At 34.8% G+C, this 144,179-nt stretch overlaps 5 protein-coding genes, 1 long non-coding RNA gene and 1 pseudogene across 15 annotated transcripts; 3 read left to right on the top strand and 4 right to left on the bottom strand.

The window, feature by feature from the left end:
* Window positions 1-14,218: 14,218 nt before the first annotated feature.
* LOC110681595 lies at window positions 14,219-18,177 on the top strand (annotated as a pseudogene).
* Window positions 18,178-24,669: 6,492 nt separating this feature from the next.
* Window positions 24,670-29,471, bottom strand: LOC110740272. Its single transcript, XM_021920753.1, has 3 exons — window positions 29,325-29,471; window positions 26,572-26,760; window positions 24,670-24,977 (listed from the first exon to the last, which is right to left on the bottom strand). The coding sequence occupies exons 1-3, from the start codon at window positions 29,469-29,471 to the stop codon at window positions 24,819-24,821; spliced, it is 495 nt and encodes a 164-aa protein (XP_021776445.1). The 3' UTR covers window positions 24,670-24,818.
* A 46,295-nt stretch (window positions 29,472-75,766) lies between these two features.
* On the bottom strand, window positions 75,767-84,207 carry LOC110681594 (farnesol kinase, chloroplastic-like). Its single transcript, XM_021857749.1, has 6 exons — window positions 83,676-84,207; window positions 79,718-79,785; window positions 79,509-79,640; window positions 78,948-79,063; window positions 76,319-76,433; window positions 75,767-76,248 (listed from the first exon to the last, which is right to left on the bottom strand). Exons 1-6 carry the CDS (start codon window positions 83,991-83,993, stop codon window positions 76,071-76,073), a joined length of 927 nt encoding a protein of 308 aa, XP_021713441.1. The 5' UTR covers window positions 83,994-84,207; the 3' UTR covers window positions 75,767-76,070.
* Window positions 84,208-86,305: 2,098 nt separating this feature from the next.
* On the top strand, window positions 86,306-89,907 carry LOC110681593 (xylulose kinase-like). Of its 10 annotated transcripts, none has more exons than XR_002503291.1 (4): window positions 86,311-86,475; window positions 87,089-88,667; window positions 88,949-89,046; window positions 89,659-89,907. XR_002503291.1 is itself a non-coding variant. In XM_021857748.1 (4 exons), exons 2-4 carry the CDS (start codon window positions 88,555-88,557, stop codon window positions 89,759-89,761), a joined length of 309 nt encoding a protein of 102 aa, XP_021713440.1. In that variant the 5' UTR covers window positions 86,333-86,475; window positions 88,538-88,554; the 3' UTR covers window positions 89,762-89,907. The 10 variants fall into 10 exon arrangements, 4 of the variants coding, with proteins under 4 accessions (XP_021713440.1, XP_021713438.1, XP_021713439.1 ...); XR_002503294.1 differs by having other exon boundaries at window positions 86,312-86,475; window positions 87,179-88,667; XR_002503293.1 differs by having other exon boundaries at window positions 86,312-87,323; window positions 87,498-88,667.
* A 19,423-nt stretch (window positions 89,908-109,330) lies between these two features.
* Window positions 109,331-110,023, top strand: LOC110740271. Its single transcript, XM_021920752.1, has one exon. The coding sequence runs from the start codon at window positions 109,331-109,333 to the stop codon at window positions 110,021-110,023; it is 693 nt and encodes a 230-aa protein (XP_021776444.1).
* Window positions 110,024-121,739: 11,716 nt separating this feature from the next.
* On the bottom strand, window positions 121,740-133,450 carry LOC110681591. Its single transcript, XM_021857744.1, has 6 exons — window positions 133,043-133,450; window positions 130,980-132,201; window positions 129,790-129,864; window positions 125,586-125,800; window positions 123,893-124,116; window positions 121,740-122,916 (listed from the first exon to the last, which is right to left on the bottom strand). Exons 2-6 carry the CDS (start codon window positions 132,094-132,096, stop codon window positions 122,259-122,261), a joined length of 2,289 nt encoding a protein of 762 aa, XP_021713436.1. The 5' UTR covers window positions 132,097-132,201; window positions 133,043-133,450; the 3' UTR covers window positions 121,740-122,258.
* Window positions 133,451-139,799: 6,349 nt separating this feature from the next.
* Window positions 139,800-141,588, bottom strand: LOC110681590. The gene is made up of 3 exons (XR_002503289.1): window positions 141,148-141,588; window positions 140,486-140,831; window positions 139,800-140,153 (listed from the first exon to the last, which is right to left on the bottom strand). It is a non-coding gene; the product is annotated as an uncharacterized LOC110681590 (long non-coding RNA).
* Window positions 141,589-144,179: the final 2,591 nt, after the last annotated feature.

The following is a 144,179-nucleotide window of genomic DNA, read 5'->3' as shown; positions in this document are numbered from 1 at the left end:
GCTTGATCACCCTTTGCTTCACGGTTAGGCTAAGCACCAATTTCCAAATTCCTCCACACCCTTACCCCCTAGCCATCGTTATAACCCTTTCAATGCCCTGTTGAGCTAGGTTGGTTGAGTCACTAATCGGTGGAGGGAGCTGGAACTCAAGCATATGGAGAAGGCATGACTTGGTGAGATGTCGGGTTCCCCTATTTTGCAGTGTTTTATCTTTGTTCCGGCTCCTTCGAGGAGTCACTTGATGCTATCTCCAAGGGCGGATTTGAATCTAGATGAGGGAACGCGGTAAGATTGTATGGAATGCGGGGGGAGTGGTGCATGTTTGAGTTCTCTATGCTTAGCATAACTTATCCTTCAATCAACTTTCGGCATCCCCTTGCATGCTCACTTCTACTACTCAGAAAGTTTGACACTCATTCATGTTTGTTATCTCCAAAAGCTCGATTTGGCTATGATTTGTGTTGGATTTGTTGTTTCTCTTTCCCTTGTTTTTGGTTTGTCTTGAACGCAATTTTGTAAGAGTTGTGGGGTATGCTCTCTGGAAACCCTCACGAGATCACAACTCGTCCTCATCGGCGACCTTGGGGTTTAAATGGCTTGTTGCTTTTGCTAAAAGCAATTTCGGTTTTTCTTTTGTTCCTTGCATGTTTGAATAACTAATTCTTTCTCCCTTGTTCTTTTTCCTTTGCTTTGCTCGAGGGCGAGCAAAGGCTTAGCGTGGGGAGTTTGATGAGTGACATTTATGTCACTCTTAGGGGTAGTATTTAGGTCTTTTTCCTCTTATTTTTCTTAGGTTTTTCCACCTCATTATCCTCTTATGGCTTCTTTTTGTGTTGATGAAAAGTAATGCTTATTATGATAATATTTATGCATTATTTTATCATCCCCATGCTCTCATGAACTTTGGTATCTTCTGCAGGTTCCGTGACGGTCCTATGCACGGTGGGAGGCCCCTTGGCCAAGTATGGAAGCCATGGACAAAGGCAAGAGGAGCAAAAGGGAAGGAGAGGAAGCAAGAAAAGGAAGTGCAAGAGGAGGTGTGGCCGAACCTCTGAAAGGTCCGGTCGAACCTTGGTGTGGTCAAACTTTTGAAAAGTTTGACCGAACCTCCAGGGTGCAGTGAAGGCAGTGTCAAACCAGTTTTCAGCAATTTTGCAGGAGAGGTCGAACCTCAAAAGTTCGACCAAACAAGGATCAGGGAGGTTCGACCGAACCTACACAGGGTTCGACCGAACCTACCCTAAGTCCGACCGAACCTACCCAGAGTTCGGTCGGACCTTTTCCCGATCTCAGCCAATTTTGTACGGACTATTTAAGGTCCTTTTGAGATCGTTTAAAAAAGGGGGAGAAGGAGGACAGTAGCCTAGTTTTTAGAAACCTCTCTTAGTTTGAAACACTCCTTAGGATTAATTTAGCTTAGTTTTCATCAAATCAAATCAAATCATTGTATTAGTGAAATTCAAGAATTATTCTCAAAGTTTGGCAATTTGTATTCAACATTTGAAGCTTCAATTAGTAATTTCTCCAACCTTCTTCCTTTTAATTTCAGATTTTATTTGGTATTTGCATGTTATTTAAATCTTCTTAGTTCTTGGTAATTTGTTATTGGATGATAGTTATTTCAATTGTTAACCACTTTTCCCCAATTATTAAAGTATTTAGAACCCTAATTCTTGATTGCATGTTGATAAACATGAGTTGTGAGTAGTTTTTCTTGCTAGGGGTTGGGTGAAGCTCGACCTTTTGGGTTAACTATGCAAATGTGGGAGAAGCATTGATGTTTGTATTGCAATTAAATTGATTATATGAGATTGCTTGTTATTTCCTCATGATAGGTTTAGCTACCCTTGACTAAGGAGCTTGATAGTATGATATGCCTAATTTGACATGGAAGTGTAAATTGAGTACGTCATTACTTATTGTAATTTGATTATGTATCATCTATTGCTAAACTAATGAGGAATCTAAGTTTAGTAGTGTGAGTTGTTTTCTAATTGCATGAGGTTGATTTTACATATAGTCCTTGCTATATCTTGTCTATTTTACTCCCCGTTTGCCTATTTGCCTTGGTTGAGTGGATCTCACTCCCTAGTATCTTTAATTCATTGATTTAGAACCATAGTTTGTTTGTCTTCTTGACGAACCCCAATTCACCAATTGACTTCGAGTTAGCTTAAGTGTAAAGATCTTTGGCAATCATATCCTGTTCCTTGTGGACCGAACTCTTACTTGTCATTATGCTTGGTTTGTAAGGTGTTTGTTAATAAATGTGTTTGATTGAGTGTGGAATGTACGACCGTTCTAACGCCCATCAATAAGATCGTTTAAAAAGTATTTTAAACAAAAATATATGTTTTGAATAAAATCTTATTTTATGCTAAGTTTATCTTATTATTATTGACAGTTTTTAGTCTAAACAAAAAGATATATTTTCGGAAAACTGATTTTTAGAAAATATCTTTTAAACTTATCTTTACAGAAAATCTATCTTTTTCAAGATGAAATGAATAATTCGAGTGTACTATAAATATGCTCATATCCATTCATTCAAAGTTGAGGCTGACGAAGTGTAGTGGTCGTGCTTAATGGTTTTATCCTTCACCACGAAGCTAAGTCAGCCCTCCTGGTCAAAGTTCCTATAAGGTTTTTGGTTACAGTACGTCTAGTGAGTTCCAGACAGATCTTGAGCGTTCAACATATTATTTTTATCTCTTTATTCATAGATATGTATTTAGGGATATTCGATGAGATCTTGTAATGGGAAAAAGGGTTTTGAGTGTTTTGTATTTTGGGGTGAGATTGTGAATTCTCTTAAATTCACGCTTGTGTATGAGTTTGAAATCTCATAAAATTCGAGTGGTAGTTAGTCACCCTGAGTGTGTCTTGGGTTGCACAGTCAGTGAAAGGAACCTGAGAGGTGTCTTGGGTCACCTAGGAAGTGTCCTGGGTAAAGGGAGAAAAAGGGTCCTGAGAGGTGTCTTAGGTCTGGTATGAGGTGTCCTATCATATAGTCAAGTGTCCGTGGTGGAACTTGCAAAGCAAAGGTCTGTGTAATAGGTTGTACTAGGAGAGTTTCCTATTATAGTGGAATTTGTTTATAAGTCCCAATAGGGCCGAGGTTTTACTTCCAGTTAGGCATTGGATGGTTTCCTCGTAAAACTTGTTGTGTGCTTTAAGTTCCTTTACGTTTTATTTTTAATTTCCGCATAAGTTCCGCGATTGGAACCTACTACCATTCACCCCCCCTCTTGTAGTAGTTTATCTAAAATAACAGTTGGTATCAGAGAAGGTGTTCTTGATAAACCGGGCAACCCCGAGGAGCAAGTTCTAGGCTTGGATGGATATCTACAAGGAATGCATCGAATGGAACTCAACCCTAGAACGTTCCCAATACCACGTGAAGACCAAAGTCTGCTTGTGAAGCAGATGTGATTCAAAGATGAACATCTTTGAGGTAAGTGTCTCGTCTTTGAAGTCTTGATTATATGCATGACATTATGTGTACAAGTTCCTTATAGTATTTCTAGTTAAATTTTGGATTTTCTTTTGAAAGTTTGCAAATCAATTTTGTGTAACCTCAAATCTGATTTATAGAGTGAAAAGTATTTATCAGATTTACAAATTGATTTATTTTTAAAGAATCGGTTTACTGGAAATAGTTCAAGGAACGTATTATGTAGAATTATGCATATTTGGTCTCTTGGAACCTGGATTACCCCTGTATGGAAACTTAATTCTTTGGTCAAGGTAATGAACGTATATTTTGAATATTTGCCAAATAATGACCTTATCATGTGTATGTGTTTTTCTGAATATTTGTTATGTAGACACATGATGTTTATTGTTAGTAAAGATAGTTGGTTTAACCGTAGTTATTTTAATTATGTATTATTGATGTCTATTACTAACATGAAGGTACCCAATATAAATTGGGTAACTAAAGCCAAAAGATGACTGATTTTGCAGGCTAAGTGAGTGGAGACAACTTATTAATAATGATGATCTTTGGTTGTTTGCATATAAGCAATTATGTGCAAATTCCTCTCACTAGAAAGCCTTTATAAGAGGTTTGTAGTAGGTGAAGCGACAACATGGATAAGTGTGTAAGTCGCCTATACATCTCTCTGTAAATATTGGTCATGTACTTTTGGTATGTATTAATCCTTCACAAATTCCTATTGAAATTCAATTCCCTATTCTTATGAAGGTTATTTGTGAATGGATGAAAAGAGAAGTTGTTTGGATGTTTATAATGTATATCATGACTAACTAACTTCTCTTCTAGCTTTGTGCAAGTTATTAATGATTGTTTTGTAGGTTTGTCCATTGAGACAAATTGGTGCGTAAAAGTTTGTTCCATTAGGAGCTCAGTGCTTAAATTGGTTAGAACTTGGTGAACTTGGAATGATAAAACGAATTAGGGATACAAGAATAACAAAGCTTCTATATCAAGGTGCTATAGGAGTTAGCGTACACGTTCCTGTAAAGAATCTTGTTCAAGTTCCAGTTAAGTTCTTATTATTCAAAGTTCCTTGGAACAAAGCATTAATTCCTGTAGTAAACTCTTATGAAGGATGATGAGTTAAGATGATTATCTTTGACTGCGTGTTGGAGATTCATCATTTCGTTGATGGAACGACATCTAAAAGGGAGTATTCTTACAGGAACTTTATGTTTTAACACTTTTATGCTTTAGGTTTTATCTACCTCTTTTGACTAACCTACTGACATTTTAAAGGCATAAAGGAATCTCTTGGGTTGTGAACTTTCAGGTTATATCTTTTGAATGATAATATGAGGGACTTTGACAAGGTGTTTAAGAATTTGAGATTAAATCAACATGTTCCCTACCCAAGATACAATGGTCTAAAGGACCAGAAGGACATGTTCCAACTTTATGTCAAAAGGAACATGGAAGAGTTGAAGGTTTATAATAGGAGGGAACTCGCATCATCTCGACAGCGAGGTTCCAAAAGATATGATGATAGCCAAATCGAGGTATCTCTTGCTATAAACCTACAATGGAAGAACTTTGACTTATAATACTAACACGAAAGGTAAAATTTCTACATAACAGGAAGTTAGTAAGTCAAGTTCCTATCCCATTGTGAATATTTTTCTTGTCGAGTTTTTAATGCACATTCTGGTTTTCAATTGCTTGTAACTCTAGTTGTTTCATGGCTTCAAGATGACATCATCAATAAAGAGTGGATCACATATGAAGGGAATCAAAAAGGAACACATCATTTGTGGATCTCAAGGTGATTCCTAACAACAACCTGACATTTCTAGGTTTTATTGAAGATGAGATACTTCTATGCTTCAAACTGTGAACATGTAAATCTTTTCATGCTTGATAAACCTAGTAGGAACTCGATAATAGGTATATGTATATGTAAGTTCCAACAGGTTAAGATCGAGAAGCATGAGAATCAAACACATGTTACATTCTTTTTCAACTTCAGGTAGATGGTAAGCAACACTAATCCTTGGATCTTAGTGATATGGATATGTTTGCCATGTGATATGTAGAGACTAATTGAAAGAGATGTCTTGTTTATAAGTAATGAAAGCAAATGAATACTTGGTTACTTTTCTTAATAGAAGAGATGATGAACTGTTTGTTGAAAGTCTTTTCTATCACAGGGTATGTGGCTGAGTGTTCATCATTTATGAAGGTATATATCTAATAATGGAACCTAGTTCCAGTAATGGTTGATGTTTGTTGCAGGAACACAGGATTGATAACAAGTTTCCAACTTTGAATCATGAAAGACACGAAGAAAACAAAGTTATATGCTAATGGTCTTTGCAGGTTCTTTGGAATAGTTTTCAATGTCTCTTGCTACATCATCAACACTGAAGCAATAGATATTTGATGAAGAAGACACCCTATGTTCCACTTAGGGATGTTTGATGATAGAAGTTCCAAGGCGATTTATCCATAAACGCCTAGACTAGTAAAACATAAAGAGTCTACACTATCATGTTAATGTGCAATAAGTGAACATATTTTGAGACTGACTGGTTTGTTCCCATCAAACAGGTTATAAAAGATGAACTCATGTGTTCTTGAAGAACTAACGGAGTTCCTATTAAAGACATATGTCACTAAGGATAACAACAAGGGCTAGCTACATATGTTGAGGAACTTTGAGATGTTAAGTTCAAACTCATGCAGCAAAGGTCAATGAACTCAATACAAGAAAGCAAGTTCCAACAAAGTTCCAGAGCTGAGATAATATTTGTTCCGACCAGCAATATCTCAACAAACTATGGAACTAAAGTGTCTTTCATGCATATATATAACCAAAGGGAAAACCTCAACAACCAAGGATCAGAGAAGAGCCTGAGATATCAACCGAAAATGATGGACTTCATAACTCATAGTTGTATAAAAGATAAGTTTGTTTTTAAGGTTGATGTAAACATGTAATTGGTTGTTATCAGGTTAGATGTGCAACAGGAACTCAATAAGCTTAAAAGGAAGAAGATGCATGTCACATCCTGAACCTATTCTAGAACACCTAAAAAGGGTCGTAGATTAAAAAAAGGTGTTCTGGAAAAAGCTTGTTGAGTAAGGCACGTGAATGGAACAAGGCCAGGTTGGTTCTTAAAAGAAACAACCAATACAAAGGTATGTATTGTTGTTAAGGAACTTATTGCTCGTGTAGCTAGACTTGAAGGTAATTGAACATTATTTTATCTTGCTATTTATATGGGATTAGAGTTGTACCACATGGATGTCTTGGATGTCTTTTGTATAACATTTTGTTATAGATGTCTATGTGGAACATACTCTAGGATAGATTGCTATCCAAGTTCCTTCTTGAAAATTGAGCTTTAAAATTATCAATTTTTGTTTTCAAGATGGATTGAGTTATTAGTTGTACTTATTTACATTGATTATATTTTTGGTACAACTAACGAGCCATTGTGCATTGGTTTTTGCTAATCTATGATAAGAAAATATATTTGTAAGCATTAAACACTGACAATGGAACTTGAGTTAGAAGTGGAAGTTCATATTAGATTTGAAATCATCAAGGAACAGAACAACCACTTCAAAAACTCCAAGGTAAGCCATCATATCAACCTATGTATTAATAGTTACATCTTTATTGATATGAGACTACATAAGATATAAGTTCCTTTCACATGTCGGCATTAGATGAATTGGATTGATATATCTTTGGTATGGATGCAATATGTGAATTTGTGAATTGATTCTCTTATGGTTGTGTCTTGACTTATCATATTCTTGTTTATTGTTTAATGGAACAAGACTCGATGAAACATAACATGAGTATAAAGTATTTTTCCCTTAATTTATGTCAAGTTGGGGTTCCTATGCATGTTAAACTTAAAGTAAAGAATGTGCGCTTATTGTTAATGTGTCACACTTAATTCTTGTGTTGTAAAAGACACACTCACTTGCCTAAGAGTATTAGAGGTCTCATAATAGAACTATGGGTGCTGTTAAACACGAAGTTCCTAAGTTTCCAAAGGAACAATGGAAGAAACTTTGGTGGAACAAGACAGGTAAGTTCCCAGACCGTTTGTAACTCACTTGTTTAAATTTCAGAGGGAACTAACCTATCTTTTAGTCAGCTTTCAAGCATCCACACCATATATCTTCGATCGCAACATTATTCTACAACTCTAAGTTGTGTGTCTGTGTTGCATATACTCTAATTGTCTCATATTTAGAAAATCGAAGATTCTTATTCACCCAATTCAATTTCCTATTTCCGTTTACACACTTTTACTTCTTATTCTTAATTCCCATGTGCTCTAAGTTTGTTGATCATCTTTTTATGATTTGATGAAACATGAAAAATGGTGATTATATGTTGAGGGGTAAGTTGAAGAAAAGAAAGAAGTAAGTACTTGAAAAGGAAGAAGAATGGTAAGGGACTCAGGGGGAATAAGGTAGGAACCAAGAAATCAAAATGGTTCATGTCTGGTTGTGGAAATCAAGTGTATGATTACGTAATATCTTCATTGATTTAAAATGTGTTATTCCAGGAAAGCATGCAAAATTTGTATAATGAAACCCCTTGAAAAAAAAAGAGAGAAAGAAAAGGAAAAGGGTGATCAAATATTTAATTTCCTGGATATCTATATATGAAGAATGTTGACTATGTTGATGTCGTGTACTCGTATACTTGGTGAGCTAGTGAAGAAACAATAATAAACGATGAAGGAACTTGATTATGATGAAACTGAAATCTATTTAAGTTCCAGCATGGAGAATGTTCCTCAAAGAAGTTGGTGGTTAAGGTAAGGGAACTTGGTTATCAATTGGCAAGATGAATATGTGTTGTGTTCAATAGGAGATTCAAGAGTTTGAGATGAAGTACAATAAGGCGGTTCTCATCTCAAAAGGTCTAAACGAAGAGCACAAATTCCACTTCACGTTCCCTCTACTTATTTTGTTCCATATGCTTCTTTATATATCCTTTAAGCTTGCGCTTTCATTTGTCTATTCATGCAATCCATTTCTAACTTTTTAGCTCTGATCTTTACTTGAATTTTAACTTCTTATTTGTCAAGTTCAATTAAGGGTTTTGAAGTTGGGCCTTTGGATTGTGAGTTGGAAATTAGTGTGGAAATGGTATCCGTGTTTGAAAAGTGAGTACCTTGAGGCTTTTAGGAACAACAAGTGTTTAACCAGTATATACTTACTTATTATATGGTGGTAGGTGTGACATATGACTTTAAGTGCGTATAATTTACGAAAAACAAACGTGTGGAATAATACCCTTTTTGATAATGACAAAAGGGGGAAGAATATGTATGATGCTTATGGTATGCAGTAATTAATTCTAAAGTTATTACATCATGATTGTTGAAAGTATTTATATATTGATAAATGATGTGTATTAATAAGTTCCTAACTATTAAGTTCTTGTGTATGTTCTTAACTTGTTTAAATGTTATTTCCTTGAAAAACTAAGGGGGAATAAATGTACAACGATTATCCTTTAATATGTGATGAGCATCATTAGTTTGTCATCATCAAAAAGGGGGAAATTGTTGAGCAATTAGGTTTTGATGATTATAAACTAATGATAATTTTCTATCTAACGTGTATGTTAAGTTGTGCATAGAAAGAGCAAGTTATGCTTGGAATAGAATACAAGGAACCTGAGTAATGACAGGTATATATGTAAGGAACTTGAGCAATATAGGATAAGCAATAGAGGAACAAGAACAACGATAAGTGTTATGGTTGATAAGCATGATGATGGCTAAGGAACCATGAAGGTAACTATGTAAACATGTGTTTACATATGTTAGCTTCATAAGGTAAGTATCCTATACATATATAGGTTATGTATGTGTAGAAGTCTTTTAATTTAGTTTAGTTTTCTTTATTTTTTTTATAAATGAAAAAAAACTAACCTTCTGTTTTACTTTGTTATCCTCAGACGTTTGCTCAGTTTGTCATCATTAAAAAGGGGCAACTTGTTGACCCTTATGAGGTTTTGATGATGATAGTTATGATTGAGAAAACTTCCATTTAATAAGGATTTTCTAGTGTTGTGATGTTTGCAGGTTCAGTAAGCGTTGAGGGCTGAAGTAGGAACTGAAACAGAGGAACTTTAGAGGATCCATGAGGATACAAGTAAAGTTAGAAGAAGAGTTCCAGAAATGGAACTTCCAGAAGTTTCTTAACAGGAACTTCGAAACGGGTTGTAACGACCTGGTTCCGGTGTACTGCTGGGGCAAACCCTAAGATCCAAAATATATCAAGACTACAAGATTCCAGAACAAGAGTTTCAGAGAAGCAACATGAAGACATAAAAATAGAAGTATATTGCTCTAGGATTCATGTAAGTATGTTGGACATAAAATTCGGTCTGAAACAAGTCTATATAAAACCAAGGTGAACTCCAAACAGTCAATGAAATTAGAGTAACTGACTTGTCAGGAACTCAGAGACTGTCAGAGTTCAGGAACCTAATAGGAACTTAAGTATGCACGTCGTTGAAAGTCGGTTTTAATGATATATATATTTACCGTATACGTGCATATCTTTTAGGGATTAGGTTTTACTAAATAAAGATATTTATCTTCTAATAAATCTCTTTTAGAAAAAGATAAGATTGTTTAAAAAGTATTTTAAACAAAAAGATAAGTTTTGAATAAAACCTGATTTTATGCTAAGTTTATCTTATTATTATTGACAGTTTTTATTCTTAACAATTATATTTTTGGAAAACTGATTTTTAGAAAATATCTTTTAAACTTATCTTTTCAGAAAATCTATCTCTTACAAGATGAAATGAATAATTCGAGTGTACTATAAATATGCTCATATGCATTCATTCAAAGTTGAGGCTGACGAAGTGTAGTGGTCGTTCTTAATGGTTTTATCCTTCACCACGAAGCTAAGTCAGTCCTCCTGGTCAAAGTTCCTATCAGGTTTTTGGTTACAGTACGTCTAGTGAGTTCCAGACAGATCTTGAGTGTTCAACATATTATTTTTATCTCTTTATTCATAGATATGTATTTAGGGATATTCGATGAGATCTTGTAATGGGAAAAAGGGTTTTGAGTGTTTTGTATTTTGGGGTGAGATTGTGAATTCTCTTAAATTCACGCTTGTGTATGAGTTTGAAATCTCATAAAATTCGAGTGGTAGTTAGTCACCCTGAGTGTGTCTTGGGTTGCACAGTCAGTGAAAGGAACCTGAGAGGTGTCTTGGGTCACCTAGGAAGTGTCCTGGGTAAAGGGAGAAAAAGGGTCCTGAGAGGTGTCTTAGGTCTGGTATGAGGTGTCCTATCATATAGTCAAGTGTCCGTGGTGGAACTTGCAAAGCAAAGGTCTGTGTAATAGGTTGTACTAGGAGAGTTTCCTATTATAGTGGAATTTGTTTATAAGTCCCAATAGGGCCGAGGTTTTACTTCCAGTTAGGCACTGGATGGTTTCCTCGTAAAATTTGTTGTGTGCTTTAAGTTCCTTTACGTTTTGTTTTTAATTTCCGCATAAGTTCCGCAATTGGAACCTACTACCATTCACCCCCCCTCTTGTAGTAGTTCATCTAAAATAACATACTCCCTCTACTATTATGAGTATTTATTCTAGAGCTTTCAAAATATTTACATAATGGAAGATTCGTTCTCATCTTGATTCTTTTAATGCCATTGCTCCCAAGACCCATTCTCCTCTTTACCATAAAACCATCCAAGTAGCTTGGTCCTCTCCTGCCCCTAGTGTTTTCAAAATTAATTTTGATGGTTCTGTTCGTAATAACTTTGGGTCAGCCGGAGTTGTTATTAAAGATTATACAGGAAATAATGTAGTTAGTCGTGCTTATAATCTTGGTACCTCGACTCCTATTATTGCAGAAGCTACAACTCTCCGCAACAGTCTTCTCTTAGCTGTTGAACATAATATACGACAACTTTTTACTGAAGGTGATAACTTTTTAATTATAAATATTTTGCAGGATAAAGCATGTTGTCCTTGGAAAATTCAATTGCTAATGAATGACATCAAGAAGTTGTTGGCTCACTTTGAGGTTATTTCTTCTTGCCACGTGTATCGAGAACCTAATGGTGCAACAGATTATGTTGCAGCTATAGACCATCAAATTACAGGCTATGTAAACATTGACCCTAATGTAGATGCTAAGTTTTCTTATTTTATTTCTTTAGATAAGTTAGGGTACAGTCTTGAGAGAAGACTTACCTAACTTTTGTATTTTTCTTATTCAAAAAAAAAAAAGGATTTACACAATTGTAATCGTCTAATTGGACCAATTGGTAAATAAAACTTAAGAGGACGAAAGTGATAGAGTATAAAACATATTCCTGAGCCTCAAAAACTTAAACTTATAGTTGAGTAGTTGAGGCCCAGGAATATATTTTATACTCTATCAGAAAGTGATACAGAGTACAAAACAATGATTATCAATTAACCACGATATCAAATTTTCAATACTCTCACATATGAATTGAGGTAGGATAGACAATTAAAATTTAATTAAGTCAATGTTTTAAATAGGTTTTATTTAAGAGAGAGAGAAGGTTGCAATAAAGTCGGTTATATAGGGTAGTAATGTCCAATTTCTTTCTAACCAAATTAGACGAAAGGTTGTGGATAAAAGATGTTCCACCTATATGATAAGTCTACATAACATTTAGTGGATGAATGATACTTATGCCGTTGTGCCAACTATCCTTAATTTTCATGAAAGGGACTAGTTAATCAATAAGGGAGGAGGACTGGCCAATTTTTTTTTAAAAAAAAAAAATCAATAATGACAATTTGGACATCCATTACAACAAATGCATCCAATTTAATCAATAAGAGAGGGTAGCCGAGTATATATGGGGGAATTTCGGAGGGAAAATGGGTATAATTAGGAAAAAAAGAAGCCATGCGCCTAGCATGAGTCAGTCAACGTCGAAAAATAGAGGGTTAATGTCGTAAATTTAATATTTTTAAACAAGTTCCTTTTAAGTTTTAAGGTTTGAAGTTGCCAAAAGAAATTTTAAAAATTGTATTTGACAAAAGTGACCTTTGACAAATTTTATACAGTATGTTTCAATAACCATAATTATAAGCATTTCCTTACCCATTTCATGTAGCCCTTACTTGGATGGACTAATCTAATATATATAAATAAAGTAGGCATTTTTTGGGAGCATTTGACGCGCCACATAAGAAAAGGTATTATTTTGTCCAATAAAAAATTAGATTAATAATTTATTTTAGAATTAAAAAATTTACTCGCCACCTAAGAAAAAGTGACGAATAAGATTTAAGAATTTTGACACATAGGTAAAAACAACGAATAGTGAATAATTAAAATTTAAATTACTTTTAAAAACTAATAGTTATCTTCTCTAAAAAAACAATAAAAAAAATAAGTAATAATTATCTTTTTTACATATATGGATGCAAATTTTTAATCTCAAATATCTTTAATCTCTCCCTAGACAATGTTGTAAAAGTCTGATTTTAATAATGTACTCATCGAGACGAATAAAACTAAATCTCATATGACTAATTTCCCATAATATTTTATAGTTAAACGATTATAAATGAGACTAACATTTTAAACAAAACGAGTATATTAAATAAACGCATAGGCAAAAGACTTATTTTGATCAATTAAAAAACGAGATTTGTCATTTCTTTTTTGAATTAAAAATTTAAATTTTCACATAAGCAAAATTAGTGAATAAGGTTTGGGATTTTAAATTCAAGCGTCAGTGCGTCACATAAAATAAATAAAACAACAAAAGATAACTTTAGTGTTAAAATTAAAAAAGTATCTTATGATATTAGGAATTTTATCCATATAATTAATGAATGATCTTCATAAATATACACAATTTTAAATTAAATAAAATAATTACTAGAATCGTGCAATGCACGGACTTACATCTAGTCTAGTACATAACGGGCCAAAATAGTGAATATATGGCCCTTTTCAGACCTACAACTTTCAAAAAAACTGTGCTCAAAGACATTCATACATGCTTCCATTTCTTCCACTTCATTTCTCCTACATCCTGTCATAGCAGTAAAACGGTAAAAACTTCAAACTTTAATGCTTTTTGATATGAGCATACATATTTTTCTTTCTTTATAAGTGTATATAACCACTAGATCACTAATAACTTTTTCGCCAAGTGGTAATGAATTAATTAGTTTCTAAAAATATGGTGAAAATCTAATGTTATTATCCATAGAAAAGTTAGACAACCCATTGCTACTGCATGCGTCATTTTTCTAAAGATATAACAAACCATTATAATGGTACCCTTTTAATAAGTGGTATTGAGTGGCAAACTGTCAATAATTTTTTTTTTTGAAGAGGTCCTTTGTGGATGGAGTTCCATTATCACAAATCATGGAGTTTCCCTACAATCTTATACAATTTCACACATATTTGTAATCATTCTTGTGATTTATTACCATTTATCAATGGTCCTAAATGCAGTGTAATAGCATGATTTCTTAAAAATTATAAAAGTGATACAGATAAAAAGAAAATCAAAAGATATATTAGGGTAGGGGTGAACTTAACCATTCCCGAAATCTAAAAATACCATTCATTTTGCTGTTATTACAATAAGTATAATTGAAATATTTGTATCCAAATCACACCTTATACACTGTACTACACATCTCTCATCAATGTTCAGCTCTTGACATATAGTGTCTACATGAATCTTTTGCCGCTCTCTATTTCACAATAAAAGTCATCTTACATCACAAAATTTTCTTAAATCCCTTTTAACACCCACTTTAGGCGTCATTTATAACCGTTTACCAAATACAAAATGAGTTTTTTAATTGGATATGAGCAACTTTTTTTCCATTGTTTACTAGCCCACAAATATATGGACTAGCCACACAATTGAGTAAATGGACCCTTCCTAAACTCAAATTTCCCCCAAAATCCTAACATCAATGCATCTTCTTCTTCTTCCCGTTCATATCTTCTTCATGCTCTGTTACTCACTCTAGTAACCTCCTTCAAGCTTCAATGCTCTTAGCATTAACCAGAAGATTAAGAACAATAAACCCATCAATCAAAACACCCACTTTTACTTTCTCCCTCCTCCATTCAACCCTCTCTCATTCTCTCTCATTTGACCTTGACCCTCCCCTTAAACCTCTCACTAAACCCCAACTCAAAACCCTACTCTTCTCTCACTACAACAATGGCAAATTCTCCAATCTCCTCCAAAACGTCGTCGCTTTACCCTCTGTCCTCTTCACAGCTTCCCATAATCTCACTCACCCAACTCGCTCCTCTCAACTCACTCTTGACTCGGTTTCGACTCGATTCGACCTCAATCAACTCGCTCAGGAACTTTCTAGCAATGAATTTGATGTGGGATCTTGCTGCGTCAAATTGGGTTCTTCTCAAAATAAAGGTAAATCTCTTGTTTTGCCCAATTTAAAGCTTAAAGTTGTGATTGAAGCTTTGAGAATGGTGCTTGATTTAATCTATGATGGTGGGTTTCCCACCTTTGTTTATGGGGGTAGAGAGGGTTTAGGCCGGCATACCGCAATTCGATACATGAAAAACTCTGTTGAAAACCCTAATTGGTGGTTTACTGTTGCATTTGATAGAGTTGTTTTTTATTCTAGGCATGTTGGTAGGCTGTGTTCTGTGTTAGGAGATAGAATTGATGATGTGAGATTGATTGGATTGATTGAAAACTTGTTTGAGACCGAGGCAGCAAGGATTGAATAGGGTGGGTTTAAATTAGGGAAAGGATTGCCTCAAGAATGTGGGTTGTGTGGTGTTTTGATTAATGTTTACTTGAATGGTTTTGATAAGGAGATTCAGAGGATTCGGCTTCGAATGAATGAGCAAAATCCTAAGTTTGATGATGATAGTGTGAATGATGGTGTTGTGTATAAGCCTTTGAAGGTGTATGCTGTTAGGTATTTGGATGAGGTGTTGTTGATCACTTCCGGGTCGAAGGTGGTGGCTATGGATTTGTTGAATTGGGTTGTTAAGCATTTGGAAGGGGAGTTGGAGTTGAAGGTGGATAGATTGAGGACTGTTATCCATACTGCAGTTTCGGAGAAGATTGATTTTTTGGGGATGGAGTTTCGAGCTGTTACACCTTCTATCCTGCGGCCTCCTCTCTCTGAGAAGGCCAAGAGGGCACGGTTGAAGTTTCGTAGGCAGAAGGAAGCTAGGTTGATGGAGATGAAAAATGCAAGGGAAAGGAATAGGAAGATGTTGGGGATGAAGATATTTAGCCATGTATTTAATAAGTTGAATAAGAGTAACAATAGGTTTAAGTTTGATTACCAGATTGAAAATGAAGTAAGAGAAATTTTTAGCTCTTGGGCGGATGAAGTAGTGCAGGAATTCTTGGAGTCAGTGGAAGAGAGATGGAGTTGGCATCGAGAGCTTACTGCTGGTGATTTTCTTTCGTTGAAAAGAATAGGGATCAGCTACCACAAGAGCTCGTTGATGCCTATGATAAGTTTCAAGAGGAAGTTGACAAGCATTTGAATCCTGTGAAGGCTAGGAAGGCATTAGAGGAAGAAAAAAGGAAGGAGGAAGAGGAAGAGGAGAGGAAATACAGTGAGAGGACAGTCGAGGATTTGACAAAACTCTGCATGAAAGTCACGGCACCCATTGAGCTGGTTAGAAAGGCAGTCAGGCTTGCAGGATTTACCAATGAAATGGGTCGACCTAGGCCAATTAGCTTGCTGGCTGCCCTTGAAGACTCTGATATCATAAAGTGGTATGCCGGGGTAGGAAGAAGATGGCTCGAGTACTTCTGCTGCTGTCGTAACTTTGAAATGGTGAAAACAGTTGTATCCTATCATTTGAGATTCTCCTGTCTCTTGACACTAGCAGAAAAGCACGATGCCACAAAAGCTGAAACTATTAGGCATTTTTCGAAGGATTTGAAAGTTTTTCATTTGGATGGAAATGAGGAAGTGTACTTTCCCTCTGAAAGGGAGGTAAAAAGAACGGGAGACGGACATCTTTCAGATCCGAAACCTGTTGATAGTGCTCTAACCTTGAATCTAATCAGATTAGCGTATGATGTGCCATCTAGTACATGTGCTGCTCATTTTTGTGATTCTAATGATACAATTTCTTATCAAGTTTCGCTACTGCAAAATTGCTCAAACATTAATCCCGCAGATCAAAAGAAGTGGGTTCCAGAAATGGCTGCTATCCATGATAGTTTGGACAGAAGGTGTTTTGCTCTGTGTGCTGACCATATTAGTGATCTATACTTGGGTAAAATAACTCTACAAGATATTGACTGCACTTCTTTTGTAGAAGTTGATTAACTAATCAATCTGGTTTGGCTTCTCTCCTCTCGATCTCTTACTGTTGTTATACATATCATATAAATTCACATTAGTAGTTTAGTACGAATAGTGATTTGTACATCAATTTCATTGAGTGAATATACGAGCATAATTTCCAGATAATTTCCTTGTTTGCTTTTAGAGTTTTAGCAATTGATCAAGACTGCCAAAAAATTTAGCATTAAACAGCTATATCTTAGACATCAATTATCTGAATAATGGTTTGTTATTGTTCTTGACTTCTTTGTAAAAGCCAATTTAGCAAAAAGACTACATTCTGCTGAATCTTATGATTTTATTATTAATGTTGATATTTTACACTAAACATTACCACTTAACATCTCTCAGCATAAAATGATACTAAAACATCAGTTATCTTACAGGCTAACACAAGCCATCAGTTTGTAAAACATGTTACTGATAATCACCGGCTAGAGAAATGAAACCTGATAATTGCAATGACAATCTCAATGATAAGCTCAGTATGTCCCTCGCGAAGGATTTTAAGCAGCTTAAGAAAAGAGTTGTAGTAATTTTCACAATCGATTCCAACTAAAGTCAGAACCTTGCATACAGATTTCATCAGCAGTTTGATTAAAAGCAGGCGGTAGTCATATTCACCCTCATACAGCTTGTAACGGTTTCTGGTCTTTTCTGAAGCTTCTTTTGCGAAAGAGGAGAAGGTTTTCACATATTTGAAAAACTTATCAAAGTAGGAAAACAACTTCCCCGCTGCTGCTGTTGCTCTACTAGAATTCTTCCCACTTAACATTTTGCTGATTGAGCCCCATATCTCATCTATCTTTATCTTGGCTCGAGTCATAGAAATCCTTCAAGCTTTCTGCCAAGTTATCATAGAACGGCTTTACACGGCAAAAGGCTTCAGAAACTACGCTGTGTAAAGCTTTGACACAAGGATGCACAAAACCTTGGATTAGCTCCCCTGTTTTCTGGCTTAATGCTCCTAAACCCTCAATACTGTCTTTTGCACACTTACAGACGATCTCGCATAGCTTCTAAGAACAATTGCAGATCATCTCAAACAGCTTCTGTGCACCTGCGCATCCAGCTTGAACACTGTATTGTACACACTTGCAGATCATCTCCCACAGTTTTTTTGCACGTTCACGTACGCTTTCCATCGGGAGGTTTCAAAGCTAGTAAATCAGATTTTTGTAGAGATGATAGTAAGAGATGAGAATTCTTGTAGTACTATTTAAAGCTGAAAATGTTGGGAATTTTTAGGGAGTGATTTCATGTTAAGTGTACCATATTAAGTGTATTTTCTGTGGGAAGTGAAAGAATAGACCTTAAAAAGCAATAATGGGGCTAATGTATATCCTCTCTTATGAACTCTAATACTCTAGAATCTAGATATGCAACAAGTTCTAAGGATTCTGGAACATCATTTGGATATTATCGATTAATGTGTGAAAATGAATTTGCCTAGTGGATTGTCAACTTCCAACCGATTATAATTGAAAATAGAACAGATAAAATTAAATTAAATTAAAGTTGTTATAAAATTAAAGAGAAAGAGGAGAAATTAGGGAGAGAATAGGTCAGTCTATTTTATTCCATAGAGTGGGGATATATATATACATACAATATAACTAGGATTTGCTTAGATAATAATAAACCTTAGTGCTAGAATATTCCGAAATGATAAAGGAGGATAATGGATATCTATACAATATTTCATAACACTCCCCCTTGGATGTCCATTGTCGAAGAGTGTGCCTCGTTAAAACCTTATTAGGAAAAACCCTATGGATAAAAACCTAATGAAGGAAAAAGAGTACAACATTCTTCGTAATACGCTGAAGATGCTGCCTCGTTAAAAAACTTACCAGGAAAACCCAATGTGGGACAAAACCATGTTCAAGGGAAAAAGAGTGCAACGCGTATTTTCTCCCCCTGATGAATACATAGCTCGAGATCTTCTAGTGTCGCAGCAATGAATCCAATATGTTAGATATCTTCTCATATGTAGTATAATATCACTCGTTGATCTTCGATACTCCTAAACTGAAATTGCATCTTCAAGTTTTCACATAAACATGTGAAGTGTCTTCATTTCACCATACATGTGTTTATCTCTAATATCATTATTTCAAATATCTGTTTAATAAATGATTCAAAGGATAAACTTATACGGTTATGACTTCTTCTGGAAGTCGTTGATAATAAATATTGATGATCATTATTTGATCAAACATTCATTAATACGAGTAATAATTTGATGACAAAACTTTTTATTATTATATCATTCTTCTCATATAAATTATAATATAACACACGTAATTATATACGCTAATCATGGTTCTTCTGGACCATAAGAAAACATTGTCACGCATAAGTGATCCATTGATATTCTTTAGACGTTTCATAATTGACACGATAGCTCTCTTGCAAATACAAATAGTAAATCTCATTAACTCTCATATGCTCAAACTTCAGGTTGAGATGTTAATAATGTTGTCACGTACATAGATTTTCAAGAGTTTGATAATAATTGCACATTCAAGATATAAACTTTGTAGGGCTGGATGTTACAATAGGTTGTATATAAGTTCTTCAGGAACTCTTCTTAATTCATAATGTGCAATTAAATCGGTGTCATCAATAATTTCATCACAATTATAAGCCCATTGGAATATTAATCTCTTTTTAATTTTTCATCAAAGTTGTAAACATATCTTACTATACTTTGAATGAACATTTACATACACCACAATTATTGTAAGAAATTAATGCATGCAATATGAGATATAGAAAATATGATAACATATTAACAAATATACAATGAGTAATGCATCTAACAACTTCCTATATATGCAATAAATATCGATTAACTTATGACTCACACATGCACATGAAGATAAGACTCAAAATGATGCAAGACACTGTACAGTGTGGATTTAAAAATCCATATTTCATTGGACTTCTGGTCCATAATAAATTTTTGATCATTATGTCGACAATAAAATGGACATATATTTCAGATCCCTTTTCACTCGTCCATTCTATCATGCATATGCATATTATTCATCGGTTCCATTGTGTACCGGTATCATAAAATTCCTATAACGTATATTTCGCATGCTATTTTACTATGATATCTGAATGCATTTCTCATTGGTACCATCATAACTTTTCTTACATAATAGGCCATCTTTTATAATAATTTAGATATCTATACCACATATTAAGGGTATTTCTCACATTATGGTATTAATATACTATTATTATACTTTAAAATATCAACTGCACTATCTTGCCGTGTATCGCATATTTATATTGTTGGAACCGATCATACAAACTACACTTCAGGTGCAGTGATTTAAAGTAAATAGGCAAGATCTATCTTAATGTATGCACACAATATCATTATCACCATAATCAAAATATATCTCACTATTCCTTTAGATGGGTCATAATGGTATACAAATCAAATCATAGATGTGCAACATATGTTGATACAAAAGTTGGCATGTAACTTTACAAAGTATCATTAGAGGGATCAACTATTTATAGTATTATAATTTTGCCAACTTACTTCAATTCTTCCCCCTAAGTTGGTAAAATATCTCAAATGTTGGGGCAATTCTTCACCAATTTTAGAATATAATTTCATGTGCATCAAATTTTATCTCGTAGGATAATCATATATATTCAACAAACAAAGTTCTATCTCTTTTGTAGAATAATGGAATTTTGTTCTTTTCTAGAGATCAATATTAATAGGGTAACAAATTGTGCAGTTGTTAATTTCTTATTCTATTCCTTATGTGCTGACATACAATAGACCCAATCAAGGGAATTGTTATACAAATATAAACTTTCTTGTAATTTCACTAGGTGATGATCTTCGGAATCACTAGAAACATTGATAGTAATACTAGTTACTTAAAATTTTCACATATAACTTGTACGTGGTGAGCTTTTAGTCACTTAATATTTGTCAACATAAAAATTATTCTAGTGAACTTCTGGTCACCAATTATTCAGAAAAACCAATATATTATCTCTTGAACTTTTCTTTTTACACAAACTATTAAAAATCACAATCTAAATATAGCTCAATCTCAATGTTATGTCTCGCCATTCAATTTATTTCATATATTTAACATGAGAGAGCGTCAACACATTATTTCTTTCATATCAAATGAAACTTCAGGTTTTCATAACGGGAATTTATTAAACCCCGGATGACCTAATTTTTAATTATCACATCCAATAATCACTTTTCCTTTAGTAAGTATTTAAATTATGGTCAGTTTTATAATACTGGTGATCACCTTATTAAAGATACTTTATGCATGGTCGTGATATAAATACACCAATGTGTTTCTTTCTACAACTGACAAGACAACTAACTAATACTCATACTCCGCTAGAGCATTGATTGTAATCTTGATACATGCTAATTTTTGTTGGACAACATTTTATACTCTTCTAGAGTACTTTATATAATCATAACCCTCTTTAATGTAATAGAAATGATATCTTTAGGAAATGTGTCACTTACTCATATTTGTCATTGTCAATTATTGCTCATTTTCTCTTCCAAGGATTCTTATCGTTGTAACCCTTTGGATTACCACACTTTAGATGTTCTAGTTTCAATAGCAACTGATCTTGTCCTTCTAGGACATCAGTTTATATATACATTTATAGCTAGTATATAGGTAATGACATTTATTCATATCCATCTTCAGATGGTATCATTCTAAATATTTGATTATCATGTGGCCACCTCTATTAAGAAATAAATCATAGATATTTAGGCTAGTGTATGTACCAAACTAACATCAACATATTTAATTATTCATGTGCAAGGATTACATAAAAGCAATGGAATAAACACTGTCTTCCCCTAATCCTTGCATATGGGGTATACAAATAGTCCAACAATCTTTATATCTCTTGGTCTTTTTAAGCCATAAATTCTTTAGCAATACAAGTATCAAACAAAACAAAATTATTCTTTTCCTCTTGCCCAATTATATGAATCTTTATATTAAAAATTCTCAAAATTAAAGTATGGGCATAATGAATACATTTTTTTTTCAACTACGAAACTCATAATGTCATGCTAAATTTCTTTAACTTAATCACTATTTCTTGTTCAAATAGTTATTTTTCATATATAATCAAGAAACTATAATGCAAACATACTTGTTATCCTATTAATTCCATAAATTACTATTCACTTTTGGGAGTGAGTTAATCAAGTAATATATGAATCATCAATTCTCACCTTGAGTTTGGTTTTCATATAGAATATTACACAAAATCTTTTGTATATTATCTTATGAAATTGTGCTTATAAAACCACATTAGTATTGGGAATGGTAGATAATTTAAGCAACATACTTTACAAACTAATAGTAATTTAAAGGCATATACGTATCTTCATGTTATTTTGGAGAGTTTTTGACCCTTCATAATTAAAGAGATTCAGAACCATATAAAGAAACTTCCTAATTATGACTCTTTATTTTATTTTAATAAATTGTACTATTTGATACTTTGCTACACAACTTGACTGGTTCACTATATTCTACCAAAGACAGTATTAACATGATACAATAATCACTTGATTCAATCAAGATAGTTTAGACTCGTAAAGTTAAATATGTAACACAATTAATATCCACATTTACGTACTCCACGACTAATACAAGTTTATTTCTATTGTACTAGAAAACTAGCATATATGCTTTAAATAAGGAGGAAGTTTTTAAGATAATTATTGAACCTATAAAAGAGAATAATAATGGATACTCTGTTAGGCTGTTAACATTTTGCAACCTCTTCGGCGCATGCAAGGTACCAAATTGTGTTCTTCATGCATATAATTAAGAAGTTTAGACAAACTATTTAATCATTTGTTTTGATAAAAGCAAGAATCAGTAACACTATATACCACAACCTCAACAAGTGGTGCATATCATATTATCATATATACTTTGCATCATGGAAAACATGTACATGTATAATAAATCATGATATAGTTCAATCTTAACATAAAAGGTGATGATTTCATGATAAATTTCATGCTAATTATTTCAGTAAATACAAAATATTTAACTTGATGATGATAGGTTTTCCTTATCTCTTAATCGGATAGGATTGATTTCCATATTGTTAAAAATTATCGTATCATAGCCAATAAAGAAAATAATAATAAATTATTATTTAATCACAATATAATTAGGTAGTATCATAAACAATAACACTGAACATAAAGATTAGCATAGATAGTTAATTTAATCCTATTATTTATTAACAAAACGATAAAATAATGTAACCGATTTGCCGACTTGATTAGCCGGTAGGATTTTGATAAATAAGTTCAACTGATGATCAACAAATATTTCAAGAACTTTAATGGAATTTGCCGATCATGCTATAAAATTCTATACTAATTCAAAGTCACAGTAACAAAAAAAAAAAGGAATATTGACCAATACGATACAATGCAATACAATTATACAAATAAAAAAAATTGTGCACATGTGAATAGGATAATCACAAATTCATTATGAAATTGCTCTAATAATCATTCTTAAACAAAATAAAGCGAAAAAAGAATAAATTGCAATAGAAGTTGTATACGTTAATTTAAGTGATATTATCAAATCGATGGAAATAAAATCGAAATTATTCATATTCGCTTGTACATAGAATTATTTACATAAAGCAGTCTGAAGTATATACGTACCTTTGATTGAGATCTAAATTAAACGAGTAGTCGCCTTATCGGCCAAGGTTAATGCTTAATCGACTAAGATTAGTTTCCTGGTTATTAGAGTAGATTAACCTAATTCAATCGGGGCTTTGGTGCTGATAACGTGTTATAAAATCAAAGAGAAAGAGAAGAAATTAGGGAGAGAATAGATCAGTCTATTTTATTCCATAGAGTGGGGATATATATATACATACAATATAACTAGGGTTTGCTTAGATAACAATAAATCCTAATTCTAAAACATTCCGAAATAATAAAGGAGGATAATAGATATCCATACAATATTTCATAAAAGTTATATTAAAAAAGGTAACCAATGGTGATTTTTTTTTGAAAATATTGTTTTAATTCTTCTATAGTAAATCACCAAATACATCGAAGATTTCATTGATTACACAATAGCAAACCTGACAACATTAAAAAAATAATAAAAAAAAAAAAAAAAAAAAAAAAAAAAAGCTAGGCTTTGGAGATTGAAATTTTTGGGTGAAAGACTGAAAGTAGAGTCAGGTGATCAACAATCCGGCAGAAATATACATGGCTTTGGGCAGATATTTTGGGCCATGGGGCCAAGTTTCAGGCTCGGGCCAGCCTACTCAATTAATTTTTTACAGTAATTTTTTATAAGATTTGGACATCCTAAAATGTCAAGTTAATTTTTAACTCAACTCAAAAATGACTCGAAAAACTTGCTATGTTTGGTCTAAGCTTGCGAGTTTGGGCACAAAGACTTGTCTGCTCTCTCAAGGGAGCTGGGTTTATACGAGTAGCTTAGCTTAGTTTAATCTTCCACCTTTTTAGCTAGCTGTTTTAATTTAGTTTGTGTAAATGCTTGTTTGTATTGCAATAGTGTGAATGAATTGATGTACTCCGTAGTACAAGTAGTATTTTTGATAAGAGAGTGCTAGTGGATTTTGGAATGACATAAGCTTCCATATAATTGAAGATTATTGTCTGCTGGCTGAGTGGCGAAGCATCATTATTATTTGTTACACAAAAATACTACCTCCGATTCATATTATTTGTAACGATTTGACATAAAGTAGAGAGGAAAAATGTCTAATTGTTGCAATAATATAAAACGGAGGTAGTAGTTGGTATAAAAAAGGAAATTAAGTAATTGCGAATATAGCTCTTGATTGACAGCTAAAGCAATGTAGTAAACTCGTAGTGCAACACATAAAAGTCATAAACCATATAGTAACGTTGCTTTCAGCGGCTCGGCAAGCTCTATCGTTTAGCGGAATTCTGCATATGCCTTGAAACCATCGATCGCAGCCAGTACATTGCCTCCAAGAATGGGATAAGTGTGCTTTGATATGCATCTGGACATAATCAGTTTCACTTCAACTACATTCCAATCAACCGGACCCATTGGTCCTGCTTCAATGTAAGCCTATGAAAATGTTTGCAAAGAAGAATGATTTTCAAAATTAAAAAATGAATTTTAATTAGGAAAAATTATCAGAAACTACCTTACACCTAAAACCGTTTTTTTTTTTTTTTTTTTTGCAAGGTAATGCTTAAGGCCGGTGTCAAGGCATTGACTCTCACGTGAGGGTCACGTGCTAAACCCCTCCTTCCACAAACCACCAAAATCATAGCCTAGCAAACCCTAGCCACCGACACCACTACCTAATCACCAATAGACCCACCTCTCAGTCGTTGGCACCACCCCTCATCAACCTAGTCGCCATCACGGCACACCCATATAACTTTAAACCCGCCCGCAAAAATCCACACCCGCCTCCAAGACCACCAGAAAAAAGCAACCATCCCCCATAAACCAATAAAGAGGAGAGAAGTGGGTAGGTAGTAGTTTTTTCCCCTTTTTTTCCCCAGTTAAAAACTCTAGATCTAAGGTAAATAAAAAAATCCAACAAAATTAACAACAACGAATCAATTTCATTAACTTTAACAATTTTTTTTTTCCTAAAATTAGATTAATCGAGGTTGTTCTTTGCCGCGCAATGCGAGAAAAACAATGGAGTTTTCCATTTAATTTACAAAATTCAAGGTTTTCTAAGAAGAATAGAGGAATGAGAAAGTGTAATTAGAGGGGAAATAGGGGAAAAAGAAAGAAAAGAGATTATTTCGGGTGGGTTAGAGTGATTTGGGTAGGCGGCTATGGTGTCAGCGTTAGAGGTTGCGAGGTGGTTCCAGTGGTGGCTAGGTAGCAATGTCGGCAGCTGGGGTTGGCCAGGCGGCAATGGTTTTGGTGGTTTTGAGGAAGGAAGGGTTGAGCACGTGACCCTCACATAAGTGTCAATGTCGGAATACAGGGTCAATCCTTAAACCCGAGTTAAAGTGTTACTTCAAAAAAAAATGTGAGGGTCATTTTAGCCCTAATGGGTCCAATTGAGCTTGGATTTTGCAAAAAAAAAAAAATAATGTAAAAGCTCGTTATGTGAATTTGAATTCTCACAGTTAAATTTAGAATTCATAAAATGAGGCTTTTACGTTACTTTTTTGCAAAATCCGAGCTCAATTTGGTCCCTCTAGATCTAAAATGACCCCTAAAACCTTTAATGAGACTTTTTTTAGCACGAAAATCGAGAAAAAATTAAATAGGTGTAAAATGGACCCCCACTAACGGCAACATGTAATGGAAGGATAACGGCAGGGGTACAGCTTAATCACTTTTGGAACCTTGAGGTTACAGCGTGGAACTTTTCAAAGGGAGGGGCGCAACGTGGAATAGTCAATACCGCAGGGGTATTATGTAGAATTTCCCAAAAAAAAAACTGATGTTAGATGTGCTTTCACAAAAGAATTTTTATAAGGTGTTTTTCAAAAAAAAAAAAAGTGTTTTAAAAGGTGGGTTGTGACAATTTTTTTGTTTTAATTAACATTGACTTAATAATAAATCTTAAATAATGTTTACATTTTTCTTTTAAAAAAACTGTTTATATAATTGAAACTTTACAGTAGTCATTCGAAAAATAACAATCACTTAAATAAATTATCTTTGAGATAAGGAATAATTTTACCTTTCCGGCAGTAGTATCAAATGCGACAACCCACTTACGAGCAGTGGTATCATCAGCGGCACCATTAGCCCAATATTCTCCCCATTTGACGCCTTCAGGCTCGGTTCCTTTATGGTTAAGAATGGTGTGAGAGCCGCTACTTAGGGGGTGTTTGGTAAATGAGAATTGAGGGTGGGAATGGGAATTTCTCTATCTTGTTCCCGGGTATTGCGGAGTACAAGGGATTTTAGTGAGCAAAATCAATAAGATAAAATGAAAAAAAACACACACACACACACAAAATATATACTCCGTCCATCCCTCAATACAAAACCTCTTTCTACCATTTATTGCTCACATGATAAAAAGAAATAGGGTTTTAATTTAAGGACGGAGGGAGTATTACATTGTTCTCCGTTTTATTTAGGAAAATCTGAAAAATACCATTATGTATAATAGTCAATTTTTACATTTCCACCTCAAGTTTTTTTTTTTTTTTTTTCATACCATCTAGTTTTGTTCAAAACACTAAAAAGTATCACCACTTTCTACATGACGTCATGTTGGGTCCCACTAACGACCTCCTTTTCATTTTCCCTCATTTTCGCTCTGTCTTCTCTCGATTTCCCATGTTCTTCCCTCTTTCTATATCTTCTTCTTGCAAATTTGAATTTATTTATCGCATTTTTGCAATTTAGGGTATTAAATTATGCAATTACAAATTCAACCAATTGACAATTCAGAATTGAGAGGAAAATCATGTGTAATTAGGGTTAGTGAAATCAAATTGTGGTTTTTCTCAATTCAAATTAGGTTATTTATTTATTTTTTATCTTATTTGCCAATTATTCCTCCAATTAATTAATTCGTAAAATCCAACTAATTGTGATTAATAGTTGAGATTGCCGAAACTGCTAATTTGAGAAATGTATTTACCAAAACGGCTAATTATAAAATTTAACTCCCAAACTAGCTAATTTATTAACTTGGAGGGAATTTATCTATTTCTTAATTTTCTTTGAACCGGTTTGGTTCACTTTATTGATTTTTTTTTGTTTGTTTTAGAGAGCCACAAGAACGGGGATGAGAATCGATTATTAGATCAGACTTAAGCTCTGACCACTTGAGCTATCCCTCACACTCCTTTGATTTTTTTTATTTTAAATTTTGCTTTTTTTGGTTTTATATTAAGTTTCTTAAAGATTTTATTTAAATAAAACCAAAAAATAAATAAAAAATTTATTAGCTATATATTTAGCTTATTATTACGTATTTTAGAGGTAATACGTATAATTATTAATACACTATTAGCTTGTATTTGTAGCTCAATTGGATGTCTTATCCTCGATCTCTTATAAGAAGCTTTGATGATCACTATTTCCGGAGCAAATAAATTGATTCTATGCTCAATAGTTGTATAACATTACTTTTTTTTTATTTATAATCAAGATTTGATTGTGTTCCTACTTGCTTTCTAACTTTTAGGATTTCATATCTTACTCTAAAACACCTTTTTTTTTTTTTGTTGATTGGAAGTTTGGATTAATTTTTTGAGTGATTGTTTATTTTGTATAAATTTTTTAAAAATTGAGAATTGTTGTAAATATATTATGTTGAATGTTATTGTTCAAATTAATGGAATATTGTAAATTATGGCATTGGAATTTCCCAAAGAAAAAAAAAACCAAAATTTAAAATAAAAAAAAAAAACCATTTGAAAAAAAAAACCATAAAGTGAACCAAAAAGGTTCAAAGGAATATATAAGAAATAGATAAATTCCTTTAAAGTTAATAAATTTCATGAAATGCCACTGAGAACTTTAAAAATTCACCAAATGTCATCCAACTTTTCAGAATTCACCAAATGTCATTGACAAACAGTATAATGTCACGTCGTGCCATTAATGAGGCCTGAACGTTAATCCTCCGTTAATGGGATTCTTAATTCACCAAATTCCACTAACTAATTTCTATTTTCACCAAATGCCATTACTTAATTAAGTTATTACACAGTATACCTCTAAAGTAACAACTAGTTTTTTTAAACAATTTTGAATTATTGTTGGGGCAAAGTAGCGTTGCACACCCTTTCTTGTATAAATGTAAGACTCAGAACACATATTTCAACCCTCTTACTTACATAATCATGAGTTTGATATCAAACACATCTTCCTCAACACACGAGTGTGCATATGTGCACGTTCCAAACAAATTTTGCGGTTGTGGCAGAAAATACGTGATTAGAAGTCCGGAGTCAACGTCAAATCCACAAAGGCTTTATTACAAGTGTGACTCATGTAATAGCTTCAAATGGTGCAAAGTTTTGAATCGGAAAGAAGGTCAAAGTATGGGAAGCTACTATGATAGGGATGGACCGGGAAATAGCAATTTGCATGATGAATTGAAGCAATTGAAGAAGAAAGTGAAACAGCAGCAAAAACTTCTCAATTCTGTTTTGAAATTTGGTGTATTGATGTGTGTAATATTTGTGGTTGTAATGATGAAGTGAACAAAATGTATTTGCAATTGAAATTGAATAAAGTGTTACTTTGAACATGTTTTTTTTTGTATAATTCTTCCTGTTTCAGTCATGTTCATCCAAAAATTAAGGCCACTGTTCACCCAAAAATTAAGGCCACTGTTTTCAAGTTTACACAGAATATTTCCCAAAAAATACTAACACAACACAGAACAGAATATTTCAAAAACTAGAATCCATCAACAAGTATGTTGTGCATTCAAAAGAGAAGGGTTTTGGAGTTCAATTTCATTGCTCTCTTCTTGGGCTTAGAAGTGCTTGCTTCAGCTTCTGCATTGCTGTTGTTAGCTGCACTAGTTGCTTCAGCTTCTAAATTGTTGTTGTTTGTTGCACTTGTTGCTTCAGCTGCTGCAACCTTTTTCTTTGTTGCACATGTCAACATGTTGTGGCCCAACCCATTGCATAGGCTTCACTTAACTGTGCTATGCCTCTTCCCTTTTCTTGCTTCATTTGCCCATCTTCTTCTCCGCTTCTTAAGTCTGCCTGCAGATCTTTTCACTGGGGGTGGTAGTATGTCAGGGAGGTTGAATGAAGGCCACTGAGTTTGGTCAGGCATTGGGTGCATATGCTCTGCGTAAGTGCTTTTGTATGCCCTCCCTTTGAAATAAGGTGACACAAAATTAACAAGTTGTAGCCTTTGGTGGTAAATCACCCTAAGAACATGCTTGCATGGGATCCCTGAATGCTGCCACTTCCCACATCCACATGTTGCAGCCCCTAGCTTGATAGGGAAGTAGACATGCTGATCCCTCACCTCAAACTCATCACCACCACATGGTGTTGCATAGCAGAAACTGGACTCATCAGATCTTGTTTGCAGGATCTTGTTGCATAGTCAGTGAGGTCTCCATCTCCCATGGTTGTTGCTTTATCAAACCTTGGAGCCATCCTCTTCATACACCATTGCCTTATAGCTGCAAAATGGAAACCATTTAACTGAATTAACAGAGAAAACAGAGTGTTGTGTCAAAGTGATTCAACAATACAGACAAAGCATTCCATTACCTTCAAGAAGCTTTAAAACTGGTAGATCTCTGTATGGTTGGGTGCATGAGTTGAAGGATTCAACAAAATTTGTTGTTATGATCACAACAAAGAGCTGTGTCAAACTGATGCCTTGACCATACCTCAATTGTACTGTTCAAGTACTCAACAACATTTGGATTGTAGGCATGAATATTGGTCATAGCTTTGTTGAACACATATGTTGTAAGCATCAGCAGCAATCCAGAATAGCTTGTGAAAAGTTGTTCCACTGAATCCTTTTGTTTTGCAGTTGCTGTACAAGTGCTGACTAAAGGAATATGGAGTTTAAAGAAACTTCCAGAAGGAAAGAAAGCACTTGGTAGTAATTGGATGTATACCGAGAAGAGAGATGAGAAAGGCAAGTTACTCAGATTAAAAGCAAGACTTGTGGTTATTAGTAATCATCAAGAAGAAGGGATTGATTACAATGAAACATTTTCTCCAGTGGAAAAAAATGTTTATGGTATGTACTTTCTTAGCAGTTACAGCTATTAAAAATTGGGATGTACATCAAATGGATGTACATAATGCATTCTTGCATGACGATTTAGAGGAGGATCGAAGATCTATATAATAGTACCACCGGGATTTCAAAAAGGCAATTCAGATAAAGTCTGCAAGATGAATAAGTCCTTATAGGGATTGAAGCAAGTTCCTAGATGTTGGTTTGAAAAATAATCCACAAATTTGAAGAAACATGTATGGATTTTAACAGTCATACTCTTGCTATTCTTTATTCACTCTTTCAAAGGGTAGAATGCAATTGAGTGTCTTGATATATGTGGATGATATGATAATTGCAGGAAATAACACGTTTTCATTAGAGAGTTTTAAAACATACTTGAGTGAATGTTTTAAATTGAAAGATTTGGGAGGCTTAAAATATTTTTTGGGGTTAGAAGTGGCACGTAGTGAATTAAACATGGTTTCTATGTGTGTCAAAGTACGTATGCTTTGGATATTATTTATGAGACAAGGTTACTAGGAGCAAAGCTGCAGACTTTCTGATGGAGAAAAATCATAAACTTGCTTTCGCAGAGGGGAAGGAGTTCGCAGAAGATATGGGAATAAACGTGTCATTAATTGTCTATCCCTAGATCAAACACAATTTATAACAACCTAGACAAACCTAATACGAGTATCAGGCAAGTATAGGGTCGAACCCAAAGGAGTGAGTCGGTATTAACTTTAGCCTAAATCAAGCTACTTCGAAGATTGTAGTGAGAAAACAAAGCTAGATCGATCAAGTAATTCAAGAAACTAAACACTAGGGATGTAGGTTCCACATTCAAGTTAAATAATCATGCTAATTGATGATTAATTCAATTGATTCAAGCATTACAAAGGACAAACAATAGTAGCAATCAAAAGAATTCAAGAGCTATCTCCTAGAGGCCAAGCTAGGGGTCACTATGAATGACAAATTATAAACTAAGAGAATTACAATCAAACTCCATCAATTAAAACAATTCTCAAATTGATGGTTCATGTCATTAAGAATTGCAATGCGATCTAGATTAATCTTACAGGTTGATCACTCCTAATCTAATTAATTACATGCAAAACTATGTCAACCAATTTAATTTCAACAATTAATCAATCAATTATCATCAACTAGCACAAATTATCAATCAAGCATGCTTTCCCTTCTCTTTAGCAACTAATCTACTCACTAATCATGGTGTAACTCAAGAACAAATCACTGGAAATTGCATTGATCATCATTCTAAATCAAAATCAAGAGAAAACAATATCAACTACAATATCAAATTCAAATCCAAGGAAATCAAACAATCAAACATGAATCCAAGACAAACAAGTAAAGAGATGAGCTAAAAGAAGAAATTCTTACTAATATTATTGAAGATGAAGAAATCCAAGCGCAATTGAACCAATGTTGAAATATAAATCCAAATCCAAGAACTTCTCTCTAACTTCTCTCTCTAAAACTAAGCTAATGAAAATTATCTAAAAGTTAGTTTTCAAAAAGGAATTACAAGTGTATTTATAGGCAAAGAAGGAAAACAGGTTCCCCGCGCCCTCTCTAAGGAATCCCGCGCCCGCGGGGAAATGGGTACGAAACCCATAACAAACTCCGCAGGCTGTCTGGGCAGCACCCGCGCCCGCAGGTCTTCTAGCCCGCGCTCGCGGCAAGGGCGCGGCAAATCCCCTGCTCTCAAAGAGTAATCAGAGGCCCGCAGTCTCTCTAATCTGGAGCGCTCTCTCTAGTCTACCCGCGCCCGCGAGGAGCCCGCGGCCAGACTGCGAAGAGTTCCTGGTCGATTTTGGCTAATTTGGTGCAACACATACATCCCGCGCCCGCGACAACCTGGAAAAGGCTTATGCCCTCTCTAAGGCCTCTCCAAGCCCTCTCTGAGCCCTCTCCAAGCCCTCTCCAAGCCCTCTCCAAGCAGATTGCTTCCTCCTTGATTACTCAATATAGCTCATCTTGATCCCTTTGCAAAGACAAATCCTAGGTACCTACAAGAGAAAACAAAGGAAAGGAATAAAAGGGAAAAAGGGCCAAATAAAGGGAAAAACACGAAGAAAACACGAAAAACTCAAAGAAAGAAGGAAAGAGAGGAACTGAAGGAAAAAGGACCAAAAATAAGATAAGAAAGCATGAAAAAGGGATGAAATCAGCCTAAAAGACTACCCTATGAGTGCCATAAATGACACTCTTAAAATTCCCCCAAGCTAGACTTTTGCTCGTCCCGAGAAAAACAAAGGCTAAAAAGGAAAAATAAGGGCTTATTCAAATAAAAAGAAAAAGAAGGAGGTGAGAATATACACTAACTCACTTTCGTAGGAATCACGGTCAATTTTAGCAACAAAAGACAAGCCATTTAAACCCCTAGATCGCCCTAGAGGACGAGTGATGCTCTCGTATTGGTTTCCTAGAGATAACCTATAACTCTTATTAAGAAAAACAAATGAAGCAAAAATGAGGGAAAATACAAGAATAAAGAGCAAAGTTTGAAAAACAGTTAATAATAATAAAAAAAATCTTTGTGAAATGGACTACAAAGTGACTATAATTCAAATGAATAACAACCTTTCTAAAGTTAATCATGGTATGCATGTTATAAGATACCTAAGGTTGATTGAAGGGAAATTCTCAACGGTACTCATCAGTTTTATTTTTTTCTCAATGGTAAACACTGAAATATTAAATTATCTATGGTAATCTATAATTTATAAACTAATACAATGGTAACATTATTTAAGCATTTTAAACAAATATTAACCATGGTTAATGTTTTAGAAGGGAGGGAAAAGAGAATGTCTAAAATACCCTTATGTTTTTTTTAAAAAAACCCACTCACTTCTTCTCCTCCCCCAACCCAGCCAGCCCCTGCTACCCACGATCCCGGCGCCGGCGCCGACTCCAACAACCATTTCCTTTCTTTTTTTTCACGGTGCCCACCATAATCATCATCATCACATCATCATCATTTCACCATTAACAGCACAACCACCATCACTCATCATTTTCACTATTTATAGCAGCTTCAGGTTTCGATGAAGATCTAATCGGGCTAGCGGATTTGGGTTCAACGAATCGTTTCAACAACTGTGACGGCCAGAAATGGGTAACATGAATCTAATGCTAACTTCACGAACCCTAGGTCCAGATCGACGTGGTTGTTGGGGATTTGCGGCATTGGAATTGAAATTTCAAATGATATTTGCGGTTTAAGGTTTTCCGACGCCATTGTTGCCTTGTTGATTGGGGTTTTTCGAGGGTTGGGGTTGCTCCTTAAGGGTTTAGAGTTTCGTGGGGTAGGGATGGGGGCTGGTGGCTCGTGCGGCGTCGGCGCCGGAGGGTCTGAGGGAAGGGGGATTGAGGCTAGCCGTGGGTGGTAGCTGGCGGTTAGCTGGTTGTGGTGGTTGGGGGAAATTGTGTTTGGTGTTTTTTTGAAATAATTTAATTGTTAAAAAAATATTAGAAAATCTTATTTTTCAAGGATATATTAGTCATTTCGCCTTTAGTTTGCTATGGTTAGCCTTATAATTGTAGATTAATCTCATTAATGTCACCACTATATTTATAACATAAATAGCTGATTACCAAAGATAATTTGATTTTTTGATGTTTACCATTGAGAAAAATAAAAAGCTCAAGAGTACCATTGAGAATTTCCCCCATAAATATGCTAAGCATAGGAACTAGTTGTCACATCCACTTTCATCCCAAACGATCTTACCGCGTTCCCCCTACGAATCTCATATCTCCCCTTAGTGAGCATCTCATGGGTTCCGCAAAGGAACCGAAAAAAGATCAAATTTTGGGCTACTCGACATCTTGACCACGCATCCCCTTTCCTTAGGCTATAACCCATGATTCCCTCCACCGATAAATGAATCAACCCCTAGGTCAATAGGTCTTTCCAAAGGTTGTAATGTAAGGCAAAAAGGGGTAAGGTAGGTTAAATTTAAAATTTGGTGGTTAACCTAAATTGTGAAGCAAAGATTGCGCATTTTTTACACCATAGCTGTAGACACCCATTTGTGTCTCCCTAAAACCAAACCCGGTGATGAGTACTTTTCACGTCGAATCATAATCGAATGAAACGAAAGTGTGGAAAGGTCTGGTGTTGCGGAAAGTTTAAATTCTTTTCTCTTCTCTCTGTTTTTGAAAACTTTATTTTAAGAAAACAGTCAATCCAGTTTGGTTGGTCCATGATATGGGTCCAATAGTGGTGTAGTTGGATGGGGCTTGCAAAGACCTTTCCAACGATATATTATAAGCCCAATTCCGATGAATATTGAGGAATTTATGGCCAATTGACTAAACTGGGCCCTGTTTGAGCTTTAAGTACGGCCCAATGATCTAGGGGAGGGCCTAATATGATTTATCATTCCTAATGTAATTAGGAATGGTTTTAGTCTTCTAGAACATTCTAAAAGGTTTTTATCATTCTTAATTCAATTAGGATTCTTCAGAGTTTTAATTAGATCAAATAGCATTTTCGATTGAAATTATATTATTTTATCTTCCAGTACGGGAAATTTATCAGATTTTTGAAAACGCGTTGAAATCCAATTTGGTGTCCAACCCCAGGCCTTGGCGCCTGGAACCAGGATTGGCGCCAGACGCCAGCCATTGGCGCCTGGCGCTAGCCACTGGTCCTGGCGCCAATGAGCCAGGGCTGGCGCTAAGGTTGTTTTTACGATCTTCAGGCTCTGTTTTAATAAATTATCTTTTTTGGCTGATTTTCTCTATAAATATCGTATCAAATACTCCGTTTTCATCATCAATGACCAATAACCAACTCTCATCAAAGATTTTCTTGATTATTCTCTCTCTCTCTTTTCTAAACTAGCCTTTTCTCAAATAAATAATTTCGCATTTACAAGATCTAGAAACACTTAGCCATATTCGAAGTTGCCTTCGCCCTAGACGTGAAAGGTTTTAATTTCTGAGGGTTTGGTCCCAAATCTCTCTTTCAATTATTTTATTTAATTGTTTTGATTATTATTTTTCTTGAAGTTACTAACGTGTGTATTTTGTTATTAGAAAGAGGTACGAGGCATCCAAGTAAGTACTTTAATGGTTTAGTTGATATTATGATGTAGAAATCATGCTTAGATTGTTATTTTGATTCCTAGTATAATGTTAGGATGTTTTCCTTAATTTGATGTTTAGGGTGACAACAATAAATTCCTAGTATCATGTCTAGGGTTTTAATATCAAGTATGATTAAAAGTACGATGCTTCCTATATTCTTCCTAATATTTATGATTGTTAGTATCATGTCAGGATTAAAGATTTGATTTTTATTGCTTAGTGACATGCTAGGGTTTGTTGTTAATCTTGTTAGTATCATGCCTAGGATCTTGCTATGCTTTAACATGATTATGATGATTATGATTATGATTGATATTATTATTATTAATGATGTTGATTATTTATTATGTTGCTTGATATTATTTAATATTGTTATTGCTTGATCACCTTTTATTGCATGCTTAAAGGGAATTTGTACTTGTAATCACGCTTAATAAGATAATTAATAATCTTGTTAGGGTTAATATGATTATAAATTCAAGTGATCGCCAATAATAGATTTATTTGTGCATTAATATTCAACCAACATAGATTAAACAGGTTTAGGGTTAACCTATTGATTGCATGTTAGTCAGAAAGCGCACATGAATACGAGCAGAATAAAGTAGAGGTCTATTATTAGAGCAGGTTCAATCTCTTTTAGGTTGGATTTGTACCATCATCCCCGAACCCTATTTTGGTTCATGACCTTATGGAGTTGACGATCTCTTGGATCGTTAAGGGGTGTAACCTTCACCTCGTGAACGGTTTACAAGTTCCTTAAAAACTTGTTGGCGACTCTTTTGCTCTATCTTCTTCCCTTTTGGACGCCACCGTACTTTAGTGTATGATCACAGTGGGGTTCAAGCTAGTGGGATTTAAAGGCTTGAAATTATTCCCTACAGTTTTTGGCGACTCCACTGGGGTGGATTTTTATTTTAATTCCTGAATTTGTTTCGGCAATGATTTAGAATGATTGGATGAGACTCGAAAAGTTCTAAGTATTTCATGTGCATAATTTTGATTAACATTGTGTCATATGCATAAAAAGGTTCTCATTGGAAAGACCATCCGTAATGAGTCAAAAACATAAGGATTTTACACGTAGGAAATTTGAGAAATGTCTTTCACAACTAGGACTGAAACAACACCGCGCGAACTGGATGATTTTATCGAGCACAGAAAGCTGCTGAGGCGTGTGGGAAGTAGCGTCAGGGGCCAGAGCTTGGCGCCACACATTTTGCCGTAGCGCCAGACGCTAGTATTGGCGCCAGGCGCTACAGTTAAAAGTTGGCGCCAGTCTCTGTTTACTGGCGCCAATTTCCCCCAATACCGAGCCAGAAATATGCGTTCTAATTTCGACCGGTTTTTCGTATTGTTTGCTCGATCCTACTTCCTGATTGAATTTTTTCTCACTTTTCTGAAACCCATATGTGTTCTACATATGGACATAACCCTCTGGGAATTCATGCTCTATCTACCCGATTGAACGCTCCTGGCAACAAAGGGTACATCTGAGATGTTGAATTCACCAAACCATGGAAGTGAGTTTTTTCCTAAAAACTCGCGGTGTCCCATCCACACGCGTTAACCCTTCATTGTTAGGCTTCTACGCGGTGCATCCGGACAATTAACCATGGACCCTATTGACTAAACCATATCCCGAACTTTAAAGAACTAGAGCCATGGTTAGGTTGCGAACTCATTGCATCATATTGTGCCTACTTGACTAATTGTACATTATTTGTTGTGCATATATATTCTATGTTCCTCTTAACCGTTTGTTGCTTTGTGTTGAGACCAAAATTAATGACTTAAAGAACTTTGCCTAATTAATTAATTAATTAATTAATTAATTTGAGTCAATAAAGTTTTTTTTTAATCGGAATCGACCTAGTACGACTTTAGGCATACCCCTGTTGACTAATAATACCGAAAACAGTCCCAGACCAAAGCTCCAATGTTGGTGCCAAAGTCTGAGCTGTAGCGCCACTGTATGGTGTGTAGCGCCAGACATTAACTAAATTGTTTGGCGCCAACCACCATAGTGTGACGCCAGTCCTGTCGCTTGGCCGACAGTGCGGATTATTTGCCGAGTCATCACCTAGGGTCTAATTAACCAGTTTGCTAATTAATTCGGTTAATTTTTTTGCTGTCAATAACACCTTGTCGAGTCATTAATCGAGTCTTGGTCACATAGTCTAGACACATGGTCATGACACGAGTCTTAACATGTCACCTATACTCACTAATCTTAGCACACACTTTGAGTATACATCACCATGACCATGTCTTAGGTTCATGCCTGAGTCGGTCTTTTCCGTCATTTGAGTTGGGGGGTACATTCTATTCCTAATTCTTCATATCCCTCCATCTAAATCTTCTTTCACATTCTATTCCCATCTTTCTTCACTGCCTCCATCCATTGCATGTTGAATAAAGTTTTAGTCAAATAATTAACAATAAGTATCCCCAAATTCCTTTCCCACAGTACTTGGTCAAGGAGGGAAGGGCGATTAATCAAGGACAACCGCTTTATTCAAGTCTCGCTTTTTGATAAACCGATTCGTCAAAAGAGGAAGGCTAAAAAGATAATGGCAACTCAAGAAGAAGTCAATGAGCTTAGGAACCAATTGGTTACCATGACTGAAACACTGAAGCTCCTCACACTTAAGGTTAATGATCCCATGAAGCAACAACAGATGGACCTCATGCAAGAGAGTCTGAGCAAGTTATCTAGTGACCATAAATTTCAGGGCATGAGCTCGCAAGGGGTCTCGCTGGGTAAAGAACTTCTTCCGCATAAGTTCAACGCCACTGACATCCCTAAATTCAAGGCAACAGATAACCCTTACTTCCATCTAAGAGCTTTTGAAACTATAATGACCATTAAGGGTATTGATAAGAAGGTTTTCCCCTCTCTGTTCCCACTATCTCTTGAAACCGTTTGCCAACAATGGTTCTTCTCCCTTGACAAGGAGAAAACCTCTACCTGGGAATCGATAGTAAACGCTTTCGTTGATAAGTACAAGTGCAATATCCAAGTTGAAACCGATCATAGACAACTTGAGATGCTAAGACAAAAAGAACATGAAGGCTTTACTTCTTTCTTTAATAAGTGGAGGGAAACTTCCGCTAAGATGATTGAAGTCCCCACCGAAAAGGAATCTGTGAGGATGTTTATCAAGAATCTCCAAGAAAAGTATTCGAAGCACCTAAAATATCAACACAATTTGAATACTTTCAAGGTCGTTTATGACATCGGAATTGAAATCGAAGATGACCTCGCAAAGCAAAAAGCTACTAACAATAGTAACCACGGTGGCTGGAAAGGAAAGAAGAACGAAAATCCTTCTTCTTCCGAAAACGCCCACTCTAGTAACAATGTTAGTACCTTTGATCTCAGTGAAGTTTTAGCCATAGATAACCAAGGATCTAAGAAGCAACTAAGGAAAGACTTCACCCCCATTGGGATGAGCTACGATACTGCCTTCGATCGACTCCATGCCAAAGGACTCATTACTCCCATTGGACCTATTCAAGATCCCGCACCTGAAAAAAGATTGCCTAGTTGGAATCTAGACGAACACTGCAAGTATCATCAAGGTAGGGGTCATATTACTGAGAGCTGTTGGAAGCTAAAGGAGGCTATCCAACATTTGATTGATAATAACAAGCTTCCCATGCCTCCAGTTAACAAGAAGAGCGAGTGATGATAAAGGAAACAACACAAGACAAGAGGCGAGCTGCAACGACAAGATTTCATGGCCTCTTTTTCTATTTCTTTTTCATCTTTTCTTTCCCCAATAACTCTAGCATAGGCACCTTTTCCTTTCCTTAGATTAATTTTGTAGATTATTTTTTTTTTCTTTTAAAAAATGAGCATTTATTTTCTTGCATATGATCATTGCATTAATATTTCATTTCAAAAAAAAAAGAAAAAAAAGAAAAAAAAAATCCATGTCGAATTAAGCACAAGGTATACTAATGATTTAAGGCACCCCTTGTAGCCACATCATATCTCATTTCACCCTTCAATTATACAATCCTTTCTTCATAAAACCACTTTGAACCTCGTCTAACGATAGACCCTTCTTTTTTTCAACCTACATCTACCTAACCTTGGGATGGGATGGCGTGCAACTTATGCAATTCTAAAGAAAGCCTGAGAAAATTCAAAAGATAGCAAAAGCAAAAAATAAATAAATAAAAGTGTACAAAAGGGAAAGTGTTCCAATGTCTTTGATATGAAAATATCTTTGATAAGAACACGTCTCAGATTGCGTCTCTTATCGAGTGCTCGGTACCGTGCCTGAGAAACATGAATGCCAAGTGAGTGATAGACCGCATGATCGGGATTTCCCACACTTATTAAAATAAAATAAATTCTAAAGCAAAAAGAGAGCTAAAAAAAGAGTAGAAAACCTCAAGCATAAAAATACAAATATTCAAAAGCAAGGTTGCACACCTTGGGGGCTTATCTAGGGTCTTGAGCCTTTATCCCCTTCTTCTTCAAACCTTTAGCCTAACCACGTTACAACCCTTGAAAAGACCTTTTTGAGGTATACACACTTGTGCGAGGTTTGGCTAGAGCTACGTTCGGCCTGATTCCTAACGGATACGTAGGCAACCTCCCATCGAGGTGCGGCCGTAATAAACATGCACTCATATTCACATTCACACACTTCCACCATGATCATATCAAGGGATTTACTATGCTCATCCCTTTTCATTTAGAGCTAGACTTGGGGGCTTGATCCCTATATTATTAGCTTACCTAGCCTAAGAGTCACCACCATTTGACTCTTTTCAATATATTTTTCTACACACTTAGCTCTTGCGGCCTAGCTTTAGTGTCACTTTCACACACTGCACAGATACATGACCAAATATACTTCCCTTAGGAACCCTTTGTCATGAAATCATAATGTTGAAGCATGCCTTGTCGTATCAAAATCGCTCATCACTCATAATCATCATTGCATCACGAAGTATATGAAGTGCTTAGCCTCCGTGCCTAAGTCACCCAAATACTTTCATCATGAAGTCAACCATTGAGATAGCCTAGGATGGATTAATCCTTGAACCTTGAGAGATAGTATCGAACAACATTTGACTAAGCTCATTCAACATGCATCTTCAAACTTTCGATTCTTTTTCGCGTCTTTCTTTTTCGGCAGAAAGTCGGTACCCTCCACAAAAATGACGGAAATTTTTTTGATTTTTTGTTTTTTTTTTGCATTTTTCGAGTCGCACGATCACATTACAATGCACACACGAGTCATGAGTCACACGTGTCATGTCACTTCTAGTCGAGTCAACCTCGAGTCAGTCAAACATATCGAGTCAAGTTTATACCTTGAGTCGTGTCTAGTCAATGAGTCAAGCAATGCTAAACCTTAGGTCAACCCTAAGTTTATTAAAGAGATTGGCAAAGTTCTATAGTCAAAATAAATACAGGTGCAGCAGAACAGGGAAGACCCTATCACAGCGTTCGGCGACAGAGTCAATTCTTGGCGCCAGAGATATTTCAGCAGCGACGGAGTTCGAAGCCTCTCCAAAAGTAAATAAGTGATCGACCTGATGAAAGATCGTCTCACTTAGCTTAAAGCGCCTAGGTATTGGCTCAAAAGCAGAAAAGGCACCGACGTATAGGTTTAAAGCAACGAGAGCACCGACGTACAGGCATAGCGGAAGCAAAGTTCGAGCGAGCTTTAAAGATCGACAAGTTTTGGTCTTCGGCAATTCTCTTTGGAATATTATCGCAACAACTGAGGATGACTTCAAGTAAAGTTATTTTCGACAGCGTTCGCTAAGATTGTGGAGGTTGTCACCAAAGATTTGAGAAGATAGCACGAGATGGGCGGTCTTCGACGGCATTCGCTAAGATTGTGGAGGTTGTCACCAAAGATTTGAGAAGATAGCACGAGATGGGCGGTCTTCGACGGCATTCGCTAAGATTGTGGAGGTTGTCACCCAAGATTTAAGAAGATAGCACGAGATGGGCGGTCTTCGACGGCATTCGCTAAGATTGTGGAGGTTGTCACCCGAGATTTGAGAAGATAGCACGAGATGGGCAGTCTTCGACGACTTTTGCTATGATTGGAAAGGTTGTCACTATGATTCAAGAAAAGGCTCAAGATGTAGCAACATTGATCGACGACGTTCCCTAGATTGCGGAAGATCGTCAAAACAAACAGCAAGATGGAATTACCTAGATTGTGGAGGGTTGTCACAAAAAAAAAAAAAAACTAAGGATTGTTTCAAGGGAAGCAATTTTCGATGGTATTCCCTTGGATGTGGAATATTATCATTGCGGAGGAGGATAGTTTCAGGCAAAGCAATCTTCTAATTTGGAAGCAGTTACGAGGCGTAGCGGTTTTCAAGCGGGATGACATTCTCTAGCTTGCAGGAGGTCATCAAAACAATCGGTTACTTTTAGAGACGTGTGCTCGACAGTGCAAGATACGTGTTTCTTAACTCTTTTATCTGTTTAGCTAACATTGTTTTGCAGGTATCGGCGTTATAAGATTGATTTAGGATCGCAGAACGTTCGGAATCATTCTCCGTCTCTATCGCTACTTTGACTTTCGTTTTCGAAACTTGCGCTTCTCCAAACTCAGTCAAAGTGGGGGCTTCTGTAGACACCCATTTGTGTCTCCCCAAAACCAAACCCAGTGATGAGTACCTTTTACGTCGAATCATAATCGAATGAAACGAAAGTGTGGAAAGGTCTGGTGTTGCGGAAAGTTTAAATTCTTTTCTCTTCTCTCTGTTTTTGAAAACTTTATTTTAAGAAAACAGCCAATCCAGTTTGGTTGGTCCATGATATGGGTCCAATAGTTGTGTATTTGGATAGGGCTTGCAAAGACCTTTCCAACGATATATTATAAGCCCAATTCCGATGAATATTGAGGAATTTATGGCCAATTTACTAAACTGGGCCCTGTTTGAGCTTTAAGTACGGCCCAATGATCTAGGGGAGGGCCTAATATGATTTATCATTCGTAATGTAATTAGGAATGGTTTTAGTCTTCTAGAACATTTTAGAAGGTTCTTATCATTCTTCATTCAATTAGGATTCTTCAGAGTTTTAAGTAGATCAAATAGCATTTTCGATTGAAATTATATTATTTTATCTTCCATTACGGGAAATTTATCGGATTTTCAAAAACGTGTTGAAATCCAATTTGGCGTCCAACCCCAGGCCTTGGCGCCTGGAACCAGGATTGGCGCCAGACGCCAGCCATTGGCGCCTGGCGCCAATGAGCCAGGGCTGGCGCTAAGGTTGTTTTTACGATCTTCAGGCTCTGTTTTAATAAATTATCTTTTTTGGCTGATTTTCTCTATAAATATCGTATCAAATACTCCGTTTTCATCATCAATGACCAATAACCAACTCTCATCAAAGATTTTCTTGATTATTCTCTCTCTCTCTTTTCTAAACTAGCCTTTTCTCAAATAAATAATTTCGCATTTACAAGATCTAGAAACACTTAGCCATATTCGAAGTTGCCTTCGCCCTAGACGTGAAAGGTTTTAATTTCTGAGGGTTTGGTCCCAAATCTCTCTTTCAATTATTTTATTTAATTGTTTTGATTATTATTTTTCTTGAAGTTACTAACGTGTGTATTTTGTTATTAGAAAGAGGTACGAGGCATCCAAGTAAGTACTTTAATGGTTTAGTTGATATTATGATGTAGAAATCATGCTTAGATTGTTATTTTGATTCCTAGTATAATGTTAGGATGTTTTCCTTAATTTGATGTTTAGGGTGACAACAATAAATTCCTAGTATCATGTCTAGGGTTTTAATATCAAGTATGATTAAAAGTACGATGCTTCCTATATTCTTCCTAATATTTATGATTGTTAGTATCATGTCAGGGTTAAAGATTTGATTTTTATTGCTTAGTGACATGCTAGGGTTTGTTGTTAATCTTGTTAGTATCATGCCTAGGATCTTGCTATGCTTTAACATGATTATGATGATTATGATTATGATTGATATTATTATTATTAATGATGTTGATTATTTATTATGTTGCTTGATATTATTTAATATTGTTATTGCTTGATCACCTTTTATTGCATGCTTAAAGGGAATTTGTACTTGTAATCACGCTTAATAAGATAATTAATAATCTTGTTAGGGTTAATATGATTATAAATTCAAGTGATCGCCAATAATAGATTTATTTGTGCATTAATATTCAACCAACATAGATTAAACAGGTTTAGGGTTAACCTATTGATTGCATGTTAGTCAGAAAGCGCACATGAATACGAGCAGAATAAAGTAGAGGTCTATTATTAGGGCAGGTTCAATCTCTTTTAGGTTGGATTTGTACCATCATCCCCGAACCCTATTTTGGTTCATGACCTTATGGAGTTGACGATCTCTTGGATCGTTAAGGGGTGTAACCTTCACCTCGTGAACGGTTTACAAGTTCCTTAAAAACTTGTTGGCGACTCTTTTGCTCTATCTTCTTCCCTTTTGGACGCCACCGTACTTTAGTGTATGATCACAGTGGGGTTCAAGCTAGTGGGATTTAAAGGCTTGAAATTATTCCCTACAATAACCAAGCAATCACCAAACAAAAATACCAACACCCCCAAGCTTATTCAAAGCTAAGATCACAAACATATACACAAAAAGCGTGAGAACGCTTCCCCCCCAAGCTTTAATGGAGCATTGTCCTCAATGCTCAAAAAGGAAGAGCACTCACAAAAAAATATTTTTGCATTTTTCACTTATTTATTTTTTATTTTTTTTTGTTTTCTCTTTTGTTTTCTTTCTTTAGTAGTGCTTGTCCTCGCCTCTTTTAACTTTGGACGACTTTTATTTTCAAACTTGCATTTATTTTGTCCTTGCCTTTTTGAATTAGGACGGCTTTTTACTAGACATTTGCAATTATTCACAATGTATATAAAACACAAACTTGAACCAAGTTCCAAATTTATAGACCACAATCTCCAACAACAATGACCATTGCTTCAGAAAAACCAAAAAAAAATGAAAATGAAAATGAAACAAAAGGCTCAAGAACTAAAGATGTGGCTTGAAAAGAAGGGGAAAAGGCTCAAAGGGCTAGCAAGTAGGCAAATTTATCCCAAAAACCAAAAGTAAAAAGAAGGATACTATCCTAGTAAAAGAAAAAATACCTCCCCGAAAAGATGCCTTTGTCCTCCCTAGGTGGTTCGGTCTCGGTCTTAGGAATCATACGTTAAGATTCTAGATTAGGTTTGCGAAAGTCAAGGATCCACGCCGCTCATGCAAGAATATGTTGAAAGCTTGAAAAAGTATGAATCTCACATGGTTGTAGCAAAAACTCACTAAGGTTATCAAATCGAAGATAGGGAGCAACTACCAAACAAGCCACAAACAAGTAGAATCCGGCTTCATGATCCCCCTAGTTCTAGACAACTACCTTAGCATGCTTTATCCTAGAATCAACCAAACGTATTCTCAAACCGTGCATACCATGACCACCTAGTAAGATTATTATTCAAAAGCAAGAGTTCATTGTTTACAAGTCCAAGTCAAAATAGAAAGAGTGAAAAATAAAGCCTCAAAAAGCTATGTACAAAACCAAGAACAAAGAGAAAAGAAAAGAAAAGAGAATAAAAGATGGAAAGCAAAGATAAAGGAAAATTAAGGGAACAAAGAAAAGGACAAAGATACAATCATAACAAGTATTTCCCAATCGACATACAAGCGGTCAAATAGCCACATCGCTAAAGACCCCAAACACACTAGGTGTTATAATCATACATCCTCGAACCGTTCAACTCCTCTAAAATTAATCCTAAACTAAGCAACTAATAAAAGTAAAGGAATAAAAGTAAAGAGATAAAACAAGAAAGGTCTCACCAAGCGTCCAAGCTATGCTACAATAACCAAGGGGCAAGAATGACCTCCTTTAAGAAGCTTCGAAGAACAAAGCATAAGCTACGAGCAAGGTGAGAAAAAGAAAAGGTTTATATACAAAATGAAATTGTTAGTAACTTCCAAACAAAAGCAAACAAAAGAAAACTTACTTGAAAACTATGTACAAAAAAACCAAAGAAACCATCATCATCATTGAAAGAAACCTCAAAATATCATCATCAAAACCAAGACAAACATCATACCAACTAGACTACCAAGAGAGAAGCAATAAAAATCCACCAAAGCCTTTTCAAACACATCCCCATGAGTCCAAGGTGCCTCCCCCAAAAGCTACCCTAAAACATCCTTTTTGATTCCCCCCTCACAAAATAAGGGCATCGACCGCGATGCTTAAAAACATGCAAAGCTAAAAGGGAGGAAACAAAAAGGGAATAAAACAACCAAGGGGGAAACTATTGGCCACTAGGGCCGACACCACCATCACCCACATCCCAACCTCCGGTAAAACCGGGAGGGAACCCATAACGACCCTTGAAAAGGTCAAGTTGGGAAATAGACAATTGGTCAAATGGATCGAGCTGCATACAGAGCTCGGGGTGAGTGGGGTGAACATAGTAGTAGTCGGGGTCACCCCGATAATGACTCCCCCTCCCGAAACCCGGTAGTCATAATGACCAGACTCATCTGGGAAGTCACGCCTTGGCTCATCGGGGTGTGTAACCCTGGGCCAATAGGGGTACGTGGGGAGGTTGTCACCACCCCCAAGATGGCACAATCCCTTGTTGGGGCGGCACATATGGGTAGTTCATCGGAGGAGTGACCTCCCCCCTACGCACACTAGCGTCATATAGGGAGCTAGTTTGAAAAGACAAGGTTTTATGGTTGGAATACATATCTTGCATGCTCAATTGCATGCACTCCATATGCTCGTGCATAGCCTCCATCTCACGGAGATAGGCATCTCCTTGGCAGTCATGTTGTTGTTGTTGTTGTCTTCTTCTTCTTCTTCTTCTTCTTCTTCTTCTTCTTTGCTGCGGTTGTTGTTGTTGTTCATGTTGAAATTGTTGTTATTGTTGTTGTTGTTGTTGTAGTTCATCTTCTTCTTCTTCTCCTCCTTCTCCTTCTCCTTCTCCACCTTCTCCTTCATCATCATCACTGTCACCATCATTCACATCATCATAATCCTCCTCCATATCATCCTCAACTCTCCCATTGTCCATAGGAATCCTCCAAACAATCCTAGCATCTCGAGTAATTGAGGTGCCGGCCGGGTTTGGGAGTAAAAAATAGTGCACATTAGCACTAGCCAAGAATAAACACCGTCTCTCTTAGTTCTAGTAATGAAGCACAAAGTGTTAAGTTGCTTCAAATCTAGATACATGTCTTCACTCCCTCCAACCGGAGTGCAAGACTTCAAGAAACGTTCTTGCTTGAAATAATACACCAATCTAGTAACCATACCTCCACAATTTTGATAAAGGAATAAACGTGTCGTTAATTGTCTATCCCTAGAACAAACACGATTTATAACAACTTAGACAAACCTAATACGAGTATAAGGCAAGTATAGGGTCGAACCCAAAGGAGTGAGTCGGTATTAACTTTAGCCTAAATCAAGCTAATTCGAAGATTGTAGTGAGAAAATGGTTGGTTCTATGGTAAAAAATCTAGATTGATCAAGTAATTCAAGAAACTAAACACTAGGATGTAGGTTCCACATTCAAGTTCAATTATCATGCTAATTGATGGTTCATTCAATTGATTCAAGCATTGCAAAGGACAAACAATAGTAGCAATCAAAAGAATTCAAGAGTTATCTCCTAGAGGCCAAGCTAGGGGTCACTATGAATGACAAACTAAGAGAATCACAATCAAACTCAATCAATTAAAACAATTCTCAAATTGATGGTTCATGTCATTAAGAATTGCAATGCGATCTAGATTAATCTTATAGGTTGATCACTCCTAACCTAATTAATCACATGTAAAACTATGTCAACCAATTTAATTTCAACAATTCAATCAATCAATTATCATCAACTAGCACAAATCATCAATCAAGCATGCTTTCCCTTCTCCTTAGAAACTAATCTACTCACTAATCATGGTGTAACTTAAGAACAAATCACTGGAAATTGCATTGATCATCATTCTAAATCAAAATCAAGAGAAAACAATATCAACTACAATATCAAATTCAAATCCAAGGAAATCAAACAATCAAACATGAATCCAAGACAAACAAGTAAAGAGATGAGTTAAAAGAAGAAATTCTTACTAATATTATTGAAGATGAAGAAATCCAAGCACAATTGAACCAATGTTGAAATATAAATCCAAATCCAAGAACTTCTCTCTAACTTCTCTCTCTAAAACTAAGCTAATGAAAATTATCTAAAAGTTAGTTTTCAAAAAGGAATTACAAGTGTATTTATTGGCAAAAAAGGAAAACAGGTTCCCCGCGCCCTCTCTAAAGAATCCCGCGCCCGCGGGGAAATGGGTACGGAACCCATAACAAACTTTGCGTGTTGTCTGGGCAGCACCTGCGCCCGCAGGTCTTCTAGCCCGCGCCCGTGGCAAGGGCGCGGAAAATCTCCTGCTCCCAAAGAGAAATCAGAGGCCCGTGGTCTCTCTAATCTGGAGCGCTCTCTCTAGTCTACCTGCGCCCGTGGGGAGCCCGCGGCCAGACTGCGGAGAGTTCCTGGTCGATTTTGGCTAATTTGGTGCAACATATCTCGCGCCCGCGGCCTTCAGGACCCGCGCCCGCGGCAACCTGGCAAAGGCTGATGCCCTCTCCAAGGCCTCTCCATGTCCTCTCTGAGCCCTCTCCAAGCAGATTGCTTCCTCCTTGCTTAGTCAATATAACTCATCTTGATCCCTTTGCAAAGACAAATCCTAGGTACCTACAAGAGCAAACAAAGGAAAAGAATAAAAGGGGAAAAGGGCCAAATAAAAGGAAAACACGAAGAAAACATGAAAAACACAAAGAAAGAAGGAAAGAGAGGAACTAAAGGAAAAAAGACCAAAAATAAGATAAAAAAGCATGAAAAAGGGATGAAATCATCCTAAAAGCCTACCCTATAAGTGCCATAAATGACACTGATCAGCAGATGGTGAATAGCATAGTGATAGGCCGTCGTCGATCCTACCAAAGATAAAAACCTAACTTGGTCTCTCTAATGGGTAGAAGAGCAAGTAAGGGTCGATCCCACAAGGACTAAGGGGAGCACTAACAAATATCGATTTTTGATAAGCTAAGTGAAGTCTTTTTGGGTTTTGAGTTATAAATAAAAAACTACAAACAAATAAAAAAAAGGATCTTGGGAAGGTAATCACTAATTAAGTCATTCACAAACTACAATTTAACATAGAAAACATAGCAATTTGGGGATAAATTAGGGGAAGTCATCTAAGGCACCCAACTATCTACTCTCTCAAGCTAGAGGGATTACTTGAGTCATGAATACAACCTACTCTCGTGGTTACAAAGCATAAAACAAGTGTTAAAAGCATAACCACAATGACATAAACATTCCATTGACTGGAAATTCCTATTCTCATGGCATTTTAATTCAATTAAGCATAAGGGAGCTAACTCAAGTTCATCTCTCGATCCTTCATTGATAAAGCTTAGATAAATAGTTCTAGCAATGGCCACCTACAAGAACTACACAATGAAACCAATTAAGCTCAACTAATTAACATCCCACATTAGCTAAATCAACACATGCAAACAAGTATTTGTAAATTCATCAATGGTTTCAACCATCCCAAGTAAAAGAACTACTCACAAATCATTATAATTAAATTGCAAAACTAAAGGAGTTAACAGCTAAAAACATGAAATCAAACACTAATTTAACATAAAAAAAAAGTAATAAAACTAGAAAAGATACAAAAATAAGCAATTAAAGCGATAAAATAAGAGAGAGAGTAAGAAATTCTCATTGATATTGCAAGAAATAATCAAATCTTCAAGTCTCCTTCCTTCAATTCTTCATATTCCAAGCTTTCAACAAGTTTTTCTCACTTTCTCTCTCTAGAAAATGAGAGTTTCTCTCTTTAAAAACCCTAACCTAACCTAAAACTACACTAAGAAGATCCCCCCTCTACAAATGAAGCCAAAAGGGTATTATATAACCCCCAAGTAAAAGGACGGAGAACACGAGGAAACGACCCATCTACAGACCGGAACAGACGTGCCAAAGGTTGCACGGACGTGCAGACCTGTTAAAATACGAGTAGTGGCTAGTGCCTGACCTTGCATGAACGTGCTTCATTTTGCACGGATGTATAGGACCTGAACGGACGTGCAACCCTTTTCTAGCGAAATAGCTTATTTTTGGAAGGTTGTAACTTCTTCATTACTCATCGAAATAAGACATGTGACCAGTCGTTGGAAATATCTTGAGATGAAATTTAATCTCCAATTTGAATCACTTCAAAATGTTGAGTGGAACAAAAGTTATGGTCATTTTAAGTTGACCTTAGTGCAAAAATCCTTCAAAAACCCTTCCAAATACTCTTAGGTTGTGTTTGGAAACATGATATTCATTTCAAATGTTGGAATTGAATTTTATAAATTGAATTCTTGATATTCAATTCTATTGTTGGGTGTTTTGGAAACATTAGAATTTCAATTCCAGAATTTCAAATTTTAATTTATGTTTGGAGATTAGTGAAATTTTGAATGAATCGAGTCAAATAAGATTTTCATTAAGAAAAAAAAAATTACATCTACTTAATCAATACTCATGAGTCATGATAGAAATTTAATTAAATAAAACAAAAAAAAATGAAAATAAATTAGCTAATCAAGTAATTGGAGGAAATTATAATCAGTAATTAAAAATTTAATTGAAAAACCTGAAAATTTATTAGTGGAAAATCAACGTATACAATAATTTCGGCCAAAAAACTGTCAAATTAATCAATATCATTAGCAAATTAAAGCTTGATTCAATGGAGGCCAAGAGAAAGCTCAAAAGCTTCTTCAATGGAGGAGTGATAGTTGGTTAGGAGAGAGCAAGTTCACACGCTGTTTCAATGGAGGAGAGAGAGCTTACGCTTCGTTTCAATGGAGGAGAGAGAAAGCTCATTTGCCGCTTCAATGGAGGAGAGAGAAAAACGCAGATGTTGCCATTGAGAGTTCACTTTCATGAAGAAGACAAATTAAATCTCACTAGTTGCTTTAATGGAGAATTTGAGTACGAAAAACCACATCAATATTTGATGGAGTAGAGAGCTCACAAAATGCTTCAATGGAGGAGAGAGAAACCAAGTTGAGGAGAGAGAAAATCAGAAATGGGGAAATTTGGTCTAACCCTAGGAAAGAGAAAGTCATTTTTTGTAAGAAAGTAAGAATTTGAAATGATAGGCTTTGGGATGGAATTTGAAATTTTGATAAAATGGGTAAAATTCTTTAAGGGCTGGATTTCAACCAAATACAAATCCAAATCTTAATATTACCCAAACTTGTTATTTGGCCCAAATCCAGCATTTCAAATGAAATTCCTAAAACCAAACAGGCCATTATTTCACTCTTGGACTCTTTTCCTTGTTTATTTCATTCTTCCATAGCTTCCTTATTTCTTCCTCTTTCCTCCAACTTCTTTTCTTATTTGTCCAAAAGCTTCAAAGTGCCTTCTTTATACCTAAATATGCACCAAAACACTAGCAACACCGTGAAGAATAGGATACACCAAAAATGCATAAAAATAGAGTAATTAGTGAAGTAAGGCATTGATTTCTTACAATTCTAAGGCTCAAAATCACTTTAAATTAATAGAAAATTGTAAGCTATCACATAGGTGGTTGATTAGCCGTTTGATTTACTTAGAAGTTACAACGTCGAATTTGGCCTATTCAGTGCATATTTTGTAAGAATTTATGCAATGTCCAAAAGAGGAACATTGGGAGGCAACAATGAGAGTAGTAAGATATTTGAAGAAATGTCCGGGTCAAGGCATCCTACTAAGGTCTGATGGTAATCTCTAGTTGGAAGGATGGTGTGACTCGAATTGGGCAAGTTGTCCCTTGACTCGTAGATCGTTGGCTGGTTGGTTCGTATTACTTGGTGTCTCTTATGTCCTAGAAGACTAAAAAGCAACACATAGTTTCTAAAAGCTCCATAGAGGCAGAGTATAGGTCAAAGGTAGGGTTGACATGTGAGTTAAAATGGTTGAAACAATTACTTCGAGCTTTGGGTGTGGAACATAAGCAAGGTATGAACATATATTGTGATAGTCAATCAACATTCCATATTGCTAAAAATCCGGTGTTCCATGAGAGGACACAACATATTGATAATCATGTTGGAATGGGGGTCGTGGCAAAGAGATGTCCTTTCATCCTCTTGGATTAAGGAGACTTCTTCGTTAAAGCCCCATAGGTCTTCATCATCTTCGTCATGCTCTACGATGATGATTGGATTTTCTATTGATTTGATCCTCATTGGCAAAGCGTCAATAGTGATTGGGATTCCTCCAACTATGGCTTTCACTTGTTGGTGGAGATATGAAGGGACGGCCTTTAGATCATGGAGCCAAGGGCGTCCTAACAACAGATTGAACGAGGCTTTGATGTCTACCACTTGAAAAGTAGTAGCATGTTCTATTGCTCCTGCCGTCACATTTGGGGTTATTTTGCCAAGAGCTTGACGACGAGTATTATCGTAAGATCTTATTCCTTGTGTGGACGGAGTTAAATCCTCATCCTTTATGCCGAGCATCCTCGCGGTCCTAAGTGGACAGACATTAATAGCCGATCCATTGTCTACAAGAGTTATGGGAACATCCATCCTTTTGCAGACTACCGTGAGGTTTAACGCCTTGTAGTGTTTGTCACCTTCTGGGGGTAAATCTTTGTCAGAGAAGGTGATTAGATTAATTGGACTAGGGAGGTCACTCGTGAGGAAGTTAGCTAGTCCCTCAGGAGTGGTGTCAGAATCTATCCTGATTTTATCCAAGGCATTCATCACAGCCAACCTATGTTCTCGAGATGTTGCCAGAAGCTTCCATACATTCATTTCAACTTTTGTCTTCTTGAATTGTTTAACGATGCCATTGTCTTTGATGATAGGTATGGGAGCTTGTTGTACAGTAGGCATAGGTTGTGTTGAAACGGGAGGTTGCATTCTCCCGGATCTTGTGAGGACGTCTATTGATGAATCTTCTTCAGCCCAAATGTCGTCTGTGGTGTAAGATACGGAAGTTGAAGGTCCTACTATGTCTTTTAGGTAGACATCTTCTTCATCACTGTCCCATACTCCATTAACAGTTATGTCCTCTTCTTGTTGAACTTGGATTAACTCCTTTTTATCAATCATTTTCTGCACCAAATCCTTGAATTTGAAGCAGTTTTCTAGGGTGTGCCCTCCTGACTGATGGTACTGACAGTAATATCTATCTGTCCTTTTTAATGATTCAAATGGTCTCGGTTCGAGAGGTTTGACCTTGCCACTCTCGGAGAGCATTTCGAACAATTGTGCATACGGGATCCCAATTGGAGTATAAAATTTATTGCTCTTCTTGGGTCTTTCGGTGACTTGTAAGGGAAAATACTTTTCCTCATAAGTCGTTTTCACTAGTGTGGACTCTTTTTTAGGAAGTTCATCATATTTCTTGTGAAGTTCGTTCATAATTTTGAGAGTTTCACGTAACAGTTGCGATGTCTCCCTCATAAACAGCGTGAGCACTCGTATGTCTTTCTCGTTTGCTGCTTCTGGAAGGTTATCTTCGACATCGAAAAAGATCTCTTCTTCTCCTTCTTCAACAGTGGCTGCTTTAACAGGCTTAATGAGAGATGAGAGGTCAACTTCGCTTTCTTCATCGGAGACAGCCAAAGTATGAGCTAGAGGTGCATTGTCAATGCTTGGCTTTTTACTGGCAGGGGGCAACGGCAGCTTGTTATTGTCAATCAGATCTTGGATAGTTTCCTTAAGCTTCCAACAGTTTTCAGTAGAATGGCCCCTACCTTGGTGATATTTGCAATGTGCGTTGGGATTCCAGTTAGGCGACCTCTTCTCAACTGGTGGATCTCCAAATGGTCCGATGGGAGTTATAAGACCTTTCGCACTTAATCGATCAAATGCGGTGTCATAACTCATGCGAATAGGAGTGAAGTTTCTCCTAAATGGTTTCTTTTGTCCTTGGTTGTTCATGGCGAGGACTTCTCCTAGATTAAAGGTGCTAACATTATTTGAGTGGGCGGTTTTGGAAGAAGAAGGATCGTCGTTCTTCTTTCCTTTCCAGCCACTGTTGGAGTTATTGTTGGCAGCTTTAGATTTAGCCAAGTCATCTTTAATATTAATCCCAATATCATAAACAGCCTTAAAGGTATGAAGGTTATTTTGATATTTAAGATGTTTTGAATATTTTTCTTGGAGGTTTTTAATGAACAGTCTCACAGACTCTTTTTCACTTGGTACCTCGATCATTTTAGCTGAGGTTTCTCTCCATGTGTTAAAGAAAGCAGTGAAGCCCTCATTCTCCTTCTGTTTGAGGATTTCAAGTTCTCTATGGTCAGTTTCGACTTGAATGTTGCACTTGTACCTATCAACGAAAGCGTTTTCTATGGATTCCCAGGTAGAGGTCTTTTCTTTTTCAAGAGAAAAGAACCATTGTTGGCAAACGGTCTCGAGAGATAGTGAAAACAGGGAAGGGAAGACTTTCTTATCGATACCCTTGATACTCATTATTGTTTTAAATGCTCTTAAATGAAAGTAAGGGTTGTCAATTGCCCAAAATTTTGGGATGTCGTTGGCACTGAACTTCTGCGGAAGAAGATCTTTACCCACCGAGACCCCTTGGGATGTGAGTTCTTGAAACTTGTAGTCGCTGGACAACTTGCTTAGGCTCTCTTGCATGAGGTCCATTTGTTGTTGCTTCACGGGATCCTCGATCTTAAGTGCGAGAAGCTTCAGTGTCTCAATTACAGTAGCCAGTTGGTTCTTGAGATCATTGACTTCTTCTTGAGTTGCCATTATAACTCTTGCTTTCCTCTTGCGGGCTATAGGTTTGTCGAAAATTTGGACTTGTACGAAGAGGTTATCTTTGATTAATTTTCCTTCCTTTCTTGACCACGCGCTGTAAACTAAGCCAATTTGCGTTTTAATTACTTGACTCGAATCAATTTGACTTTATGGTTTTTATTTTTTAGAAAAAGTATGCATATTTTTGGGGAGCAATAATGTACATGTGTTTGAGGAACTAAGTATTATTATTTATTGGAGGATTAATATCCGACTTACCCCCCTAAAAAAATGACGAAAAAACGCGCGCACAAAAGAGTCTCTTTATCATGGTCAAGACATGTGCATTGGTGTGTGTTATTGAGTGTAAGTGACATGTTTGGACTCTTGTGTAAGACCATGGGACTTAGTTCCTAGACTCGAACATTAATTTAATTAAGCATCATAGTCAGCAAAATTAACCGAATTGAACAGAAAACTGATTAATTAGACATTAAGTGATGACTTGACAAATAATCCGAACTGTCGGCCAAACGACAGTACTGGCGTCACAACATAGTGATTGGCGCCAGACTTTTTAGTAAATGTCTGGCGCTGCACACCATACAGTGGTGCTACAGCTCAGACTTTGGCACCAACATTGGAGCTTTGGTATGGGACTGTTTTCGGTATTATTAGTCAACTAGGGTATGCCTAAAGTCGTACTAGGTCCATTCCGATTAAAAAGAAACTTTATTGACTCAAATTAATTAATTAATTAATTAATTAGGCAAAGTTCTTTAAGTCATTAATTGTAATCTCAACACAAATCAACAAACGGTTAAGAGGATCATAGAATATATATGCACAACAAATAATGCACAATTAGTCAAGTAGGCACAATATGATGCAATGAGTTCGCAACCTAACCATGGCTCTAGTTCTCTAAAGTTCGGGATATGGTTTAGTCAAATAGGGTCCATGGTTAATTGTCCAGATGCACCGCGTAGAAGCCTAACCATGAAGGGTTAACGCGTGTGGATAGGACATCGCGAGGTTTTAGAAAAAACTCACTTCCATGGTTTGGTGAATTCAACCTCTCAGATGTACCCTTTATTTCCAGGAGCGTTCAATCGGGTAGATAGAGCATGAATTCCCAGAGGGTTATGTCCATATGTAGAACACATATGGGTTTCAGAAAAGTGAGAAAAAATACAATCAGGAAGCAGGATCGAGCAAACAATACGAAAAACCGATCGAAATTAGAACGCATATTTCTGGCTCGGTATTGGGGGAAATTGGCGCCAGCAAACAGAGACTGGCGCCAACTTTTAACTGTAGCCTGGCGCCAATACTGGCGTCTGGCGCTACGGCTAAAAGTTTGGCGCCAAGCTCTGGCCCCTGACGTTACTTCCCACATGCCTCGGCAGCTTTCTGTGCTCAATAAAATCATCCAGTTTCGCGCGGTGTTATTTCAGTCCTAGTTGTGAAAGACATTTCTCAAATTTCCTACGTGTAAAATTCTATGTTTTTGACTCATTACGGATGGTCTTTCCAATGAGAACCTTTTTATGCATATGACAATAATGTTAATCAAAATTACGCACATGAAATACTTATAACTTTTCGAGTCTCATTTACTCATTCTAAATCATTGCCGAAACAAATTCAGGAATTAAAATAGAAATCCTCCCCAGCGGAGTCGCCAAAAACTGTAGGGAATAATTTCAAGCCTTTAAAATCCCACTAACTTGAACCCCACTGTGATCATACACTAAAGTACGGTGGCGTCTAAAAGGGAAGAAGATAGAGCAAAAGAGTCGCCAACAAGTTTTTAAGGAACTTGTAAACCGTTCACGAGGTGAAGGTTACACCCCTTAACGATCCAAGAGATCGTCAACTCCATAAAGTCATGCACCAAATAAGGGTCCGGGGATGAAGGTACAAATCCAACCTAAAAGAGATTGAACCTGCCCTAATAATAAGCCTCTACTTTATTCTGATCGTATTCATGTGCGCTTTCTGATTAACATGCAATCAATAGGATTAACCCTAAACCTGTTTAATCTATGTTGGTTGAATATTAATGCACAAATAAATCTATTATTGGCGATCACTTGAATTATAATCACAATTAACCCTAACAAAATTATTAATTAGCTTATTAAGCGTGATTGCAAATACAAATTCCCTTTAAAAATGTAATAAAAGGTGATCAAGCAATAACAAATAAAATAATGTATCAAGCAACATAATAAATAATAATCATGAATAATAACGAATATCATAATCATAGCAATCATAATTAAAACAATATTCATGTTAAAGCATAATAAAAATAAGATCCTAGGCATGATACTAACAAGATTAATAACAAACCCTAGCATGTCACTAAGCAATAAAAATCAAATCTTTAACCCTAACTTGATACCAACATGAATTAATATTAGGAAGAATATAGGAAGCATCGTACTTTTAATCATACTTAATATTAGAGTTACCCTAGACATGATATTAGGAATCAAAATAACAATCTAAGCATGATTTCTACATCATAATATCAATAAATCAATTAAAGTACTTACTTGGATGCCTCGTATCTCTTTCTAATAACAAAATACACACGTTAGTAACTTCAAGGAAAAATACTAATCAAAGCAATTAAATTAAATAATTGAAAGAGAGATTTGAGACCAAACCCTCAGAAATTAAACCTTTCATGTCTAGGGCGAAGGCAACTTCGAATATGGCTAGGTGTATCAAGATCTTGTGAATACGGAATTTTGTATGAAAAAGTAAAAGTTTAGAAAAGAAAAGAAAGCTAATTAAAACTAATTGTTGATGAGAATTCGTGAATGAAAACGGAGTTTTTGATACGATATTTATAGAGAAAATCATCCAAAAAAGATAATTTAACAAAACAGAGTCTGAAGATCGAAAAAACAACCTTGGCGCCAACCCTGGCTAGTTGGCGCCAGCACCAGTGGCTAGCGCCTGGCGCCAATCCTGGTTCCAGGCGCCAAGGCCTGGGGTTGGATGCCAAACTGATTTTTAACGCGTTTTCGAAAATCCGATAAATTTCCCGTACTGGAAGATAAAATAATATAATTTCAGTCGAAAATGCTATTTGATCTTGATTAAAATTCTGAAGAGTCCTAATTGAATTAAGAATGAAAAGAACCTTCTAGAATGTTCTAGAAGACTAAAACCATTCCTAATTTCATTAGGAATGATAAATTATATTAGGCCCTCCCCTAGATCATTAGGCCGTACTTAAAACTCAAACCGGGCCCAGTTTAGTAAATTGGCCATAACTTCCTCAATATTCATCGGTATTGGGCTTATAATATATCGTTGGAAAGGTCTTTTCAAGCCCCATCCAACTACACCACTATTGGACTCATATCATGGACCAACCAAACAGGATTGGCTATTTTCTTAAAATAAAGTTTTCAAAATCAGGGAGAAGAGAAAAGAAATAAAACTTTCCGCAACGCTAGACCTTTCCACACTTTCGTTTCATTCGATTATGATTCAACGTGAAAGGCACTCAACACCGGGTTTGGTTTTGGAGAGACACAAATGGGTGTCTACAGTAACATCTTAGACTATCCTAGTTGACTCGATAATAAAAGTATTTAGGTAGCTTAGGCACGGAGGCTAAGCACTTCATACTTCATGATGCAATGACAATTATGATTGATGAGTAATGTTGATATGACAAGGCATGCTTCAACGGTGTGTTATGATTCCATGACAAAGGGTTCCTAAAGGAAAGTATATTTGGTCATGTATCTGTGCGGTGTGTGAAAGTGACACTAAAGTTAGGCCGCAAAGGCTAAGTGTGTGGAAATATATTGAAAAGAGTCAAATAGTGGTGACTAGGGGTGAACATGGTCTGGTTTAGTGCGGTTTGAGTATAAACCAAACCAAAACGCAAAATACGGTTTGGTCAATTTTTTAAACCAAACCAAACCATATTAATATTGAAACCAAACCAAACCAAACCATAATAATGTGGTCTGGTGCAGTTTGGTTTGCAGTTTATGATGAGACGACATTTTTTCCTAAAAATTGTCAAATATTAATAAATTTATAATAAAGTTCAAATAATTAGCCCAAACGGATTAAATTATACTACAAAGTTTTAATAAAAATAATAACCAACTAATCAAGTGCTAACACAATAACACATAATAAAAATAATACATAACAAATTAACAGTGGAAAAAAACATAATACATTTGTCCAAAAAAAAAAAAATCATACTACATTATAGTTTTTAATAATTGGCAGCAACTTGACAACATCAGGGACTACATTATGCGATATCAATGATTGTCGGAGCTAAACTGATCTTGGAGTATAGTAGTATACAGAATTACTGACCGTCTTCTAATGATTTTTCATGTTTTTTATTATTTTTTTTCTTTTTTAAAATATATAATAACTATTTTAATTTTTATAAATATTATATAAATATTAAAATGCGGTTTACTGGTTTACGGTTTGGTTTGGTTTATAATTTTTGAAAAACCAAACCAAACCGCAAACCGTATTTCCCAAAAAATCGAAACCAAACCGTATTTTTCCAAACCGTAAACCAAACCAAACCGCTAAAATGCGGTTTGGTCTGGTTTGATTACGGTCCAGACCAAACTCTGTACAGCCCTAATGGTGACTCTTAGGCTGGGTAAGCTAATGATATAAGGATCAAGCCCCCAAGTCTAGCTTTAAGTAGATAGGGATGAGCATAAGAGATTCCTCGATATGATCACGGTGTGAGTGTGTGAATGTGAATATGAATGTATGTTTATTACGGTCGCACCTCGATATGAGGTTGCCTACGTATCCGTTAGGAATCAGGCCGAACGTAGCTCTAGCCGAACCTCGCACAAGTGTGTGTATACCTCAAAAAGGTCTTTTTAAGGGTTGTAACGTGGTTAGGCTAAAGGTTATAGAAGAAAAGGATAAAAGGCTCAAGACCCTCGATAAGCCCCCAAGGTGTGCAACCTTGCTTTTGAATCTTTATATTTTTATGCTTGAGGTTTCTCACTATGTTTTTTTTATTTCTTTTTGCTTTAGCATTTATTTTATTTTAATAAGTGTGGGCAATCCCGATCATGCGGTCTATCACTCACTTGGCATTCATGTTTCTCAGGCACGGTACCAAGCACTCGATAAGAGACGCAATCTGAGACGTGTTCTTATCAAAGACATTTTCATATCAAAGACATTGGAACACTTGCCCTTTTGTACACTTTTATTTATTATTTTTTTTGCTTATTATTATTTTGATTTTTTGAAATCACTCAAGCTTTTGAGATTCCATAAGTTACACACCATCCCATACCAAGGTTAGGTAGATATCGGTTGAAGAAGAAAGGTACATCGTTAGACGAGGCTCAAAGTGGTTTATGAAGAAAGGATTGTAAATTAGAAAGGTAAAAGATGATATGATGTGGCTACAAGGGGTGCCTCAAATCATTGGTATACCTTGTGCATAATTCGACAAGGATTTTTTTTTTAATGCAATATAATGAAATGATCATATATAAGGAAATAAATGCTCATTTTATTAAAAGGGGAAAAGAAAGAATCTACAAAATTAATCTAAAGGAAAATAAAGGTGCCTATGCTAGACTTATTGGGGAAAGGGTAAATAAAGAAAAAGAAAAAAAGATGTCATGAAATCTCGTCATTGAAGCTCGCCTCTTGTCTTGTGTTGTTTGCTTTATCATCAATCGCTCTTCTTGTTAACTGGAGGTATGGGAAGCTTGTTATTATCAATCAAATGTTGGATAGCCTCCTTTAGCTTCCAATAGCTTTCAGTAGCATGACCCCTACCTTGATGGTACTTGCAGCGCACATTTGGATTCCAACTAAGCAACCTCTTCTCAAGCGGGGGATCTTGAAGAGGTCCAATAGGAGTAATGAGTCCCTTGGCATGGAGTCGATCGAAAGTGTCATCGTAGCTAATTCCAATAGGGGTAAAATCCTTTTTTTGTTGCTTTCTAAATACTCGATTATCCATGGCTAAGATCTTATTAAGGTAGAAAGTACCAACACTGTTACAAGAGTAGGTGTTTTCGAAAGAAGAAGCATAGTCGTTCTTCTTCCCTTTACAGCCACTGTTACTATCGTTACTAATCTTAGCCTTCTTGTCGCGCGGAGGAACATGAAGGAGATTTTAATCAATGAAGTCTTGAACACGATCCTTGAGGGCGAGACACTTTTCGGTAGTGTGACCGCAACCTCTATGGTATTGACAATAGGAATTTGGATCCCAATTGGGAAAACGTTTTTCAGGTGGAGGGTCTTGACTAGGACCAATGGAGTGAATATGACCTTGATCGTGAAGACAGTCAAAAGCTTCATTGTAAGTCATTCCTATTGGTGTGTATTCTTCAATGGTCAGTTTTGCCCGTGGCTTAGGAGCATTGAGTTCTTCATTGAACCCTTGGCGAGAATTTTGTTCGATGACCATCACCCAATTTTCTAGTCCTTTTACCACATTCAAGAGCATGGCAACGACATCTTACAGTTTTCGGACGTCCTCTTTTAGACCTGACGAGTCTTCCCTGGTATTATCTAAGAAAAGACTTTCATCCTCCTCAATCATAGCCGCTTTATCGAGAGAGGTTATATAAGTTGTCTTGATCATGGGTTCTCCTACAGGTGTGATAAGAAGTGATGGATCGAAGGATGTCTGATCTTCTTCGATGGTTAGAATCTCGGAAGTTCCATTGTTATCGATCAGATCCTGAATAGCTTCTTTGAGTTTCCAACACTCCTCGGTGTCGTGACCCTTTACTTGGTGATATTTGCAGTGCTTATTAGGATCCCACTTGGGTGGCCTGGCCTCTGGAACTGGATCTTTGATGGGCCCTATGGGCATGACTAGTCCTTTGTGATGTAGCTTCACGAAAGCTGTTTCATAACTCATACCAAGTGGAGTGAACACTCTTTTTGACCTTTGGATTCGTGATTTAGAGGCGTTCATGGCATGTACCTCATTAATGGGAGTGGAAGAAGAAGGATGGTCGTTATTCTTTCCTCTCGCACTATTATCTTTCAGAAGGTCATCTTCAATGTCAATGTCTATGTTATACACAACCTTGAAAGTATTCAAGTTGTGTTGGTACTTTAAGTGCCTTGAATACTTCCCTTGGAGATTCTTGATAAACATCCTCACAGATTCTTTTTTGATAGGAGCCTTGACCATATTAGCGGAAGTTTCCCTCCATTTGTTGAAGAAAGAAGTGAATACTTCGTTTTCCTTTTGTTTTAACATCTCAAGTTGTCTGTGGTCTGTTTCGTCTTGGATGTTGCACTTATATCTATCTACGAAAGCGTTTGTTATCGACTCCCAAGAAGAGGTTTTCTCTTTGTCAAGGGAAAAGAGCCATTGTTGATAAACGGTCTCAAGAGATAGAGAAAATATAGAGGGGAACACTTTCTTATCAATACCCTTAATATTCATTATGGTCTCAAAAGCTCTTAGATGAAAGTAAGGGTTATCTGTTGCCTTGAATTTTGGGATGTCAGTGGCATTGAACTTATGCAAAAGAAGTTCCTTGTCCAGCGAGACCCCTTGTGAACTAATGCCCTGAAATTTTTAGTCACTAGACGGGAATGATTACCGTGACACGGTGGGTACCTGCCGTGGCGCGGGAATTCCCAACCCGTTTTTCCGTCTAAATACATTTTTAACTTTAATTTCATTCAGCATTTTAAGTGCCGATTGACAATTTCGGGCCTTTTCTAATTTATTATCAATTGGGCTAAAATATGAAAATAATTAAATAAAAAAAAAAGGTTTGGGCTAAAATTAAATAATAAATTTGGGCTGAAATTAAAACTATGCTTTTACCAAACATCAAGACTAATCCATGGACTGTTCAAAAATATGAATTTAATCAAATACGATTTTTTAAGCACTCTCGGGATTAAATAGTGAACCCAACCAATAGTGGCGGTGAAAGGTTGTTCATCATCGGGTTTGGTTTTGGGGAGACATTTTTAGGTGTCTACAGAAGCCCCCACTTTGACTGAGTTTGTAGAAACGTCAGTTTCGAAAACGATAGTCAAAGTAGTCGATAGGGACGGAGAATGATTTAAGACATTCTGCGATCCTAAATCACTCTATATATGCCGATACCTGGAAAAAAATGTTAGTTCCACAGATAAAAGAGTAAAAGGATAGAATGCTTATCTAACACCAGTGTATTGGTTGCAAATGAGCTTGGTAGCTTCCTATGCTTGAAGGAATCCACCGGATGACGTCTGTTGAAACGCTTTCCATGCCTGAGGAAAGCCGACTGATGAATTTGGTAGCTTTCTAAGCCTGAAGAAATCTACCAGATGATACTTTCCATGCTTGAGGAAAGCCAACGAATGAATTTGGCGGTTTTCTATGCTTGAAGAAATCCACCGGATAATACTTTCCATGCTTGAGGAAAGTCGACAGATGATGAGATTGCAAGTCTCTGTGTATCGAGAACCTTGCGCCGTGAAATGATGGTGGTTCGATTGTCCCCGAACGTGGGTTGTAGATGGTCCGCTTGTCCCCGGACGTGGGCTGTAGATGGTCCGCTTGTCCCCGGACGTGGGACGTAGATGGTCCACTTGTCCCCGGACGTGGGATGTAGATGGTCCGCTTGTCCCCGGACGTGGGCTATAGATGGTCCGCTTGTCCCCGGACGTGGGCTGTAGATGGTCCGCTTGTCCCCGGACGTGGGCTGGTTGTAAATGGTCCGCTTGTCCTCGGACGTGGCTGTAGATGGTCCGCTTGTCCCCGGACGTGGGCTGGTTGTAAATGATCCGCTTGTCCCCGGACGTGGGCTGTAAATGGTCCGCTTGTCCCCCGGACGTAGGCTGGTTGTAAATGGTCCGCTTGTCCCCGGACGTGGGATGTAAATGGTCCGCTTGTCCCCGGACGTGGGATGTAAATGGTCCGCTTGTCTCCGGACGTGGGCTGCAGATGGTCCGCTTGTCCCCGGACGTGGGCTGTAATTGACCAGGGGATTCGTATAGACTATGATTGACTTGACCAACTTCCCTCAATAAAAAATTTGAAAAAGTTTTTGAACTTCCCCAAAATAAAATAATGAAAAAGGGAAGAAGTTTTGAACTTCCTCCTTGAGCAAGACGAAATGAATTGTATGGATTCAATTGCTTGTCCTGAAAATAAGGTATGCATGATGCATGTTCTTAAGCCAGGAGGCTAAGGACAATTACATCATGTGACACGATAGATGAATGAACTTAAGTCATGGAGCTAAGCATCATATATGGTGTAAAGAAGAGATCTTGAACGTCACTTAGGTCAGGAAGCTAAGCACGTATACAGATGAAGTGATTATTGCATAATGAACGTGGCTTAGGTCAAGGAGCTAAGCACGATATGCTTTGTATGATTAAAAATCATTGATATATAAATGTTTCTAAGCACGTTATGCGATGCATGAAACAATGAATATTGCTCAGGTCAGGAAGCTAAGCAAGTATACAATGTTCCTTCTATTGAATGTTGTCTTGAAAGATGATGAAACATGCACAGTATTGAAAAAAGATTTCATGATAAAGGGCTCTTAAAAGGAAGGATGATTGATATGGATATGGATGTGTGAGTGAAGTGTGTGAATGTGATACTAAGGTTGGCTGCAAGGGTTATGGTGATGGAAAGAGATGTGAGAAGAGTAAAAAATGATGACTCTTTAGGCTAGGTAGGCTAAATGATGTGGGTTCAAGCCCCCAAGTCTAGCTCTAAATGGGTAGGGATATAGAGACAAGCATTGGATATTCTTTGTCTCGATCATGAATGTGGCCGCACCTCAATGTAAGGTTTCCTACGTATCCGTTAGCTCTAACCAAACTTTGCACAAGTGTATGTACACCTCAAAGAGGTCTTTCAAGGGTTGTAATGTGGTTAAGCTGATGGTTTAAGGAAGAACGGGGTAAAAGGCTCAAGACCCGAGAGAAGCCCCAAGATGTGTAATTGTGTATTTGAAAATTTGGACTTTGCAAGTTTATTTTCAACTTTTTTTTTGTTTTGAATTTCTTTTTTCTTCTTTTTTTTTATTCTTTTGAATCAGTGTAGACAATCTCAGATCATGCGGTCCATCACTCACTTAGCATTCATGTTTCTCAGGCACGGTACCAAGCACTCGATGAGAGACGCAATTTGAGACGTGTTCATATCAAAGACATTGGAGCACTTGCCTTTAGACATTGTTTTATTGTTGCTTTGCTGCTTTTTTTTTACTTGCTTTTTGAATGTTATACAATTACACATCTTCCAATCCCAGGGTTAAGTGAATGTGGGTTGAAGAAATGAAGGCCAAACGTTAGACGAGGCTCAAAATGGTTGATGAAGAAATGGAATGTGATTGAACGGTTAACAGGGAATGACATGGTTGCAAAGGTGCCTCAAGTCATTGGTGTACCTTGGGTTTAGTTCGGTAATTGATTTTTTTTTTTTTTTTTTTTTTTTTTTGAGAATGAATGAATGAATGAAAAATTCTATGATCGAAATGCAAAAGAAATTCTCTCATTTTATTAATGGAAAAGGTGAACGAAACACATGAAACATATAAAAATTCAAAATAGAAAACCTATGCTAGACATGAATGGGGAATGGAGATGAATGATAAAGAAAGAAATCATGAAATCTTGCACGAAGGATCTGATGTGCGCCTTGTGTTCATTACTTCTTGCCGCCTAGAGGGACAGGAAGTTTGTTTGCATCCACCAAGTCTTGAATGACGTCCTTCAAATTCCAACATTGCTCCGTAGTGTGGCCCCTTCCTTGATGATACTTGCAATGGGCATTGGGATTCCATTTGGAGCTCCTTTCTTCAGGTTTTGGCTCTGGAAATGGTCCAATAGGTGTGATCAAGCCTTGACCGTAAAGGCGATCAAAGGCCGCATCATAAGTCATTCCTAAAGGAGTGTAAGTTCTTTTCTTCTTGGGTAATGGAGCATCAAGAGCTAACACTTCATTGATATCAACTTGGCTTATATTGTTGGTATTATTTTCGTGCTTAGAAGACGAAGAAGAAGGATGGTCGTTCTTCTTGTTTTTCCAAGTGTTATTATTGTTACTACCAGCAGTCTTTATAAGCTCATCCTCGATATTGATGCCGATGTCGTATACAGCTTCGAAAGTGTTCAGTGGAAGAAATTTGAGATGTTCCCTATATTTATGAGTCATATTTTGAATAAAGAGGCGAACCATCTCTCTTTCTTTGGGGGGATCTACCAAGAGTGAAGCTGTTTCCCTCCACCTGTTCAGGTAAGAGGTGAAGCCTTCATTCTCTTTCTGTTTGAGAATGGAGAGTTCACGTTCAGAAGTTTTAGTTTGAATGTTACACTTGTAACGATTCATGAAACTGTCGGTGACATCTTGCCAAGTCGCAGTATGCTTGGCATCTTAGGAATAAAACCATTGTTGGCAAGCATGTTCTAAGGAGAGAGGGAACACCGTATGGAAGAGTGTTACGTCCAATCCCTTAAGAGCCATGGTTGCAGAGAACGCCTTCAAATGGAATATTGGATTGTCAGTAAGCTTCAACTTTGGAATATGAGCAGTGGAGAACTTTTCAGGGAGTCTATCCTTCACATCCAAAGGAGTGGGAGGTCGTTCCACATAAGTGAAATCCTCAGAGATCTTACTCATTTGTTCCTTCAGTTTGTCAAGGGTGGAAACAGTGACCTTGTTTTGTTCCATGGTAGTGACCCTAGTGGTAAGGGTTTTCATCATGACAGACAGTGCCTCGATTGATTTGTTGATGTTCTCAATATCTTCTTTAGTGGCCATTGAAAGGTGATGAGTAATGGAGATGACAAAGTTCTCTTCGAACGCTTATTAGATCTGAGAGATTGTTGCGGTAATGACTCGAACCGTATTAATCTATCCCTGTTCCTTGACCAAGTACTGTGAAATAAAATAATTCACTTAATTGTTTGACTCATTGCTCAAGATAGGAAAGGAAGGAAACAATAGACATTTGAAAACAGGTGAGAAAACTCCACTCATTTTTTTATTATGAAAAAGGGTGCATGAACCTAATATACGATCATAAACGACCTGGTGCACGACTCGAGTCGAACATAAAGAAAGTGTGTGGATTATACTTGACTCGTGAGTGACTAAGTGATGTCATAAGACTCGTGGTATGATCGTATGGCTAGACATGTGAACAATAACCAAAATGACTGACGCGAGGACCAAATTAACACGGAAGACTTAAAAAAAGCTGACTGGACTTATTTCAAGGGCACGGTAACACGGAAAACTGTACCGTGTCGCGTGACAGGTTGCCGTGACGCGGTGGTTTTTTTTTTTTGCTGCAGGTCCACCGCGCCACGGTGGGCTGTGCCGTGGCACAGGAATGTTTACCGCGCCACAGGATACTCCACCGTGCCACGGTGGATGCTGACGTAGCACGAGGAATTATTTTTTTTTTTGGGAAATCCACCGTGCCACGGTGGAAATTGCTGTGACACGGTGAACTTTCCCGTGCCACGGGGGATTTTTGTTTTTTTTTTGGAAATCCACCGTGTCGCGGTAGAAATATTCCGTGACACGGTAGAGTTTCCCGTGGCGCGGCAGACTTCTTTTTTTTTTGTTGCAGGTCCACCGCGCCACGGTGGACTGTGCCGTGGCACGGGAATGTTTACCGCGCCACGGGAAACTCCACCGTGCCGCGGTGGAAGCTGACGTGGCACGGGGAATTTGTTTTTTTTTTTTTTTTTTTGGAAATCTACCGTGTCACGGTGAAAATTTGCCGTGAAACGGTAGAGTTTCCCGTGGCGCGGCAGACTTTTTTTTTTAGCTAATTACTAAGTGAGTACGGTCCATTGGCAATCGTTAGTCATAAAATAATCCACCATAGACAAAGAAAGATCGTTAAGGTTAGGATCAAAACGACCAAACATAAAACACGTAGGCACAATGATGCAAAGAATAGTTCGCAACCTAAGGTCAAGTTCTATGTTCGACTATGGTCAAGTTTATTTGGTGTCAATAGGGTACCATGGTTAAGAGTTTGGACTTGTTAGCAAGGCAGCCTCCCTTGAGGGTGTATGCCAACGGGCGGCTCCGCGAGTTCGTGATGAAATCGAACTCGACTCCATGGTTTGAGTGGATTTAATAACTCGGATGAACCCTTATTGCCATGAGCGTTTTTGGGTTAATAGAGCTTAAATCCCCCGGGGCTAGCCACATACGTAGAACACGTACTATTGTGGCAAAATAGGTAACCTAAAAAAATCATATGCATATGTGACAATGCCAATTAAATCGCAGGAATATTTTTCAAGAATCTTTCAAGTCTCATCCACTCATCTCAATTAAATACCGATCACTCAAATCGATAAATAACCAAGAATCCTCCCCAGTGGAGTCGCCAAATTGTAGGCGTCGTTCGAAGTGCGCCTACGTTAAAAACATGTTATGAATATGCTTGGCACTCATAGGAAGTGGGAATTGACATATACGATAAGGGACACGATTAGGGACAAGGAAAGTATGGAGCCGCAAACAAGTTTTTAAGGAACTTGTAAATCGTTCACGGATCATAAAAGGCAACCACGAATAAGGGACAACGATAGGCAACAACGACTGACCCATGAAGGTTACACCCCATTCATAATCCATGAGATTACTAACTCCATATGGTTCGGAACCACGAAAGGAGGATCGGGGATGATGGTACGAAGTGAGTTATGGAGTCACATTCGCCCGTATTGGCCTCTACTCGATTCTTATAGTGAAAAGTGATTCATGCGATCTCAAAGGCATACAAACAAAAATTCAATTTGCTCCAAACTATTATTATGCTAAATTGGTTGAATATTAATGCAACACATTACTCTAAAATATTGTGATCACTTGATTAAACAACAAGATTAAAAAGGAACCTAAACCGGTTGTCCAAATTATCTTATTAGTCGTGATTTCCAATTACATATTCCCTTTAAACATGCAATATAGTGATCATAATAATAAATAATAGAATAAACATTAATATTGGAAGAAATTTAACAATAATAGCGTTAGTCAAATCAAATAATAATAACAACCCTAATCATGATACTAGCAATAAGAATAAAAATAAGAGTAATTAAATTAACTAATTACTCACATTTCGCGCGTTTCTTTAAATTGATACATCATGAATAAGCTGTTAGTAACTTCAATAAAAATATAAATCAAATGGAAATTAAATTAAATAAAAAGTATAATTGATTTGGTCCAAACCCTCAGTTATTTGTACCTTTCATGCCTTGGTTTAAGGACGGTACCTCGGGTTAAGTATAGACTCCTTGGAGTGCTTAGGGGAATTATTATAGAAGAATAAGGAGGCTAGAAATTAGGTTAAAGAGGGAGAAGAGAATGATTTTTGGTGTAAGGTGAGAGAGAATGATTATTGGTGGCCCGAACTGCAGAAAGGGGGGGTCCTATTTATAGGGAAAATGAGCAGAGAGAACACGCGGAACCCTAAAATGATAAAAAAAAAAAAAAAAAAAAAAAAAAAAAAAAACCCTACAAAAGTATCCCACGACACGGAAAACTGTACCGTGACACGGGAAGTCCCACCGTCAGACGGGAAACATTCCCGTGACACGATGCATTTTTAGTGTGACGCGAGAAATTTTCAGTAAACGGGGAAGAAAACGCGATAAGGGTTTACGCGGAAAAGACAAGGAATTTCCCGTGTCACGGCAGATTTCCCGTGTCACGGCAGATTTCCCGTGTCACGGGAAATCCCACCGTCAGACGGGAATGATTCCCGTGACACGGTGGGTACCTGCCGTGGCGCGGGAATTCCCAGCCCGCTTTTCCGTCTAAATACATTTTTAACTTTAATTTCATTCAGCATTTTAAGTGTCGATTGACAATTTCGGGCCTTTTCTGATTTATTATCAATTGGGCTAAAATATGAAAATAATTAAATAAAAAAAAAAAGGTTTGGGCTAAAATTAAATAATAATTTTGGGCTGAAATTAAAACTATGCTTTTACCAAACATCAAGACTAATCCATGGACTGCTCAAAAATATGAATTTAATCAAATACGATTTTTTAAGCACTCTCGGGATTAAATACTGAACCCAACCAATAGTGGCGGGGAAAGGTTGTTCATCATCGGGTTTGGTTTTGGGGAGACATTTTTAGGTGTCTACAATAGTAATAGCAAGATCCTAGGCATGATACTAACAATATTAATAACAAACCCTAGCATGTCACTAAGTAATAAAGATTAAATATGTAGCCCTAACATGATACTAACAATCATAAATATTAGGAAGAAAATAAAAGGCATCATAACAATCATATTTAATATTAAAGTTACCCTAGACATGATACTAGGAATATCATAAAAACAACCTAAGCATGAACTCTATATCATAATATCAATAAAAACCATTAGAGAACTTACTTTGATGCCTCGTACCTCTTTCTAATAACAAAATACACGCTTTAGTAACTTCAAGGAAAATAATAATCAATAATTAAATTAAATAATTGAAAGAGAGATTTGGGACCAAACCCCAAAAATTAAAACCTTTCACGTCTAGAGCGAAGACAACTTCGAATATGGCTAGGTGTTTCTAATGCTAATGTATGCAGAATTTTTATATTTGAGAGAAGGCTAGTTTAAAAAAGAGAGAGAGAGTAATCAAGAGAATCTTGATGAGAGTTGGTGAAAGAGAGAATTGGTGAGAATTGATGATTGAAAACGGAGTTTTTACGACGTTATTTATAGAGAAAATCAGCCAAAAAGATAAAACATCAAAAATAGAGTTCTGACGCAAAAAACCAAATTAGCGCCAAACGCTAACCTTGGCGCCAGACGCTAAGGCTAGCGCCAGGCGCCAAGCGTAGCGTCAGGCGCTACAGCTGGCGTTTGGCGCTGACTCAGAAATTCACGCGTTTTCTTAAAATCAGATAGAAATTTCCGTACAGGAGGATAAAATTGTATTTTCCTCAAAAAACGTTCTTTGATTTTAATTAAAACTCTAAAAAGTCAACAAAAGTCAATTTATCAATGCTAATTGAATTATGAATGAAAAGAACCTTCTAGAAGAATCTAGAAGACTAAAACCATTCCTAATTGCATTAGGGATGATAAATTCATATTAGGTCCTCCTCTAGATCATTGGGCCGCATATAAGGCTCAAACCGGGCCCATTTCAGTAAATTGGTCATAACTTCCTCAATATTCATCGAAATTGGGCTTATAATATATCGTTGGAAAGCTCTTTTCAAGCCCCATCCAACTAAACCATTATTGGACCCATGTCATAGACTAACCAAACTGGATTGGCTGTTTTTCTTAAAATAGGTTTTCAAAAACAGAGAGAAGAGAAAAGAAATTAAAACTTTCCGCAACACTAAACTTTCCACACTTTCACTTCATTCAATTATGATTCAACGTGAAAGATACTCATCACTGGGTTTGGTTTTGGGGAGACACAAATGGGTGTCTACAAGTAAAAAAAAAAGGTCACTTTTGTGAATATACGGAACACTAAAAAAAAAAAAAACTCTGTAATATTACTGTTCACACGTGCAAAATATTCGATGTACAATAATATTATTGTAAACCTATATATTGATTGGTTGATATATAGTTTAGTCCCAATTGATGGCTAGCCCTTCAAATTCATAAAGTAGTCAAATTCCCATCAATCTTTGGAATGCATAAATATTTGATTTAAATTTATATGCACAAGTATATATTGAAAAATGATTGACATTTTATGGTCCAAGCTCAAATTTTTCCTACTATATCCCCACCATTTTAGAAGTTAGAAAGAAACCAAATATATTATCATCACAAGTTTTTATATCTGGTTGTGGCAATAATATATTTTTTTTCCCATACATTTTCCGTCCATTTTTTTTTTATGGTAATTAACATAGTGCATTGGTGTGCATTGGTGTGTACTTTGAGAATGCTTTTTAAATTTCATTAAAACTACTCCTCCGTCTTTAAAAGAACGACTCTTTTGGAAAATTTTCATGGATATTAAGAAACTTAAATGGAAAATACAAATATATGAGAAAGTTAATAAAAGTAAATTGAAAAGGTAAATTTATATGCCTAAAAAACAATATATTTATATAGGCTTTGCAGAAAAAGTAGAGACGGAACGTAATAAAAGTACATGAAAAGGCAAAACTTACATTAGAAAGCTAATTTTAAACAAATATTATTATAAATTATAAACGGGAGGTTATTTTATTATATTTGGGATGAACATTTTAGGAATAAAATTTGGCCAAAAGGATCATTCTCTTAAGGACGGAGAGAGTACTCAGAGTAGTAGTTTAATTCTACCTCCTTCTTTAATATTAGCATTATTTGTCTTCGTGCATAATTTTTATTTTGTTACTATATAATTTTCATAACTTTTTCATTATTACAAAAATAATGATATTTAGCGTAAAATTATAAAGTGTATTTAAAGATTATTTTTTTATAATCTAATCTAAAATAAGTAATAAAGTCCAAAGAAAGTGAACTAAAACTAAGAGATTTGAAAAGTGATGCAAATATTAAAACAAAGAGAGTATTCATGAACACTTTGCAGTACCCTTAGCAATTTTAGTTTGGTAAGTGATGCAAGTATTAAATTTTTAAGGTTCGGTAACTTGCATTGCTTTGCTATTGTAAAAAAAAAATTAAAAAAAAAAAAACTAACTAACTTGCATTGGTAACAGAGTTAGGGATAGCTCAAGCGGTTAGAGTTTCCCTCCCGGTTTCAAGAGATTCTGAGATCAATTTTCAACCCCGCCCTTGTGGCTCTTTAAACACCAAAAAAAAAAAGGGTGACTTGCATTGGTACGAGAATATATCGGATTGTAAAGTTGCTTCACACCTGACCTTTAATCTATTGCTAGGAGTGAGCTAGTTTACACTTAACTAGAAGGGTTGAAACTGAGCCCCTAGTTTGAGATGAGTTACCTGGTGTGTTGCAACTTGTAAGTAATGAATTAATGTCTTTAAGCTAATAAAATAAATAAAATATTTTTTTTAAAAAAAAAAAATCATACATAGATTTTCCGGCCTTTGATGGCATGATTTAGCATTTAGGCGAGGTTGGGCTTACATTACGACAATTTTACAAAATTGAGAAGGTATAGATGGGTATAGGACTGTAAGTCTTAAGACATTTCATATAAGTTTTTATATTTTCATTGATTATAAGTTTTTTTTTTTTTTTTTTTTTTTTTTTTTACAAAGAGATCTATTAATTAAAAAACAAGATTACAACCTACGCTAAGAAAATAAAACACCACACATACACTAAACTCTAACTCATACAAACTAAACTTAAAGAAAATAAAACACCACACATACACTAAACTCTAACTCATACAAACTAAACTTAAAGAAAATAAACACTGGTAAAATGTGGCTTTTACACTTGATGGAGGCGTGATTGTTGGGCGAAATCCATGAACGGCAGTGGTAAAACCTGTCAAAACAAGTTATTATCAATATTTAAGTGGGTGGACTCGCAGTGAAATAAACTCATCAAATACTTTGTGTACAAAATTATGGAGGCCATACATAAGCATAAAGACAATCCAACATTTAAAAAAAAAATTAAAATAAAAAAAATAAATAAATTGGACAGGAAAATTATGGAGTAGTTTTGTTGTTTCTGCTGGACATCCAAGGGTATAAAACAAAATGTCCACTACAACACAATTATGCCGACGTCTAAAAAAATCCTACAATGATAGGGATACAAGATATATATAAATATTATTCTAATCTACAATAAATATTATCATAATTATAATATCTATCATTTTTTAAAAATACAGAGTAAATCCGTAATGATTTGCAGTGCTAGAAACAAGATAAACTTTTCTATTAAAAAAAAACTTGGGTTTATGATAAATATTGCAAAATGTATGTAGATAAATTACCTAAAAAATGATCAACAATTATCTTAATACGAAGTAGTATAAAATAAATGAAGTTATTCTATAATTGGCAGGTAGGATTTATGTAAACTGGGTGTGCTGAATTGAAATTAAAAATAACAATAATTTACGGGTTAAAAGTTATTTTTATTGATTTGTTATTATAGTTGTTGTTTAAGTTTACTGATTTTAATTGGTTACTTCCTTTTTTCAAAGTAAATGTCCATTTTAACTAGGCATATATATCAATACAGAACATTAACCAATAATATCTTTAACTATCATTAATAATCTAATCTAATCTAATATATATATATATATAAAGGGGAGTTTTTCCCCGAGTTTTTAGAGAGCCACGTAGGATTTAATTTTCTTAGCTCGCCACGTAGGATTGTAAATTTAAGTTCTAACCAATTAAATAAGAGATTATTAATTTCTTTTACAATTAAATAATTCAAATGCCACGTAAGCAAAATTGACGAATGAGATTTTAAAGTTTAAATTAATTAAATACAAATTAAAATATTATCTTTTGAGATTAGGAATTTTATCTAATATTTTAAAACTAATATAATAACAATTTTAATCACATAAATATGAAAAATATATTTTAAGAAAATACTAACAAACCGTGCATCGCACAGGCTTCATCTAGTAAATTATAAAAAGTTGATATTAAAAAAATGTGAAACAATATATACAAGTATTATTAAATGACAGTAATTTTTTTCATATAAATCACTAATTTGTCAAAGTGAATTATGTAAATTGTACAAAATGTCAAAGTAGAGCGTTGATTTTGAAATGAAGAGGAAAAAACTTATTTTTGATGAATTCTTATTTTGCCTACCAAAATTAAATTATTACTGCGTATTAATGAATAATGGTACTTTATAAATAAGGTGAAGACGATAAGACCTTAGCTTAAATTACGACTCTTTTTTCTCATTGGACGTGAATAACTGCAGCCACCAAAGACAGTAGCATACTAGCATTAGTTTAGTCCCCTTCTCTGTATAAACACGCGCACATACAAAACAAATTATTGCTGCAAACTCTATCTTATGAATATGAGAGTCATTCACATTTACACATTCTTGCATTCATAATAAAATATGCAGAGCTAATTTGTTAGAGTTATTAATATGGAAAATATATCACACATATTTTCCGACATCTCATAATATATTTTCCTTTTCCAATATCTCTTATCTCTAACATAATTCTAATATAACTGTAAGGTACAGTTCATAGAGAATGACTATCTCCACATCAGTAGCTCCAGCTGCAGCTCCAGCTCCAGCACTAATATACCTACAAAATCAGTACTTCCTGCGCGACAGGCACTATGGTCAGCATGGAAAGCGGATGTTGCTTAGCGTTGTTAGCATCATCTTGCTCTTCCTGTTCTTGCTTGTCGTCGTTCATTGTAGGAAGCACATTTTTAAACGGCGAAGGGGACATCATGAGTCAAGATTACAAGATGTTGTGCCTTGCCCTTGCCACTGTCTTGGAAGTAAAGTGGATTCACACTGGCATATAAATCAGTACAGTTAAGTGAAAGAAACTACACCAGCAGGAAATTTTTGGTGAATGGTCTCTTATGTCTTTACAACGGGTACAAAACTCTCTAAGAAACCATAGATAAGTCTCCTTCGAGATTGTTAGAAGACTTAGAACCCCAGGAAAAAGGTTGTATCAACAGACTGTAAACACTTTTTTTTTTTTTTTTTGGTATAATGGGGTGATAGATTTTTTCATTTAAAAGCTAGAGCTTTAGTTTGTACTTGATACTTATTGTCGAATTTATTCGACTATTGATTACTTAGTTTATCTCCCTCACTCAAATAGCAGCAAATACAAGAAACTCTCTCGTCGCACTGTCACAGGTTCGTTCAGCCAAAGGAAGGACGAGGAGCATATACTAGTATATGTTTTTCACCTTCATTGATACAGTTATTCAAGTCTAGGTAGCATTAACTAAAAAACACTCGGTCACTCACATCATTGAGCTTAACTACTTGAATCCATATCTCAGTACTCGGTAAAAAGCCAAGAATTTTACTGAGAGGGAGAGGTTAATGGATCTTTTATAATGAATATAGTAAGTTCAATTACTCAAAGCTTTATAAGGTGTACGTGGTGCAATTCTTGAAATCACGGGAGCAAATGGTGCATTTTTGGAAACCTCATGAGCATAAGGTGCGTTTCTTAAGGTTATGAGTACTCTATTCAATCCAGCAAATCTGAGTGTCATCCCAATGTTTCATAATTTTCCAAATGAAAAAAATAATAAGAACAGGAGAATCAATGAAGACATTAACTCAATTGAAGAACAACTTCTTGGCAAATTTATTACATGAAATGTTACATCTAGAATACATATTCCTCTAATAGATACACATACATATCCTAAATAGCAGGTTTTGCGTTTGCCCCCCTGTATTATTTCTTGGCTACAACACTAATATAGTACAAAACTACAAATCAATCGTGGAATTTCAGTGTACTAAAAGCAAGCAATTCAATAAAGAACAAAAGGATACACAATACTAAGATCCGATGCAAGCAAGTCAATAACTGCACTCACATACAAAGAATGCTTATGACGTCAAAAGAGAAGGCTGCCAGCCAAAAATGAAGCGAGTGGAACTGTGAGATTATCATCAAGTTGTGTGCTTATGGGGAGTGACTCCACAAGTGCACTAATAAGGGACACAACCAAGAATTGAAGCACCATATCCCAACTTTCTTGCACGAACCCAAACAAGGAAAAATAATGCATGTACCTGTTACATATCACGCTCAATAACCACCTACACAGAAAAGAATAATATTTGAGAGTAGACAGCAATTTACCCGACTGAGGCCACAAATCCAGCAATTGCCATAGCAATGGTGCCAGCATAGGACTTGTTTTCATTGTAAGGAAGTTTATCCTTTCCAAATCTTCTCCCCACAATGTCAGCCAAACCTGAAAAATTACAAGAGGAAAGACACCTGAAATCTCAGTTTACGTTGCAGAGTGATATATTTTTCTTTAAAAATTCAAAATGAAGATAATGGCTCCACATTAATTATGAGGATTTGAAGAGCAAAGAAGAGAAAAAGAAAAGCAATAGACCCATTTTTCTTTAATAGGATATAATTAAGAGGAGAGGTAAATGGACGGATCAAATTTCCTTTGCCCTTTTGATGACTAAATCTTTACAAAGTTGGAAAACTATGGAGCAAAAATACTAGCAAATTTCTTCCTCACCTACCCACTCTTTCCTCCAAATCACTTTCATTCCATCATTACTATTCAAACACCGTCAAGGTCATAAATAAATTAGCAACATCATTTATCGTTATTGATGGAAAAGGTTGAAAGATGAGTCGGATAATATATATATATATATATATATATAGGGGAGGAATCCGGTGAGAATAGGTCCATATGTGAAAATTCATACTTATATGAGAACTGATTTAAAATTTAGAACATGTGGGTAAAAATTTAGAACATACGAGTTAAAATTTAGAACATGTGACTCAAATTAAAATTTTGAACATATGAGTAATAATTTAGAACATTTGTGTGAGTAATATGTTAGAACATCTTATTTAAGAATTAGAACAAGTGATTAAAAATTTATAAAATTTGCTTTATGAAATTTTAAACATATGAGTAACATTTAGAACACTTGATTTAAGATTATGAACATGTGAATAAAAATTTAGAACAAACTGATATTGAATATAGAAAGTGTGAGGAAAGAATTTAGAACATACGAGTAAAAAAAATAGAACATACGCTTTAAAATCTGGAAAATATAATTAAAAAATCTTAGAAAATCTGGAACATATAATTAAAAATCTTAGAACACACGTTTTAAAATTTAGAACATAAAAGTTAAAAGTTTGGAACAAGTTATTTAAAATTTATGACATCAAGCTTAACTAATTTATGGTTTAGAACATGTGAGTAATAAATTAGAACATTTGATTTAATTTAGAACACCCAAAAAAAAGTTTAGAACATCATATTTAAAATTTAAAACATAAAGAGTGTTCTCACATAAGAAAAATTCTCATATAAGAAAAATGCTCACGAGAGCCTTCCCCTATATATATATATATATATATATATATATATATATATATATATAGTAAGTTCATGGAAGTTGTGTGGACTACCATGCCTGAGTTAGAAGACTATTTCCTATTCCCTCCGTCCCTTAATACAATGCCTCCTCTTTATTATGTGAGTAATAAATGCTCGAAAGAGGCATTGTATTAAGGGACGGAGGGAGCATTGATTTGTGTTTTCCAATTTCTCTAAGAAATAATATTAAAGCTGAAAACATCAAACTCACAAATGCAATTTTCTTATTCTTGGCATGAAAATCCACTATTCATCGTTACTGTTGTCATTTCCTTATTTGCTTAATGAGGTCTGATAAAATTAATTCAAAGAAAATTCAAAATTTCTCCAAGAGATTTCATAGGGGCCCTTATATGCAGTATAAAGAGTCAAAGTACACAAGTTCCTTGCCTCCCTATTATAGCACAAATGAAAACACCATAGGATGGTGGCATATCACCCACACATTCGTTAGACTAGCATCATCTTGTATCAGAGAGTGCTCTTTTGATTGCCTGATTTGACATTCATTAGCTATTTCTTGTAGAAAAAAAATTGTTCACCCAAGGTAATCAAGTTTAAGAGATATTTGCTGGCACCAATTTACTCACTGATAGAATGATTATTAACACCTTTTTTAAATACTCAAGCCTAATTCTCAAGGTCTACAGACCGTAAATATCCCACAATATGGTCTTTAAAATCTTCCCCATTGCATACAAAAGGAGGTTTCTAGCAATTTTCTCCAAAATATTAGAAACACCTCAAGCTTCTAAAAGCCCAATGAGAGAGATGAGTAACACAAGGGTAAAGGGATGATAACCAAATTAAGATGATCCCTACAATAAGTTGATAATGGATACGTAAGAGAAAGATAAGCAAGGTGGACAATATCTTAGGAATGATGGAATATAGGACCTTTATCGATTTTTGCAAATGATCAACAAATGAACTTCGGAATCCCAAAACTCTTCGGCTGACATGGAAAACATCCATTATAATATTCTTTATTTCTTCAAAAATATAATCAAGCCATTTTATATATATAGTGTCACACTGTCACTTAGTTATCTTTATTCTAAGATAGGAATGAAGCTAAGAATAATAAGAAGCAGAGATCAAGCCATTGTGAAGTATTTCCAAAATCTAGAGATTATCATGCCTTTGCTGCTTGATTAATCTGCAGTTCACTATATATCTCCATAGCGTGCTCTCTCTTTTATTTCTCCTTATCATCCTCACCTTCAACACTTTCCTTCATTATAATGTCAGAGCTTGTCCAGAAGTCTTCCTAAGAATGAATTGCATACTTAATCTACTCAAGAAAAAAAAAAAAAAAAAAAAAAAAACTGTGTGACTAACCATCTCCAGCACATAGGTTACAAATTGCTGCAATCCCGATTGGGGAAGTCCTCCAAAAATAGAAACAAGCAAAAGTGATGGCGGATGCATAGTAAAGAGGTCCCTTGAGAAGCTCCCTGATGCATGAAGAAGCCAAGAAAAAAAAATAAGAAGCTGACAAATGACAGACAGAAACCAAAAGTGAATGACCAAGTTTGACAGCAGCTAGTCCATCTATGTAGTATCTTGGGAGTTTATAGAAATCGGAACCCAATTATCTAAGAATATGAAAATTCTGAGCTAGAATAAGTTGATTAGGGAAAACACAATTATCTAAACGACAAGGCAGCACAGCTCCAAATAGAGGTGAAGAACCTTTATAATATAAAAACAGATAATTAAGCAAATCCCCTTTAGATGCATGAAGTTGAGGTAGGACAACAAAGAAGAATCAATTAAATTGGAGGCAGAGAGCGTTTCTGGTATTACATTCATAAAAGGCAAAGGGGGTATAGCTTAATATAATGTTAAGTCAATCAAAATTTAGCCTAGACACATGAAATTTATCTTAAATATTGTCACCTGTAGTCTCCAAATCTGCTCATTGACTTGACAGTGGCTTCATCTTTGTAGATCCCAAGTCCAATAAGAAGCACGCGAATGATATTGACTCCAGGAACAAGACAAGCGAATAATGCACCACGATACCCAAAGCTGTAGCATTTAATGAACAACTACTCATCACATACTGCTGGAAGATAGCAATAGCAATTAAAATACCATAAAACTACCTGAATAGTGGCCAGCAAAGCATGAAAACTAGCCCAATACTGATATGCACAAGCTTCCTGTTCAGTTTCTAATAAGAGAACATAGATAAGCAATACTGCAGTAGAGAAAAAAGATAAATTTATATAGTTGTCATAAGAAAAGCGGCAACAAACATTTAACATTTTACTCTGACTAGCGATTGCGGTTTTATAAAAATAGGAATATAGGATTAGTGCTTTGCAATGCTAACATCAATAATGCTCATGACCTCAAAAGTAGATTAGCAGGTAAAAAACAGAATTTCACTAGAGCATTATCCGGCACTACTTGACGTTTGCAATTTGCATGCAGGGGTGATAAAATGAAAAAGGGAAAAGAGAGATAGACATCACAGTTCACAGGATTCACAGCTGTAACCTAGTAAAAGATTTATTTCATTGATTTTCTACTACTTTGTCGATCAAACAAAAGGGTAGAAGCACAAAAGTAAAAGCTGTAATTTTAGATTAAAAAAGATAATATTTTCATCCAGAAAATGAGGCATTACAAAAAAGGGGAACCAAAAGTACACCAAAATTTAAGTAAACAGAGGAAAAGAACTCCAATGTCAAATCATATATTACATTAGACACAGACGTGCCAAGGAAAGCCCGATGACCATGTGCCCAAAGAGAACCCAAAAGCACCATAAAATTTCATAAGAAAGTCCAGAAGAAGACACTCACTCACGAAATATCCTTGATTCCTTGATTACTTTCCAACCAAAGCACCACATATCAGCCAAAACCAGTGGCGTATCCAGGATTTGCATATGGGGTATGCACAATCGTGTAAACAATAATATGCATTAAATTAAAATTAAAATATTGTCTTGAACTATAGGTTACTATATATCTTATTCTCATCCTTTTAAGATGGTATTGCTTTACTTTTTCAAGTGTAGGAAAACTAAGTACGATTGAATCATCATAAGAAAATTTTCTCAATTTTCATTTGTAATTAATTTTTATTTGTAGAGACTTTACACTTTTTTTTTATTATTTTTTTATAAAATTTCTTTCACAAACAAATTTAAGGAAACAGAGTTTAGCCACTTCATAATTGCATTCAAGTATTTGATTTAAACACAATAATAGTAATTGTATAACAATTTTTTATAAAGAAATTGTATCAGACTATAAAACAATATAAATTTATTTTTTGAAGACTCCAAACAATATAATTAATGGGCTTAAAATATAGTAAGTGACAAAATACGATTGATTAGTATAAAAATAAAATTTTTAAAAAAAAAAAACAAAAAAAACAAATGAGGGAGTTAAAGAAAAAACTAGAAGAATTCAAGCTATGAGGAACACAATATGACAATAACCAACACACTACAAATATTTACTCAATTTTAAATGGCTGTAGAAATTTTTTAACAAACACTTAGCCACTTAGGGTATGCAAGTGCATATCCTAGGTGTATGCTGCATCCGCCCCGGGCCAAAACACAACCTACAACATAGCTTTGTGTCCCTTTCGCCACCCAAGCCTCTTATATAAAACAAGAAAATGATCCAAAATGGTAAACAAACAACCTAATGAATCTGACCAATCTAAAAAGCTTAAGGCAATAAAAGTCACTTCCTCACAATGGACAAACATGTAATTCACAATTCACAGTCATCCTGTTTACACATTTCACACAAGGGGATTAGGACTTCTTGACTCTTGAGCCTCAAGGATTCTGAAGAAATTAATTCCTTCAAGCTAGCAAGCTACACAAAAGCTTTAACCCTCTTTGGAATTTAATTTTTTCAACTTAGAACTTTTTGCAAACATGTGAAAGATTTTAATTTCAGGATGCTCGAGAGGTTAATCAGCTTCCTTAGCATCCACTCATGAGAACCCTTCCTAAAATAAAGGTTCTAAGAAGATTAAATCACTTCCCAAAAGAAAGAATAATAGAGCATAATGAGAGATAAAGAACCTGCAGAAATGCAGAAGCAAGAAATACTAAAAGGCTGCTTCTTTTTACGAGTTTCCCCATAGCACTCCAAATTACCTACATTATACTTCTAGCATTCTCCTAATATTGCACCATGAGGAGAAGCACAAGTCTTAAGGAAGTGGGAAATTGAGCAATATATGTGAAACTTCTGTAAAAAGTTATAGGTGCAATATTTAGAAAACTAAGGAAGTATATAACAATGGTAAAAAAGATTTTTTTTAAAAAAAATAAAAAGAACGATACCTATCAAATGACTTTCCAAGGGCTTTAGGGAGCATGCGCCCCCATTAGAAAACCCTATCCATCCCTTGAAAACCATACCCATTTCAAAACTCTTTATGTCATGGAGAGCTTGGATCTCACTGGAAATGCCACAACTATTTTTCCTTCAAAGATATGATCTAGCCCACCAAATCGCCAAAACCCAAACCTCCCTCTTCCATGGAACTATGGACAAACTCCCATCTAAGTAGATAATATCTCCTCTCTTCGCCTACCTCAGAGCACCCTTATAAGCCCCTCTACCTTGTTGACATACCCACTAGACACGAGGCCGATTCAAATGCTAATTCTGGGAGTCAGGCTCAAAGCCTTCTATTTCAATTTAGCAATTTCTTATTCAGGAATCTCGAGTAATTTCATGGACATATTAAAATAAAATGTTTTTGGAGTATGTTCCATCTTAACAATTAACATGCTTTCTACAGGTCTTTTAGCTTATGCTTCATGTGCACGAAATTAGACAAGCAGTCACAAAATCCTAAAAGTTGATATATTTGTCAATTGAAAAGATAACAATATTCCATGTTTGATGGAGATAACATAAAATGTAGGGTGGGGTGGAGAAGAGATTTGCATATGGTCAGTTATCTTCTATTGATGAAATCTTTTGTAGACCTTAGTTCTGTGCCTAAAAACAAGCTTGCCAAATTAGTCATTATAATATTGCAGGACCAGATAGGAATTGACAATATCAGCCTGGTGTAAGCCATAGCCTTTCTCTCTGGTAACAACGGAAAGCAATATACAATGAGATAATTGAAAAGAAGAATACCCCCCCCCCTCTTCCCTCCTTTCCACCCATCAAACTTCGTAGGCACGTTCTTGACAATTAGCTCCCAGAAACCACATATGTGGCTTATCTCCAATAGAACGACGAAGGCAAGTAAAGGACAGATCTTAAAAAACACACCTTGCAAAAAACAAAGAACCTTCCTTACATAATAGATTAGACATTAATTTCTACAACCATAGAGTTGGACAGAGTAATCATTAGACACGAGAATAGTTCAAAAACATCGATAAGGGTCAAAACATTTGTAAACCCCCAAGACTTTCCCACAAAAGGAAATCAAATAATCTACATTAAAGTTCAAATACACTACTTTGTCCCTTCCTATATCAAAATACAAAACTCAACTCCTTTTCCTTAGATATCATTCTGGCTTCTGCATCCCTAATCAAAACTCGAAACGCAAACACCGCCAAATTTAGCAAGAGCTGAGAAAGAATATCACCTTGCTCAAATTCAAACATGTACTTTTTTTTTCTTCTAATTCTCCCACATTAAATCACAAAAGCGAAGTCATTGTTGCATAGTTGATCATCAATCAACAACAAATTCATCAATATCATAATTAATATATTTCAATCATGATTCATAAGTCATAATGAAGCAGAAATTTCAGCTCCAACTGTCATAATTACTCAGTTAACCAACTAAAATCAATAACAATAAAAGGCACTCTCATTATACATTCTAGTACACATCACTTCAAAAACATTAAACTTTCTCAACAAAACAAGTAATTCATGTACAAATTCCATAACCTTTTTACTAAAAAAAAGATAACTAAATTACTATAACAAGCATATGTTTAAACGATAACTAACAATTTTCCCAACAAATTTTGTTCTTGTTCAAATTTCACTAACAGAAGCAAAATCTGAAGAAAAGAAAACAACAAATGTAGGAACATTACCGAGTCAAAAACGTCGAATTTAGCAGTCAACTCCCAAATTCCAAGCGTAGTACGAGCAACAACTGCTGTTATAAGAAACCCACAAACATCACTCAATAATGGATTTTCCGGGAACATGATTGCAGCCGTCGCAGAAGCCGTCGCCTGCTTCTGCCGTAGTTGGGTTGAATTGGGTGTTTTAGAGTCAAATTTGGGGAGTTTGCCGGAGAAATTTAGAGAGGGAGTAGAAGAAAAAGGTTGAAAAAAAGTGGGTAAATTTGATGGGAAATTCAATGATGAGAAGATGTTGACAAATGATGATGCAAGGGTGGCAGCCATTTGATGTTTGTCAATTTTGATGGGTTTTTCTTGTTTGGGGTTCTTGGCTTTTTTGGATTTAAATGAGACTGGTAGTAGTTAGATAATGGACAATGTCATAAAGTTTGAATAAATAATTTTGGTTAGGGTGAGTTAGGGTCAGTTCTTGAAATTCATGTTGGATATAAGAAAGCAAAAATAAAAGAAAGACGTTGTAAAATGAACTGATGCTTTCTCATTCAACAAATTCTAATCGAGTCATGCCTTTTTATAGGCTACAAAGGTAACTGACAAACTAAATAAAAAGCAACTAATTGGCATGCAAATCCTACTTACGTGGGAATGTGGGATTGTTGTTGATATTGCCAATATTTTAGGCCACTACTACTACCAATACTAACTTACTAATTTTGACTAAGTAAATAACAATATTAAAAACTAAATATCTAAAAACTAACTTTGAAGCACTAACCTAACAATTCAGTTTATTTTAGTTCAGTTCTCAGTTCAGTTCAATTCAGCTCATAATTTCCTTCTCTTATAAAATGTTCAGTTCAATTTAGTTCAGCTCAATTCAGTTCAGTTCAGCTCATTTCAGCTGAGTTCAGTCAATGAGAACAGACCCTTAGTAGTAAACTAGTAACTCACAATACTCTCTCTCCTCTTTGTGAGTTACTACCTTACTATTTTGGAAAGTGACCCCACAAGACACAAGTTACTCATGGTAAAGGGAACACCCCACTGCTGAGTTACTAGCGAGTAATTGACATGGACATAATTTTTTTTTTAATTTTGCTATTAACCAATTAAAAGATGACAAGTGTTATTATTGTAACTTACAGAAAGAGTGGTGAGTAACCTTACCATTGTAGATAAAAAAAAATAAAGAGACTCATAATAATAACTTTAAGATAATGAAAAGTGAGGTGGAAGATGATTTGAAAGAGAGAGAAATAAATGTGATGAGTTGTAATGGTTGTGAGCTATAGAAAAAATGCTATTTGTAACGCCCTAGTAGTAACTGGCATAAATTATGTTAGTTACAATAAGTGTATTAGTAACTGACATAGATAGTGAGGGTTACAAATAAATTAGTATTAGTAATGGGCATAACCAAGGTTAGTTGCAAATAATAGGTCAATAATAAGCTGATCAACTATTAGTAAGGGGCATAAAAAAGGCTAGTTACAAATAATAAGTTGGACTTCATTGACCTTATTAATTGTAACAGGCTTTATTAAGATTAGTTACTAATGCTAGCACAGTACCACGCACGACTCACACTTCACTGGTTTTGTTAATCCCGCTAAAAAAGATATGATAATTGCCCTATAACAGCGGTTAATTTCGCTATTATATGTGTTGTTATTACGGAGTAAATTATTTACATAAAAACCGTTATTAAAAGATCGACTTATTAAAAAAAATACTTCCTCCGTCCCCTTTTGATAATCCCTTATGGGCATTTTTCACGGGAATTAATAAACACAAATAAGAATAGTTAAAGTACATTGAAAAGGTAAATTGACATTGGGTATGCAAAAAAGTAGAGAGAGAAAGTAATAAAATTTTATGGGAAAACAAAATTTACAAAGAAAAGTTAAATTTGCCCAAATATTGTTGCAAATTGGAGGGAATTTTGGTAAAAATTTAATATTATTGGTTGTTGGAAAAAGCAAATGAGGTGAACATTTTGGGACTAAAATTGGTCCATAAAGGACTATCAAAAGGGGATGGAGGGAGTATAATGTAAATCGTCATTCACCCGTTAGGCCATTAGCCCACTACTTAGGGCCTGTTCTGTTCCGTTGAAATTCAGTTCAGTTCAGCTCAGCTCTTAATTTATGTCTAATGATATTGCTAATGATATAAAGCCAAATTTCATTCTTTTAAGCTCTTATTACAACGACAACATCAATAATAATAATAATAATAATAATAATAATAATAATAATAATAGTATTATTATTATTATTATTATTATTAACAACAACAACAACAATAATAATAATAATAACAATAATAATTGAAATACTAATACTAATAATAATAATCAATAAATAATAATAATAATCATCAATAAATAATAATAATAATAATAATAAATAGTATATGTGTTTAAAATGTTTAGAGGTTTCAAGTTTTTAATATATTTTCCATACATTTTATAATTATAATTATATAGTATATTTTTCGTAAATATTTTAATATGTACATTTGTATATACACATATGTATAGTAATAAATAATCAAAGAGCACTAATCCGTAGTTAAAAATCACTAATTAATAAGTTCAGTTCAGTTGAGTTCAGTCAATCCGAACAGACCCTTAATTGGTTCCCCAGCAAAAATAAACGCTCTGCTTTTCTTCCCAAATTACTTATCTACTCACCAGTCTCGCACTCTCACCACAACATGAAATTCCGGTGAGTTTTCCACAACAAAAGCGATTTTCTAAACTCAATTTCATTGTAATTTACGGGCTGAGATCTCAAAATTAACGGTATTATTTTTCACGAGCTCCTATTAATAATAGTAATATTCAATTTAAAGTTTGTTTCTCATTAAAAACTGATTATTTTTTTTTTCGATTGAGGTATAGGGTTTTTCCTCATGCTTTTTATTAGTGAAATTATGTTGTTTGAATTCGTTTTGCCTGGATTGGGTTCAATTAATTGTTGTGTAATTAGGGTTTATTTGGATTCCTTTTATGAATTCTCTTACAAGGTTTAAATTGGATCAGTTTCTGAATATATAGTTTTGATAAATGTTGGCTGAATTTTGTTATTTCTTAATTGCATTGGAGTGTTCTTGGTTAAATCCGTGTATATCATGTGTTGTGGTTGTGTTCTTGCTCAGTTAGATTATCAAAAACTCGAACTTCTAATTTTTTTTTCTTTTGGAAATTGTTTATCTAATTTTGGTGGTTATGTTGATATTTCAGTGATTTATCAATTTTCTTTTGAATAAGTTGGGATTTTGGTGGTTAAGTTGATATATTAATGTTTTTTATCTAATTTAATATAGTCCATTAGATTAATACTTTGTTAAGATAAGGAAGAATATCTTAGGTAATATATTTGATATATTTGTGTTTATATTTGTGTTATCTTTAGGTAGGATAATATTTACTAAATATTTCCTAAGATAGGAATTAGATTCCTACGTTGATTAGGTTTCTAAGAGATGTGTATACAAATCATTAGTATACTCCCTTGCTGCTGCCCCCCTTCTGCGGCTCCCGTGGTGTTACTCCCTACTTTCGATCTGCTGCTCCATTAGTCCATTACTGCTGCCCCCCTCTTTCTGCTGCCTCCCCTGCATTCTGCAACTCAAACAATGCAACGTAAGGTACTTGGTACTACATATTATTATTGATTGTGTATATATAGTTATAATATTGTCTATTTTATGTACAGTATATATAATTAGATAAAGCAACAAATATTGCCATAAAATACTAGTTCATAGCGTTTAAATTTTGATATTTTATTGTGTTCATAACCCCTTAAAGTTACTAATCAGTCGCACTTGTTCTCGGAGGATCAGTTTGCTCGATTAACTTCAGAATGCTCGTTCTCCTTCGTTAAAGGTCTTTTTAGGTGATTCTTTTTTTGAATTTGGGTGAAAATTTGTCTACTTTCTGCCTGCAAAATTTCAAAATTTTTCGAGCACTTTTGCTATTAAACTGGACTGTTTTCCGCAACTGTGTCAGTTTTAGTTCGAGTTAATAGTTATTGCTGTTTGTGTGCGATTTTGTTCCAAGTTGTGCTGCGGTTTTTGCTTTGTTTTGTGCGCATATTGTGTGTATAGATCATGGAAGACGAGGCTATATTCAATTCATGAATAGACTACACATTATATTCAATAATTCATGTTTTCTTAATTGTAACCAGTATTTTAATTGATTAAGCAAATAAATTTGCACCCACCTCTGTGATTGTGTCATCATAATCCTAATTGAAATAAGCTATATACATGGACTATCATAGGCGATAATTTGCATTCTCCACAGCAAATTTAGAATGTGTTACTATCTCTGTTTTATAATGCTTGTAAAATTAGCTTAATTTTATTTCCTTTATCAAATCAATGAAGCATTTTAATGATTTTTTTTTTCTTTAATTTAACTGCTTATCTTTTGTTTCTGTCCTCATCTAAATTCTGAGTTCAAATTGGTTTGAATGAAAACTCTAAGTTGAAGGTAAAGATTGATAAAATTAACAGTAACCGTGAAGAATTTTCTAAGGTATGCAGATTATCAATTCTTATATGGTGTCAATGCTGCAACTTGTGAATTTTATTTGAAAAGGACATAATCTTTCTTTAGGAACTTGCTCCTGTTCAAGGTCAGTTAATATCAGAGAGATCAAGATGTTTCATGCAAAGGCTGCAATTATTCTATATCTATTGAACATGCTTTTTTTTTTTTTTTTTTTTACAAGATCTGCTGAACATGCCGGTGAAAAATAATTGTATATAGGGAGCATACTGATCTCCACTCATCTGTTGTTTCATCTATCTACATACTTATCTAAACATGGTTTAAATTCTATATAACTAAGAAATTGATGGCGTACTTATGAGACTTCGGGACACTTTTCGGCATTGTGTCTTTTGGAGAAAACTCATTCCATGTGGTCCTTCAAGAAAGTTGCGTGCTGGAGAGAGTGTTCATTCTGTGCCTTGGATGCAGTAAGTATTTGTGTTACCCCTTAGCTGTCTATTTACTGCTTTAAATTAATTTATGCAATTATTTTGCTCTCTTAATTAATCTTGCAGAAAGGGTATCCATTAATGTTGCTTCATATAATGATCCAAGAATATGGTCTAAAAAGGCTTTAGATGTATGCAATATGTTACATTAGCTTAAACATTTTTATTTGATAATTGGACATGTTTTGTTCGAGGATCATATTTGGTGCTTTATTTTGTTGATGTCTGTACGATTCAATCTTTATGTAATTCAATCTTAGTATAGGCTATTGCACCTTCATTGGAAGAAAAGCTTGGAAAATAAACCTGCTCCTGCATATGATGTTGCTGGTTTTATTGCTTCATATTTTGTGGAGAGGTTAGTATACTACTATTGATATATACTTGTTCCCTTTTATCAAACTTTGTATATGATAAGGTTTGCTGTGATATAAAAACGGGTTGCTGGTACCTGTTTTTTTTTTTTCTTTTTCTTTTTCCTGATGTTAGTATGACTGTCTTGCCAATTAAACCAGAAATGAAAGACAGTGGGAAAAAAAAAAAAATCTATTTGTTTGAATTTTGTGACTGCAAGTTGGTAACAATAAGTGTTGAATCTGGTATTATTTTTCATAGTAGAGGGGTCATGTTCCACGATCTGCCATACCTTAAAGTAATTGAGGTGGTTTAATTTTTAAGGAAGAGTAAGGACTCTCATGTTCTCTAGGATTTTTAGGTAGATTTTAGATATTATAGTTTTATTTAGTTTTAACATAACCATGTGTTTTAATAATTAGATGACCTAGTACATAAGCGAGGTGTATAAGATTATACTTGCAGTATCTCAGCAGAATTTATCAATTGATGTGTCAAATCTTTTTACATTTGTTTCTTTGCTATGCTTGTTAGGGGCTCTTACATGCAGCTATTTGATTGCTTATGCTTATGGTGATAGCTAGCTATATTGTGTATTTTTTTCAAAATATTTCAGGTATCAGTTAAGCAACAATTGCTTAGTTATTCAGTGGTCTGGAGACAATCCAAACAGCCTTGCAAGCATAGTTAATTTTGTTGTATTTTACTATTGTGGATGAATTCAAGTTGTATGGAAATATTTGGAGTGCTTGTATTGTATGTTGTTGGTGAATTCAAGTTATGCGGAAGTGTTTGGAGTTCGTGTTTTGTTGGTTGAATTGTAGCAGGTTATAACACATTTGACGATGGGTCATTTGGTAGGATACATTACCAATCTTGTATTCGAATCAAATAATTATATATATAAAAGAATTTATTAGTAACTAGCGTAATCTAATGCTAGTTACTAATAGTAATTTTTTTTTTTTAAAAAAAAGTTACAAATAATACCCTAATTGTAACCAGTGTAACTTAATGTTAGTTACGAATAGTATGATTTCTAACTTGAAAAATAGACTATTTGTAACCGGCGTTAGGTTAAGTCAGTTACGAATAGTATATTATTAGTAACCAACATTAGCCGGTTACGAATAATTTTCACTATTTGTAACGGTGGCAATCGCAACCAACAATGCCAGTTAGAAAAAGTCAATTTCGCCAGTTACAAGTAGCATTTTTTCTACTAGGTTATATAAACGGAGGGTTGAGAGGTAATAAGTCATGTCTCACAAGGGTAATATAGGCATTTCAGGCGTCAGTTTAAAGTTTTTTCATTGAGTCATTAAATACTACCTCCGTTACAGGTTATGTGCAACGATTTGACATAAAACAAAGAGGGAAAATGTCTAATCGTTGCACATAACCTGTAACTGAGGTAATAATATCACTGGAGTTTCAGTGGTACAAAATATAGTCTCAATGGTACTTCAAAAAGCTCCACTGGAGTTTTAGTGGAATAAAATATAAACTCAGTGGTAGTGATCCTTCAAAATTTTTGTCCATTTTTACACGTGATACATGTCTGAAAAGTTTTAGTGGGGCCCACAACACCTTTTTTTACTCCTCCTTTTTCTCTCTTCCTTAAACTTTTATTCTATTTTAATAGTTGTGAGACATTTTCATTTGTCTCACAACCCTTGATTTATACTTCCTCCATGCTTTACTCACAATCATTACAACTCATCTCATCTATTTCTTTCTCTCTTCCAAATCATCTTCCACATCATTTTCCACTATCTTAAAGTTAATATTATGAGGAGGAACTAGAAATGGAGGAAAGTTATGCATTTACTAATGCATAACATTGATTAAAATATTATAAAAACACATGATAGAGAGAGAAAAGAGGAGAGAGATAGGAAGAGAGAGGTATGTAGGTGGACCACACCTATTTTTTGGTCGGATTGTATCACGTGATGGGGGACCACTTGTTAATTGTTCCACTGAAAGTTTATATAGTACCATTGAATCCTCGGTGGTACTATTTACGCATAAATTTAGTACAACTGAATACATATATAATACCATTATGTGCACATATAGTATCACTGTATATTCAATGGTACCATTTGATCATCCAATGATATCAGAATATTTATTAGTTTGTACATATGCATAATTACATGAATACCCTTTGTTATGCATTTCTAAATGCCTAACATTCCTCCCTTTAAAATTCCTCATATTATGAGTCACCTTATTTTTTATGAGGAAATATTAATGCAGTGTTGTTATGCATTTGCAAATGCATAACAAATATAAAAATATTAAAAAGTACATGGAAGAGAGAGAAAGGTAAGTGGAACCACTTTTAAATATACTAGTGAAAGTTTATATAATATCATTAGTTATTTAATGATACTATATATGCACTTAGTTAATACCACTAAATTCATACTAGTACTACTGAATGCATACATAGTACCACTGTAGACATCCATTTGTGTCTCCCCAAAACCAAACCCGGTGATGAATACCTTTCATGTCGAATCATAATCGAATGAAGTGAAAGTGTGGAAAGTTTAGTGTTGTGGTTAGTTTTATTTCTCTTCTTTCTCTCTGTTTTCGAAAACCTATTATCCAATCCAGTTTAGTTTAGTCCATGGCAAGGGTCCAATAATAGTGTAGTTGGATCGGGCTCGAAAAGAGGTTTCTAACGATATATTATAAGCCCAATTCTGATGAATAATGAGGAAGTTATGGCCAAATTACTAAACTAGGTCCGGTTTGATTCTTATATGCGGCCCAATGATCTAGAGGAGGGCCTATTATGAATTATCATTCCTAATGCAATTAAGATTGATTATAATCTTCTAGAAGGTTCTTTTGAATCCTAATGTGATTAGCATTGATAATTGAGTTTTATGAGTTTTATTTGGAATAAAAGAAGTGTTTTAAATGAAATTACGATTTTACCCCTCGTTCGCTTAATTTGATCAAAAATATGAAAACGTGTGGAAAATTGCTTGCAGCACCGCACAACAGACCCGACAGAGGCATTTGCGGCGCTGGCGTCGTGTTTTATTCTTCTTAAAACTCCGATTCTTTTTTATCATATCCGGACTGTTTTCATTATAAATAACGTCCTTAGACCTCCGTTTTAATCATCAATTCTTCATTAATTCTCACCAAATCTCATCAAGAAATTCTTGATGCTCTCTCTCTCTTATTCTAAACCAACTTTTTACAAACAAAATTCCGCATCCACAAGATCTAGACACACCTAGCATAATTCGAAGTTGCCTTCGCCCTAGACGTGAAAGGTTTGATTTTTGAGGGTTTGGTCCCAAATCTTGTCTAAACTTTCTTAAATCTTTATTTCAATTATTTAATTTAATTGTGTGATTTATTATTTTCTTTGAAGTTACTAACGTGTGTATTTTGTTATTAGAAAGAGGTACGAGGCATCTAAGTAAGTGCTTTATTTGTTTAACTGTTATTTTGATATAGAAATCATGTTTAGATTGTTATTTTGATTCCTAGTATCATGCTAGGATGTTTTTATTGTTTTTCCTAGTATCATGTGTAGGGTAATGATTAATATTTCTAATATAAAGTATGATTAAAAGAATGCTTCCTATTTTCTTTCTTAATAGCATGTTAGTATTATGTTAGGGCTAAAACTTTGATTTTTATTTCTTAGTGACATGCTAGAGTTTGTTATTAATCTTGTTAGTATCATGCATATGATCTTGCTATTATTATGCTTTATTTTTAACATGACTATTTTAATTATGGTTGTTAATTTGTTATCATGATTATGATTATTATGTTGCTTGATATTTATTGTTATTGCTTGATCACACCTTTTATGCATGTTTAAAGGGAATTTGCACTTGTAATCACGCTTAATAAGATAATTAATGATCTTGTTTAGAGTTAATATGATTATAATTCAAGTGATCGCCAATAATAGTTTTATTTGTGCATTAATATTCAACCAACATAGACTAAACAGGTTTAGGGTAAACCTAATGATTGCATGTTAGTCAGAAAGCGCACATGAATACGAGAATAATAAAGTAGAGGCCTTTTATTTAGGGCAAGTTCAATCTCTTTTAGGTTGAATTTGTACCTTCATCCCCGAACTACCAGTCATGGTTCCAGACCTATTGGAGTTAATGATCCATGCTTAAGTTCCTAAAACTTGTTGGCGACTCTTTTGCTCTAGCTTCCTTCCCTTTGGACGCCACCATGCTTAAGTGTATGATCACAGTGTGGTTCAAGTTTGGGGTAATGCTTGAAATATTCCCTACAACCACTGAAATACCCAATGGTACTATTTAATCACCCAATGATACTACTGATCACTCAATGGTACTACTCTAAAATCAAAATATACATTACGTGCAATTACACTCTTAGCCCTCGTTATGAATTTGTTCTTGCATAACGGGACTCCCTTTAAACAAGCTCTATTATTAATCTACAATGGTAAGGTTGCTCACCACTCTCTCTCCTAATTTTTATCAATACCCCATCATCTATTCTTTCTTTGAATTTGTATTGAACTTACATAATTATGTAATAAAACTAAGACATTGTTAATTGATTTATTATTTTAATTAGAGCATTATATTTACTACAATACAATCTTAATAATCACTTAAATATGTAAGCTTTTTTTCTAAGTTTTTAAATGAAAATTACAATAGAAATATAAAATTTAAATTACATAGTTTATAAAACAAAGAGATACATATAAATATAAAATACAATCTTCATAAAACGTGACTTTGCTCATATATTCATTCGTTGCCGAAACATCCCCATATGCTCAACCAAGTCAATTTTTAATGCAATATGGGTCTCCATATCACAAACATTATTTCTATTTGCCATATAACCACTTAAATTGAGCCTATCCAATTGTCCACTTCTCACGGTAAATGGTTGGTTGTTGTTACCAGATGATGACCTAACTACATTTTGCGGTTGATCATTGATAAATTCGGATGCATCGTAATGCAAATATCCATCTCGCTCATCTTCAACAACCATATTGTGCATGATAATTGTAGGGAATATTTCAAGAATTATCCCAAACTTGAACCCCACTGTGGTCATACACTAAAATACGGTGGCGTCCAAAGGGAAAGAAGATAGAGCAAAAGAGTCGCCAACAAGTTTTAGGAACTTGTAAACCGTTCACAGGGTGAAGGTTACACCCCTTAACGATCCAAGAGATCGTCAACTCCAATAGGTTTTGAACCGTGACTGGTAGTTCGGGGATGAAGGTACAAATCCAACCTAAAAGAGATTGAACCTGCCCTAATAATAGGCCTCTACTTTATTCTGAGCGTATTCATGTGCGCTTTCTGACTAACATGCAATCAGTAGGATTAACCCTAAACCTGTTTATCTATGTTGGTTGAATATTAATTCACAAATAAATCTATTATTGGCGATCACTTGAGTTATAATCAAATTAGCCCTAAATAAGATTATTAATTATCTTATTAAGCGTGATTACAAGCAAAAATTCCCTTTAAACATGCATAAAAAGCGTGATCAAGCAATAAAAATAAATAAGCATCAAGCAATATAATAAATCATCATGACAATAATTACAACAAATATAATAATCATCATAAACATGTTAAATCATAATAATAGCAAGATCTTAGGCATGATACTAACAAGATTAATAACAAATCCTAGCATGTCACTAAACATTAAAAATCAAAGCTTTAACCCTAACATGATACTAACATGATATTAGGAAAGAAAATAGGAAGCATCGCAGGAAACACAATTGTCATGTTTGATAATAGAAATTATAATTGTTACCCTAAACATGATACTAGGAAGATCAAAACACCCTAACATAACACTAGGAATCATAATAACAACCATGATTTCTATATCATAATAACAATAAATCAATTAAAGCACTTACTTGGATGCCTCGTACCTCTTTCTAATAACAAAATACACACGTTAGTAACTTCAAGGAAAATAATAATTAAAACAATTAAATTAAATAATTAAAATAAAGATTTGGGACCAAGCCCTCAGAAATTAAAACCTTTCACGTCTAGGGCGAATGCAACTTCGAATATGGCTAGGTGTATCTAAGTCTTGCGAATGCGGAATTTTGTATTTGTGAAAAGGCTAGTTTAGAAAAGAGAGAGAGATAGAATAATCAAGAGAATCTTGATGAGAGTTGGTGAATGAAAAGAATTGGTCCATGAAAACGGAGTTTTTAGAAGACTATTTATTAAGAAAATCAGCCAAAAAGATAAAAAATCAAAACAGAGTTCTGACGCGTAAAACCAGGTTAGCGCCAGACGCTGACATTAGCGCTAGGCGCTAACGCTAGCACCAGGCGCCAAGCTTAGCGTCAGGCGCTAATGCTGGCGTTTGGCGCTGACTAAGTTATTGACGCATTTTCTAAAATCAGATAGAAATTTCCGTACAAGAGGATAAAATCGTATTTCCCTCAAAAACATACTTTTATTCTGATAAAAACTCTAAAAAGTCAACAAAAGTCAATTTGTCAACGCTAATTGAATTAGGAATGAAAAGAACCTTCTAGAAGAATCTAGAAGACTAAAACCATTCCTAATTGCATTAGGAATGGTAAATCTATATTAGGCCCTCCTCTAGATCGTTGGGCCGCATATAAGGCTCAAACCGGGCCCAGTTCAGTAATTTGGCCATAACTTCCTCAATATTCATCGGAATTGGGCTTATAATATATCGTTGGAAAGCTCTTTTCAAGCCCTATCCAACTACACCATTATTGGACCCTTATCATGGACCAACAAAACTGTATTGACTGTTTTCTTAAAATAGGTTTTCAAAAACAGAGAGAAGAGAAAAGAAATTAAAACTAATCCGCAACACTAAACTTTCCACACTTTCACTTCATTCGATTTTTGATTCGACGTGAAAGATACTCATCACTGGGTTTGGTTTTGGGAAGACACATTTGGGTGTCTACAATAATACAAGCCAATACGATATTCCATAAAATTTCAGTCGATCATGCTAGACCTGGTTGACGTATTATTGCAAATCAAGCTTGCAACACTCCAAAGGCACGTTCAACATCTTTTAGATAAATCGACGTATTTTTGCATCGTTATGGTCATCCCAACGACGGATTTTTCCGTCGTAAAATTGCAACGGAATATATTCAAAAGTCAAAATAATTTCCGACATACCATTTTCGGTCGGAAAATCTGTCGGAATACCCCTTTCCGACGGAATTTTCCTCGAAAAAAATCTTTTTCCTACCAACTGTTTTCCGACGGATTCCCGAATTCAGCGACAGAGCTTTTCGGTCGAAAACAGGCCATTTTCTTGTTGTGCTCTCTTGCTTCTTGGTAAATAATTTGTGCTTAGCGGTTTGTGGGTGTTTGATTGATGGGATAAATGTTGCCCATTTTGGATAGATACCGTCTGTAAGATAATAACCCATATTGTATGTATTTCTATTGACATTAAAGCTAACCTCTAGAGTTCGACCGCCCTCACATACATTAGAGAACGCTAGTGACAGTTGGAGGACATTTATATCATTACAAGAGCCTGGTGTACGTGCCATATCCACAAGTCTTGTGAAGCAATGACCTCTAAGATCACGGTTGCTATTTTACTTCTACCTTGATATATTCCTTTCCAAGCACGTGGACAATTTTTCCACTCCCAGTGCATGCAATCAATGCTTCCCATCATACTAGGAAATCCACGACTATAACTTTCACATAGGAGTCGTTTATATCTGTTGTATTTTCCCTCCTTAAGTACTCCGGTCCAAACTTAGAGACGACTCCTTTATCAAAGTGAGCGAGACATTCCCTTGCGGTACTTGATACGATTTTAAGATATTCGTCAACTGCATCGGCTGATGTACTGTATGCTAACATCCGAATTGCTGCAGTGCATTTTTGGAGGGGGGATGCACCTAGTCTTCCGGTGGCATTCGACCTTTGTTAAAAATAAAAATTACTTTCGCTTAGTTGATTAAAAATGCGCGTGAACACATTCTTACGCATCTGAAACCGTCGGCGGAACATATCGTCTGTGTGCAATGGTTAGGGACTAAAGTAGTCGTTATATAATTTTACAATAGCATATTCTGGATATCTTGGTACATACTACCTTTGGTACATAGGTTTAGGTGTGAAGGGGGCCTGGTGAGTAAAGGTCACAAGGGGACACAATAGCTGTATTGATCGCTTCCTCGATTGATTCTTCTTCTTTTCACCTTTAGGTAATTGACTCATGTCACTCTACATAGTCGTTTACCATGTAATCAAATAACCCTGAACTAGATGAACTAGAAGAATTTGAATCAGAGTTCATGATGTAATATTTTTTGGTTGAGAGCAGGAGAGTTTTGTTGCAGAAATGATACTTATTTTTATGTTTTGAAGCATGAAGTACAACCCCCTTATATATACCTTCTAAAATAATTCAAAACAAATAACCGGTGTTTATGATATATTGACACAAAAGTATAAGAGATGTGATATTCGATAAGGTTTATAGATTTTCTACATTGTTTGTGATAGGGTTTGTAGGTTTCTTTTTTATGACATTTCAGTTCATGGGTACACATAACAGTGAAAGATAAGATTTTCTAATGATGCATGTAGATTTTCTTTCAACACATGTACCATTTTAATGTAGCATTATTGTAGGTAGGTCATATTTTACATATTTTCAAAAGTTACAGAACATTTTTCAATATGTAGTTGATATTAATAATTTAATTATTTACAATAAATAATTTATGATGTTAACAAAAGTAGAGAATTAATAATAAAAACTTTAACTTCATTGCATTAATAAAGAACTAACAAAAAAATATTACAAAGAAAATTAAAAATAAAAATAAAAGTAACATAACATTAATTAAAAATAGCATAATACATGGAGTTTAATTAAGTTAATGGATATTTAAACTAGCTCAAAAGATGTGAAAATTCTTGCTTTAGTTTTACATAAATTTCTTTATCATCTTCAAATAGAATTGGTTTTGCAAGATGGACACTAAATAGCTTGAATCTATTTCCCTCCTGTTTTTTCTGAGCTTTGGTGGCTTCTTGTTCCTTTTGATACTGTAGCATACGTTCCGCTACATCAATATGCCTCTCATCAACGTACATTTTGTGTTGTCCTTTAATCACATTCATCTCTGAAAGGGTTTAAGTAAAAGACTCTGAATTTTGAATTTCATAACTACAACCATTTTGAATTCCAGAATAAGCATCATATTTACCTTTTCTTTTCGCAGCTTTCACCCCATTCGGACGAGGACGACGAGAACGAGTTTTGGACCATCATCAATTGGAGTATCTGGCTCTAATCTTTTTGAATTGCCACCATCACTAGAAGGTATGTCTACGTCTATCGGTCTCCATTTGTCTAAGTCTCTCAACATCTTTCAACAACTAATTAAACCAAAGCGTGAACTATTACACGTCCCTCTATATATTTCATGAGCTTCAGTCATCTCATCTTGAGTGTTGGTACCACTCCTATACCTTATTTTTGCTTCACTATAGCAACCAACCCATGCACTCACATCGTTATTTATTCTTCCCCATCGACTTTTTATAGATCTCAAAGTTCTAGGGTGCATGGTGGATTGATTTTCTTCTCTAGCTTGATCATAAAGGGAATTTATGTTCCTCTACATTATGGCCAAACTTTGATCTATTGCCAAATCTGGAACTTCAACTGCACATTCTACCCAAGCCGAGATGAGTGCATTATCTTCTTTTGCACCCCATTTTTCCGCCCTCCCACTTGTGTTGCTCTCGTGCAAAGCTTCAACATCATCATCATCAGCAGCACCATCAACATTATCATCAAGAGGTTGTTGTGAAACCCTTGGATTTTCGGGTTGGGTTTAGTTATTTACTACTTCTTTCTCCCTCCGGAGTTGTTGGACTATTTTGAATTATTTGATTCCCACCATAATGTTGTGACATTGGAAACATAAAACCAGATGGTAAATTTTGGGGAATTCGTTGTAAGTTTTGGTTTGAAAATTGGTTTGGGAATGGTTGTGGGAAATTTTGGTTTAAAAATTGATTTGGAAATGGTGTACAAATTGTTGGTTTGGCTGCATTGGTTGGTAAGGAATGTTATAAAATAGGAAAAATTGTCCTAATTAATCCCAACTTTGCCTCGTTCGCCAATAATAATCCCTACTTTTGATTATTCACTATCACTCCCAACTTTGTATAGGATTAATTTCTATTGCACCCAAATGACTTGGAACCGATTGAACAGGTAAATTTTGCTTGCTTGTGATTAGTTGCACACGTGTCGCAACCTGATTGGTTCAAATTTTTTTAAAAAAAAAACCCCACAGCCACTTCCACCACCACCACCCTTAATCCCGCCAGAACCTAACCCCAACCCTCAATTCCACCGGAAAACGGTCGACCAACCTCCGACTTCCACCAAAAAACCGTCGACCATCCTCCACTACCCATCCCCGACCCTCGAAACTACCCACATAGTAGGTTTTCGGGGAAGGGGCGAAATCGAGGGTGGGGAAGGGAAAGGGGTTGGTTTCGAGGGAAGGGGGAGGACTGGGCGCGTTTTTTGATAGCGGGGAGGGGTTTTCGGGGGTAGGGGAAGGGAAAGGGTGGGTTTCGAGAGAAGGGGGAGGGCTAGCCGGCGATTTTCGGGAGCGGGGGAGGGGTTTTCGGGGGTGGAGGAAGGGAATGGGTGAGTTTTGAGGGAAGGGGAGGGCAGGGTGGCGGTTTCTGCAGCGGGGGAGGGGTTTTCGGGGGTGGGGGAAGGGAAGGAATGGGTTTCGAGGGAGGGGAGGGCTGGTCGGCTGTTTTCGGCAACGGGGGAGGGGTTTTCGGGGATGGGGCTAATTTCCCTGCGGGGTGGGGGTGGGTGTGGGGGTGTGGTGTTTTCCGGCGGGGTGGGGGTGGGGGTGTGGTGGTAGCTGCTGGGCATGGGTGGTTTGTGGGGTTTTTTTGTTTGTTTTTTTTTTTTTAAAAAAAAAATTAAGCCAATTAGAGGCTAACACGTGTCTTGTAACCTGTAATATTAGGTTGGATTACCAGTTGGGTGCAATAGACATTAATAAGGTATAAAGTTGGGAGTGATAGTGAATAATCGAAAATAGGGATTATTATTGGCGGACGAGGCAAAGTTGGGACTAATGGTAGCAAATTTTCCTATAAAATAACATCATTTGAGCAATTGGATTAGTAAGGTTACTTGGATCAAAATGAAAATTACTTTGAAAATTTGGACAATTGGAAGTTCGGTAGTTTAAATTATTTTGAGATGAACCACTTCCATAATTAGGATTATTAAGATCCATAATCAAAAATAATTTTGCAATAAAAACATAAGGGTAAAATTTAAGTATGAAAAATTATATCAATATTAGGCTCTATTTATAGATAATATTATAAGTATGTCACTGGTGCAATTATTTTTTGAAAAAAAAATTAAAAGCCTTGTATATTTTACCGTTACAAATATTATGTTGTAAAAATAAAAGTGCAAAAACTCGCAATTGCACTCACCATGAATAGTAAATTCAATAAATTCAAATAGCTTTGAAGTGACACTTGTCATGTTTCTATTGGATAATAGCAAAAAAAAAAAAAGTAACTAGTGGGTCAGTTACTCATCAGTGGGGTGTTCTCCTTACTATGGATAACCTGTGAGTCACTTTCCACAATGGTGAGTTAAATCACAAAGAGGAGAGAGAGTGTTGTAAGTAGGGTACTAACTCACCATTACTCATGCTTAAGAGCACCTACATTGTTGGGCTATCTCACCAATTTCTCTTTCTTACTTTTTTTACTCCACATCATCTCCACATTATTTTTCACTTTAATGAGTTACCATTGTAACTCACTCTTCTAGTTTTTTCTACAATGGTGAGTTACCCCACAATTCACCCTCCTACCTTTATCAATATCCCACCAATTATTGTTATTATTATTTATGTTTTAATCATAGTGATTTAATGTTAACAAATTCAATTCTTTTAATTATTACAGTAATCACTACTTAATTTAATAATATAATTATTATCTACATTAATACGAGTAATTAATTAATGACCTTATGTTTTAATTATTATTTCTAAAAACTATTAAATTAGTCTTGTTGAGCATTAGTAGTTTCAAAGTTATTAAAATAACTACATACATTTAGTTATTATATAAATTAAAACAACAAAGTTACAATCAAATTGAAGGATTGATAATAATAATAATAAAGAAAAAAACATAACAACGGAAATATCCTAAAAGTTAAAAAACTTTCTCCGACTACTAGTTACTACCATTCATTACCAAAGTGACGCCATATATGTTCAAGCAAGTCTTTCTTCAATGACATATGAATCTCTCTATTTCGTACATTGTTTCTATTTGCCATATAACCTGCTAAACTTAGGGCATGTTCGGATTGATTGAACTGAGCTGAACTGAACTGAACTTATTAGAGCTGAACTGAACTAAACTGAACTGATTAGAGCTGAGATGAACTGAACTGAATTGAATATTTTATAAGAGAAGGTGCAGACACCCAAATGTTTCTCCCCAAAAACCAAACCCAGTGATGAATACTTTTCACGTCACTTGATTATCGAACGAAGTGAAAGTGTGAAAAGTCTTGTAATGCGGTCATTTTAATATAAGTCTTTCTTTTTTTTTTTGAAAATCTACTCTATTTATGAAAATAGCCAGTCTAATATAGATTGGTCCATGATAAGGATCCAATAATGGTGTAATTGGGTCGAGCTCGCAAAAAGCTTTCCAATGATATATTATAAGCCCTATTCCGATGAATAATGAGGGAATTATGGTCAAAATACTAAATTAGGTCTTAAATGGTTTTATGGCCCAATGATCTAGTGGAGGGCCCATTAATTATTATTCCTAAAATTATAAGGATTGACTCTAATTTTCTAGAATAATCTAGAAGGTTATTTTGAGTTCTAATAGAGTTAGGATTGATAATTATCTTTTTTTAGAAAATAATGAATTTGATTTGAAATAAAATAAGTGTTTTATTATGATAAAATTTGATTTAAAATAGATAAAATCGGAGTTTAATGCTTAATTTTATTAAGAAAAGGATTTCGTACAAAAGCGCATTTTATCTTTTAACTAGCGCCAAACGACAAGTTTGTCGTTAAACGACAGAGCCTGTCACCATGCGTGATGCTTGTCGTTTCGCACTGGGCTTTATTGCTGGCGACAGGAGCCAATTTTATTCCGATTCAAATTCTGATTCTTTTCTATCGTTTTCGGACTATTTTCTTTATAAATAGCGTCGTATTTCCCCGTTTTTAATTATCAACATTTACAATCATCAACAATCATCCTTAATTCTCTCAAGAAATAGCTTATTCTTCTCCCTCATTATAAACCTTCCATTTTTACAAAATTCCGCATTCACAAGTTCTAGACACACCTACCCAAATTCGAAGTTGCCTTCGCCCTATACGTAAAAGGTTGATAGTTTCTGAGGGTTTGGTCCCAAATCTCTATTTCAGTTATTAATTTAATTGTTTGATTTATTGTTTTCATTGAAGTTACTAACGCGTGTATTATATTATTAGAAAGAGATACGAGGCATCGAAGTAAGTAATTGCTTTAACTATTATTTTGATATAGAAATTATGTTTAGATTATTTTAATTCCTAGTATCATATTATGATGCTTTTATTGCTTTCTAGTATCATGTTTAGGTTGCTTCCCATTCTTTCTAATATCATGTTAGTATCATGTTAGGGCTAAAGATTTGATCTTTAATGTTTAGTGACATGCTAGAATTTGTTATTAATCTTGTTAGTATCATGCCTAGGATCTTGATAATATTATGCTTTGAGATTGAGATTGTTTTGATGATGATGGTTATTATTATGTTGCTTGATATATTATTGTTGTTATTGCTTGATCACGCCCTCTGTTGCATGTTTAAAGGGAATTCGTACTTGTAATCACGCTTAATAAGATAATTAATAATCTTGTTTAGGCTAATATGATTTTAGTCAAATATAGTCGTCTGTAGTCGACAATTATGCTAGAATTTTTAATCAAATTAATAATACTCCATAATGTTCACTATTCCTCAAGAGTTTCACTACCAAACAATCTAATTAAAAAAAAAATCATAATCAGCTATGCAACTTCAGATTTACAAGCCTCTTTAAATGAAATGTGATGAGCGACATCTGCAGGAACACGAAGTACACAAGAGTGAGCGACGGCTGCCAAAACACAAAGTTCTCAAGTGATGAGCGACATCTCTCGGAACACAATTGGGCTATGACAGAATGAGTGCGTGGTTGTGAATCTGTGGCTGGTTGCCTACGTCGCTTTATTGAGGGGGTCATGCGGTGGGAGTTTTGGTGGCTAATTGATAGTGAGTGAGATTGTGGGTGGATACGCACTGTGATTTCGTGAGAGCAATTAAGTGAAAAGGCAGTGAGAGCTGCAGATTTTAAGGTCCTTTGAGCATTTTACATATACAAAAGCCAATTTTTATATAATTCAATTCATATGTTTTTTTTTTTATGTATATTAATTGGTTCAACTTTATTTTATTATGATGGAAATGAAACACTTCATTTTCTTAATTGAATTTGCAAGTTATAGAATGTATAAAGACTTAAACAAAAAGATCAAAGGGGTGACATGTGTCATATGTGGTTGTGAGTGACTTGTGATGACATGTGTCATATGAAAAATTATGGTTTGTGTTTTTAAATACTAAGTATAGATATAGATACAGATTTTTTTAATAAAAAATCGGATTGGATCAGATATCCAAAATGTCTACATTTGTGATCCGAATCCGATCTGAAAATGTTCGGATATCCGATGCAAAATATCCAAAATTAAAAAATCTAGATTGGGTATCCAATTTTCCAGATCGGATCAGCCGGATAATGGATCGGATCAGATTTTTTACCCAGTCCTTGGTAAAGGTGGGTCTTTTGGAGCAAAATGAATCGATTTGTATAAACAAACCTGTTTCTCATTTTGCTCTTCCCACAATAAGAGGCTTGTCAACAAACATCTATATTGGTCCTACGCACAAACCCAATGACAAATCTCTTATTGTGGATGCCCTAATAAGTTATATCCTCTCGGATAATTTCGCTCTTACAAAAATAGGATACTCTAGATTATACTAGTGTCATCATAGTCTAGATTATTCTAACTAGGATGTTTTCTCCCATATATATCCTAGATTTTTCTAGATTACTGTACATTAACATTCTCTCTTAATCTAGAGAAAAACTTGTCCCAAAATGATTGCTCAATTTATCCTTTTTGAGATATTTGTTGATGCCCTTGTCACTAACAACCTTGCTTGTATTTGTAACACCAATCTTAATTCATTCAATCATTTTGATCTTCTAGTCCTTCTGGTACCCATGTTACCAACTAGCTCACTGATACACATGTCACTAGTCATCTTCTCAAGTATTTAGTTCTCCAAACTTGTGTTTGTTATCGGTGCTCATGTCACTAGATGTATTTGTTCTTCAATGTTTGTTGTCGGTGCCCTATCACTAACCATCCGTGTCGATGTTCTTTGTCACTAGCAAACTTTGAATAACAATCTTCTTTAAAATAAATTTCTTCTTGATCTTATTCTCCAAAAATAGCAACATTACTTAAAGCTACAGTTTTTTCCGACATGATCAAACTTTTTGCACTCAGAACTGTATGGTTTTCCTTTGAACCAACAATTGCACTATCACAGTTATTCTTTTTACAACTATTGTAAGAAGGTTTGAGTTTCGAACCTTTGGAAGTTGGTGAGTTACAGGGCCGTTTCAGAAATTTCGGTGGCCCGGGCGAAGACAAAAATTGGGACCCTAATTCACATATTGTATTTTAAAATAAAATAAAATTTCGGTGGGCAAAAAAAAAAATATTTTATTACGCATAATAATCTTTAATAACATCAAATCTATTATATATATAAAGGGGAGTTTTTTCCCGAGTTTTTAGAAAGCCGCGTAGGATCTAGTTTTCTCAGCGCGCCATGAAGGATTATAAATCTTAGTAGTAGCCAGTTAAATACGAGATTATTAATTTCTTTTAAAATTAAATAATTCAAATGCCATGTAAGTAAAATTGGCAAATGAGATTTTTAATTTTAAATTAATTATATATTATATATTATCTTTTAATATTAGGACTTTTATCTAAATATATAACAAATTTCAGACTCAAAAGAAAAAAAAAAATTAAAAAAATCAAACAAACCGTGCATCGCAAGGGCTTAATCTAGTTTCCTATAAATAAAACATTGAAATTAAAGCCTAAGCGTTCATATGAAAATATTTCTACGAGCCTAGAAGCAAAGTCACTAATAGTTTCTACATTGATATGTTCTAACATATTTTTTTCAATACATAAAGTATAGTCACTAATAATAGTCACTAATAATATTTTTTTCTTTCTATATTGATATGTTCTAAAAAATGTCATTTCAAGTAATCAAATCTGAAAAATACAAAACAATGGAAACAAAAAAAATTAGTAAAATTAAACAAATAAAATAAAATTACATAATTACATTATGATTTAAGAATGCAAAAGTACAAAATTAAAAAGTTAGATAAGAAATAACCTTAGCAAACTACTCCGTAGCAGTCTGATCAATCTGATGAATGATGAACTCGTAGCTCGTCAAACGAGTCGAAGCAATTAGCACAATTAAACAACCAATTCAACCGACAACCACCAATCAATGACTTAGATACTTTTCCCCCAATTTTATAATTCTTGATTATAAGAAATTGTACAGATGAAAACTTAATAGAAAGAAAAGTTTTAGATGAATAAAGTAGAGTTTACAAACAGAATTATATATAATGAGATAAATTTTCGTTGAAAATTGAAGGATAAAATTACCGTTTATCATAATTATGTAAGTGAAGGGATTAATCTGACCGAAAATTGAATTGAGATACATATTGAAAAATAAATTTACCGAAAAAGGGGATAAAATTTAATTTATGGAAGGTTTTTTTTTTGGGTTAATCAAATTCACTTAGGAAAGTGAATATTTTGGGAGAAAAATTAGGGAGGAAGAAGGTTGAACAGCGAAATAATGGGATTGAATTTCTGAAACTGAAGATTTTGCTAATATAGTTATACGCTTCTTCCTTAATTTTTTTCCTTTTTCTCTTTTTTTTTTATACATAATTAATTTGGGGCCTTTCATTAAAGTAAAGTTGGGCTTTTGGTTCGGGGGCCCAGGGCGGTCGCCCCACCTGCCCTGGCTTTGCTACGGGCCTGAAACCTTCTTCTTTGACTTATTCTTTTAATTTTTTCCTTGGTTTTGAATGACACTTTTGCTGTAAGAGCAACCACCTCTGCCTCTTCATCGACTTGACCATTTTTCCTTTATTCATGGAACTTTGAAAATCCCTTAGTTTGTTGATAACTAGTTATTTGATATGATTTTAGAGTGATTTTGAACTTTGTTTACTTGATATATATTGGCATTTTGGGTCACTTCTACTCTATTTTCGTTCAAATTTTGTGTATCCCTTGCTTCACGGGTTGTTAGTGTTTTGGTTGAGTTTTTAGGTTCAAAGACGACCATTTGAAGCATATGGATGATAAACCGAGGTTAGAAGCCGAGACAATGGAGAAAAACTGAATAAAAAGTGAAGAAAAGGGTCTAAGAGAGCCTGCGCAGACGTGCCATGCCTTGCACGTCCATGCAGAAGTGCATCAGACCGACTAGAAACTTCAGTTTGCTGCCCTCAGGACCTGCACGTCCGTGCAGGATTTTCAGCATGTCCGTGCCTGATCCTACACGTCCGTGCATCTTGCCCAGCTCAAACCAGTTTCAAGACTGATTCCAATGTACAAGGCCTGCTCGTCCGTGCCACATTTGGCACGTCCGTGCAGGATCCCTTGGCCAAAACAGTAGCTTCTGCTTCCCATCTTCTGACTCTACACGTCCGTGCCAACCTCAGCACGTCCGTTCTGTTTTAGCTGCACGTCCGTGCCAACCTCACCACGTCCGTGCTGACCTGTAGCCATGCCCGACTCTTGTTTTCTCCATCTTTTTTATTTGGGGGGTCTTTATATATAACCCCTTGAGCTCATTTGTACGACATCCAAGTTTTTAGTGCTTCCTCTTAGTTTGTAATTGTAGAAACACAAATATTCTCAAATCATTAGTCAAATTATAATTAATAGCTTGGAAATTTCATTCTCAATCATTGTAGAAGACAAGTTCCACCATTGTTATTCAAGTTCAAGTTTCTAGTAATATTTTTCTCACTCTTCTCTTCCATTTTAATTGCTTTGATTATTAATTATCTTGCTTAATTCTTGTATGCTTAGATTGTTATTTAGCTTAATCTTTAGTTAATTCTTGTTCATGAGTTACTTGAAATCATTAATTGCTTTAATCTCCATGGATTGTGAGTAGTCTAATTTTCTAGGGTTTGGGTAAAACCCTCAATGTAGTCACTAATTACTTGTTGCATGTGTTAGTTTGGTAATTGTTGGGTGTTAATTAGTTGCGCTTAAGTGGTTTAATTGCTTAGTTCTTGTATATGGCCATTGCTAGAACTATTATCTAAGCTTTCTCAACGAAGGATCGAGAGATGAATTTGAGTTAGCTCCCTTATGCTTAATTGACTTGAAATGCCATGAGAATAGGAATTTCTAGTCAAGGGAATGTTTTTGTCATCGTGATTATGCTTTAATACTTGTTTTATGCTTTGTAAACACGAGAGTAGGTTGTATTCATGATTCACGTAATCCCTCTAGCTTGAGAGAGTAGTTGGGTGCTTTAGATGACTTCCCTTATATTATCCCCTTAATATACCATTGTTTGCTACATGCTACTTGTGATTTATGACGAAATTGAGTGGTATATCCCGAGCCCTAGAAATCTCTAATTATTGTTAATCACCCCTTAGTATTAGTTGATTGAACTAGTACATGTTACATAAAATCCAAACAAATTTCGACTTCATTTAGCTTATTTAAACAGTAGTATCTCGGTGGTTGATTCAACGCCTACCTTGGGTTCGACCCTTTCTTACCCTTGTTATTAGCTAGTGAGACCAAGATAGGACTTTATCTTTGGAAGTTCTCATGAGTGTCCTTTTGCTCATTTGGACAACTTCCTCGAATTGTGCACAACCATCAAGCAAAACAACATTACGGAAGAGTTCATCCGTATGCACATGTTTCAATTCTCCATCCGTGACAAAGCAAAGCATTGGTTGAGAACGGTAGAAGACGGATCATTGACCACATGGGATGAAGTCACTAGAGCTTTCCTTGTAAATTATTGTCCACCCGAAAAAACTGCCTAACTAAGAAGAAAAATCACCAATTTCAACCAAGTGATTGATGAAACGTTAAGTGAAGCTTGGGAGCGTTTCAAAGACTACACTAGAAAATGCCCACACCATGGTTTCACATCATGGATCATTGTTCAAAGCTTTTATGATGGTCTTACTCCTACTTCAAGGGCCAACCTTGATAACGGGGCCGGTGGTAGCCTTAAAAAGCTATCGAGGGATGATGCATACAAAATGATTGAAGAAGTGGCAAAGCACTACGCATACGGAGGTGATAGAAGCCAACCTCAAGCAAAGAAGGGCGGAATCCACGACATATACCTTATTGCATCAAAGTTTGACATGCTAACTCACAAGCTAGATCAAGCCACCCTTACATTTCCAAGCTCTTCTTCACAACAAGTCATGTCTTGTGAGACTTGTGGAGGAAATGATCACTTGTACTCCTATTGCAACTCAACTAACCAAGAGAAAACGGCGGCTATTGGGCAAAGAAATGATAAATACTCTCAACCCTACAATCAAGGTTGGAAACCCCAACAAAACACGGGTTGGAAGCAATAAAACCAAGGCCCCCCTCAAAACCAATACAACCAATCTCATCCACAAAACCAACAAGCTCCTTACCGTCACTCTAATCAAAGGGACCAAAACCAACAAAGGCAACAATATAACCAACCCGCTCCTCCACCTCCTAAAAAATCTAGCCTTGAAGCCGCACTTGAGACCTTCATTACACAACAAGGAAGAAGCAATGCGGATATGCAAGCGAACATCCAACAACTTCAAGCACACAACAAGATAATTGTGAATCAATTGGCTCAAATTGGGCAACAAGTTAGAAGTTCATCCTTCAATCCTAGTGGTCACTTCCCAAGCTCAACGGTTGTGAACCCAAAGGAGCAAACTAAGGCCATTAATTTGAGATCGGGGAGAGGTTATGAGTGAAGAGGAGCCACAAAAGAGAGATGAGGGAGTTGTGGTGAGAAATGAGGGTGAGTTTGAAAATGAGATAGTTGATGATGAGAGAAAGGAGCCACAAAAGAAAAATGAGGGAGATGAGGAAAAGGTAGAAAAGCCCCCCATGAAAGTATACAAGCCTCCTATTCCATTCCCCCATAGGATTGTTGAAAAGAAATTGAATGAAAGGTTTTCAAATTTTCTTGAAGTCATGAGAGGACTTCAAGTGAATATCCCCTTTCTTCATGCTATGTCACAAATGCCTACATATGCGAAATTTTTGAAGGATCTTCTATCCAACAAGAGTAGGCTTGGGGAGAGTGCAACCATCTCCCTTCCCAAGGAGGTGAGCGCTATCATTCAAAATAAGTTTCCTCAAAATCTTGGTGACCCTGGTAGCTATGCAATACCGGTGAAGATTGGAGACTTGGAAGCTATGGATGCTTTATGTGATCTTGGGGCAAGTGTGATCTTGATGCCCTATTCTATAGCAAAGATTTTGAAGGTTGGAGACTTCAAGCCAACAATAATGTCCCTACAATTGGTCGACCGCACGGTTAGGCTACCTTTGGGAATTCTTGAAGATATACTGGTTCAAGTCGGGAAAATATTTGTGCCTTGTGACTTCGTAGTAATGGAAATGGAAGAAGACACAAGAGTACCCCTCATCTAGGGGAGACCATTTTTGAACACCGCGAGTGTTGTTATTGATATGAAGGAAGGAAGTTTAACATTGAATGTGGGAGATGAGAAAATCTCATTCTCATTCTCCCAAACATTGAAAAATCCATCGTATGATGAAGTTCATAGAGTTGATACATTGGAAAGGAACTTAGAGGAGTTCCAAGAGAATTTGATTGAAGGAGATCCTTTACAAACTATCCTAACGGGAGGCTTAGTTGAGGAAGATGAAGAAACAAGGGGGTATGATCTTTTGCTCAACCAACCTTTAGTCCACAATGAAGTGAAAGTGGAAGTTCTCAATGTGGAGGTAAAAGAGGAGAGGACTACGCCTCCTCATAAGGTTGAACTTAAACCCCTTCCCCTTCTTCTTAAATATGCTTTTCTTGATGATAGTGAGGCCTATCCCATTATTGTAAATTCCAAGCTCGATGATGTCTCTCTTGATAAACTCCTAGTTATTCTAAGTGAGTATAGAGATGTCATCGGGTACAAAATTGATGACATTAAGAGGATAAGTCCCACAATTTGCATGCATAAGATATTACTTGATGATGATCATGCTTCTTCAATTGAGCACCAAAGAAGGCTCAATCCAAACATGAAAGAAGTTGTGAAAAAAGAAGTTTTTAAAACTTCTTGAAGTGGGCATAATGTACCCTATCTGCGATAATAAGTGGGATAGTCCGGTTCAAGTTGTGCCAAAAAAAGGAGGCATGACCATCATTAAGAATGATAACGGTGAGACCATTTCTACAAGGTCGGTCACCGGGTGGAGGTTGAAGGATGCCCCTTTTGTGTTCACATGTCCTCAAAGTACCTCTTGTCCAAGAAGGAACCAAAGAAAAGATTGATACGGTGGGTCTTGCTCTTACAAGACTATGACAATGAGATTAGAGACAAGAAGGGTGCCGAAAATGTTGTGGCCTATCATATTTCACGGTTACCTATCTTTGTAGGTGATCTTGATAACTTGCCAATCGACGATTCATTTCCGGATGATCGACTGTTTGCTATTCTACAAACACCGGCACCATGGTTTGCGGACATTGCAAACTATCTATCTTGCTCTATTCTTCCTCCCGACCTCTCCTATCAACAAAAAAGGAAGTTTCTACGTGATGTTCGCCAATTTTTTTTGGGACAACCCCTTGCTTTTCAAACAAAGTGTTGGATGGCCTTTTTTAGAAGGTGTGTCCCAGATGATGAGATTGAAGATTTTATCACAATGTGTCACTCCTCACCTTGTGGAGGGCATATGAGTGCTAACAAAACTTTGGCGAAAATCTTACAATGTGGTTTTTATTGGCCCACAATGTTCAAAGATGTGTGGGGTGTAGTGAAAGCTTGTGATCGGTGTCAAAGAACCGATAATATTTCAAGAAGAAGTGAGATGCCTTTTAACAACATTCTTGAGTTAGAGATTTTTTATGTATGGGGCATTGATTTTATGGGGCCTTTCCCGACCTCTTTTGGGAATAAGTTCATTCTTGTGGCCGTTGATTACGTGTCAAAGTGGGTAGAAGCGGTTGCGTCTCCTGCTAATGATGCTAAAGTGGTGGTCAAGCTCTTCAAAAGAGTAATTTTCCCAAGGTTCTGGGTGCCGTGTGCCGTTATTAGTGATGGTGGTTCACATTTTGGAAAGCGGTCCTTTCAAGATCTTCTTGAGAAATATGGTGTGAGGCACAAGATGTCATTGGCTTACCACCCACAAACAAGTGGTCAAGCTGAAATTTCAAATCGGGAGATAAAAATGATTCTTGAGAAAATGGTGGATAGGTCTAGGAAAGATTGGTCTACAAAGCTTGATGATGCTTTATGGGCCTACCACACCGCATTCAAAACTCCCATTGGCACCACACCATACAAGCTTGTTTATGGGAAATCATGCCATTTGCCGGTAAAACTTGAGCATCGTGCTCATTGGGCCATCAAAACATTGAATTTCGACCTTCAAACTGCCGGTGAAAAGAGGTTTCTTGACATCCATGCCTTGGAAGAATTAAGGTTGGATGCATATGAGAGTGCACAGATTTACAAAGAAAAGACCAAGATTTGGCATGACAAGCATATTAGCAAAAGGGAGTTTAAAGAAGGTGACAAGGTCCAACTATTCGATTCCCGGTTGAAGTTGTTTCCGGGTAAGCTCAAGTCAAGATGGAGTGGACCTTTTACCGTTAAGAAGGTGTTTCCATATGGTGCTATTGAAATCTCAAATGACAACGGTGAACCGTTCAACGTGAATGGCCAAAGGATAAAGCCATACTTTGACGGTTTAGTACATGAAGAAGCCAAGGTTGTTCACCTTGATGTGTTTGATGTTCCTTCCTCTCATTGATCCCGCAATGTCGTTAGGCTAGTGATGTTAAAAGAGCGCTTCCGGGAGGCAACCCGAGTTTCTCAACCTCCCTCTCTCTTAAACTATTATTTCTTTTCCATAATTTTTTATTATTATTACTAACTTTTCTCTTAATATATTTTGTAGGTATTGATGTAAAGAGTAGTAAGAAAAAAATATTCATGGATGTGAAGTAGTAGGCTTAGTAATAGTCATAATAATAATGGTGATAATAGTAATAATTTTATTATTATTATGCCTTATTATTAAAAAAAAAAAGAAAAAAAAACAGAGAATACGTGCAGCATCAGGTATGCACGGACGTGCAGAACATCGCACGTCCGTGCAACAACAATTAGAAGCAATCAGGAACTCGAGAGTGAAATTTTTCAGATTGGCACGGACGTGCCAAAGTCAGCACGTCCGTGCAACCCCCTGCACGTCCGTGCCAATCAAGTCGGTAGCCTTCTCAAGTTACTGCTCGAGGCTGCACGTCCGTGCCAAAGTCTGCACGTCCGTGCATCCCCGAATTAAGCAGTCAGCAGCACGGTTTATGTGCATAAAAAAAAATATCATTCCTCATAACTCAATATCACGATTTGATCTCTCTCTCTCTCTCTCTTTAAAACTCTATTTCTCCTCCTCTAAACTCACTCAATTTCACTCAACCCCTCAAAATCCCACCAAAAATCAACATTTTACCCCCAAAATCTTCACTCCATTTCAACAAAATCACAATTTACTACTCCATTCTCCTTCTTTAAACCCAAAAAATACCCAAATTTTCAAAACCCTAACCCTTAAAAATCAATTTGGGGGTTTTCTTGTGATATTAAAATTGAAGCAATTGGGTGTTGGAGCATGGTCAAGCAAGCATAAGGAAGGTTAGAAAAGTTCATTTGCGAGTTTTACACCCACGATAAGCTCGGTATAATCGTTCCTCCCTTTTACTAATTTTGTGTTTAAATTCTTGAATTTTTGCATGAAATTGCTTGAGAATGTTTGTTTGAACTGGTTGTGAATGATTGTTAGTTGATAATTGCAAAGTTTTAGTGAATTTTAAAGTATTTTGTGAATGTCGTGAGTTTTGGATTCTTGTAAGTAAGATTGAAAATTAGTTGCACTTTTATTAAAGCTTCCTTCAATCCCTCGGAAAAAACTTTAAATAAAATACATTTAAAGCATTGTGTCGCCTAAAACCTAGCTAATTGGAGTAATTTGTGCGGATTCATCCTTCTATTCTGTCTCATAGGATTTCGATTTCTAACAAGTAACAAGCAAAACTAGTAAGGTAAGGTGTTTGATATTTAACTTTAATTTTTGGGGGAGTTTTTCCATTTGGTACCATGGGGTTATTCAATTGATATCCAATTTCTTTTTGGATTCCACATAATACTATTATACTTTCTCCGTTAACTATTATTTGCAACATATAATAGTTTTGCAACATATACTATAAATGGATGCTTACTATTATGTGTAACAAATGTTTTCTTTCCTTTTTAGGTTATAATTTCTCTCTATCTCTCTCATCACTAGAGATGGTTATTGGACAGGGTAGCCCAATGATAATAGGGTCAGGGCCAAGCTTATAGGGCTTTTAATGGACAGGGCTATTAATGGACAGGACCCTTATTGGGTAGAGTCAATATAGGGCCAACATGTTTTTCCAATTTAGTTGATAAAGAAAATACATAATTTAAAAATAATTATATAGATTAATTTGTATTCATATGTATTTAATAATGGCTTTGTCCAATATTTATTTTAATTGATGTTTTGTAGGCCCGCCCATTATCGACCCGCGACCCGCATTGTCTCATGTGATTTTTCAGGCTAGAGTGCTTCTACACTCACCCTCACATGTAAGGTCCCTTTTAAACTTTGTCTCATGTGAACTTTAGCCATTTAAGGTCCCATATCGTGGGCCTAACTCTGATACCATGGTATCAATTTATAAATTGGTTGAAACTAGCAAAAAAACACTTTAAAATATCTCGGTTTATGTGCAAGAAAAATGGCTCAATCTGCATAATTCGATTTGTTTCGCGCAAAAAAATTGTGCGGTTAAAGTTTTGGAGGTCATTATGACCTTTAAGGATCAAATTTTGAAGTTAAAATTAGAAGAAAAAGAAATTACATTGTGGAATAAAAATAAAAATTGAATATCAAATGGAAAAATCCTAAGTACAATGATACCAAATAGAATTTTTTTTTTTTTTTAAAATGGAATATGGCATATACTTTTAGGTGGTTCAATTGAATTTATTTGTTAGTATGGTTTGTCAAAAAAAAAAAAAAAAAAAAAAAACAATTATAAAAACAAAAGACATGATGTGTGAGGAGAGGATATAATATTTTTTTTGAAACAATCTAATCTAATATATATATATAAAGGGGAGTTTTTCCCCGAGTTTTTAGAGAGCCACGTAGGATTTAATTTTCTTAGCGCGCCATGTAGGATTATGAATTTAAGTAGTAGCCAATTAAATAAGAGATTATTAATTTCTTTTACAATTAAATAATTCAAATGACACGTAAGCAAAATTAGCAAATGAAATTTTAAAGTTTAAATTAATTAAATACAATATATTATCTTTTGATATTAGGAATTTTATCTAATATTCTAAAACTAATATAATAACAATTTTAATCACATAAATATGAAAAATATTTTTTTAAAAAAAAATACTGACAAACCGTGCATCGCACGGGCTTCATCTAGTATATATATAAAGGGGAGTTTTTTCCAGAGTTTTTAGAGAGCCATGTAGGACTTAATTTTTCCAGCGCGCCACGTAGGATAATAAATTTTATTGATAGCCAATTAAATATGAGATTATTAGTTTATTTTAGAATTAAAAAATTTAAATGACACGTAAGCAAAATTGGCAAATGAGATTTTTCAATTTAAATTAATTAAATATAAAATATTATCTTTTGATATCATGAAAATTATCTAAAAATATAACAAATTTTAGCATACATACATATATATATATATATATATATATGTATATATATATATATATATATGTGTGTGTATATATATACATATGTATATATATACATATGTATATATATGTATATATATACATATGTATATATATACATATGTATATATATACATATGTATACATATACATATATATATATACATATATATATACATATACATATATATACATATACATATACATATACATATATATACATATAGATATATATATATATATGTATATACATATACATAGAAATGGGATCATGTGAGAACCCATGGCTTAGGTGAGAACCATTTTAAAATGAGAACTCATCTAACACCATTCATTTTTATTAGATGAATGGTTCAGATTATTGTTTCATTAGTGGGAATTCACGTGGGACACCTTCATTAATTGTAATGATTGTTTGTATTTTTTTTTTTAATTTTTGTGCATTGGGACACAAAATCTGCCAAAAGCTGTCATTATTACATGCTTTTTATTATTTATTGCATTGAAACACGTTACGTTAAAATGTAGTTGAAGTGTACGTCGTTAATGATGTTTCGTAAAATATATCAAGTGTTTCAATTTATAATATTAATGTTTCATATATATTATTGCTTGTTTCATACAGTTGGGCTCTATATGAACTAGGTGTACTGTGATTTCTTATACCTTATCTGATGTTTCAAAAAATATACCTTACGTTTCATTTTATAGTGCTTATGTTCCATAAAATATATGTGTTGTTTCATATACTAATGATATTATTTTATACATAAAAATCATTGATGTTTCATATAATATTTCATTCGAATATTATTTATATTGTTCCAGAAATTTGAACTATTGTCTCATAAATATTATACATTGTTCCATACCATATGTGTGAAATGTACCAATGACTGAAATGCATGTTCCCAAGAAAATTAAAAAGCATGTACCAATGACTGAAATGCGTGTTCCCAAGAAAATGCATGGGAAATTGATAATTAATCTCAGCAATCCATTAAGTGTAGTTGGTGTACGTTAATGATGTTTCGTAAAATATATCAAGTGTTTCAATTTATAATATTAATGTTTCATATATATTATTGCTTGTTTCATATAGTTGGGCTCTATATGAACTAGGTTTACTGTGATTTCTTATACCTTATTGATGTTTCAAAAAACATACCTTATGTTTTATTTTATACTACTTATATTCCATAAAATATATGTATTGTTTCATATACTAATGATATTGTTTTATACATAAAAATCATTGATGTTTCATATAATATTTCATTCGAATATTATTTATATTGTTCCAGAAATATGAACTATTGTCCCATAAATATTATACATTGTTCCATACCATATGTGTGAAATGTACCAATGAATGAAATGCGTGTTCCCAAGAAAATTAAAAAGCATGTACCAATGACTGAAATGCGTGTTCCCAAGAAAATGCATGGGAAATTGATAATTAATCTCAGTCATCCATTATGTGTAGTTGGTGTACGTTAATGATGTTTCGTAAAATATATCAAGTGTTTCAATTTATAATATTAATGTTTCATATATATTATTGTTTGTTTCATATAGTTGGGCTTTATATGAACTAGGTTCACTGTGATTTCTTATACCTTATTGATGTTTCAAAAAACATACCTTATGTTTCATTTTATACTACTAATGTTCCATAAAATATATGTATTATTTCATATACTAATGATATTGTTTTATGGGACAATAGTTCATATTTCTGGAACAATATAAATAATATCCGAATGAAATATTATATTATGTATAAAATAATATCATTAGTATATGAAACAATACATATATTTTATGGAACATAAGTAGTATAAAATGAAACATAAAGTATGTTTTTTTAAACATCAATAAGGTATAAGAAATCACAGTAAACCTAGTTCATATATAGCCCAACTATATGAAACAAGCAATAATATATATGAAACATTAATATTATAAATTGAAACACTTAATATATTTTATGAAACATCATTAACGTACACTTCAACTACATTTTAACTTAACGTTGACAACACAATTCAATGTAACATTACATTTTTTAATTGAAACAGCGACAAGTCTTTTTGAAACAATAATAACATCTTTTGAAACATCTCAAAATTATAACTTTAATACAATAAAATAAGTAATTAATACTATTCCAATTGGATGATATGCCCGTTATTGTCAATACAATTTATATTGTTCCAGAAATATGAATTATTGTCCCATAAATATTATATATTGTTCCATATATAAGAACTAGTGTTCCAATTACATGATATGCCCCTAGTTTTCGAATTTTAAATATGTCGTTCCAAAATTTTCAACTATTGTACCACATACAGATTTGCTCTTTTTTTGCACTACTTCGAAAATTCTACCAAAAAAATATCAAACGAACTCCAAAAATTCTGAAATTTTTTATGCTTATTCTACACAAAAAAATAAGTAGATTCAAAAAAAGAATCGCTTCAAAAGGGTTTTTATGAGAGAGAAATATTCATTTGAAATCCATCTTTTCAGATTAACTCCTTTTTTGCACTACTTCGAAAATTCTACCCAAAAAAATATCAAACGAACTCCAAAAATTATGAAATTTTTTATTCTTATTCTACACAAAAAAATAATCAAATTAAAAAACAAATTCGCTTTAAAAGCTTTCTTTATGAGAGAGAAATATTCATTTGAAATCTGCCTTCATTTCTCTCTCTTCAATGGCTAAATTAAAATGAAACCAGATTTTTCATTTTTTCTCTCTTCAATGGCTGAATCTCTTGGTTTTATAGTACATAAATCGGTGTTTCAATGCAGAAAATAAGGAAAAAAAAATTAAAAAGCATGTACTAATGACTTAAATGCGTGTTCCCAAGAAAATGCATGGTAAAGTGATAATTAATCTCAGCCATCCATAATCTCAAAATTGATGGTGTGAGATTGGTTCTTATTTTAAGAGGGTTCTCACCTAAGGGGTGGGTTCTCACATGATCCCTCCCCCATATATATATATATATATATATATATATATATATATATATATATATATATATATATATATATATATATACACATATATATATATACACATATGTATATATATACATATGTATATATGTATATATATATACATATATATATATACATATACATATATATACATATATACATATACATATATATATATATATACATATATATATGTATACATATATATATATATATATACATATATATATATATACATATGTGTGTGTGTATATATATATATATATATATATATATATATATATATATATATATATAATTCAAACAAACCGTGCATCGCACGGGCTTCATCTAGTATAATATAAAAGAGTGATATATGTGTTATATTTTCCTTGTAGGCAAATGCACAGAGTATCGTGCATACGTTTTTTTGTTTTTGTTTTTTTTTTAAGGCGGAATGAACATTAAGTTGTTTTGTAATGAACATATATCAGTTTTGTAAAGAATATATAGCTATTTTATAAATAACATTTTTTTTTTGTAAATCCAAAGAACAACTGTAATAATAAATAATATGAATATATTAAAGAACATTATTCATATAGTAAATGTAAATTTGGTATAAAAAGATCATGCAAATATATGAAAAAGAATATTTTACTATATTATAATGTATCTTGTCAAAAAAAAAACACTATATTTAATGGACATTGTATTATTCCGATCTACAACGTATTTTGAATTTGTCTTTTTCTTCTTCCAAAATGTATTAAGTGGTCATTCTTTTTCAAGAACTTCATTTTATTTCTCATTGTAACAGCAAAACCAAATAAATCACAAATTAATTCCCAATAGAACCAAAAATTACAATTTTCAACCAAACTTATAAAAACAAACACTCAAACTCAAAATAAACTAGTATGAATGTCAAATCTGATTTTACCTTTCGTTTATATCTGTCATCTTGAACAAATTTTGGACTTTGAAATTTTGCTAGAGGTTTGAGGAATTTAAATGAGTTTGGAGTTTGTTTGGAGAGAGAGAAAGTGAACTTTTGGTAAAAAAAAAATTATTAAAATGATTTGTAATTAACGTATGGTAAAAAAAATAATTACAGTACTATTTATCTATTTTCTTATATACAAAATTTCTTTCAAAAAAAAAAATTACAAAATTGTTGCACAAAAAACTCGTGTACATTATAAATGAACACTATGTTCTTTTCTATATATGTCCATGTACATTATAAATGAACACTATGTTCTTTTATATGCTCATGTACATTAGAATATACCTGCATGTACATTCCGCATTTTTATGGTAGTTTTGGGGCGGGTGCACTATACGGATAGTGCATCCTCCTACACGACCACACTTTGTACATGTACATTAAAGGAAGTGTCACACCGCTTTAAAGTGTTGAATTGTAAAAAAAAGGTACTCCCTCCGTCCCTTTTTTACATTCCTGTTTGTGAAATTACATGGGAATTAAGGAACTAAAAAATAAACAAATAACAATAAAACAAAACACAATGGGAAGTACAAAACATTAAATGATGTCTTTGAGTAAATAAAGATTGATTAATATTTAATGATGTCATGTCATCAATCAAGACCAATAACATACTCCTATTAGATATTAAGAATTAATCATATCTATCTATCTATATTATAATTACGGAGTCGTTTTCACCACAACCCTCCGAATCCCCAATCCTCAAATCTCATGCATTTAGGTTTTTTTTTTTTTTTTTTAAACCACTAAAAAAATTAAAAAATTAAAAAAAAATTAAAAAAAACCACTCAAAAAAAATTACATTTAGTTTTTTTTTTAATCGATAAATACCATTCCACTAAAAACCAAAACAAAAATACGGAGTATATATCAATAACTACCCAGGCAACTTTTTTTTTGCTTTTTTTTCGCATTTTTTCAATGGATTGCAATAACTAATAACAATTCAATTTTTCTTAAACACTACTAACATTTCACTTTGTGTTATTTTCTTTCGTGTATAATATGTGTCGTGTATTAGCACGGCTACAGGGATATACAATTAATTTATCAACAATTCACCATAGAACTCAAAATCCCCAACCCTTCAATTCAAACAACTTCCACTTCTCTAATCATCAAAACAAAAATATGTACAACACGCTTTTTGCGTAACTGTCCTCATCGAATAGTTGCTTGCAAAAGAAAATAACCATATGACACTAACCGAGTAACCTCTATAGCTTTGACAAAGTGACCCCCGTAATAACTTGACACATTTGCGTGACCACCCACATATAAGAGTAAGGTTTTGTTCTTTTGAGTTTATGATCAATAGAATAGAGCACATCATATTGCAAAAGGGTAGAGCAGGTGACCGTAGTAGAGTAGAGCAGGGCTTAACAGAGTTTATCAGAGTTTAGCAGAGTAGAGCCAGAGTAGACCATAAATAGTTCAAAATATTACATCTAAATCAACTTCCCATAATTAAAATAAATTTTTTCGTATATTATATAATTAAAATCTTTCTAATATAATATATATCCCGTGCATTTTGCACGGGTACCCTCTAGTTTATCTAAATTTAGGAGTGAGAATAGGAAAGTAAGAGTGAAAAAATAAGAGTGAACATTAATTACATAACAGAAAAAGAGTACCCTAAAGATAAGGTCATTTGTGAACAATTACCCAAATTTTTTATTTGTTTAGAACTACCCACAAGTTTGAAAACATTTGGGTAACACTACCCATTAACATTTTCCGTCAAATTAATACGTTACCGGAGCCCACTTTTTTCACTTTTTCCACCCAATTAACTCTCCCAGTTTGTATAAAGGTTTTAATTTACCTTAATTAACCTAATTAAGGTTTAATTAGAATTCATTTTAGGGTTCATGAGTTTAGTATTATTTGGGGATTTTGAATTCTAAGGTTTGGTGGTTTAATTGAATTGGGGTTTTTGCTTATTTTAGCATTAATTGGCCATTGTAATTGATAAAAGTGAAAAATATAGCCAAAATAATGTTTTAATTGGACAGAAAACGTTAGTGGGTAATTCTACTCAAACGTTTCCAAACTTGCGGGTAGTTCTAAACAAATAAAAAAAAATTGAGTAGTTGTTCACAAATAACCCTATCTTTAGGGTAGTTTTACACAAAATTTCCTAATTTGAGATATTTGGGAAAAAAAATACTTACTAAAAAAGGAAAGGAGGAATGTAATTTTAAAATACCTAAAAAGAAAGTAGGAATGTAAAAAAGGGGCGGAGGGAGTAATAATTTTTCTTTTGCTGCTCAAGACTCATGAGGGGCTAGCCCCCCCCCCCCCAAAAAAAAATAAAAAAGAAAAAAAAAAGAAAAAAGAAAAAAGAAAGTTAGTGATTAATTGTTCGGTAAATAGTTGCTTATTAACAATTCACATTTTCTACATTATAAGAGAAGATATACATCATCTGGGATTTAGAGCAATATATGGGCATTGCACTTAATTTTCAGCCACTGGGCGGCAAACCCAAAAATTCATAGTAAAAGATGAATCCAATGACAGATCTATACTGACCATTTTGCTTATACTAAACCTACTGCTGTATAACTTTTGCATTTCATGTATAAAATTTAACCAAATACATCATTCTGCTATTTTTCTTACAACAACAATTGAATCTGCTGATAGAAAGCTTAGACTACATGACTTTGTAGGGAAGATATAATCAAACTAACTCCTTTTATTAAACTCGGAAAGAGTTACGAACCTTTGAGACAGGAGTATATCTTTATTCTTCATCCCTGTACATATGCCAAAACCAATAAAATTTTACCCCATTTTCATTGAAGAAAGTTTAATATATATACCTGTATCTGTATACAATATGGCCCCTGTCATCTGTCAAACAACTATAATTATGGATTTATGGTTGAGACATCTTGTGCTCATAGAGTCTCTTAGCTTCTTCGATTTTAATCTGTAGCTCCGTATACATATTCAGAGAATGATCTGAAAATTTACATAGCTCGTTGAGAAAATGGACAAAACTTAGTTGGAATCGATCATAGCCTGTATTCCACTCCTCAAAGCCTTCATGAGTACGCATTTCAACCACAGGTGGTGTTTCTTTGAAGGTCCTTTTCCCGTGGACTTTCTCTTGGTGAGGAATGAAGTGTGATATTTCGGTTGCTAATCCGTTGATTTTATCTGCCACTTCCGTCACTTGCAAATCTTTGAGTGAGTCATGCCAAGCACCACAGATGGTATATATTGGAGGGCCTGCAGACCTCAATCTCCGCTCTGGTGGAGGCCCCCACCTTCGCTTCTTTGAAGATGCCTCCTGAACAATGACACATTTGTTTAACCATTCATTAATTGCCTGGATGTAAGACTTCAGAGCATTGATCCATTTGGTGAAACTCAAGGACAGTTTGTGCAATTCGTCTTCAAGTTGGAGAGTGATGTAACGACGTGATTCTGATTGTAAGGATAGTTTCACGTTTCCATTTATGAATGCAATAGTAACTATATGCACCTGTAGCTTGTGGCATTCAAACATCACTCCCCACATTCTTCGTAATCTGTCATGAAATGAACCTTGTGAGAAAAGCATTCAAACCAAGGAAAAACAGTTGAGACCACAATGATCACAAGGCTGTCTAAATCACCTCAAAAAATGCAATGAGATGGTGAGCTCAGCAACTAGTAGATTATATAATTTCAGCCACATGATGAGCAAGACTATTATAATGAGAAACAAGAAAAACTAAATGGTAGATCTCCCATCCAACAAACATAAGTCAGGGTCCGAATCTCATCTCCTCCAACCTTATGATTGAAGTAATGCTTATAAGGATGGGACTACAGGCCCTTTCCTTGAGACCAGTTTTAAACACTGCTAGATGATTAGTGTGATGGGCCTTTGGCATGTAAAAATGCAGTGGACCTTACTAGTGAGTAGAGACTACTTGCAGATGTGTGTAGTTTTTTGTAAAAAAAAAATAATTATAATAAAATGAGATACTTTTACTCTTATCATTAATCCCACCTCATACAATAATCCCAAACTCTTCTACACCATGAAAGCTTCGACCATCCTTTACCACCACCCTAAAGACCATCCTAACCCCAAGTCCAACACAAACATCACCAACCGCCCAAACCAAAAAAAAAAATAAAAAAAAAAATAAAAAAACCACAACCTAACCTCACCTGCCCAACTACAACACCAAAAATACCAAATTTGGGAAGTTAGAGTTTCTATGTAATCCATTATTATAGGTCATGATCCAGAATCAAGTGGCTTTCATAATGTCCATAAGGAGCCTGAACTACAGCAGATAGCCTGAAGATAAATTTTGCAAAAATATTGTCATAGAATTCTACCTATAATTCCTATTAGTATTAGTAGTAGTAGTAGTAGTAGTAGTAGTAGTAGACTAATAGTCCATTTCAAAAAAAAGAATTCCCCTTATATTAAGAAGTTGAGCTTTACAAAAAGATTTTTTTTTTTTTTTTTTTTTTTTTTGTAAAACTAAGAAATCTGGAAGTATATACCCTTCAATTAATTCCTCAAGTTGTGGCTGCAACTCTTTGTCCCGCAATTCTTCGATTCTTCTTGATATTGAATCGATTCTGTGGATTGCAACTCGAATCCTAGAATGCAAATCCTTGACAACAGCACGAGTCTTATCAATCTTCTGATGACTTTCACTCGTAGATTCTTGTTCTCTCAAAATCTTACATTTCATGTCATACTCCCTTCTGACAAGCTGACTAGCCTGTAATCAAAGCAAGTTTTTACAAATTAAACAATACAAATATGAGGACGGTACATAAACTATCGTCAAGGTCATGTAAATATCACAAGCATTAGTAGATTGCCTTCAAAATAAAATCATTTTTGCCACACGTTATATGTAAAGTAGCATTCAAACAGTAACTTTCTGGATGAAATATTTTTCCTGCTCCAATAGCGGAAAAGGTACCTTCTACCCGTTTTTGCCAATTTAATAACTTATACATGCCCATTGTAAGAAAACCGTGGCAACAGAACCACATCTAATTACAGAAACTATTTCTATTGAACAACCCAACAATTAGTCAGCTATGTAGCAAGGAGTATCTGCACATAAAACATGATAGAACCTATCTAGTAACTACCATGCCAAGACCATGTCTCCCAGATTCTCAAATATCATGAAAGACATGCTATGAGTTCATGTTCAAGCATTCGACCTTTATGACATGAAATTAGAAATGGAAAAGTTGCCATATCCAGAAAATTTGTCGCATTAAAAAATAACCTAGTGATTTGCACAATAGTGACAAACCTAAAGCCCAGTACTATACTACTATTGACCCAAAAGAAAGGTAAATTTTGGAGTTAGGATGAGCGGAAAAAACACACCAAAGTTAAGACTATATAATTTCTAGAAATAACCATTAATAATCAGAAATATGATAACAAAGCACAAACATTACAACTTTTATCCGTCTGAATGAAACCAGGGAAACTTGCCTTCAAAATATTCTGACTCAACATCCTAAAAGGTCTGTTTCATCTTTTATATGTCTCAATATGATTGTGACTTGATTGACAGATAATTGAAGAACATTGTTAGTTTGTTATATTAAATATCACCTATTGCTAAAAAGATGGGAAAACAGCAAGGATTGGCCCATTGATTAACCAAATACCAAAAGTTACAAGGAAGGATCTAGCATTTTACTCTAGCAGCAACAGTCTACCCAAGTTTTTTCCCAGATCCAGGCTGGTTTAATATGCTTACTCAAAACTGCTGCGTGCGTAATTCCAAGCCACAAAATAATTTGGATCCAAATTTAAGCAATCGTGCAAACCACGTCTTTTATATAATTGCAGAGTCATTTAACCACAGCCCTCCAAAAGTCCAATTCTCCAATCTCATGCGTTTTGATTTTTTTTTTATTTCCTATAACCTCCAATTAAATAATTTCCACTTCTCCATTTTTTGTACAACTTCCACATCTCCTATTGTTTTTCTTTCTAATTATACATGCTACGTATATACCCTGCGTTAGCACATATACACTCTAGCAACAACTAAAAGAACAGTATGCAGTGATTTTGATAACTGCAACAAATCTTTAACTAATGGCATACCAGTACATGGATAGCTGAATCGATCCCAAACTATAAGGACGTCAGTGTATATGAAAGTAAAGTTGAGAAAGGTCCAGAAAAAACAATTAAGGGAAGATTAAGTACCTTAACTTCATCGTATAGCTTTCTCTCCCAGGCAAAAAGTCTATCTAAAGTAGAAGCATGACTACCAGAATTCATGTAGATATTATCAAATAGATCACTTGTAAAGTCCCCAACATCTTCTCTTGCATGTGAATCAAGAAAGTTCCTGGATGATGATGAGTGGAACGATGTAGTTCGATGCCACATCAAGTATTTCATTGCGGACTGAGTAGGCTCTGAAGAAGGACAAAAAAAATTATATCAATAGCTAATAACTCTTAAAATTCATCATACAAAATGAAATCCATTTAGGTCAGAGACAAAGAACAAATGTTGCAAGCTCTTCCAACTATGAATAAGCAAGCTTTGGCAACTGACATCAGCATTAGACTAGCAAAACACAAATCTATAAACATTTAAGTTCGTGATATCCCAAAATCAAAATACCAAAGTTGTGGTATACAGTCTATGCACTTACTTCTCTAATTGTTCCGATCATTATGCATTGTCAAAAACATGCTATTCAAATTAATAGATGGGAGATTGGGAGTACATAAATTGTCAGGAAAAAGTAACTACTGACGTTTTTGATACATGCAACATATTTCCTTTAGGGATGTTTTACTAAACTTGCATCATTTCCGTTCAATGTAATTTTATTTTTTTTTTTTTTTTTTTGGGGGGGGGGGGGGGGGTGGGGGGGTGAATTGACTTCACTGCACATTATATAAGCTGTGCACAATTGCTTCTACAAATTGACAAATCAGTAATGGGTACTTAGCAGGTACCTGGATGATATGGGTACTCCATGAATATGTCCCCAATATGTTTCCAAATAATGGATATGGTCAATGATTTTGGGTACAGTCCATACTTGATTGGGGCAACTCAAGGATGTTTTTGGCAAAATTCATCGGTACCCATTCTATTTCAACTAAAAAGGGAGATTCATTTTTCTTTTTCTTTTACAGTTTTACCTTAATTCTTTCCATAATTTTCTTGAATTGGGGTCATATGGATGTTATGTTTTCTTCAATCATTTATATGATGCCTTTTGTAAATTCTATTTTCTTAATTATTTGTTAATTAATTTGTGTGGTTACGTCATTGTAAGTTGCGAGTCTTGTGACTGACCTAACTATTAATTATTTAATCTTTGAATTCCTTCTTTGTTATTTTTTTAAATATGCAATTAATTTTTTTCTTATTTTTTTTGGTTGTATTCTTGCCATACTCATTTCTTAAAAATATGATTTTACTGTTTTTCAGTCCCCATACTCTTCCAGTTTTTATCCTATAACAGTTTTCGTGCTACCTAGTATATAAGTAGGGAATAATCCACTCCTAAAACTTTGTAGTACAACTCTCTCTTCTAATCACATGAGAAACAAAATGTTGTCAAAGTTCATCCCTTTCTTCACACAACAGATTTGCATGCAAAGAGAAATTATGTATGTATTGAGAAACAGAAGTAGTAAAAACTCTAAAAAGGTTTCAACAACAAAACAAGGGCTATTTTTACTGATAATCTAGTATATTTCTAGTTTAAACTAATTGAACTGATTTTTTTTTTTTTACTCAACTTAAATTATTTTTACTAAACTGTGAATTGGAATCATCTTTACTCCCTCCGTTTTTAAATACTTGCTCCATTTCTCCATGCACGGAGTTTTAGGAGAAATTGGAGAAAGTAATAAAATATGGAGGTAGTGGGGTAGTTGAGAGAATAAAAAATTGTAAAAAGTAAAAGTAGTGGAAGAATAGGAGGAGAGAGAGTATTATGTTGGGTCCATTAAGTGTGAGAAATGAATTAAATATTGTAAAAGCTTTCCAAAAAATGAAATGGAGCAAGTATTTAAAAACGGCCGAAAAAGGAAAGTGAAGCAAGTATTTAAAAAAGGAGGGAGTATTATTTTTACTGAATATTATTTTTTTTAAAGTGAAGAGAACAAGGTCTTACTTTTTAATACTTATTGTCATATCTTAAAATATTGTATTAGTAAACATTGTAGAAATTATAAATTTGGAAATATAAATAAAGACAAATTAAACAAGACCCACTTGGCCACTTGATATTGATTTTTCTTTTGTATTAGTGAACAAATATAATTAAAGCTTGATTACACCAGCACAAACTAAAAATATTCAGAGCAAACCAGACTACATAAATTCAGACCACACCAAACCACCTTATTTCAATTAACGAGATCATATCCTAAAAGTCCTTCAGAAACACTAACAACAAACATTACGTATCAGTCACATGATACATGCTTATTATGCCCTTTTTCCTAGCCTTTTGCAAGGCATCCCTTTGAATGGCAATGAAGTTCCTTCACATATACAATCAACCAAATGTTTGAATAATTTCTTTACTCATGCGATTAATTATTTTTACTCTATATCAGCCCTTTTTCATTGTGAGTACTCCCTCCATCACAAATTAGTCACTCCTATTCACCACAATAGTTATTTTATGCAAAATAATTGACTTTATAACTTTATTGTGTTTAGTTGATAAAAGATCCCCCCCGGGAATGAGTAGTTGTTTTAGGCTCTATTTGGTGGTAGCGTTTGAGGTAGCGGTTGGCGTTTTGACTACCAGGAAAAATTTGATAGTGTTTGGCAAGGTAACAGTTCTAGTAGCGGTTAGCGGTAGAGGTAGAGATAGCCTTTAGGTAGCTTTTCTCAAACGTTAAAAATAGTAGCGTTTGAAAGTAGCGGGTAGCGTTTGACAGCTTTTATTACTTTTTAAACAATATTTATATGAATTTTGATATATTTTAGTATTGCAACCGCTAATTTTTCCAAACACTCATACTATCAACCGTTACATTGACAGCTAACCTCTACCCACTACTAATTGACCGCTGCTCGCTACCTTAACAGCTACCCAGTACTCAACCGCTAAAAGCTACCCGCTACCGCTACTTTTGCCAAACACGACCTTAATGATCTTACTTAATACTCCCTCCGTTTGTTTTTATTTGCATCACTCCTTGGCACTACTTGTATATTAGTTCTTCGAAATTCTTAATTGAATAACTCTCTCTGTGTGGGCACTATGAGTTTTAGCTTTCTTTCACACCAGACTCTTCAATAGGGAAGTCATTCACTCACCGAAAAGGCTAAGAGTATTTATCTACTCAAGACAATAACAATTCGATTTCTTGAATCCAACCCAAACGACCATCCCAATCATTATAACCACAAAGGTGTCCCTATAGCATAACTGGGGAAGAATATAAATCACATAGTGATGGATTTTGGCACTACTTGTATATTAGTTCAACATGATTTGAAACAAAATGACTACAACATTTCCCTACATATCTACCTAAGAATTCATTCCTTCTTGTTTACCATTCAATTATGTTACTCAAGCAACAATGTCGATACAAACCAACACTAATTTGAGAATGAATATGGGTCATATATGACAATTTGCACACAAACACAGATGCAGTGCAAACTAGAAATCAGAGATAAGAAGGTCTAGTTAATAATTTGTAATTTTGTTTTATTAGTTTTCTAGACTTCAATCAATACATAGAAGCTTAAGGTTGTTAGGGTTTGAGGAAAAATCCATCAATTTTTCAACACATGATGAAATTCACTATAAAAAGCAAGTAAAACACCAGGCCTTTGTAAAATGAGGAGAGGCAAGTAAATTGTGATGACCAGCACTCCGGTCGTCTTGTCTGAAGTTTTCTTTCATTACCTTTGTGACAGTGGCTCAAAACCTCAAATGCTTGTCTCTCTCCTCTTCTTGGCCTGGTAACTAAATTTCTATTCTCTTTTTTTCACTGTAAACACTTGCTAAGGCTTGAATTTTTCGTTTTCTTTTCTTTTTGGTTCCAGATTAGTCAAATTAGAGTATGAGCAATGGTCACAACAGCTAGTAGCCTAGTACTCCATTAAGCCAATTCCGATTTTCCGCACAGCAGGTTTGTGCTAGAATGACACCTCCATTTCTCAACTGCAATGCGTTGAGAAGAAAAAAGATAGAAGGATACAGTAGCTAGCACTCCGTTAAGCCATTTCGGTTCAGCAGGTAGTGCAAGAATGACACTTCTATTTCACAATTGCTATGTATTGAGAAGAAAGATGATAGATGTATACAGAGACATAGTAAGGGCAAACACAAGGCAAGTCCAATAATACGAACATAAAGACATCAGAGTCAAGGCATACACAACTGTAGGTTTAAAATAATGAAAGTCACCTTCTTGAACGTGGCTTGGATCTTCTCCACAGGAAAAACAAGCCTTGAGTAAAGTAGCTGTTGTTGACGCACCAGCTGCAAAAGAGAAGTTGCATGTTTTAGAGAAAATTTAACAAAAGTTGCCTTACAGAAGAATAGCATAGAAATATTACACCCTTATCCTTTCACAAAGTACTGCAACTAGTAAATCACTTTAAATAGGACCCCTTCCCAGCACAGAAGTAAAAATCCACCTCATATAATCCCAAAATTATTCCCAACCAGCAAGTCACAGGAATGTTGAATATAGATGCACTTTAAAAAATTTACCACATAAAGCTACTTTGGGATCTAATAGCAGCATTAAATATATGGGACGCGGCCAGGCAGTCTCCTGAATCGAGAAAATGTAAGTATGCATAGCCGCTATGGAATGTCATAAATGTATGTGCTTCGAAAATTTGGTCTATGCAGCTACTTATGACCAAGTAACAGCATATAATACAAATTGTAAAGGAAATTTGCCAGGCTCTGGACAAGGTAAGCATGCATGGACCAGTGACTTTAGACAATGAGAACACTATGTAGGATTAAAAGACTCTTACTTCCCTGATGAAAAGAGAAGGGTGAGAGAAAATATATGTCCAAATGGGTTTTACACTTAAACTACAGTAAAGATGAGATAAGTTCCATCATTCGTTCCATCTCAAATTCTCAACTGCGATTTTGTATGGACCCATGAATGGTAATGTGTCTAAGCAATATTTATGAAGCGGCATCTATACAATATCAATGGAACATTTCTAACACTTTACTTCCCAATAAGAATTACATGCTAAAATCACATCCCACATTTTAGAATGAGCCTCATAATCTACGCAAAGCACTTTATGTTAACCCCACAGACCATATGGGCATATGAAGATGCATACCAAACAGTAATCTATAATTAAACAAGTCTTAAGATTGAAGAACAAAAAAAATATAGATGCATGCCAATTTGATATAAAGACTACCAGTGAGCCATTATCATAAAAGCCTCAAAATGAGATAAAAATCCAAAATACTTGAACTGAAGCTCAGGTCTTTACAGAAACTTAACATTTTTAATGACACATGAAAAGAAATATCAAGTAATAAAGATGAAGGAAGAATTGGATTCTTCTTTCTCTCCAGATAATATGAAAAGAAGAAATGAGAAAGGTTCTTACACTCTTTCCCAGGCAACAAGGGACGAAAATGTATTCTGGTTGCTTCTAACATTCTCGGCACTTCTTTCCCAGATTCAGAAGCTCTAGCAAAAAGACTTTCAACTTCTCTCATACTAGAGAGAAAGTCTTTAGGGGCAATCTTATGCTCAATATCATCATCTTTCTCTGATGTTACCTTAGTTGCAGGAGTAATTGTAGCTTCTGAAGCTTTTGTTTTCAAGGGTGACAACTTAGGAGAGCTGACTTTCTCTTCATCAAACATTTCATTCTCTGATTCAGCACTATGCGCTGTAGGAGAGGTACTTGTTCCACCATTACTTTCTTCCCGGTTTAGATTTTTAAACCTTCGTACTAGTGTATCAGAAGAGGGATCATCAAATTCATCGGAATCAGATTCTTCGCTTCCACTAGAAAAGATTTTCTCCTCACCATCTTCTAGTTCAGGAACTTCCTCATCATGTTTAATGTGTTTAAGCTTATCATTGTTTCCAAAATCATGGTCTAGATCTCTTTGCTCACCGGGTGACAAGTGATTGTCAATTGGATGGTAAAGCCCAAAATAATCCCAAGGTGAATTTTCAGGTAGATGGGATGGAGTTCCAGGCTGGTGAGTTGGAGTTTCTGATGGAGAGTGTTCTGTTCTATCAATGGACCGAGGAGTGGAATTTTGTGGTGTGCTCAATGAAGTAACAGTCCCAGTGACAACTACTGGAGGCTTTTCTTCAACTTTTCTAATGAAGCTTCCCCTGAAATTCATACGGTGCGCCTGATACCGGCCCGCAGTAGGAGGTGAAGGAGACGGACCCAGACGTTCATTAGTCTCCACACGTTGTGAAACTGATGGTGAAGGATATGAAAAACGAGAATATGACCTCTCTGTCAAAGCAAGTGGTTCTGGAGTGGCACTGATGGAAGTATACAGGGAAGACTCTACTGGACCATCTGGTTGCACAAATTTTCTTACTGCCGTTCCAGTAGCCTTCAAAGAATGGATGTAAGCATAATGAGCAGCAGCTAGGGCACACCTCCCATCAAGAGCTAGTCGAATTAATTTCTTCCTTTCACGGCATAATTTCAAGGATTTATCATCTTCTATTTTAGAGCTCGCTGCCCCCATATCCCCAGACCTCTACTTTAGACAATCCACTCATAAAAAGAAACCAAGATAGAGACTTCTCCCAATAAGTTCAGCAATCCACAAAAACCAGGAAATCAGTTATCCCTATCAATCACAAGAAACCAACAAATCATTCAATGTGACATACAATGGGGAAAGAAATACTCGAATAGTAAACTATTGAATCATCTTCGTGTCAAGATTAGGTTATAAGCTAAGCAAACTCATCAAAGAACAACACAAAACTACACTGCTGCCAAAATGCAAAATTGAAGGATAAAAGCAAGCACAAGCCCAGTAATCAATACAATTACATTGAGTTTATTATACAATCACAAAACTATTGCAGTTACATCATCAACAACCAAAATTCGAACACTTGAAAGTTGAAAGCTTTCTAAATTTAAACCATCAGACAGATTTGAAATTATGATGACACACATTCACAACTTTCAAATACACAAACTTATCACAAATTTTAAACACAATACAAAAAGGCAACTTATTCAAAAACATAGCCAAGAACATTGAGATCCCAAAAAAGCTGCAAAATTTAAATTTAACCCTTAAAAGAGGGAAACCCCCTTAGAAAAATGCATATATCTTGTTGAATATTCATTTATACACATATCGAGGCCATAATAATAAATTAAGCTCACATCCAATTTAATACAAACCATAACAACCGACACAAAACAAATCTCTAAATAACCTTCAATTTCCTATTATGATGATTATGGTTATATTTAACCCTTTGTTAGTAGAAATGTATTTCTATATGAATCCCCACATCAAATTCTATCCAAATAACATCATTTTTTTTACCATATAACAAAACCAGAGCAAATAACAATATTCAATTTACATTGTTTCAAAAAAATATATATATTCAATTTACATAATCCCAAAATTGGGGATAACCCCACAAAAAATAATTAAAATTTACCTCAAAGGACCAAAATTGAGATACCCAAATCAAAATTCAGTTGAATTCCAATAAACCAAGAACAAAATCTAATTGGGTAATTGAAAAGAAAAATCAGATTTTCTGAAACAGTAGTAAATCTCAGAATCTGAGTGATGTGAAGCAATGAAGTATACTGTACAAATAGTTGAAAATGAAGAGATTAGATTAAAGAAGTAGTAGCATCAACATGGAAATCAGAGAAGAAGAATCTTAGAAAGTGAAGGGGATTAAATTAGTGTTACTAATCCTAGAAAGTGCGAGGGTAAGAAGGAATCTGGACAGAGAAGTAAGCATGCAAAAAGAAGTAAGCACATTTGGAAAGGTGTATGAGCTTGTGGGGCTCTGACGCCTTCTAGCAAAACTTGCTTAGTCACGCCGCACTTTGGCTTGAAAAAAGGTGTATAATTCTAAAGGGTAATTGTACTCTTGTTGATCATAGATCTAGTAATGTAATTGGCCTTTATTAGGTGTACTAATAATGGATTTTTTTGGATTTTTTTCAAATTTTTTCAATCACTTAATTTTTCATAATTGGGTCTTTTTAAGGGCAACTCGATTTATGGGGTGCTTATTTAATGACAAAAGTGTAAATAAAAGTGTATAGATCGGTGGGAATAACATTATTCTTTTTCGTTTCATAATATCGCCTTTATTTTAAAGTAATTGCCTAGTTTAACATTATATATGTCAATGAGGAAACTTGACCAAAAGTATCTTAATTATCAATCAATCATTAATAACTTAATACTTCCTCCGTCCCCGATTGATAGTCACTTTTGCTATTTTTGGGCACCCAAAATGTTAGTCACATTTTCTTTTTTCAAGTACCACTAATATTATTTTTTTTACCAAAATTCTCTAACATTTGCAAAAATATTTGTGCAAATTTAACTTTCCAATGTAAATTTTACTTTCCCATGTACTTTAATTACTTTATCTCTCTACTTTTTTGCATACCCAATGTAAATTTACATTTTCAATGTACTTTCCTTAATTCTCCTTAATTCCCGTGATTTTTCTTCAAAAGTGACTATCAATCGGGGACGGAGGGAGTATCAATCAATTAATAATCAATTTATAACTTAATACCAAAACAAACACCGCGAATGACACATGTCATTTCCTAATGTTTTTTCTCTTCGAATTTTTCTATTGTAATTTTTTTTTAAATGTCCATTAATATACTACCTCCGTTAACAATTATTTGCAACAAAGGGGTAACACAGACTCCTAGGCAAAACTTTTAATGATTATTTAAGTGAGAATAATTGGGTGGAAGGGCATGTGATTAAGTCATAAAAATGGAGGGAATGAGGGGACACTTTTTTTACAAAAAATAAATAATTAAAAAAAATAGAAAATCTGAACTTTTGTGGGGTTTTGATTTCCCTCCTTAAATTTCAACCACTTAAAATTTTTTACACTTTTTGCATCTAAATTTTTTCCCTCCAATTGAATTTTTCATTCAAAGTAGGGTATTTAAACCTGCCAAATAGAATTCATTGTCCATAATATTTATACAAACCAAAAGTTCTACCCTAACCAAATTACAGAATGTTTTCCTCACAAAAGTCAGCACTAATTTTCTTCCTAAACTTCATTACAAACTGAATTAATTACCCTCCTATTAATTAGTGCAAGGTTAGAAGCAGCAACAATATTCTTCAACTCTAACTCTAGTTCAGCCTGAGTACTTCAAACAAAAAAAAATAAAAAAATAAAAAAAATAACAGTCTTAACTTCATCACCATTTCTGAAATCTACAAGCAAGAAAAGTTGACACATTAAAATGTCATATTATGCCAATGATGAATTTTTCAACATAGATCAGTTGCTAAATGAAGAAGCAACAATGGAGGAAAGTGATTCAAGCTCCATGGGAGAAATTGACAACCAAAGTCAGACTTGAAGGAGTTGTGTCTTCGATAAGTGCAATTACTAGATATATCAAGGATCACTATTATGGAGATAATAAGTTCATTCTCTTAGGGCATCATCATCTGTTGCTAGACTATGAGAGATGATCTTTGGGCTAGTAAAATAGTCCAAAGCCCGCTAGAATGGATCATATGAGGTCACACACAAAGGTATTGGGTTAAGCAAGTAAGAGGCTCATTAATGGGCCTTATGAGCATTTAACTAATCATGAATAGGATTGGGCTAGTGTAGTTTTATTGGGATTAGGAATTGGGCTTGGTCATGGACTCTTATTTATGGATGTGATCTATACATAAGATCCATGCCTAGGGTTGCAAATAGAGAAGTCACAATTAACTTACAGTGAATTGTGAATCAAGGCAACCAAAATCCCAAAACCCTCATCTCCCTCTCTCTCTCTCTCTCTCACGGCACCCCTCTCCTTCCCCCTTGGACTTGCGGCCGGCCACCCCTGGTGGTGCTCGCGGTAGTTCGTGGTGGTTCGTGACTAGTTCGTTGTTCATACTTCTCCGTAGAAAGTCGATTGAAGAGTTCGATCGCGTCTAACTAGCATTAGTGGAGGTCTTAATCCGTGCCTGTGGACCAAGTAGAGGAATCACGTTTGAGGTTCTTTGTCTCCCTTGTACTTGCTCGATTACTAGTGGAATCACGCTTCAAAGGTATAATTCTTACTCTTTATGTGTTATGCATGAGATCCTTGGTTAGGTGCTATATGAATATGATTCATGATTATTTCCGCTGCGTAGTACCTATAATTCCCTACAGTGGTATCAGTTAGCCTCTTGCAATTACATATATTGAGTATCAATCCTTTGATAATCCACAATTTTAATTCAATTACGAGGGAGAATAATTTAATTATGGGTCAATTATTATATTAAATGTGATTTAACAATATAGAATCATTAAAAGTTGTTAAATTTGCTCCATATTAGCCCTAATTTGATCCGAAAATTGCCCTATATTATTTGAAAAATTCGACCCCCCCCCCCCTTAATATTTCGAAAAATTCGAAATCATAAACCCCAATTTATGAAATTTGTGTTTTTGATTTTGATTTAATTCGAAAGTTTTATGTTTAGAGAATTTAATCCTTTTGATTTCATGTTAAATTTTGATTTTTTCATGATCAAATTATTTAATTTAAAAGTCAAACTGAATTGGGATTAAATTCATGAAGAACCCTAATTTTAAAATTGAATATGATTTAATTTTAAAATTAGATGGACCACATTAATTTAATTTTAATAAAAATGTTTTGTTTTAAATTAAAAAAAAGGGGGGGGATTAAGGTGTGGCAGCTGCGGCTGGGTGGCGCAGCCACGGCGACTGCCGCACCGGTGGTGGTCCAGGAGGGAGGGTGGGCTGGGCACGGGTCGGTCAAGGGGCAGCGCAGCAGTGCACCACCCCGTTGTGTGTGTTGTTGCTGCTGTCCTTGCGTCGCTGCAGGGGTAGCGTACACCACAAGGTGTACGACCACCGTGGCTGGTTTCGGCTAGCCACACCACGGTGGCTGACGCTATTTTTTTAAAAAAAAAATTATTTTATTTTGGATAAAATCAGTTTTCAAAATTAAAAATTGAAAGATAAGTTTTGATTTTGAAAAGATAATTAACAAAGTTAAAGTTGTTAATTTTGTTAAGATAGGATAAATATGGAGCAAAAGATTCTATTTGGATAATAATTGATTAAATAATATGATTATCCCATAATTATTTTAGGATATTAATTGATTTAAAATATGTGATCGACAAGTAATTAGGATAAAATTTCCTAAAAGTTAGGATAATCATGGAAAATAAATATGATTTATCTTCCATAATTAAAATAAGATTTGATTCTATCTCATAGCTAAATTAAAATATATGATATTTTATAATTGGTTATGAATAATATATGATATTATCTAATTACAGTAATTAATTAAAATATGAGATATTTAGGAGCCATGTTTCCTTTACTGTGAACATTCGATGTTGTAGTTTAGGAAAGCATGATGAGTGATTTATTATATGGCATTTCATAATATATGATGTTATTTATTGCTATATAGACTAGTATGACCCATAGATTCTAAATACGATCTGCGCATCGTTTCGTATTTTTGTAATCTAAATACGGTCTGCGCACCGTTAAGTATTTTTGTAATTTATTTTATTTTATTTAAGTAGTAGATAGAATAGAATATTATTACATGTTGCAGTTAATCCAAGAATCCATGGAGTGGAGGCCCAAAGGAGCAAGATGGATGAAATCCATGAAGGTTCAAGTGGGAGCTTTTGCTTTATTAGTTTTCTTAGGATTAAGGGGTCATACTATGTCATGTTTTATTTATGCATTAGTAGATTATGCATGTTAGATTTTATTTTTGTTGTTTGATGATGCGCTAGAGTTCACTAAATAATCACAACATAATAAATCTAGGTCCCAGTAATATTGAGGTTGTTTTTCCAATTAAAAACCCGATGAAACCTTCGATATTTATGGCAGGTCATGCCTCAGCTGGGTGTCATACTATATCTTAGGGGAGTGGGGGTAAATCACGTTTTACACTTTTAGTTGGTTATACTCAACAAGGTTACCTAAAGAGTTTAGAACCTTGAAGCTAAGGGTAATAAATAAACATGTGATGGGTAATTATTCAACCAAGAATTACAAAGAGTTGTAATCAGTAAAGAGTTTACTCACCTTGAAAATGCAATACTTGATGGTAGGGCCTCAGTCCGGTCAATTATTGCACAAATAAAGGATCTTGGAATCATTCTATTCAATAGGGATCAATTAAATTGAATGAATGTTTTAAAGTTACCAGTTTTATAATCACCTATGGTACTTTAAAAATTTATTAAACATAATTATTGAACTTTGCCTCGTTTGTTTTTGTTTGTAGATGAATAACTTATACGACAACACAGTTTTATCAATGAAACTTAACTTAAGGCTGAATCTCAGAAACTTAAGGGAATGGGAAAATGAGTTGAGAAAAGTTCTCACAAGCCATGGGCTTGAATCTCGTTTATATATTCCTGTTGAGAGCAAGTATACCAAAAAATATGAAGCTGAAAGGCATGCTGAAATTGTTTCAGATGCAGAGAAAATCAGAACGCTCTATTTTAGAATCCATTCCAATTTGTTGGAAAAGAAGATTCAGGCACTATGAGCTAGCCAACTTGTCACTACAAAAAAATGAGAATAGGCAACGGACAAAATTGCAACAAAATGACAAACGTTGCCTTTTGTAGTAAAAGGCAACAATACTTGTTTGTTACCTTGATCTTGAACAATTTTTACTATATGACAATGCAACGGTTTGAAAAGTGTTGCTTTAGATTATGTAAGACAACAATATGTAAAATGTAGTTATTTATTTTACAAAAGACAACAATTATTTAAAATGTTGCCAAGAAAGATAACAACAATAAAATTGTTGCTTATGTAATAATTTTAAAAACGCTTTTTCAAGGTATCTAAGACAAGATTGTTTCATGAGTTTTCATTGTCTTACATAAGATAGGTTATTATTTAGAACATTCGTTTAAAAATAATAATAAATAGATTATTGCCAATAAGAACAAATTATTATCTATTCATAAAGGTGTGTATGACAACAATAGTTGATGATTAGAAAAAAAAATTTAGCACCGGTAATTGTGGTTGGTGGATTTCACATTTCACAACAGCATTTTTTAAGCTAAATCAATGTAGAAAATACAACACATATGTAAAAGTTACTATTTTCATACGAGTAGAATTGATGGTAATTATACAGTACAAATAAATTTCAAAAGGCTAGCAGTCTTTGTATAAAAAAATTTTAAAAATTAAATCTTTATATGCAAATTTTGGCACTGAACTTTGTTTGTTTTTTAAGCTATTTATAACATTTACTTGCAGTTTTTGTCCATCATCTCAGATTCTGGAATTCCTTTAGTAAATGTATTTCACAAAATTTAGTAAATATATTTCACAAAATTTATGTCTCACCTGTATTTAAAAGTTGCTTCATCCTTTTCTCGCACCAATTTGGCAGAAAAAAGTGCTTAATGAATGGGATCATGCTATCCATTTTGCATTATCTTCACAGTACACATTGATATCGACAAAATTTTGGTTTGAACTCACATTGGATTTTTTAGGTCATCACTCGTGATTTCGGAGGTGGAAAATCAATAAGCCTTTTCTTAATGTTCCATTACCCAAAATATTTTTTGCAGAGTCGGATCTTATGTGTGTTTGTTAATATGCTGATTTTGTTATTATAACAAAAGTCTTCATACGTGCCTTTCTTTGGCTTATCGGCAAGATTGAGTCCTTTGTTTATATTCCTTCCTTCCTTGTGCAGGCAATGGAGTTTGGTCTTATATATGGCATTTTGGAAACAAAGTATTGAGGATGTTGCGTATGACATGTTGCAACCATTTCATGGATGCACCTTTCTTATAGCTGTTGTACGAAGTATATTTCACTAGTAGTCCAATACTAATTTTGTTGCGTTGCAATCTCAGCTTAACTAACTAAGTTGCAACATTGTAATTGGAAGGGACATGGTTGTTGTCCTTGTATATCTTCAAATAATTCAATTTTTTTGAAAATCAAATTGTAATTATGGGCAAGTAATGTTCCAATTGAATTTGTTTTGTTAAACAAGAATCAAATTCTGATTCTAGCAGGAATGGTTTGCAATTAAAGAGTGAGAGGTGCAGATAATTTGTTGCTTGAACAAGATTTGGACTGGTATGACTGATAAAAAGTTTCTATAACAAGAAATTATTGCAATGATTTCCATCATGATAAACTATTGCAATAACAAGTCTATGTTCATAAATTATAGTTCAAGATGAGCCTTCTCATGGACGTCCACGTTCATAAACAAATCAATTTCAATCAATTTACAACCTTGTGCCAAACTAACAAGAACTTTAAGAAGTACAAAATGATCGCCTCCCTACAAACGGGAACCGACTTTCTTATTTTGGGGGTTGTGGGAGGAGATAACAATTCATGTATTTAAGGTTCTCCCTCCCCATAAGAATGTTGTGGTATAGTGTTAAGCCTACTCATACATCCATATAGTGTTCTGGCATGTTTGAAATGCTTCGCCTTTTATCTGACTTAGTAGCACTTTTGGTGTATATCATTATATGCTATGTACCTGAGAAAAGAGTAAAAGACAAATGCCAAGAAAATCAGAAACAATGCCTTATAGCATGTGAAGTAAAGCACAACTAGTCCATTCTCAAAATCTGAACATTCAATCAGCCAAATGGTTGAATATTGAAAGTCTTGCTGATAGAGAAAATGTTTAATCTCAAGCCTTCACACATTATAACAACCATCAATAATTTTTCAAGTTATGAATAGCAGAACGCTTTGACGGGATAGAAAAAATTATTTTTGCTTATCTACTTATCATTACACAGAACAGGGTAGCCCTTTTCAGTTTCAGAATGTTTTAACAACAGGGCATAAGTAGGCACTTCTTACCTTCAGCTAGTCATGAGTTTCTTGAGAATCCTCCTAAGCATAAGTTTAGATGATACAAGTTCTATGACGAGTCATTATGAATACAATGAGATCGCAGAGAACCCGCCATAAAACTTTCAAGCGGTCTAGTAATTGAAGCTACTCAATCGTCTGGTCAGCATTGTGAGGATAGGAAAGCAAGATCAATTTCAGACCATAAGGTTTGAAAAATGTTGCTAGACCTTCAAAAAGTGCCTTGTGGAGCTTCTTTATAGCGTGTATCATCAAGCACATTGCAGCTCGGGGGTAGACAGGTTCAAGGTAGTTACTCAAGCAATATTTCCTACAGCATCAGACTGCCTTAGAACTGTAAATTGCAGAATTTTATGAGCCCATCAGGCAAGAATATAGCTCAGCTACTCAAAGTTTGCTAACTAAAATTTGCAGGATGCTCATAGCGGCTCTTATGCCTAAATTACATACAATGTTGAGCATGGAGAGATTAGATAAGAAATATGCATGTATTATCATAAGAACACAAATTTAACTCATATTACAATTCAATATGCTACAACAATGTATGAAATCTGCAAACCCAGTACAAGTTACTCTAGATAATCAAGTTAACGAAATACCAAATAACGAACAGAAATTAGCAAGTTTAGTCGAATTGCCGGACTTACTTGTCTTTGTTTCTTCCTCGATCTACCCGCTGCTATTTTCAGGTTGCACCAAGATATTATTAGAAGATGGCAACAAACTATCTATATTTGATTCTTTACTCTCTTCAATCTACACCAACAAATTAAAAGTTGATACGGAGTATTAATTTAATCGAAATCAAAATCAAATTTGATGCTATTTTGGGGTTAATCTATTAGGAATAGGTGAGCGAAATTATGAGAGTTGGAATAACATAGGGGCAATTTGGTTTTGTTTGTTCGATTTTGTGGGAAAAATTAGTTGGGGTTTTTTATTTTGTGGGAAGAATTAGTTGAATATGGTTCTGTTTGTTCTACTTTGAAGGAAGAACTAAGTCTCTAACGAATTAGTTGGGGGTTAGTTAACTTTGTGATTTTTTTCTTCAATGATTAGTGATGTAATAATAATAATAATAACAACAATATAATAATAATAATAATAATAATAATAATAATAATAATAATAATATGAATGAATCTATATCATTATCACATACTCATTTTTTAACAAAATTATTACATACTAACTCATAATAAACTTAGGACCTGTTCTCTTCAAATTATTTTTAGTTCAGTTCAGTTCTAATAAGTTCCATTCAATTCAGTTCTTAATTTCCTTCTCTCATAAAATATTCAGTTTGGTTTAGTTCAGTTCAGCTTCAATAAGTTTAGTTCAGTTCGGTTCAGCTCAGTTCAGCTTCAGCCAATCAAAACAAACCCTTAGATTTTAGACTTAATTATTATTATTATTAATTTTAAACAAGACTTAATTATTACTAATGAGTAACATATTTGATTGAATTTGATTGAATTTCACATTTGTATAAAACTTAATGGTAAAAACTCACTACGTAACTTTGTTTCTTTTTACTCTATATAGTAACTTGAATTTCACAATTGTATTAAAAAGATTGTCATAATGGTCAAGGTTACCCTTTTGAACCACCTCGGTTTGGATCTAATCAATTTTGAGTCGAGACAATAACTATCGGGTCCATGTCAAATTTGGAAAAAGCCATCAATTTTGTATTAGTTAATGGTCAAATTGGAGTATTAGCTTAGGTTTAAACGAGTTTGAGTGGGTCTATTTCGTATCAGTTGACTTTGGTCTCCTTGATTACATTTTTGCTGATTTCGATTCAATATTACATTTGTATAAAGTCAAATATTATTACAAACAAGACTCTATTATGTTCACCTTTATTCCATTTATTTTACAAAAAATAATCTCACATAAGCTTAGATAAAATTAATCATGATTTAGAACACGTAAAATAGTTTAGTAGGGTAACTTTTTGCCAATTTTTAATGTAAATAGCCAATGAAATAAGTTATATAAGTTTATTATAGTTGCTTTTACTTACAAACCTTTTCTTTATTGGGTTACTTTTATACATATTGTGGTAACTTTTATTCATTATAGGGGTAACTTCTGATCACTTTAGGCTATCTTTATAATGGATGTACAATAATTATTGTACACCCGGTTTTTTAAAAAAAAAAACGTTTGTGTGTATATATTAGGAGTAATATTGTACACCCATTTTTTTTATTTTTTTTAAAGTTAGGGTTTGTTCTCATGACTGAACTGAACTTATTAGAGCTGAACTGAACTAAATTGAAATGAATATTTTATAAGAGAATGAAATTAGGAGCTAAACTGAACTGATTAGAGCTGAACTGAACTGGAAATAATCGTATGAGAACAGACCCTAACTAGTAATCATTTAGGACAATATCAATACGGATATACAAAATTTATTGTACACCTTTTTTTTATTCGTTAAAATAAATATTTTTTTTGAAACAATTAAAATAAATAGTTTGATTTATTATTATTATTATTATTATTATTATTATTATTATTTTTAAAATAACAAAAACCTACAAAGTCAAAAGATTTACAAGAAATTAGTGGGGAGCCGAGATATAATCTGGGCCCCCACCCCTCTAGCTATAGCGAACCCAATCCTGTTAAAGATGTGAGCAGCCGCACGAGCTCCAATATTCTGAGTCCTAGCGAATGCCTGAACCCGCTTCAACAACGCAACGACATCCTTCTCTAATTCCCCCAATGAAGAAAAGGAGAAAGGAAGAAAACCATAGCCAATAGCCCTGCAACGCGCCGCATACTTGTCTCGCTTCCGCTGAGCCGCAGCCGACATAACACAACCAAGAACGAAGTCAGACAACCCAGATTGAGTCAATGGAGAAGACCCCGTCAAGTCAACACATACATCTAGGCCTCTATCCCAGGAGTAAAGCAACACATCTGCTGGCCGAAGAGCCCCGTCGTTCCCTCCAGTTAACCCAACGTTGACCTCCTTCCTTGCAGAAATCCCAGAGCGGAAACAAATATCAACAAGGGTATTGATTAGGGGATTTTTATCCACCAATCACCGTCTGACAAGTGGACCAACCAGGTTCCGCCACGTGTCTTTCACGTAGGCCAATAGGAGCCTGCCACGTGTCAATTACAGATTCGTCCTCTGCGGACCAATTGAGACACGCCACGTGTCCACCCATGCCAAATGGGAAAACCGGCCACCAAGGCCCAATCCTGTTTAGAGGCCCGGTCAGCCCTAGGTTTACCCTAAACCTAGAGAGTGGCACGCTTCTCAAGACTATAAATACTCCTCTTAATCCTCATTAAGAGAGGGAGAACTCTAATAACACACGGATTATACTTTAAACACTCTCACCTAGAGAGACTAAACCGCTTTAATTTCCGTATTAATTACTCCTTAATCAGGTACTAACTTGACCGTTGGAGGCGGAGCTCTCAGGAGTCTCCGTTATTTTGCAGGTACAGGCGGCCGGTTCCAGTCTCGGTGTTGTAACTCTCCCGCAGGACATCAGAAAACCCCGAAACAGGTATCACGAACAATGTTATGCCGATGTTTAATACCCACCATCCCAGCACAAGACACTGCATGATCCCCATAAATATCCCCATCAAAAACTCTTGAGCAAGCAGAACAAGGTGCCGATACGGAGAACAAGGGAACACCCAA

This window comes from Chenopodium quinoa, unplaced genomic scaffold, assembly GCF_001683475.1.
Source record: "Chenopodium quinoa cultivar QQ74 unplaced genomic scaffold, ASM168347v1, whole genome shotgun sequence".
NCBI classification, from domain to species: Eukaryota; Viridiplantae; Streptophyta; class Magnoliopsida; order Caryophyllales; family Amaranthaceae; genus Chenopodium; species Chenopodium quinoa.
This window is presented reverse-complemented; position numbering and strand designations above follow the sequence as displayed.

What these genes read in the sequence shown, in the direction of transcription:
- LOC110740272 (XM_021920753.1), bottom strand. Translation starts at nt 29,471, where the DNA reads ATGTTGACATGTGCAACAAAGAAAAAGGTTGCAGCAGCTGAAGCAACA. An exon ending in CTTCTAAGCCCAAGAAGAGA is followed by an intron (nt 26,761 to 29,324) that starts GCAATGAAATTG and finishes GGAACAAGATAG; the next exon opens with AGAAATTCCCATTCCCACCC. An exon ending in TTGATACTACTGCCGGAAAG is followed by an intron (nt 24,978 to 26,571) that starts GTAAAATTATTC and finishes ACATTTTCATAG; the next exon opens with GCTTACATTGAAGCAGGACC.
- LOC110681594 (XM_021857749.1), bottom strand. Translation starts at nt 83,993, where the DNA reads ATGGCTGCCACCCTTGCATCATCATTTGTCAACATCTTCTCATCATTG. An exon ending in CTTTGCTGGCCACTATTCAG is followed by an intron (nt 79,641 to 79,717) that starts GTAGTTTTATGG and finishes TAAATGCTACAG; the next exon opens with CTTTGGGTATCGTGGTGCAT. An exon ending in AGCAGATTTGGAGACTACAG is followed by an intron (nt 79,064 to 79,508) that starts GTGACAATATTT and finishes TTCATGCATCAG; the next exon opens with GGAGCTTCTCAAGGGACCTC.
- LOC110681593 (XM_021857748.1), top strand. Translation starts at nt 88,555, where the DNA reads ATGAGACTTCGGGACACTTTTCGGCATTGTGTCTTTTGGAGAAAACTC. An exon ending in CATTCTGTGCCTTGGATGCA is followed by an intron (nt 88,668 to 88,953) that starts GTAAGTATTTGT and finishes ATCTTAGTATAG; the next exon opens with GCTATTGCACCTTCATTGGA. An exon ending in GCTTCATATTTTGTGGAGAG is followed by an intron (nt 89,047 to 89,658) that starts GTTAGTATACTA and finishes AAAATATTTCAG; the next exon opens with GTATCAGTTAAGCAACAATT.
- LOC110740271 (XM_021920752.1), top strand. Translation starts at nt 109,331, where the DNA reads ATGAGTGAAGAGGAGCCACAAAAGAGAGATGAGGGAGTTGTGGTGAGA.
- LOC110681591 (XM_021857744.1), bottom strand. Translation starts at nt 132,096, where the DNA reads ATGGGGGCAGCGAGCTCTAAAATAGAAGATGATAAATCCTTGAAATTA. An exon ending in TCCAAGCCACGTTCAAGAAG is followed by an intron (nt 125,801 to 129,789) that starts GTGACTTTCATT and finishes GTCCTTCTTCAG; the next exon opens with AGCCTACTCAGTCCGCAATG. An exon ending in AGCTATACGATGAAGTTAAG is followed by an intron (nt 124,117 to 125,585) that starts GTACTTAATCTT and finishes CTTTGATTACAG; the next exon opens with GCTAGTCAGCTTGTCAGAAG.